At 42.0% G+C, this 144,179-nt stretch overlaps 1 protein-coding gene across 1 annotated transcript; it reads left to right on the forward strand.

Annotated features, from left to right (window-relative positions):
• The first annotated feature begins 33,649 nt into the window (after positions 1 to 33,649).
• LOC124553386 (ankyrin-1-like) lies at positions 33,650 to 104,879 on the forward strand. The gene is made up of 4 exons (XM_047127256.1): positions 33,650 to 33,762; positions 82,856 to 83,429; positions 93,350 to 93,496; positions 104,492 to 104,879. The coding sequence occupies exons 2-4, from the start codon at positions 82,867 to 82,869 to the stop codon at positions 104,877 to 104,879; spliced, it is 1,098 nt and encodes a 365-aa protein (XP_046983212.1). The 5' UTR covers positions 33,650 to 33,762; positions 82,856 to 82,866.
• Positions 104,880 to 144,179: the final 39,300 nt, after the last annotated feature.

The following is a 144,179-nucleotide window of genomic DNA, read 5'->3' on the forward strand; positions in this document are numbered from 1 at the left end:
GCAACGCTACTATCCCTTAGTGCATGCTTTAATCCCCAACCACAAAGTAACTAAACGACTTCTCTCAAACACGTCTCTTCACACATACCATCCAACGGAAAACCACCCAAACATAGTGAAATACAGTTCGCTTACAAACACGTGGCTATTAAGCAGTACAATGCACCATTAATCGCAAATAGGAGAAACCAGTCAGACACTCCAATAAATTGGAGCTTTTCCTATACCTGGCACGTCTGCTCTACCAAAATTGGAGAAATAATCATTTTCTACACAAGATGATAATTTTCTCAAAATATCTTTCTAAACGACTTAGAACTGCTTTGAATACACTTGAGTTCTATCCCATTGCAGACTAATTCAAGTATCTCAGTTACATTGGAACAGTGGAGTGTGACTGGCATTGCAGGACAGGGATATGTAAGAAGAGGACAAAACAGGGGTAGATGGAAACTTCGATGTGAGAGACACTGCACGGTGTAGGAAATTTACAAGAAGAAGAAGAAGAAGAAGAAGAACTGCTAACTCTGTATATATAGAGAGAGGAAAATTTAACACTCATGGTAGACTGGAATGTGGTTGTAGGAGAAGGAACAGAAGAAAGGCTAACAAGAGAATATGGACTTGGTAGTTTGATTGAGAGAGGAGAATGACTAATTGAGTCCAGCAATAAATTTCAGCTAGTAATAGAGAAAACTGTGTTCATAACCACAGGAGGAGCAGTTATACTTGAAAATGGCAGGGAGATACAGGTAAGATCCCAGGTAGATTACATAATGAAATCAAATATTGGATTGTAATGCATACCCAGAAACAGATATAGACTCATATCACAATTTAGTTAGCATGAAGAGCAGGCTAAAGTTTAAGGGGCTCCGGAAAGGCTCAAACTCATGAAAAGTTCAATTTTTACTTTTTTGCGTTTTCTGAATCTGCAGACTATTACCTTTTAATAGATATATAATTTATTCAATTCCGAAGACTACAACTATTTTTAAATTTTTTTTGAAATGTGTTCTACATGGGCGTGACCCACTGTGGCGCTGTTAAACTGCTGTCAAATGGTGTTATTATTAACGTCCGTGTTCATCAGGTACATTTTAGTGATCTGAGATAAAGTATGTGTTGTTGCTAACCTGTGATGGTTCAATATATATCGCTGGTGTGATTGTCGATTGTTTCATGTTTATTTACTCTCTCGTTATCTCGGAAATATTCGTAATTAATTCTGTTTCTTGAGTCTCTGTTTTGTTGAAGTATAATAATGAGGAAAAGTAAAGTTATTAGAAATCCTCTGAAGGCTTTTAAGAAAAGGAGAAATGTTGGAAAGCCAAAGGTATGTGTTATTACTGTAAACAATAAAGACAATAACCAAGTGAGTGAACCTAACCTCTCAAGTACACCTGCCCATAGCAGTCAAAGTGGGAAAGAAAATACTTCACAGAAGAAGCTTGGTTCAATGAGTGAAAACTATGAATGTTTTATGGGCGAATCGGATGTGAATGAAATATTTGATATGTCGGTTCTCAAAGGAATTTTTTCAAACTGTGTAAGATGTATTCATTGTAGTGAAGTTGGTCTGGAACTCTCCATAATAAAGCACGTAGGACTTGCTAGTGAAATACAACTGAAATGTGATAACTGTTCATACATGACCACCTTTTGGAACAGTGTTGCAGTAACTGCAACTGAAGAAAATGGTAGCAAAATCTACGAACACAACAACGAGCGATGCTTGCTTTAGACAAGGAACACCTTCGGGCTGCAGACAGGGCTGTAAAGAGTCTAGAAATACAAGCAAGAGTAAACAGGAGGAGGAACAAGAGGAAGCTGGAGGAGGAGTTTGCAGAGGATGAAGATAATCCATCCTATGGACCTGGAATGCACTAAAAAGTTAATCCAATCTTTGTCGCTCGATTCCCAAAACTTTTATTTTCTCATACTAATTACATGTTTTCTAAGGATCTTCCAAACATATTTGTTTCAAACTTTCAGTAAATGTTACACAGTACCTTCTGCATAATTTAACACAGCCTTTTTCCAAAAAACTGTATATTTTTGAATATATAAATAAAAAATTGCAAAAAAATGTGAATTTTCATTACAATTGAAAAAAAATCATCTTTAATAACTGAACTAAAATTTTGTAAAATCCCTGTGTTAAGTTGTAGCCCATATTCCAATAAATATTCTATAAAAAGTTCAACTTCCTAGCTCAAATACTTTGTGAGGAAAGATGTAATTTATAAGCGTTATTTTAACATTGCAAGTATAGGGCATTCCGGAGCCCCTTAAGAGACTAGTCAGGAAGAATCAGTGCAGAAACAAGTAGGATATGGAAGTGCTAAGAAATAAAGAGATATGCTTGAAGTTCTCTCAAGCCATAGGTAGTATGATAATGAATATCTCTGTAAGCAATTGTGTTGAAGAGGAATGAGCATCTGTGAAAAGGGCAACATCAAAAGTTGGAAAAAAGTGAGTCAAGTAAGGTAACTATGAGGTAACAATGGATAACAGAAAAAATACTTCAGTTAATTTATGAAAGAGGAAAATACGAAATATTCGGTTAAATTAAGGAATAACAAGGTGTGGTCGAGAAGTAGTGCAATTAGTTGTTTCCTGATGCCCCTGTTGGCCTGAGCATTGCTCTGATGGCAGGGAATGGTGTAGGAGTTATCAGCCTTCCAGTGCTGCCTTCTACAGTTTGCGCTGAGCTGTGGAAGCGTCAGCATCATTGTTTGCATAAACCCTTGTTCAATGCTTCTGGCATCACACAAGATCAGTTAACTTTGAAGCAACACCATTCAATCAAGTTTTGTTCCAAACTCAAGAGAGCTGTGGTTGAAACTTGCAGAATGATTCAAGAGGCCTACAGGGAGACTGCCATATCTTACTCACAAGTTTTCAGATTGCTAAAACAATTTAACAAGGGCTGGGAAGTGGTTACTGATGAAGCCCGCTCTGGATAGCCATCAACAAGTACCATTGTGTGACACGTGTGCGTGCCTTGTTGAATGCCGACATATATGTGTGTGTTCGGTGACTAAACGACATGGGACTGTGTTTAACACCATTACTGATGATTTGAAGACACATGAAGTGTGTGCAAAATTTGTTCCAAAAATGTTGAGTGACAACTAGAAGTGCAACTGTTTGGAGATGGTGACAAAACTTGTAGAATGGCTGTAGAGAGACCCAGGTTCCTTAGACACTCTCATCAGTGGCGATGAGACATGGCTTTTTTGGTAGGACCCAGAAACGAAGTGATGAAGCTCAGTATGAGATACTCTCATGTCTCCCAAGACCGAGAAAGAGAAATTCGAAAATGAAAACCATGCTTGTCATCTTCGTTGACACGAAAGGCTTAATCTATTCAAAGTTTATACCACAAGGAATGGCTGTGAAAGCAGCATACTACCTCAGAGTAGCAGATCTAGTCACCTGTACAAGGCACATGTGGAAGTTGTATCAGGACAATGCACTGTGCCACATCGCTCTATTGATTCAGGAGTTCCTAGCAAAGCACAACTTGGTAACGCTGCTGCACCCGCTGTACTGTTCAGACATTGTAGAGTCAGACTTCTTCCTGTTTCTGTGTGTGAAAACCAAGAGGGAGGGGCTCTGTTTTAATACCATTGAGGACATCCACAAGGCAATAAGATGAACTCTGAAGGAAATTCCAGTCACCGCCTTCCAGGAAGACTACCAAGCATGGGGTATTGCTGGAAGTGTATCATTGCTCAGGGCAACTACTTTCAAGAATTTAATAGATTTTACGATTTGGATCAACAAATTTTGTTGTACAGACGCAATTTATAAATAAATAAAGTTCACTTAGGAACGTAGCAAATAGGAAGTGCAAGGAAGCTAAGGCAAAATGGCTACGTGAAAAACGTTAAGAAATCAGAAAAGGCATGTTTGTCAGAAGGACTCACTCAGCATATAGAAAAATCTAGTTAACCAAAATTAAAAGCAAGGGTGGTAACATTATGGGAATTCCATGGTATATGCAGAAGAGAGAGTGGATAGGTGGAAAGAGTTGATTGAAGGTCTCTGTGAGAGGGAGGACTTGCCTGATGATGCATGACGTCAGAATTTCTAAGGTCGTTGGGGGAAGCAGCAACCAAATGACTACTCTCTTTGGCATGTAGAAGGTAGAGATTGGCAACATACAGTCAGACTGTGTATATACCATCACAGTGTATTTCACATTTAATTGACATTTATCATCCCTTTTAAATTCACAAGATGACAATATTTACCTGGGAGATCTGTAACAACTGCTGTTGGCAATTGCACATTATCAGTGTTAAAACATATAACGCTTCAGCCTGGCATTATCCTTGGGCTTTGCTACAGGTTAGTCTGTCATAAGAACCTGAAGTTCAGGCCAGGAAGAACGGATAGACCAATAAAACACCCTGACAAGTATTTATCAGTAAACACACAACAAAAAAGTTTATGTTCTGACAACTTAAACAAAAGGAGAACAGAATTTTCATTATTCACTCACAGTGTATTTCACATTTATTTGTCATTCCTTTTTAATTCACAAGACAACAATATTTAGTTGGGATATCAGTAATTTCTACTGCTGGCAACTGAACTTCATCAACATTAAAACACACAACCTTCCACCCTGACCTACCAACCTGACCTAGACCTTGGGCTTCTGGGGGATCTGCAATTTCTACTGTTGACAATTGCACATTATCAACGTTAAAACACACAATCTTCCCGCCTGACATAGACCTTGGTCTTTGCTACAGGTTATTCTGTCATCACAACCTCAACTTCAGGGCAGGGATGACAGACAAACCAATAAAACAGACTGTCAAGTATTTATTAGTAAATACACAACAAAAAAATTTGCACATCTGACAGCTAAAACAAAAGGAGAACAGTATTTTCATTATTTACTCACACTATATTTCACATTTATTAATTAATCCTTTTCCATTCACAAGACGACAATATTTACCTGGGAGATCTGTAAATTCTACTGCTGGCAACTGCACTTCATCAACATTAAAACAAACTACCCTCCAGCCTGACCTAGACCTTGAGCTTTGCTACAGGTTAGTCTGTAATCACAACCCAAACTTCAGAGCAGGATGGACAGACAGACCAATAGAACACTCTGACAAATATTTATCAGTAAATTCACAGAAAAATGGTGTGTATCTGACTGATAAAACAAAACGGGAACAGAATTTCCTTTTTTTACTCACAGTGTATTTCACATTTATTTGTCATTCCTTTTTAATTCACAAGACAACAATATTTAGTTGGGATATCAGTAATTTCTACTGCTGGCAACTGAACTTCATCAACATTAAAACACACAACCTTCCACCCTGACCTACCAACCTGACCTAGACCTTGGGCTTCTGGGGGATCTGCAATTTCTACTGTTGACAATTGCACATTATCAACGTTAAAACACACAATCTTCCCGCCTGACATAGACCTTGGTCTTTGCTACAGGTTATTCTGTCATCACAACCTCAACTTCAGGGCAGGGATGACAGACAAACCAATAAAACAGACTGTCAAGTATTTATTAGTAAATACACAACAAAAAAATTTGCACATCTGACAGCTAAAACAAAAGGAGAACAGTATTTTCATTATTTACTCACACTATATTTCACATTTATTAATTAATCCTTTTCCATTCACAAGACGACAATATTTACCTGGGAGATCTGTAAATTCTACTGCTGGCAACTGCACTTCATCAACATTAAAACAAACTACCCTCCAGCCTGACCTAGACCTTGAGCTTTGCTACAGGTTAGTCTGTAATCACAACCCAAACTTCAGAGCAGGATGGACAGACAGACCAATAGAACACTCTGACAAATATTTATCAGTAAATTCACAGAAAAATGGTGTGTATCTGACTGATAAAACAAAACGGGAACAGAATTTTCTTTTTTTACTCACAGTGTATTTCACATTTATTTAATATTACTTTTTAATTCACAAGATGACAATTTTTACCTGGGGCATCTTTAAATTCTACTGTTGACAATTGCACATCACCAATGTTAAAACACACAAACTTCCACTCTGACCTAGACCTTGGTTTTTGCTACAGGTTATTCTGTCAACACATTCTAAAATTCAGGGCACGATGGACAGACAGACCAATGAAACACTCAGACAAGTATTTATCAGTAAATACACAACAAAAAAATTTACGTATGTGACAGCTGAAACAAAAGGAGAACAGAATTTTCATTGTTTACTCACAGTTCGGTTCACATTTATTTATCATCACATTTTAATTACCAAGACGACAATATTTAGTTGTGAGATCAGGAATTACTACTAATGGCAACTCTAATTCATCAACAAAAAAACACACAATGTTCGCACCTGGCCATGACATTGGGCTTTGATACAGATTGGTCTGTCATCGCCATCTAAACTTCAGGGCAGGGTGGGCAGACAGACCAATAAAACACTCTGACACGTTTTTGTAAGTAAAAATACAACAAAAAAATTTCTGTATCTCACAGCTAAAACAAAAGGAGAACCGAATTATCATTATTTACTCACAGTATATTTCACATTTATTTAACGTCACTTTTTAATTCCCAAGAGGACAATATTTAGTTGGGAGATCAGTAATTTCTACTGCTGGCAACTGCACTTCAACAAAATTAAAACACACAACCTTTCTGCCCGGCCTAGACATTGGGCTCTGCTATAGGTTAATCTGTCATCACCTCCTAATCTTCAGAGCAGAATGGAGAGACAGAACAATAAAACATTCTGAGAAGTATTTATTAGTAAATGCACAACCAAAAAATTTGCGTATCTGCCAGCTAAAACAAAAGGAGAACAGAATTTTCATTATTTACCCACAGTACATTTCACATTTACTTATCATACCTTTTTAATTCACAAGATGACATTGTTTAATTGTGGAATCTGTAATTCCTACTGTTGACAACTGCACATCATCAATATTAAAATACACAAACTTTCGTCCTCACCTCCGCCTATAGCTACGCTACTCGTCAGTCCCACATCATAACGAACATTTCACCGCAAAATGGACAAACATGCCAATAAAACCCATTGACGTGTATTTATCAGTAAACACACAACAAAAAAATTGCATGCTTGGCATTTAAAACAAAAGGAGAACAGAATTTTCATTATTTACTCACAGTGCATTTCACATTTAATTTTCATCCCTTTTAAATAACAACACAACAACCTTTAAATGGGAGATCATCAGTTTCTACTGTTGTGAATTGCATTTCACCAACATAAAAACACACAACATTCAAGCATGAACTACACCTTTGGATTTGCTACAGTTTAGTCTGTCATCACCGGCTAAATTTTAGTGCACAATGTACAGACAGACCAATAAAACACTCTGAGAATTATTTATCACTAAATGCACAATAAAAAATTTACGTATGTGACAGCTAAAACAAAAGGAGAATAGATTTTTCATTATATATTCTCAGTATAGGTCACATTTATTTATCATACCATTTCTATTCACGAGACGACAATAATTACCTGGAGAATCTGTAAATTCTACTGTTGCATTTGCACATCATCAATGTTACAACACAGAACGTCCCAGCCTGACATTGACCTTGGGCATCGCTACAGCTTAGTCTGTCATCACCAGCTAAATTTTAGGGCACGATGGACAGACATACCAATAAAACACTGTGATAATTATTTATCAGTAAATGCAAAATAAAAACGTTTAGATATGTGACAGCTAAAACGAAAAGAGAACAGAAATTTTATTCTTTACTCACAGTGAAATTCACATTTATGAAACGTCCCAATTTAATCCAAAAGATGACAATGTTTGCCTGGGTTATCTGGAATTTCTACTGTTGGCAATAGCACAACATCAATGTTAAAACACACAACCTCCCAGACTGACATAAATCTTGGGTTTTGCTACAGGTTAATCGGTTATCACCAACTAACTTTTAGGGCATAATGGACAGACAGAACAATAAAACTCTGTGGAAATTATTTATCAGTACATGCACAACAAAAACATTTACGTATTTGACACCTAAAACAAAAAGAGAACAGATAATTCATTATTTACTCACAGTGAAACTCACATTTTTTAATCATCCCATTTTAATCCACAAGATGACAATATTTACTTGGGTTATCTGCAATTTCTACTGTTGCCAATAAGACAACATCAATGCTATAACACGCAACCTCCAGCCTGACCTAGACCTTGGGTTTTGTTACAGGTTAGTCTGTTATCACATCCCAATCTTTAGAGTAGCATAGAGAGACACACAAATAAAACACTCTGTGAAGTATTTATTAGTAAGTGCACAGCAAACGGATTTACGTATTTGACAGGTAAAAGAAAAGGAGACCCAAATTATCATTATTTACTCACACTGTGTTTCACATTTATTTATCATCACCATTCCATTCTCTAGACGACAATAATTACCTGGAGAATTTGTAATTTCTACTGTTCGCACTTGCACATCATCTACGTTAAAACACAAAGCCTCAGAGCCTGACATAAACGTTGGGCGTTGCTACAGCTTTGTCTGTCATCGCCAGCTAAATTTTGGGGCATGATGAAAGACACACCAATAAAATACTGTGACAATTATTTATCTGTAGGTGCACAAGAGACAAATTTATGTATCTGACAGCTAAAACAAAAAGAGAACAGATATTTCATTGTTTATTCACAGTGAAAATAACATTTACTAACCATCCCATTTTATTCCACAAGACAACAATATTTACCCGGGCTATCTGTAATTTCTACTGTTGGCAATAGCCCAACGTCAAACTTAAACACACAACCTCCCACTCTGACCTAGACCTTAGCTTAGTTTGTCATCACCAGCTACATTTTAGGGCGCGATGGACAGACAGACCAATAAAACACTGTGATAATTATTCATCAGTAAATGCACAACAACAAAATTTAGGTATCTGACAGCTAAAATAAAAAGACAACAAACAATTCAATATTTACTCACAGTAAAATTCACATTTATTAATCATCCCATTTTAATTCACAAGATGACAGTATTTATGTAGGTTATGTATAATTTCTACTGTTGGCAATAGCACAACACCAATGTTAAACACACAATGTCTCAGCCTGACGTAGACCTTGGGCATTGCTACAGATTTGTCTGTCATCACCAGCTAAATTTTAGGGCACAATGGACAGACAGACCAATAAAATACTGTGACAATTATTTATCAGTAAATGCAGAGCAAAAAAATTTGTGTATGTGGCAGCTATAACAAAAGGAGAACAGATTTTTCATTATTTACGCACAGTGTATATCACGTTTATTTGTCATCCCTTACTAATTCACAAGATGACAGTACTTACCTGGACGATCTGTAATTTCTACTGTTGGCAATTGCACATCATCTGCGTTAAACCACACAACCTTCCAGCCTGACCTAGACCTTCGGCTTTGCTAAAGCTTAGTCTATCATCACCACATAAATTTAAGGACACGATGGGCAGACAGACCAATAAAACACTCTGACAAGTGTTTACCAGTAAGTACACAATAAAAAGATTTGCGTATCTGACAGCTAAAACTGAAGGAGAACAATTTTCATTATTTACTCACAGTGCATTTCACATTTATTTGCCATTCCTTTTAATTTCGGAACACAATAATGTGTAACTGCCATATCTTTAATTTCTACTGTTGGCAATTGCACTTCTTCAACATTAAGACACTCACCCTTCCAGCCTGACCTGGACTTTAATCTTTGCTACAGGTTAGTGTGTCATCACATGCTAAAATTCAGGGCCAGATTGACAGACAGACATCAAAACACTCTGAAAAGTATGTATCAATAAATACACAACAAAGAAATTTATGTATCTGACAGCTAAAACAAAAGGAGAACATAATTTTCATTATTTGCTCACAGTGTATCTCAGATTTATTTATCATCCCTTTTTAATTCACAAGACGACAATATTAACCTGGTGGATCTGTAATTTCTACTACTGGCAATTGCACCTCATCAGTATTGAAACACACAGCCTTCCATCCCTGCCTAGGCCTACAGTTACGCTACTGATGAGTCTCTCACCATTACCAGCATTTCAAGGCAAGATGGAGAGAATGCCAATAAAATTCACTGACAAGTATTTATCAGTAAATACAGAACAAAAAAATTTGCAGATCTGACAGCTACAATGAAAAGAGAACAGAAGTTTCATTAATTTCTCACAGTGTATTTCATATTTATCATCCCTTTTTAATTCACAGGACGGTAATATTTACCTGAAGGATCTATAATTTCTACTGTTGGCAATTGCACTTCTTCAACATTAAAACACTCACCCTTCCAGCCTGACCTGGAGTTTAATCTTTGCTACAGGTTAGTCTGTCATCACATCCTGAAATTCAGGACAGGATGGACAGACAGACCAATAAAACACCCTGACAAGTATTTATCAGTAAATACACAACAAACAAATTTATGTATCTAACAGCTAAAACAAAAGAATAGCAGAATTTTCATTATTTACTCACCGTGTATATCACATTCATTTATCACCCCTTTTTAATTCTCAAGTTGACCATATTTACCTAGGGGATCAGTTATTTCTACTGTTGGCAATTGCACATCATCAACATTAAAACACACAACTTTCCAGCATGACCTAGACCTCAGGCTTTGCTGCAGGTTAGTCTGCCATCACCATCTAAACCTCAGGGCAGTATGAACAAACTGACCAGTAAAATGCACTGACAAGTATTTACCAGGAAATACACAACAAAGAAAGTTACGTATCAGACAGCTAAAACAAGAGTAGAACTATTCATTCTCAATGCATTCCACATACATTTTTCCATGTTTTTTAATTTGACAACACGGCAATATTTAACTGCGAGATCAGTCATTTCTAGTGTTGGTAATTGAAATTCTCCAACATTAATGATGACGGTTCAATCCTGCGTCCGGCCATTCTGATTTAGGTTTTCTGTGATTTCCCTAAATCACTCCAGGCAAATGCCGGGATGGTTCCCTTCAAAGGGCACGGCTGACTTCCTTCCCCATCCTTCCCTAATCCGATAAGACCGATGACCTCGCTGTCTGGTCTCCTTCCCCTCACAACCCATCAAACTCCAACATTAATAAACACAAACCTCCATGCTTACCCACGCCTATTGCTGCGCTACTGGTCAGTCTGCCTTCATAACCAACATTTCACAGCAAAATAGATAGACGTGCCTATAAATCACACTGACAAGGATTTATTGGTAAATACACATCAAAAACATATGCGTACCTGACATGTAAAACAAAAGGAGAACCGATTTTTCATTATTTACTCACAGTATATGTCACATTTTTTTTAACATTCCTATTAAATTCACGAGGCAGCTATATTTACCTGGGGAATCTGTAACTTATACTGTTGGAAATTGCATATCATCAATGCTAAAACACACAACCTTCCAGCCTGATATAGACCTTGTGATTAGGTCCAGGTTAGTCTGCAATCGCCACATAAACCTCATTGCTGTATGGACTGACAGACCAATAAAACACTCTGACAAGTATTTATCAGTAAATACACAACAAAAAAATTTGCGTAACTGACAGCTAAAAGAAAAGGAAAACAGAATTATCATTAATTACTCACAGTGAATTTTACATTTATTTATCATTGACTTTAAATTCACAAGATGACAATATTTACTGGGGCGGGGGATATGTAATTTCAACTGTTGACAACTGCACATCATCAATGTTAAAAGACACAACCTTCTAACCTGAGCTAGACCCTGAGATTTGCTACAGGTTGGTCTGTCATCACCTCCTAAACTTCACGGCAAGATGGACAGTCTGACCAATAAAACACCCTCACAAGTATTTAACAGTAAATACACAACAAAAAAATTTGCGTAACTTACAGCTAAAAAAAAGGAGAACAGAATTTTCATTATTTTCTCACAGTGTATTACACTTTAATTTATCAAACCTTTTAAATTCACACTATGACACTATTTACCTGGAGATGTGTAATTTCTACTGTTGGCAGTTGCATAACATCAACGTTATTACACACAACCTTCCAGCCTGACGTAGTCCTTGGGCTTTGCTACAGGTTATTCTGTCATCACAACCATACTTCTGGGCATGATAGACAGCCAGACCAATAAAACACTCTAACAAGTATTTCTCAGAATATACACAACAAACAAATTTGCTTATCTGACAGCTAAAACAAAAGGAGAACAGACTTTCATTATTTACTCACAGTGCATATCACATTTATTTATAACTTGTTTTAAATTTACAAAACACAATATTTAATTGGGAGATCAGTAACTTATACTGTTGGCTATTCCATTTCATCAACATTAAAACACACAAGGTACCAGCTTGACCTAGACCTTGGGTTTTGCTACCGGTTAGTTTGTCATCACCTACTAAACTGCAGGGCAGAATGGACAGACTGGCCAATAAAACACTTTGACATGTATTTATCAGTAAATACACAACAAAAATTTTACGTATCTGAGAGGTAAAGCATTAGGAGAACAGACTTCCATTATTTACTCACAGTGCATTTCACATTTATTTGTTGTTGTTGTTGTTGTTGTTCTTGTGGTCTTCAGTCCTGAGACTGGTTTGATGCAGCTCTCCATGCTACTCTATCCTGTTCAAAATTCTTCATCTGCCAGTACCTACCTACAACTTACGTTCTTCTTGATCTGCTTAGTGTAGTCATGTCTTGGTCTCTCTCTACGATTTTCACCATCCGTGCTGCCCACCAATACTAAATTGGTGATTCCTTGATGCCGCAGAACATGTCCTACCAACCAATCATCTATAAAAGTTGTACCATTTTCAGTTCACAACACAACAATATGTAACTGGGCTGTCTGTAATTTCTACTGTTGGCAATTGCACTTTATCAACATTAAAACACACAACCTTCCAGCCTGACCTAGACCTTGTGCTGTGCTACAGAACAGTGTGTCATCACATCCAACAATTCAGGGCAAGAACCACAGACAGACCAATAAAACGCTCTGACAAGTATTTATCAGTAAATAGATAACAAAAAATTTGGTACCTGACAGCTAAAACAAAAGGTGGACAGAATTTTCATTATTTACTGACAGTGTATTTCCCATTTATTTATCATTGCTTTTTAATTCCCAAGACAACAATATTTACCCCAGCCTGACCTAGATGGTTCAAATGGCTCTGAGCACTATGGGACTTAACAGCTGAGGTCACCAGTCCCCTGAAACTTAGAACTAATTAAACCTAACTAACATAAGGACATCACACACATCCATGCCCGAGGCCGGATTCGAAATTGCGACTGTAGCGGTCGCACGGTTCCAGACTGAACTGCCTAGAACGACTCGGCCACACCAGCTGGCCCTGACCTAGACCTTGGGCTATGCTATAGGTTTGTCTTTCATGAGAACCTGAACTTCTGAGCAGGATGGACAGACAGACGAATAAAGCATTCGGGCAAATTTTTATCAGTAAGTACAGGACAGACAATTTTGGGGTACGAGCCAGCTAAAAGAAGATTACAGAAGTTTCAATATCTACCCACAGTATATTTCACATTTATTTATCATCACTTTTAAACTCACATAATGGCAATTTGTTCCAGGAAGATCAGTAAATTCTAGTGTTTTCTTTTGCACAACATTAACGTCAAAACACACCACCTACCAACCTCACCCTGACCTTGGGCTTTGCTACGGATTTGTCTTTCATCACAACCAACATTTCGTTACAGGATGGTCAGACAGACCAATAAAACACTCGGACAAGTATTTGTCAGTAACCTCATGACAAAAAATTTTGCATATCAGACAGCTAAAACGAGAGGAGAAAAGAATTTTCATTATTTACTCATAGTGTATTTCACAATTATTTATCATCCCTTTTAAATTCACAAGACGACAATATAAACTTGGGGAATCTGTAATTTCTTCTGTTGGCAATTGCATATCATCAACGTTAAAACGCACAACCTTCCAGGCTGACCTATACCTTGGGCTGTGCTACAGGTTAGTCTTGCATCACAACCAAAATTTCAGGGCAGGATGGACAGACAGACTAACAATACACTCTGACAATTTTTTATCAAAAACTACACGCTCTAATATTCATGCTCCTGTCCTCGGTGCGATAGCAGTGTGAATGAGTAAGAGTCTTTCTGTATTTGATGGTATGTGTGGTAGTTTGTAAGATTTAATTGCCAGCACAATATGGCGAACTGTGTAAAATAATGGCTGGAATTATCCACTGCAGAAGGAAAAAGGGCGGACAGTGCTTTGATACCAGCGGCATCATTAATTCGATGAGTAAATTCGATTAGATGCGATCATAATGCTCGATTCATTCATATCCTTTGTGCAGGGATATAGGAGCCTCTACATAGCGAAGGGGACGTTTGTGTGTGCTGAAAGCAGGAAGAGAAACCTCATTAGGTCCGCAAGGGAGACTGCATTCGATGTTATTCTGCGCTATTTTCCTAAACAGGTTCTATTAGGGCAAGAATTTCCGTGCATACAAGCTGACACATCAAGAAAGAGAGCGTTAACTATTTATGGGACACTATACAATTTCCGTGAGGTCGTCTCGGTTCTTATTTTTACATGGTCATGTGACATGAGTATAAGGTTGAGAATGTCGTTAGATGCGCTTGCGACGACCGCCCCGTCTGTGCTTAGACAGTGATCTATTTCCAAACAAGGAGAACGCTCTTACTATTAAGGGTGTTTTCAGAAGCCTGCCACCTTGTGGCGTCTGTGCTTTGAAAATAGGTCTTCGCTCCCGTACGATCGCAGCATCAGCGGCGCCTAGGCGACCACGCATTTGGAGAGAAATTTCTCAGGTGTGTCAAGTATGATGGGGATGCTGCCACGTCATGCGTGCGGGACCCGAACCCCAGATCACGTAAGATTCTTACGTGATATGGGCCCAAACGGACACCTGTGTGTGGTTTGACAGCTGACGGCGGGTTGGCCCATGGACGTCACAGAGATGCTGTGGCGGCCGCGGCCGAGGAGGTGTCAGGGCCGCGGGCAGCAGTGCCCGAGTGTTCCGTTTGAATTGCGTTCAGGTTTCTGCTGCACGATCTCTCACGTCGATATGCGCGTCACACACACACGTCACGAGCAGTGGAACAGCACTATCTGTGACATCGGTATCCACGCGTCAGAGGTGTCCCATTAGAATGGCGATAGAGAGAAAGCTGTTGAACAGATGGGAGGGATGATAGCGCCATCTGATGCCGGTACTGTGTACTAGCTCAGTTGGGCTCTGGACCTCCTGGCAAACACACTGGATGGAGGTAGTGCCTCAAATTGATTAAGTAAAGACTGGTCTTTTAGTGGTTCGCGTGTCTGTTGGCTCTGTGACATGACCCCAAGCATGTCAGAGTGTGTTTTTTTGTACCAGTGTAATAAATATACTCCATCCCTAAATAAATTGTTCCAAAATAAATAAAGCACACTCCTTCCTCTCTCTACCATCCCAGTGCAGGCTGAGTCCTTCTCCCACGAATCCCTAGGAGGACGTGGCAGTCGGGTGACAGGTTAGTCCAAGTGTCCTTTCTTTCCCGCCATTTTCTTACGGTAGCAGAGGCAGCCCAATTGACCTCTCTTCCCGCCAAAATTCAAACCTCCCACCAGCTCCTAGGATGAGGTGAGAGGTTGGTGAAGGTAGTCCAAGTGTCCTTTCTTTCACATCATTTTCTTAGCCAAAATTCAAACTTGGCGCCAGTTCCTAGGAAGAGGTGGCGGTCGGGTGGCTTAGGTTACTGGAGGTAGCCCAGGTGACCTATCTTCCTGCGATTTTCTTAGCTTAGTAGATTTAACTGTGGTCTGATGAGTTATCCTGTTTTAATTTGAACTTTCCGCCATGTTGGTCATGGAGAGGTGTGTGGCACTTTCCCGCCAGGGGCTGTGACAGGGCTTCTGACACTTGCGTCATCAGTGACGTCACGGACGTCATTTGGGGTGAACTACTTTGGGGCGACGTCCTGTTCTTGGGTGACCTACTTTGGCGCGACACCAGCCTTGGGGTGATGTCCCACTTGTCCGCCTACTGGCAGGATGTTAGAAACGGAATTATGAGAAAAATCTGAGTCCGATACAAGATTTTAAATTATTGTATTATTATGCGAGTGCATTCTTACGTTTAAAATGTTTGTTGAAAGCCGTGTGTCACCAGTTTTCCGTTTTATTTATCAAGAAATGTTGCCTGGTTTGCCTACTCGCTATTCTTCGATAATACATGACTTCCCCCACCCAATTCCACTAGTTTATATCGTGGGTACGCTCATTGAAAACACATTCATGGGGACAATGAATGTGAGGTTATTCACCAAAGCAGATTCTCAGAGCAAAAGAATACTCTCTGAGAACGTTTTCAGTTTCGCATGAATCAAAAACTGGAAGCGTATTTTCTGACGAGAGAGTTTCCTCCACACGTCCTCCCCACCTCCCTGAGAAGGTTCTCTGTGTGTATCGTCTGCCGTGTCACGCACAGAACCCACGCGTAACGTCAGACTTCATTCAGCTCGCTCAAACAGGCAAACCGTTCAGTGTACGAAAACGGGACTGGCCTCAGTGTGTTCTGTAAAGAGTTGCACTATGTTTCGATTTCACTTTTACTTGCGACAACGAACTGTTCAGGCGATTAATGACAATTTAAGAAAATGGGTTTTCTGCTATCTTATCGAATTAACGACATGCGGGAACCTCTTCTGTTACTGAAGTTAGGTGAACACATTATGTGAATGAAATCTTAAAATTACACGATTTTTCATCTACTCCAAACCAGAACTGTGGCAGAGTCTTCTAACACGAGATAATTTTGGTTGAATACGATGCGGAATGATCTGCTCGCGTGTCAAGGACGCAAGCGATCGCCCGTGGGGTTCGTTCCGAGAAACAGATCGCTAGGTTTGTAATCAACCAGCTATCAATTTTTCTGATCCGCCTATATTTTTAATGTAACATGACATAAGATTTATGCTGTGAGAAGACATGATGAGGAATATCCGGAAATGTCAGCGGCACAGTTGTTCTGCTGACAGACCGCAGTAATAGTTTCAAAAACAAACTGAAATCATACCTCCTTGACAACTCCTTCTATACCATAGATGAATTCTTGAATATGAGTAAATAAATCTGGAGATATAATATATGCATTTTGTGCCAATTAAGGGATTGGGATAGATAATAGAAATATTTAAGTATAACACTACAATGTAAACAAAAAAAGACTTGTTTCCTGTGCACATTTCTTATGCATTTTACATGTTCCACATAATAACGGTTTTCCGTGCTATTGATCAATGGAATGCGTAACTAACTAACTGTGTACACCAAAGTCTTCTCGTGCATCACTTTGAAAAAATGTTGTAATATTCACTTCGTTTGGAAGGTCTCCCCTCTTTTTTTTCACGATTTTCTCGAAGGAAATTCGCCAGGCAAGTGACGTTTTTTGTTGCAAAACCCGTATAAGCTTCTACAGTTTCTTTTTTCTGTACTTCTTCGGGTTACTTATACCTTCTTGCCTTCCAGGCAATGTAAACTCTGGCTTTACTGCCAAAAAGTCGGTAAAAATTAACCTCAACACAACTTACTCAGATCGATGTATGATACAGAGATCACTTCAAAAAACGGAGAATGTTCTCGGCTTGTGATACGTTCTTCTAGATTCACTGATACGAAATCCGAGTGTTTTCTTTGTTTTGAGCGACTTTCCCCACCCCTTTACTCAAGATGAGGACGTTCTTGGATCGAGTGTATCCTCCGACACGCTTTATTTGTGCGAACCGGGGAGTGTTCTCCAAAATTTGGAATATAAAGTAGACTCTCCGTTTTATTCATACGACCGAAGGTCTCGATTTTGTATGTTGCACCAAACCATGATGACGCACACTCAGTGAGGTAATTCGGCTCAGAAATTTTCCCACTGGTTGGTGGCAAATATTGGGCTTGCAACAGTCTGTTTCAGAAATTGTTACGTTATTCACTCTGAAGCTGCAAATCGAAATGTATAATTCTATCCCAAATACAGCAACACTGCTTGTAACCAACGTTTACCCCACATGATGCAGTGTACTTTTTTCCGAGGTTTATACCTTATACCTGTGAATTTCTGAGGGCTTTTGGCAGAATCGCGTGGTGCCAAGACTTACTTAGGGCCTTTTCAATTAATGGGGCCCAACACTGTATTGTCAATCGGCAGAAACGTTGTGTTACATAGTGCTTGCGTGTTTATTTCTGTTTCATTTCTCTTTAATCTTCTCTCCTCCCACTTTGGGTGGAATATGACTGAGTAAGTTCTACCAAGCTTAGCCCGAATTATGCACAAATTATCTCCTGTTTTTTAATTTACGATTTCCCAAGACTATTTACAATTAATTTTCAAAGTTACTAAGGCCCCATATCGTGATTTAAGTACTTTAAAGAGAAAGCGCGTAATCCATTTGGAGTTGTGAATAATAACAAATCCAACACCACATTGCATTCCAGCATTGCCGATGGGGGCGCCACCAACTTGTAAGTCAGTTTCAGCCAGGTATCCAGATACTTTTGACCATATAGTGTATGTGAAGGCATCGTCAAGATTTATTGAAATTGATGTCCCATCGTGCAGATAGTGCAAAATCGTCTAAATCTATGACAGCAGGTAGGAAATGTGTTGTCCAGTCATTAAACAATCGAGCCACAGAATGAACATCAGTACAGTAGTTACATGTGTAGTGAATTTGATCTGAAAATATGCTATGGATGATACTGGTAGACATGGCCAAAGAGGAATAACATGTCTACGTTGGACAATCCATGTTCACAGGAAGATAATAGGTACATAAAATAAAACATATTTGGAAGAACTATGTTATCAGTGAATACATTTATAAATAAATACATCTTTGGAAGAACAGTGTTATCTGTGACCACAAGGTGTAAACAGTATGTTTGTAGAAGAAGAATATGATATCATTCGTAAAGGAATACCCACGTCGCATGAAGGTTTAAATGAGAAACACGTCCATATATCGTACATACCATGCTACAGAGAATTGCGAAAGTTTGCCATTAAAATATTTTTCGTTGTAACCAATATGTTGCAGAACACTATAGTGTCAGGCCTATGGCCTGAATGTCAAAGTTGATAGTGTAATGAATGAACATATTAGCAGCTCGAATTCGTGCAGTCTCTGCTAATTCAGTTCTAGCGAGATGAGAAGCCGAGATAACGTGCAGTACTGCACTGGTGTTAAGGATACGAATTACATTGGCACAAGGACGATAAAGATGCCCCATTTAATGATATATTAACAGAAAAAGCAATGAATAAATTCTAGTGTCCGATTTCACCCTCGGCTTTGACCACAGAATGAGGATTCAGATGCACAGAATTTATTTTCTGTTGTCGATATACATTGCCACCGCGGACATATGATGTTGGGGCGGCGTAGGTTTCTCCATAAAACGACCTATAAATTTTGAATGCGGCCATATCGTTAGTACAGATAGATTCCCTTCGTATGTGTTGTGTATTTGGGACAGGTGTTTTGTAGACACCTTATCAATTTGCATTTGATACCTAGAATAAATTATTCTCAGAGCTTTGATGAGCAAGATGAGCTGGCATCACGATACAGCACCGTCACATCTGCTTGTAATTACACTGTCTCTCACGCCATGTAACATCAAATCGCTTAGTCCGTGTCAGAGTGTAGTATTGCAACTGAGAAACTACGGTTATTAATGGCCGAACCAAACCTCATAATGTATGTTCTTGATCAGTTATGTTTGTTGAAATGCTGAGACGTGGAGCAATATTTCAAAACATCGACATTTCTGTGTTATGAAAAAGAGGGCGTCTGTTCTGTTATTGTCATACCTGAATAATTTGCTTCCAGATATCTCACATTCCTTGTGTTAAAACATCTAGTGGAAATAACTCTAAACATTTACAATTTGCCACGAAAACGAAGTACAATAATTCAATGAAGATTAAGAAGATGCAGAACCACAAGATCCACTACTACAAGACGAGCGAGCGCCGCAAAATAGGTTAACTTACGATGATAGCAGACGATGATACCGTCGACACTTCCTTCCCGGGAAACCTTGGCCTGCCGTGACGTGACGTGACGTGACGGTCTGTTGATGACTTGTCTGAAAGCCGCCATTTCAAATGCATTGTGGAATGTTATGACTTGACATTACACGACTTGACGGCCAACGTGAACTGGTCTTAAAAAGAGTCATCCCGAGATCATGTGACAATTTCAGTTTAATGTTGACAACATGCGTAGCACGCGATGCACACTCCAGAGATTTTTCTACTCTGTGGCTTTGACCGACGTCTTATCTGAATCACAGACGCTACTTAGAGGCGTCATCTGAAGGCAATGAGGTTTATTCCTAAACCAGAGAAGGTATCTCAGAAAAGAAAGATAATACACATACATACAATAACATCCCATTGCAGCTCACGCGGTTAATTACATTGTTGAAACTGGGGTGACAGAAAAGAAAGTAACAACATAAAACACATACATGCATTAAATAAATTATTATCACAGTTTACACGAGCAAGTGAAAGAACCATAGACGGCCTTCAAAGTCCACTGCAATATCACTCGTAGTAAACTCGTAACCTACATCTACATGCCGGCCGCTGTGGCCGAGTGGTTCTAGGCGCTTCAGTCCGGAGCTGCGCTGCTTCTACAGTCGCAGGTTTGAATCCTGCCTCGGGCATGCATGTGTGTGATGTCCTTAGGTCAGTTAGGTTTAAGTAGTTCCTAAGTCTAGGGGACTGATGACCTCAGATGTCAAGTCCCATAGTGCTTAGAGCCCTCTACATCTACATGGACACTTTACAAATCACACTTACGTGCTTAGCAAAGGGTTCATCGAACCACCTTCACAATAATCCTCTATTATTCTAATCACGAACAGCGCGCGAAGAAACGAACACCTATATTTTTCCGAGCGAGTTCTGATTTCCTTATTTTATGATGATGATCGTTTCTCCAGATGGAGGTCGGCGTCAAAAAAATATTTTCGCATTTGGAGAAAAAACTTGGTGATCGAAATTTCGTGAGAAGTTTCTAGAACAACGAAAAACGCCTTATTTTTAATGATGTCCGCCCGAAAGTCTGCATCACGTCTCTCCCCTATTTCTCGATAGTACAAAATGTACTGCTCTTCTTTGAACATTCCCGATGTAGTCCGTTAATTTTATCTGGTAGGGATCCCACCCCGCACAGCAGCGCTCCAAAAGCGGACAGACAAGCGTAGTGTAGGCAGTCTCTGTAGTCGATCTGTTGCATCTTCAGCCAGTAAAACGCAATCTTTGGTTCGCTTTCCCCCACAACATCTTCATTTTATGTTGTTCATAATTGTGATTCCTAGGTCTATCTATACCTGGATCCCGCTCCAGCTACTGCCAGTTCTGGGTGCTGACGAGTCCTCTCCATTTGTTTCGGTCCTCCCACCACTTTTCTTCCTCCACATGCTGCCAGGTCACAACTGTCCTTTCCACAGATATTCTCACTCCCGTTTTCCACCGTGTTCTTGGGCGCCCTCTAGGTCTTTTTCCATCCATCTTTAGTTCTTCCATAATTTTGGGGAGTCTCTGCCCACACACCCTCTTAACATGTTCGTACCATCTTAATCTCTTTTTTCTGTTTCTTCTCTCATGCATTCTTGTTTAAGGTCCTTTCTGATATCTACGTTCCTTACTCTGTCCATTCTTGTTTTTCCCTAAACTCCTCTGAGAAATTTCAATTTCCCTGCTTGCAGTTTGCTCCAGTCCCTTCCTGTCATTGTCCATGTTTCTCCTCCATAGGTAACAATAGGGAAGCAATAACTCCCATACATAAGGAGTTTTGCTTTTTCTGAAACTTCATTATTCCAAATCAGGTGTTTTATTGTTTAGTAGAAATTACTTCCCTTCTGTAACCTCCTATTAATTTCGTTTGTTATTCTTCCATCACTAGACATTTCACTCCCTAAATAAGTGAAACTGTCTACCATGTTGAGGGGTTCTCCATTCAAAGTAATATATCCATTGATCCCTCTGTCTCTTCCAAATACCATTACTTCACTCTTATCTTTATTTATTTTTAATCCATACCTTTTCATTATTTCCTTCCACACATCAAGTTGTAACTGTACATGTGCCTCTTTATCGCCCCATATTACCATATCATCTGCAAAAATAATCTTTCTGTCTTTTTCTTTTACCATATCTTTAACTGCCCTATTCATTTCTCCATCACAGCATTAAAAAGTGCAGTAGGTAGAATACTTCCTTGTTGAAGTCCTTGTCTTATTTCGAAGTATTCAGAGTTCCCTAATGATGTTCTAATTCTATAATTGTGTCCTTTGTACATTGTCTTCATTACATTGATTTATTCATCTTCTATATCTATTTTCTTCATTTCTTACCAGAGTCTTTCCAGTTAACTGAGTCATATGCCTTTTCTATGTCGATAAAAACAATTATCACCCTTTTGTTACATTCCCAACTTTTTCCCATCAGTTGACAGATGTAAAATATTAGGTCGATTGTGCTTCTTCCTTTCCTAAACCCATGCTGTTCTGCACTCAGCTCCTTTTCTATCTTTCAGTTATTCGATTTAGTAAAATTCTTTCAAAAATCTTGGCTATATGACTCATACATGTTATTCCTCTGTAGTTTTTACAAAGTCTTTTATTGCGATTTTTTAAGATGGGAACAACGCCTCCTCTTCTCCAATCATCAGGTACTTACTATTTTACACTTTGAAGGGTGCGTATCGTGCCACCACCTATCGGGTCTTCATGAAACTATGAGGGCTCAAGCGGAAGTATTCCACGATTCCCCACAACATATTCTTCATTTCTTTCAAGCAAAACTGGTGGAGGAAAACAAATGTGCTGCATTACTTACTTAATGCCTCTGGTTAACCCTAAATTACAAATACTGTAATTACTCCGAAAGTACTAACTAGATTTTGAAGAGCGAAATGCTGTAGACTTGGTCTCTTTCAGAACTACGATACTAACAGCAGAAACTACAACAGTCCTATTGCAAAAAGCTAAATTGATACCGATATCCCTGCGATTGATATAACTATGAAAACAGACTATATGTCGTTCACTGAAGCCTTTCTCACAGTATTTAATATGGGGCAAATCGTATTACAGTATCTTAAACGAGTCCAGAAATGTGACTTGTGGTGCTCAGCTGTATCACTGTGTATCTTGGGATGAATGATCAGTGTGCTAGAGGTGGCTTCACTCTCTTTATGGGCGACTGTCTACAGCTCCACATGTGAGCGATCCTTCGGTGATTGGAGGCAACACGTATTATGCACTTTGCTTTCAAATCCTCACGATACAAAAGACAACCAAAAAACCCAAGACCTGCGGAGTACATGACATTCCTTCAGTCACTGCTTGGCTACGCCAGCCAGGATAAAACATTCCCCCCTGGTGTGCAAGACATATGAGGCAAGCAACGTATCCTCAGAGTTCAAGAAGAATGTAACGATTCCTGTCGCAAGGGAGGCAGGTGGTTACAGGTGCGGAGAAAGCGGAACTTCACTTACCTGACCCTTCTTAATTCAGATATGTCGCTCATCTGAATAACTATATAGTATTGGATACTGCAGAGGCAACAATCGATGGTGACAAACATTAAATTTAAATACAGCCACTGGCATACAGAGATCCAAGCGCAGTGGCAGTTAACAAGTCAACATCGAGTTGTGTAGTTTCCTCTATTGGCCCATCTGTTGCGAATATAGAGGGACATCAAAGAGAAGGAACGTGCTTATGTCCAAGGTCAGCAAGATAGTTGTCTTGCAGAGGATGGGTAAGGTAGAACTGTTGAACAAAATTGTTGTTTAATTTGTTGTTGGAGCTTCAACGATGTCAGATAGGAAGAGGAAACGGAAAGAAATTGAACACCATTGTTTCGAAATGGTGAGTCCTTCTGGTGATATTACTTCCTTTTGTTCGTCTTCGGCCAATGTAAACAATTCAGCAGGGACACCTGTGTGGTCCTGATGAGCACAAACAATGTACGAATACGTCTAAAATTAAATCCACCGGTTATTTCACTGTATAAAAGCTATCGTACTTCTTCCGTATCTTGGCAAAATTTAAGTGAAAATATCTTACAATTTGTGTGTTGCCATGAAAATAAATTTAACATGTTTTAATGGCATTTAACCAATGTCTTCTAACTGTTTTTTTTTCATTTCCTGGTTACCCCTGTCCCACCTACATACACACCTCCGTCCACACGACTGCTCTGCTATTCGCACTTAAGTGCCTGGCAGAGGACTCGCTGGACCGCCTCCGCACTGTGTCTGCACCGTGCCTTTCTCGAACACCACGTGGATAAAACGGCCACTTAAATGTGGTGTGTTGTCTCTTAGTTTACCACGGTGATCATTTCTCCCTGTGTAGGTGGGCGTCACCAAAATATTTTCGCCTATCATATCCGTGTCACTCTGGCCCTATATCGCGATAACACGAAATGAGCTGCCCTTCTCTCAAACTTTTCGGTGTCTTCCGTCAGTCCTATCTGGTAAGGGGCCTATACTGTACAGCAACACTCCAGAAGAGAATGGACGAGATTCGTGTAGGCATTCTCTTCACAAGACCTGCTACATCTTGTAAGTGTTCTGCCAATAAACGCCGACTTCAGTTAGCCTTCCCCGCAACATTATCTATGTGTCTTCCAGAATCCTGTAGCAAATCGACGTCAGTGATGTGGGTCCGTAATTCAGTGGATTATTGCTGTTCCCCTTCTTGTGTACCGGTGTGACGTGTGCTATTTTCGGTCTTCAGTTACGGGTCTCTCGTCGAGCAAGCGATTGTATACGATTGCTAAGTACGGGACTGTTACATCTGGAAACTAACTGGTGTACAATCTGGACCTGAGGACCTGCCCTCATTAAGTGATTTAAACTGCTTAACTCCTCTGAGGATCTGGACTTAAAAGTTTCTCATTGACTCTAATTCTGGAATATTTACTTCATCATCTTCGCTGAATTTGGGAAACCGCTTTTAGTGACTGTCATAGGAAACATCAGAATTCCTATCGCAGAGTGCGGGTGGTGGCTGTGTCTTTGCACTGGTGTACTTTTACTACGACCTGATTTTCTGCCAGTTTTCGAGACACACTTTCTTTGTGGGAACTATTAGATTCACCTCGCGTAGAATTCCACGCTAAATTTCCAGCTCCAGTAAGGACATCGCCAGTCACGATCTTGCGTTTTTTCTGTGTTGCGACGTCGGTACCACACTTGGTAGTTCTCATGCACCAAAGGCGTACCTGTCAAGTGAAGATGTCCATGACCATAATTATTAGAAAAGGCAGTTAGTCCTGAGTACACATTACATTTTTACTGTTTGATCAATGTAAACCGTACCTGAATCTGATAAAGAATAGTGCCATCAAAAGGAAGTGAAGAAAGGCGGGAGAGAGGTCGGACAATTTACACCAAATAGCTAAAAGGGTTGTGGCTAAGACGATACCTGAAAGTAACTCGTACAAAAACTTTACGATGCAGCCCTGTTAAAATCTCAAACACTTTGGAATTGCTATAAAGGTCCCCTAAAGCTTGGGAAACCTATATGGAATCGACTGGAAAATCCCCTACTTATCCATGTCAAAGACGATGGAATACACAATATAACCGCGGGACCTGTGCGAAACATGCTCGATGTTACAGTTTTAAATAATGTCAGTTTTTCGAATAAGTTTAGTCATTGGTGTAAGGGTAGTTGTGGGAACAAGAGGAAATATTTTTAAAAACTAATCGAACTACGTGAAATAATAATCGTGGATTACGTATGATACGTTCATGTTTCGAAAAATGTGTTTTGCAGTCGGACTATTTGTCCCGGTTTGTACGAGTGGCAGAGACCAGGGACTGTCAGTGCATCCACGTTTCCTGTAACTTCCTCTCGAGAGACATTTTCAGTTACAGTGAGCACGTTAGATCATGGTGGCTCTAGGTAAATCAGAATTGAAGGTGGCAATGGCAGATATGTCTGTCGTTTCAGAAGGTATACTCGATTAGGAAAGTCAACTTTACAATGGCAGATATAGCGGATAACTTCAGTGGCCACAGACATTATCTGTGACAGTGCTGTATATAAACTGTCCAGTTAATAAGTGCTTTACAACAAATAAAATTATTTTTGTAACAAGGTGGTATGAAGAGGGAGACTGTTATTCCTGTTTAATAACTTAGCTTCGTAGACTATAGGTATGATGCTCGCCATCCGCGATACGCTTTTGCGTGTGACAGTTGAAAGTCTCCTTTAAGCTAAATTTTCCGCAAGTAGCAAAATTTTAGTGCAATACTAATATGCAATGACAGAAGCCGGCTAAAAAACTTTCTAACGATACCTCATTTACCCCCGTACGATTAGTATGTGTTGAGAAAAAGAGATGTTGGCTTGTCTACTAGTATGAAAAAGTTGGCCTTAATTTGAGGAAGAAATTTCTTAGGGTTTACGTTTGGAGCACAGTTTTATATGACCGTGAGACACGGACTGTCTGAAACCCAGAACAGAAGAGAATAGAAGCATGTAAGACGTGGTGATACAGGAGAATATTGATAATTAGGTGGACTGATAAGGTAAGGAATGAGGAGGTTCTCAGCAGAGTTGGCGAGGAAAGGAATATATGGAGAAAACAATGACAACAAGAAGGGACAGGATGGTAGGACAGCTGTAAAGACATGACGGGTTAACTCACACAGTACTAGAGGGAGCTGTAGAGGGTAGAAACTGTAGAGGAAAACAGAGACTGGAGTACACCCAGCAAACAGTTGAGGACCTGGGTCGCCTGCGCTACTCTGAGGTGGAGAGGTTGGCACAGGAGGGGAATTCGTGGCGGACCGCGTCAAACCAGTCAGAAGAGTGATGAGTGAAGAAGTAAATAAATAAACGGTACGGAGTGTCGAATAGTGGTGAAGAGAGCGATGATGATACCCAATGACAATGACTCAGAAACGTCAAGATGTGAAGGGGACGTCAGACAAGAAGTGATAACTGATTACAATGGTTCCGGTTCGGCAATTTCGTGATCCGCTAATTGCAGTGTAGGTAGGAGTAAATTCCGTTCGACACGAAATCTAGATGTAAGAAGTTCGTTGGAGATCCTCCACAGTCACTTTTTTATGGGAGCTTGCTAACAAAGATGGCGAGCGACACGAACAAATGTGATGAACAGTTCATAAACGCACACGCAGGACACATTAAAACAGCGATCGTGTGTTCGCAAATGGGTAGAAAAAAGTATTGGGGAATTGTAATCTTTATTCGATATCTTATTCCTCTCAGGGATTATTTAAAGACTGAATTTTGAAATGTACTATTTGAGGTTCCTTCATTTTAATGACAAGAGTGTTTATTCAAAATGACTCTGGTATTCCCGCTGAATTGTGTGGATACAGATCTGTCATTTATCATCTATAGAAAACATTTGAGGAGGCCTTTTACTCCCGGACATGAGTTATGCCATCAGAAATCGCTGTTAATTGTGGAAAGGGCGGGACGTCTATCAATCTCGCTTTGATATTAAATAGTTTCGCTTGTGTAAAGCAGGTAGCGTTTCTTTGTGACACTTTGTAACTTGCAGTGGAAAAGACATTGTGTTTAAGCCACAATATAGTGAATATCCTCTAGTGTCTAAAGTCTTTGCTTCACCGATGTTTTAACAATGGATATACTTTGTCTACCGACAGGTTCTATATTATTAATCAGCGGTTCCATTTTCTCGTTTCTAAAAGCAGTGGCTGCATTGGAACTGTTAGTATTAACGGCAAGGAACCGACTTGGTGGTAAAATGCGGAAGACTTGAGTTTCAAATGAACCTCACAGAAAGAGGCAGTATCGATGTCAGTTGATCCTCTCAGCATGGAACCTTGACGGGCGTCGGTGCCGACACGTCTGGTGGGACGACATCTCCCAGAATAACACACACAGTCTTTCGCGTAAAAGCAGGCGCCGACGCGAAAATGCCGTGGGTGTTGCCAATTGGAAAAAAGCGAGAAGAAAAGCACGTGTGTTTTGTGTAGAGTGCGAAGTTGGGGTTTGTGGAACACGATGCTTTGAACAGTATCATTCAAAATCTAATTTGTAATAAATTTGTTCGACAAAGCTGCAGATACACTGATTCCACCAATATTATACTCCAGAATATCGAAACAAATAGAAATTATATTAATTTTTATAAAAAGATCGTTATTGTGGAAAGCTGGAAACTATTTTCCAATAACAGTCGCCCAGCTTGAAAAACTCGCGCCAAAGCGCCGACCGAGGTGATTCTGTGACGTAACCTACAATTTACTCGTGAAGCAATAATTTGTATAACTGCAGCTTGCTCCTCTTAAAGGAAGAGAACGTAAACACATATTTGAAGCATGAGAAAATATATCTCGTTTGCTCTCTGTTCCTGTCATGATGGACAGTCTCTTTGACACGTAACAATTTTGTATGCAGCGCAATGATTCACAGATTCTCACACTTCTATCGATGTTCTAATAGACGAATATTTCTTTCAATGTAATTGTTTTTGCTTCAAGCCCGAATCTGTTGTAAGATTCTTCCCGTTTTTGGCAGAGATGTAGCAACAATTGTGGAATTGGTGTGATCCGTGCTGGAAAAAGTTTCATTGTTTTTAATGTCTTATTACCACATTTGTGTGTTTTTCATTTCATCAACAGTTGTGTTGGCTTATTTGGTACCTTACGTAACGCAGATACTGCATTCCATAGAAGTTTCCCATGTCTCGCGTTCATTGATCCGACTGGAGGTGTTGTGAACAAAACTTCACGTCGTCGAATAAATATACGACGTCTTTCTGCTGAAGGTCACGTCTTTCGCTGTTTACTAGCCTTTTTGATTCCCTTGTAAGAAAACGACATCGTTCATTAAATATATGTTACTTACAAGAGAATCGTAAGTAAAAAGTCGCGAAATGTACCACTTCATACCTCCCACGGTCCTTAGGAAATTCAACAAAAAAAATGAGGTGTAATGTTTTAGTTACTGCAGATTTTTACAGCATTACAGACGTTCCCTGTTGAAAAACTGTGTTACAAATGAATATAAATGATGCTATTCGCATTCCTCGTATATCGCATTCAGAACTATAGCTTAGTGTCCGCTTGGAGCGCTGCTGTCAGGGGTGTATAGAGAGCGGGAAGGGGTGCCGGCAGTGTGTGTGTCGGACTGCGGCGACATCCACCACGAGGGGGGGAGGCGGGGGCCGCCCCCTGCACGCGAATGAGGCGCTTCTGTCTCCAGCTCTGCCTCTCTCCCTCCCTCCCCCCACTTTCCCCGTCTCTGTCCATCTGCCTGTCTGTCTGTCTAGGTATCTGGAGGACGCAGCATGTTATCTCGGAAGGAGACTTACCAGCAGGTGTGGGAGTAGCTTGAGACACGCCTCAGGGACGTGTGTTGCATGCACTGCTGTCCACGTCGTATGCTAATGACCTTGGAGGCAATGTTAACAGTAAGGTTACAGTTTGTGCAGATGATACATTCTCTGTAATGAAGGAGTGTCTGAAAGAAGCTGTACAAATATTTATTCATATGTTCACATGATTTCAAAGTAAAAGAGGCTTGGACAAATTACTGTAAGCGGGAAGAAATGTAAGGCAAATCGTGTGATGGTGGCTAGACGAACACCCTGCCATCCACTTCAGTCTGTTTGGCAGAGAAATTACGCACAAAATTGTGCACTTAAAAACTCGCTGAAACGTCGTATTCTAAGGTTGTTGTAATATTAGTGAGTCACTTTTGGAATCAGTCAACTCATACAAAGACCTGGGTGTGGCACACTGAGGTGATATAAAATGGAAGTATCACATAGTCTCAGTTGTAGGTAAACTAGATGGCAGAGTGGACGAGATCACTGGATGAATGCGGTGAGTCTACAAGAGAGACAGCTTACTAAACACTCGTGTGGTCCATCCTAGACTATCGCTCGGGTGTGTGGGATCCATTACAAAGAGAACTAACAGGGAATATTGAACGCGTACAGAGAAGGGTAGTGCGAATAGGCAAAGTAGTGTTTGCGTGAAAGCCTGCTTACAGGAAATTCCAGAGCCAGCAGTGGGTGAGCAGGCCTCAGCCGGCGTGGGGACGTGTGCCCAAGTTCTGCGCGGGGCTCTCCCACACCCTCCCCCCCAACCACCCAGTCCCTCCTGCAACACAGCTCACACACCTACGTGACGTTCAAAAGAATTCTAACTTCCGTCATTAACGCAGTACCAGTGCATCAGCAGACTGTTACCGCAGGGGACCTACTGTCGTTGTAGGAAAATAGTTAATTGGAGAAGAAAACTTAATAGTTACGGTTATTACAAAAATGTTAATAATAAGACTGCTACGGGAATTCTTCCAATTCAATGAAATTCAAAACCAGGTAAGGTTCACAAATTTTGCTTCAATGTTTTCATCACTCGACTGTGCTCTCTGTGTTCACAAGTAATTAACTGAGTTGTAGGTTATAAACACAAAGGGTATACACAAAACATCTTCTCCTCGCTATTTGAAGAGCAAATTCATGAATAGTATCTTCAGAACTCAATTTTGGAAGCACGCCGTGTTCTATTGACAACATGGCCTACATGCCGCTTCGGAAATAATTCTTGACGAGCTCTGAACGTGGAAAGCTTGTTTCAGCGGAGGCGACAGTTCCTGGCACGGCTGGCTAAATTATGTGGGCGATGTAAATCCCGTGAAGCGGGTTTGAAGCGTCATTCGAGTATTTCAGTATTAACGTAGGAGTTTTCACGTCATAGGGCGCCATTTCTCTGAGCAACAATGTCTTTCGAACTTTCACAATTTGTATTTACACTTAGCTCTTTCTCAAGTTTTTTAGACAGCATTTTCAATTCTTCGTCCTGTATGTATTTTAAACTGTCTAGAGAAAACAAAAAGTCGAGTACTCCGGAATACTTAGCCATTTGGCGAAACCTCTCTTTCAAACTTTTTAACACCGTCTCAACGACAGCGTAGAAAAAATCGATCCTATTTGTCTCCTCTGAAGGTTGAGCTCTGCAAACCAAATCGTCACCTTCATAATCAAATTGCTTCGCCTTCTTGCCAGTTCTCCTTTCTCCAAATTTTGGTCAAGTCTGCGAAGTTTCAGTTATCTCTTTCGCTGTTAACTGCACATTAACGAAAACTCCTTCGCGGAAATTCCCAGTAAACGTAACTAGACTTTCGAGAGATTTAGTTGCTACTTTCACGTCAACGTTTGCTGCTCGAACTGCCTTAATTGTTGCGCTAATGGCAAAGACAAGGCCATACTATACGACAACGCCTACAATAAACTCGAAGCTTTTCAAATCGTCCACAGCAAACGAGTGAGCTGCGCTCTTTGTTTTCGATTCAACAGCGCCATCGCTCACCTCAGGAAGGGCGCCTCTGACTTCTCTCGTCTGGCACTTTAACAGCTTTTACACTCTACACCCTACTTTGAATCTGAAAGATTCATCGCTGTTAAAGCTGGCCCCCTGTACAGTAAGATTTCCCATCTCTGAGTGTACGCACTGAAAATAACGTATATTCTTTAAATTACACCAGAAAATGTGACTGCTTTTGCAGTAGATTACGCCGCATCTGATTACACAAGATTAAGACTGTGACTGGCACATGGCATATAAAATGCTCTTGGTTTGCACCTTGATATTCTGGCTTGAACACCACTTGCATCACCTTTCATATTCGATAACTTTGACCTCTGCAGTCGTGAATATCGAGTCCTAGTTCATCTAGTATCGAGAAAACGGTTTCAGTCAAACTTTCTCCTGTTGCTGAAGTGACGTTCAGGAAGTCGTGGAAGTGTTCTTCTACAGTCGCTGCGTCTTCTGATAAATTTAGAGACCTAACAATCAATGTCATTTGTTCCTTGTGGCACGTATCAGGAGTACAATCAAGCATGTCAGAAAATTATTTACTTTCGATTACAGAATTAACAACGCTGTTTTTTACTTTGTTGGCAAGCAGATTTATGAGTTCATTTTGAATGTTTTTTTCCAAGAAAATGGTCATGACTTACTTGAGCCTTTACCCACTTCTAATGTTCCTACAAAACGGGGTGAAATTCTGCTGTCTTTCGATCAAACCAAGAAAACTACCATTATTTCCTTGATAGAGCTTGTCGCTGCCTCCCTTTAAGGCAATATTACTTTGAACTAGGTACCTGATGGTGAGTATAATTCATATTAGAACCTGACGCTAATGTTCTTTCTCTTTTTCCAGTAGTTCAAGGTCAGTATGATCAACACCACTTTGTTGTTTCAAATTAACTCGGATTCTACCCACTTTCTTGTACTGTTTATGTTGTTAAATTATTATTCATGCTCTTGAAGCCGATTTCCTAAATGAACCCAGTCACAGAGTCCATCACCTGATAGCTTGTTTGAAGGAGATCGAATATGTTTACAATAAAAAAACAAAGAACTTTGTCGGTAGGTTTCGAATACTTAAGCCATTTACGATCATAGTTTTTCTCAATTTAGTAAACTTCTTATGTTAAAAATGAGTTGAAACATTTCTTCCATTCTCGTTTAAAGGATACTCAAAACTTACAATGTTATTAGGGCCTTTATGTAAAATTTCATTTATCTTTGTGGATGTTAAGCTATTAGGCGAAGTGCCTGGGTCCAAATTCGTGATTGCTTCACAACTGCTAGCAGTAGGCCTACCCGCATGTGGGACAGCTGGGGGTCCGTGTTCCAGTGCTTGTGCTCACTTGCATCTGAAGCACCACACGATGAGAGGCTGCTGTTAACGACATGGCCTTTTAAGCACGCTTAAGTCTCACTGTCTGACGTTGTTGGTCGGAGAAATTTTCCGGAAGCGCCTTTTTGTGAGTTCAAAAACTGTTCAGTTGTAGCTTTTTCTTGATCTTTTGAATACATGAATCGTATCTTTTAAATCTGTCCTTTTCATGAAAGGTTTCCCTTTTGGCTCTTTGAACTCCACAGGACAGGGAAAAACACTGTATCTTGACACAGAGTGCACACACAACACGTGAAGTGGCGAAGTAGTGCAGGCATATGTTTAAACTGACGACAATAAAAAAATCCTTCTGTGGGAAACAACCTGCTGACGGGTGGGATCTAATGCTTGATTGTTATCCACAGCAATGAGTAGAAATGGCGCGGAGAGGCAGCGAGCAGCAATGAATCGAATCGACGCATGGGCAGCGGCCGTGTGTTGGCAACAGATACTGCTTCGGCGCGTCCGTCTCATAGCCGCTGGTTCCCTCTACCCCGGTGCGGGCATAATTTTCTGAGAGGCACTCCAGTGGCCACAGCAGTGTCACAGTGAGCGTAGAATTGGATTACATAGCTCTAAAAGTACTTTCACAAACATGTTACTTTATTTTTTTCTGCTTGTCCGCAATAACAAAATTAGGACGACAGTCTTCGTATTACATTCGCATGTTCTGCGCGGGGTCCCAGGAAGCGCTGCACGCTGTGTGAGGCCCCCGTAGCAGATTGCAGTTGGTAACCTGCCGGCCTCGCAGCCGTTGGCAGCACTGACTGCGTGCCACAGCCCTGCCGCTTTCAGGCGTCTGTCGCATTTGTAGCGAGTCGTGTCCAGTGCGACGTTCTGCGTTGGGATTTCGTGCTGCTGTTTCTGCGCCGAGAATTTCTTCTGCTACACCCACACCCTTAATAAGGTAAGGACGACTGTTTTCATGCGTTCCTGTAGTGTTGAATTATTTTCTTTGTTTTCATTTGGTTTGTTTTTCCAAAGTCACGGTAGCTGTAAGGTCTCATTTAGGTTCACTATGGAGACTACAGCGTATAAAGCAAACCGCGTTCGTTTATTACGCTCTCAGAATACTAACGAATTTCGTATTACAAATCTTGTTACTTTAAAGTCCTACCGACATTCCTATTAATTCTGCTGTTCTACGGACTTTAGGCATGAGTGAAAAGCATAGGCTCGGACGAGATTTGTACTCGTATTCGCGCCATTTTGTTGAATTTTTTTCCCCCGAAATATAGGTTCGTATTTGTACACGTGTGATCCATAAAAGGATTATTGTGCGTGTTAGGAATAACGGAACAGAATGACGGAACACTGCTTCTGCAAGTAGATAAGATGCTATGGCGACTTCGACTCTTGAGGAATTAAACAATTACTTTACGTCAGGATACTGCGTAGACCTTGGGACAGTCTGATCCTATTCCTAATGGTTTGAAATCAAACCAAGCTAGACGCATTTTGACAGTTCCATAGTGGAGCATTGAATCAGATATTTCCCGAAGCAGTCGGCTCCACGAAAACTGCCGAATTTAGTACAACTAATCTGTTCGCGTCTTTCACCCAGTCCTGCATTAGCAATCGTCAGCACGTTAAGTCACGCAAATGTGTTTTAGTACAGAACGCTGTTCCATTGAATTTCGATATCTTCACTTTTCTAGAGAAATGTTTTTGGTGACAAGGTAGTCCGTTGGGTAGTCAGTAAGACATATAATGTTACCCTCCATTTCGTCTTTGTTCTATACGTGTAAGTGCAGAAATGAATGAATTATTACGTTGACCTAAAATTGATCCTCTTGCTAGAAAAGTTGTCAAAATTCCCGGCGTTAGGGGCTTAGTCTTCACTTTAATTAATAATCGTGCATCTACAGGCAGTGACTGTGCCGTACACTTACCAAAATAGTAGTCGGTTTTCTGATAAGGGGGTATCTGGACGAGTGAAGCAGTATCCCACGTAAAGGACCAGTACTGAAACACTTTGGCAGTAAAACCAGCCATCCTCAGAATCTCTTCTGATAAGTGTTTGTCAATGCTCAGAACGATATCAAGATACAGAGTATCAGCTACAAATCTCGCTGCAGAACTCAACTATTACATATATTCTTGATGGAACAGTCCATAGCTGTACTTTCGGTTCATAGCGTGCACGCTGGACACTACGAACAGGCAGTTCACCTGTGGACTGTTCCATCAAAAAATAAGTTGGGAGAAACTGAAGATTCACATACATGTTCTTGTCAAACCAAACGGGTGCTTCTGAGTAATACTTTATTACGACAAACAAAGAATTATTAAACTGTTGTGGCTTCAAGAAGAACACATTGTTACACCTGTAGTTGCCTACAGTATAAAGTGTGTTGCTGTTGCGTAGAGAAAGGAATACACAGTTTATATCATAGCAAGCGGATCTCTTGACATTAATACGTTAAGAGTAATTTCATCGTCTTTTGTGTAAGTAAATGAAAAATAGCAATGCAGGTGGTTGTAGACAAACTTCCACAAAGAGGGGCTGATACGATAGCCACCTCCCTGAAATATGGGTTGTGTTGACAAATTGGTCTGCATACATACATACATACATTGATCCTTGTTGCATAGAGCATTAATACATTTCGTAATGATGTGGGATGTGTCACTTGAACACAAGTTTTCTTTGCACAAAATAGTAAATATTTTTATAGTTAATACTTCATGTTTAAAAATTCATCTATTGAGTAGGAGTTGTCATTCAGGAATACTTTTATTTTCTTTTAAATGTTGGTTAGATATCTGCCGGATTTTTAATGCTATTTGGTAAATGACCAAATACTTTTGTGGCAACATAATTCACACCTTTTTGTGACAAAGTGAGATTTAATCCAGAGTAGTGAAGATAATGGTTTCTTCTAGTGTTGTAGCTATGCACTTTGCTGTTATTTTCGAACTGGGGTGGGTCATTGACAAATGTCATAAATGAATGTATGTACTGCGAAGGTACTGTGAATATCGCAAGTTCATTGGATAAATGTTCACAAGGTCATCTTCGGTGGGCTCCAGCTGTTAGCCTGATGCTATGAATACTTTTCCTCTTAGTGACGAATTGCCCCCAAATACGATACCATGTGTAAGCAGTGAATGAAAATAGGCATAGTAGGCTAATTTAATGATGTTCATCACCAATATTTTGCAATAACCGCAGTGGCGTAAGTAGCTCAACCTATTTCAGCGGATCATCGATGTTTTTTCAAATTCAATTTCTCATCAGTGTACACATCCAGAAATTTTGAATACCCTGCCTTAGCAACAGACTTGCGTTCATAGCCTATATTTATCAATGTTTTTATGCCATTTACTGCACAGAATTGTATACACTGTTTTTTCTTAAAATTTAATGAGTGTCCACATGCAGAGAACCACTTAGTAATTTTGTGAAAGACATTATTTACAATTTCCTTGGGTGTGATTACTGTACTTGTATCATTAGCAAAAAGAACTAGCTTTGCATCTTCATGAATATAGAGTGACGAGTCATTAATATATATCGAGAACAGTAAGGGACCCAAGACTGAACTGTCTGGGACACCATTTTTGCAGACAATCTGTAGTGCTAATTTCAGCCTTCTGCATTCTTCCAGTTAAATATGAATTAAACCATTTGTGCACTGTCCCACTCATGCCACAGTACTTAAGCTTGTGCAGAAGAAATTCGTGATTCACACCATCAAAAGCCTTTGAGAGGTGACAAAATATCCTAATGGGTAATGTTTGGTTATTCAGTGCATTTACTATTTGATCAGTGAAAGCATATTTATAGCATTTTCTCTTGAAAAGCCTTTCTGAAAACCAAACTGACATTTTGTTAGTACTTCATTTTTACAGGTACGTGATGCTACTCCTGAATACATTACTTTTTCAAGACTTTTGAATAAAGCTATTAGAAGTGAGACTGGCTGGTAGTTGTTAGCGTCAGACCCATCCCCATTTTGGAAATACGGAAGCGTCCGATCCCGCCCATCTGCTTTGACGTTCCAAATATGGCGGAAACGACCGTAAACCACGATTCCAATATGGCGCATGTAAAGTCGTTACGTACACATTATGAGGGCGAAAATACATCGAAAAACAAACACACACACTTTCCACAAAAAGCCTAATGACACTAACGGGACAAGTGCGGGAAATGGGGTGTTTTTGGGTGGGGGCAAACTAAATATAAACTAATTTGGACGCCCACCCCCATACAAAACACAAAACGACGAAAAAAACAGACATCACAAAACTTCCCAAATACCACTAAACACAATATGATCTGGAATCGGACACTTCCCTTGACCTATATAGCTCAACAGCAGCTCCCGATCCCATAAATTAGGATCAAACCCTTTCCTTGGCCTATATAGCTCAAAAACATCTCCCGATACCAATACCAACATACACAGCCACACATTGGGATCGAACACCTCCCTTGACCTGCGCACTGTTAATTTTGTCCGTCATATCCATTCCTGAACAAAAACAACCGATTAATTTTACTAAAATTACCATACGATGTACAGCGAACACTAAATTAACCTTCACACAAAATCTTTAACTCACTGAAACGAATTCCACTACAAACACAGCCGACACACTAACAATTCTGGATAATGAACAAAAGCAAACTGAGCCCATTACAGCACACGAACGAAAACCCTGAACATACCACCAGAGCACAACAAACCACGACACGACGACATCTACAAACACGCCACACTCCAAACCAAACTCCGCGCCGTCGTGACGTGACACACAACACCCTTACGTCACGGGTCAAAGCCGACGCGTGGGATCGGACGCTTCTGTCGCCCCCTCATTTTTACGCAGTTTTTGAACAACAGAGTATTTCAGTCTATGAGGAAAAATACATATCTGGCTGAGACTCCTACTTATTTGTTGGGAACAAGATTTCAGTACTCCGTAGCACAGCGAGAGGTAGGTTGGTGTGGAGTAAGGTGGTATGGCTGTGAGACGGGTAGGACACTGAACGTGAATGCGAAATAAAGGGTGGGGCTACGGGGTTCGTATCTAGCATGTACTTCATCATAAGAGCAAACCAGATGTAAACAAACGCAAGCGCGATGACAGGTCTGCAGCCGTAGCTCTCTTACCACTGGTGGTGCTCCGCTCTCGGAAGTAGGTCCAACTTAAGTGTTCGAGAGCTTATTACTATGTCAGTGTGGAAGAACCTTTCAGACATTCTGACGTATTAACAGCCATCAACGTCTATCTTAATCGTACTTTACCTACGTAACTTTTATCTTAAATTGTGTACAGTCACAGTCTCTGTAACCAGTACGTGTGCTCTGATTGTCTCGCTGTTCATACGTACCGCGAAAATGGACGACACTGCTTCCTGCTTCGTAGTGAAACACGGACGTGGAACACCGTTAATGGCGAGAAACAAGTAGTTAATGTTCTTCACAAGATTACAGACAAAAATCAGCTTTTGACTTTTTTTCGAGTAGGACCATGTATCAGAAATAAGGGAGGTGTTAACTACATGCGTGGCGTGATACAGGGTCGTAGACTGACCATCGTGTGTGCCGGCGGGCGGTGGCTCTACACTCCACGTGGTGCGAAATTTTCTTTGTTAGGTTTGAATACCTAAAGCATTTAAATATGAAACTCATCACATGTACATATACATCTATATGGTTACTCTGCAATTCACACTTAAGTGCCTGGCAGAGGGTTTATCGAACCATTTTCATACTAATACTAAACCATTCCACTCTCGAATGGCGCGTGGGAAAAAGGAACACCTATATCTTTCCGTTCGAGCTCTGATTTCTCTTATTTTAATATCATGATCATTTCTTCCTATGTAGTTGGGTGTCGACAAAATATTTACACATTCGGGAGAGAAAGTTGGAGATTGAAATATTGTAAATAGATCTCTCCTCAATCAAGACTGCCTTTGATTCAGTGACTCTCAGCCCAACTCGCGTATCATATCAGTTACACTCTCAGCCTTGTTTCGCGATAACACGAAATGGGCTGCCCTTTCTTCAACTTTTTCGATGTCCTCCGTCAAGCCTACCTGGTAAGGATCCTATACCGCGCAGCAATATTCCAGCAGAGGATGGACAAGTGTGATGTAGGCTGTCTCTTTAGTGTGACCTGTTCTGCCAACAAAGCGCAGTCTTTGTTTCGCCTTCCCCACAATATTATCTATGTGATATTTCCAATTTAAGTTGCTCGTAATTGTAATTCCTAGGTATTTAGTCGAATTGACAGCCCTAAGATTTGTGCGATTTATCATATACCCAAAATTACTCGGATTTCTTTTAGTACCCATGTGGATGACCTCGCACTTTTCTTTGCTTACAAGGGAACCTCCCCATCGCACCCCCCTCAGATTTAGTTATAAGTTGGCACAGTGGATAGGCCTTGATAAACTGAACACAGATCGAGAAAACAGGAAGAAGTTGTGTGGAACTGTGAAAAAATAAGCAAAATGTACAAACTGAGTAGTCCATGGACCACATAGGAAACATCATGGAGAACATGAGCTCAGGAGCGCTGTGGTCCCGTGGTAGCGTGAGCAGCTGCTGAACGAGAGGTCCTTGGTTAAAGTCTTCTCTCGAGTGAAAATGTTACTTTCTTTATTTTTGCATAGTTATTATCTGTCCGTTCGTTCATTGACATCTCTGTTCACTGTAATAAGTTTAGTGTCTGTGTTTTGCGACCGCATCGCAAAACCGTGCGATTAGTAGACGAAAGGACGTGCCTCTCCAATGGGAACCGAAAACATTTGATCGCAAGGTCATAGGTCAACCGATTCCTCCACAGGAAAACACATCTGATATATTCTATACGACACTGGTGACGGCATGTGCGTCACATGACAGGAATATGTTTTCGACCCACCTAACTTGTACACTTGGCGAATGGGTAAAAAGATTCTTCTACCTTGCCCGATTTAGGTTTTCTTGTGGATGTGATAACCACTCCCAAAAAAGTGATGAAAATATAAGAGTTTGTCACATAAACCGAAAATAAAAAGTTAAAATTTTTCACTCGACGGAAGATTTGAACCAGGGACGTTCCATTCCGCAGCTGCCCACGTTACCACGAGACCACGGCGCTCCTGCGTTCCTAGTGTCCTTGATGTTGCATATCTTCCCATGAACTACTCAGTTTGTATATTTTGCTTATTTTTTCACAGTTCCACACAACTTCTTCCTGTTTTCTCAATTGATCTGTGTTCAGTTTTTCAAGGCCTATCCACTGTGCCAACTTATAACTAAATCTGAGGGGGGTGCGATGGGGAGGTTCCCTTGTTAGTACCAACTGCCACTTTTCGCACCATACAGAAATTCTCTCTAGGTCATTTTGTAGTTGGAATTGATCGTCTGATGACTTTACTAGACTGTAAATTACAGCGTCATCTGCAAACAATCTAAGGGGGCTGCCCAGATATCTCCTAGATCATTTAGGTAAATCAGGAACAGCAGAGGGCCTGTGACACTACCTTGCGGAACGGCTGATATCACTTCTGTTCTAGTCGATGATTTACCGTCTATCAGTAAGAACTGTGACCCCTCTCTGAGAGGAAATCACGAATCCAGTCACACAACTGAGACGATACTCCATATGCACGCAATTTGATTAATAGTCGCTTGTGAGGAACGGTATCGAAAACCTTATGGAAATCTAGGAATATCGAATCGATCTGAGATCCCTTGTGGACAGCACTCATTACTACATGGGAATAAATAGCTAGCTGTGTTGCACAAGAACGATATTTTCTGAATCCGTGTTGATTATGTATCAATAAGTCATTTTCTTCAAAGTGATTCATAATGTTAAAGTACAGTATGTGCTCCAGAATCCTCCTGCAAATTGAGGTCAGTGATATGGGTCTGTAATTAAATGGATTACTCCTATTTCCTTCCTTGAGTATTGGTGTGACCTGTGCTACTTTCCAGTCTTTAGGAACAAACCTTTCGTCAAGTGAGCAGTTGTATGTGATTGCCAAGAAAGGCGGCATTGCATCTGCATACTCTGAAAGGAACCTGATTGGTATACCATCTGGACCGGAAGAACTGCCTTTCTTAAGTGATTTGAGTTGTATCGCAACACCTAAGCTACCTACTTTTATGTCACTCATGCTAACAGCTGCTGTGGTTTTTCAGAGGCACCATCATCGGTAACTTCTCCATCGCTATCGCGGTGTTGACTGTTTTTTGCCACTGGTGTACTTTACATACGACCATATTCTCTTTGGGTTTTATACCATATTTTGAGACAATATTTCATTGTGGAAACTATTAAAAGCATCTCGCATAGACGTCCGCACTAAATTTCGAGCTTCCGTGAAACTTAGCAAGTTTTGGGGCTTCTGCGTTCTTCTGAATTTGGCTTGCTTTTTTCGTTGCTTCTGCAACAGTGTTCTGATGTGTTTTGTGTACCATGATGCATAAGTCCCGTCTCTTATTAACTTAGACGATATGGATCTATTGCTGTCGATACTGTATCTTTGAATTTGAACCATATCTGGTCTACACTTACATAATTAGCTTGGGAGGAATGGAGACTCTCTTAGGAAGGCATCAAGCAGAATTTTTATCTGCTGTTTTAAATAGATATATTTTGCGTTTATTTTTAGTTGTTTTGGTTGATATGGTTTTGAGCCATATATGGCAATTAACTTGTTCGTCACCAATTTTAAGAAAAATGCACATCTTGTAGTTTACAATTACATATCACACGAAAATTTCTGGTTTTCATTGCAAGTATACATTCTTAATTACAGATATATTATAAAAGATTGCAAAATATCGTTGAAGATAAAATATTACGTGATTAAATTTTTTGGAAAAAATTGAAAAGTACTCTGTTTGAATATGCCCATTGTTTTGTAGGACAGATGTGGTCTCACAAGAGCCAGAGCGATAAATGTCGCAGAAAGATGGAAGACAATTTTGATGGCGTCGAGCACGCTGTACAAATGGATTATTTTTAGAGTTGTGGTCGTAACACTGCAGTCTGAACCCGACAGAATTGATATGGAGCCAAGTTATGGGATTTGTCGCGAGAAATAACAAGACATTACGCTGTCAAACGTACTGCAACTAATGCGCGAAACTTTGTGACACGTCGCTGCCTAACGATGGCGAACTGCAGAACAGCACGTCACGAAAGAGTAGGAGGAGGAAATGTGGACACTTTTCTGGCTTGGGGTTCTGTCTCTGATAGACTCGTTATCAACCTAGCTGTACTGAAGTGTGTTCAGCGGTGTCCGATGTGGAAGGAGTTCAGAGATGACCAGACAACTGACTCCGATACCTTCAGTGGCTTACGTATTTTACTACATTGCGCTACTAAACTGCGCTTTTACGCCACACGCAGCTCATGTGGAAAAATTACCCTCGTTAGTCACGAATTTTCATCACTCCTGCTTTTAATTAAAATACTATGTTCGCTAATAACGATGGCATGTTATATTTTCCGTCCGGTCACGTAAAGAGAAAATCGCCTGAGTTTTGCCATATATTATTTCCTTCTGTTTAAAAATTCACATCCAAAGCTGTATTGTCCTCTGCTCGTCTCTGTTTACGTCTGAACCGCCACTGCTCACACCAGTGCACGTTAGCTGGACCACTTGCCCGGCCAGGGCTGTCAAAGCTAAACGCGCCGGTAAAGCTGTTGTCCCGTATTACAGCACAAGTTGATACGCACAGCATAAAACGAAACCTCATCATCGTACTTGATTGCACTTGTGACCGCTTGGTATCTGCTCCACCTGAAACTAAATCCAAAGAGGTTCCAGGAAACGCGGAAGAGTGCATAGTGTAATGTTTACATGAAGTTTAATGTGATGAACGGAGTATATTCCGATGTCCAGACTTGCAATACATTCAACGCACTTTGCCGTATATATTATGCCTTCCAAATTAAAATCTTAAAACTGCTAGGGCACAACCACGTACCGTAAAACAAGACTCACCGCCGAGTGTCCTGCAGATGCCACACACTGGCTTTGACCTGTGCCGTAGCTTCACGGGACTCTCTCTCTACTCCCAGCACAGAGGCAGAACACAGCACTGACGTTTGTTTCCCTCCCACATTGTTGTTTGGAAGGTAGGGTGTGCTGACATTATTCTGCAGCTGAGACTGAAACGGGAGAGTTTGTGATTTGGTGAAGTGTATGAATGTGCTGTGATGGAAACAAACTAAATAGTCCTTGTTACTACACGTATTTTGCGCATACTGCGTTTTCGTGAGTGGTTTATCCGGCATTTTCGTCGTCGGTCAAAGAAGATGGGCAGCGGTAGCAACAGGTGCGGTGTTTTCTTATTCCTAGTGTGGACACATCTCGTAGAGTACTGGTCCGTATTTCCTTTCACGAAATTCGTGCAGCAAGATTAGTCATGTAGTGTTAAATGTGCATTCAGTCTGCGTCGGAAAACAATATCTTTACTATTCACTCTTTAGGTATTTCTGATCACGTGATCTTCTGATGCAAACCTGTAAAGTGTTATACGGAACTCAGAATTCAAATGATGGTTCACTCGTCAGTATGCAGATGAAGACAGTAATAAATTTGTCATCCGGATGGAAATTTCATTTTTAGCTACGTAATGCATACGAAGTTGTACGGAGAATTTTCCCGTCATTTAGAAGTCAGTAACTTTTCTCATGACTTCAGTTGTGTCGTTTTGTGTTTGGTGGGAAACAGCAGTCGTAGTAGACGCCAGGTTATATTCAGTTTCCGCGAAGCGTAAGTGGTGCATTTCGGAGTCATTATTTATTAAATTGCACACCACGAAACTCTGTGATACATTTTAGGGTACATAGGTATTGGAAAACTGAAACGCCCTTCGCAAGTGTGCAGTCCAGGCATGCAGTACGAGCATTGGACAGCGTCTCCAGTACTAGGAGCTGGAACAACGGTTCTGCTCGATTGGTCGGCTGTGTTCCTGTGAAGACAAAAAAAGGAAATGGCGGAAGACAAGACTTTATGTGGGCCGTCAAGAATGGTTAAAAAAAGAAACTTATCACACTGTTACCCCGTGAGTTGAAGACATTTGCACGTGACTGTTATAATTATTTATCCATAAAAAAACGTAATCATTTGTCATGGCTGCTACTGGATAGGAGGTCCTAAATTCCGTATTATGAAACCACACCGTTTCAGGGCAACTCTACATGGAAGATTTTTTAAAACACGAGACGTTCTTTCTGATGTGTTATCAGACGTCATATAAGGACGTATCGGCTGCTAAAGCCTTCATTACATTCAGTTTACGGTGCGGGGGCTGATCTTCCAGCAGTTGATTGTGAGGCAGCGGTTGTAAGCGTTGAGTTACAGAGCAGAGGGTAGCTACGGAGGTGACTCGCGTCCTACCATCTCACCTTCACGTTTGTAAAGGTTCTGGGACTTCTTTATTAAGTTAATTGCAGTTAGTCCTTAAATATTATTTTGTACATACAGTAGTTCCTTCTGTCTGGAGGTGTGCGTATCAGTTCCCTCTGTCTGGAGGTGTGCGTATCAGGTCTGGGTTGTCATTGTCAATAATTTTCATATCTACATATTAAGTGTGAAACTCGCAAATGCGAATAAATATTCACACGTTGATCATCTGGCAAAGCAAATTACCGTTCAAAATAAAAAGCGTAGAACTGACGGACCCATTTGCAACAGAATAAAGAGGTAGCATGGTCTCAGCTATACATAAAATGTAGCCATATTTAATGTGTACAAAAGACAATTTACGAGCTAGTTTTTCTAGGCCACGTCATTCCCAGATAAACGTCTCAGATTAAAGTACATCTTCAACCACTAAAATTACGCTTTTCTTCATTTTACTACAACAAATGTTACCGATAGTGACGTGTTTTCGAGATGTGCTAGCTGGTGTCAGTGTTTCGAAACGGCATTACTCACTGGACACAATGTAAACGAGCTGATGGTTTACTTCGACTGTTAGAATGGCTGCCCGCCTTTTCTGACAACGGACCAACTCCACACATCAGCTTTCAGAGCCATCGGTGGAAATATTGTGGCTATGTCAGGCCAATACAGGTGACTTCTTCTTTATCGTCCGAAGATCGCGATCCACACCAAAATCGGCAAAGCGTGTTGATACCACAGACATGAGCGATGTCTTGCTGCAATCCGTAATGACAAATGAGAGAGGCTCCTAAGAACACGCCCCGCCTCTAAGCACTGCAGCGCCACCACACAGAGGTCGGTATTGAGCCAAACAAGGACTCGCTCTGCTCAGTTAGTGACCTGCGATGAAGCAGTCCTCATCTAGTTAGGACAAGAGTGCTATTAAAGTCTCAGACGGAACTGTTTTGTAAGTGTTGTACTTATACTGTAAGGGATCGGTTTGTAATTGTGTGATCAAGTGATGCTTTATTGTTCGAAGACAGTCATAAATATTCGGATCATCCGTGTGGCAAAGGACTGTATAACGTTAAGTAAATCTTATCATTCTTGTAATAAAGTGAACTAATGTTCCATATGTCGTAGTTTCAAGCATACATCTCCCACTGTAATCAAAGAGCCTACAGCTATGACTGAACGACTGTAGTTTCTTCTGGTCGTAACAACTTCTTTAGCCACCTAAACATCCCAAGACAAAGGGGAACAGCGAGTAAGCAGTGGAAAAGATTGACTTCATTACCGCCGAAAAAGGTGAAGAGCCAGCACTGGGCAAGGTGCTGGTGTTTTTTTTTTATGGTTGGGGGAGAATTGAGGGAGGGTCTGCCAAGGCGGTGTGTTGACAGATTATGCTTGTAAAAGGGAACACCGTCACAGGAGCAGTCTACTCAAATCTCCTGACTAAGCATCGTGGAAAGTTGTCCAAGCAGGCGGGTTTCTACACACACCTACAGCAATATCCGACAAGCAACCTAACGGTGTGTGGCCGAGGGTACTTCTGATACCACTAATTCACCCGCTCCCCCATTCCTAGTTCCACTCACGAATGGCGCGTGGGAAGATTGGTTGTCGGTGTGTGTCTGTATCAGCTCTGATGTCTAGAATTTTCTCGCCGTGGTCATTTCACGAGATGTGGCTGTACGTAGGAGGAAGTAATATCTTGATCGACTCTTCCCGGAAAGCGCTCTCTGTCAATTTAAATATTAAATCATTCAACGAAGCATAACGCCTCTTGTGAAATACCTACTGTTGGATTAGTTGTGCACCTCTGTAACGCTCTCGCGGCGACTAAACGATCCTATGACGAAACGTGAAGCTCTTTCTCGGATCATCTCTCTTATCAGTACTACCTGTTAAGGATCCCAGGTTGGTGAACACCACCAAGAATCGGTTGAACAAGCGCCTTGTAAGCCACTTCGTTCGTGATCGAGTCACATCTGGTCCGATATTGAGTAAGCTGGTATTTTTTCCACCAAGCGGCAGAGCTGGACGGTGTCAAATACTTCACTCAAGTCAATATATTTTGTTGAGACGCTTTAATGAGCACGTTACTGGAGTCTCTGCTGACTAGGTGCAGATTCTTTTCGCTTGTGAATCAGTAAGTAGTCTCACTTTTGGTGTTGATGAAGGCGTATTAGCAAAAGCAGTTGCCACAACTTTTTCAATGTGTCGGAGCTAATTGTTGCCAACACTTTAATCTCTCCCTTATCCACAGCCCGATCCACACGGATGCAGAACTTCTGTCTTCAAAATGACGTCGCGTTTGCAGAAACTCCTGTGAACTGTAGGTTGCCCTTAACACAGTTGCAAGGTCAGACCACATCGCTATCTCTGCGGAAGACGAAATATTAATAGTAACCTCAAACTTTTTCAGATGATCCAGTTATCTATGATGTATTGTCTGAAAGAAGCTGCATAAATATTCAGTCAGATCTTGATAAGATTTCGTAGCGGTGGAAAGACGGCAACTTGATTTAAATGTTCATAAATGTAAAAATGTGCCTCCAGAAATCGAAAAAAGTAGTATTCTATGACTATAATATCGAGTCACTGCTGGAATCGGCCGACACATAAAAAGTACCTGGTATGAGATGGAATACGCTTAGTTGTAGGTAAAGCAGGTGACAGACTTCCGTTTACTGGTAGAATACTGGGGAAGAGCGGTCAGCGTACGGTGGACTTTGCTTACAAACCACTCGTACCACCGGTTCCAGATTTTGCTCAAGTGTGTGGGACCCGCACCAAATAGCACTAACAAGGGACTCTGAACGTATACACTGGAGGGCAGCACCAATGGTCACAGGTTTCTCTCACCCGTGGGAGTGTAACAGAGTTTCGCAATGAACTGAACTTCCAGACTTGTAAAGTCTATCCCGGAAAGTCTGTTAAAGTTTCAAGAAGCTGCTTTAGATGGTGATGCTATGACTATACTACATCCCCCTACGTATCGCTCACATAGAGATCGTGAAGGTAAGATTAGAATAATTACTACACATACAAAGGCATTCAGTCATTCTCTCCATTCGTGAATGGAACAGGAACAACCATTAATAACTGGTGCAGTGGGACGTACTCTCTGCCACGGTCGTTTGCAGAGTATATAGATGCAGAAGCGGATGTAGAAGGTGCTGTTTAGCATCGTATTATCATTGCGTCTTTCGTAGTTTCGGGCCATTCTCGTTCTCATTTTCTTCTGTTTTTTCATCGCAGTGCATCTTAATTTTCGTTTCATCACAGACGCAGGAATTCTGCTGTAGATTTCTTCTGCACTTTCTTGAGCCGGCTATTCATCCACAATTGTTCGATTCCAAGTTGAGCTCCCATTTTCTCTGTCGGAATTATCTAATTTCGTTCCTCGTTTCAACTCGCAAGTACTTTGGATTCCTAAAATTTTTAATGATTCCAGTTTAAGTGGTCTGCCTGTATGTATTTATCATTCGCTCAAGGCTTCTGTGCAGGTTCCGTATCTGGAACATTGAGCGTTTCCGTAAGTGTACTTTCCACTTACAAAACTCCTACCATTTTTTTCTCACCGAAGTGTCTCTGGAATTCCCCTACTTGGATTTCCTATGTTGTCAATCAACCTTGACATTTGTATTCATTGCGTCCACCGGAAGATAATGGCGTATTTACAGCTACACGTGCAAACTGAGGCAGTCTGTTAGTGGTAGATGAGTGGAACTCAGACATCTGACGATAGTGAAATGACATTCTTTGAAGTCGAGACAGTGAAGTTTGGCGTCGGATCACAGTGGAATCCTTTCACAAGTATTAGGACATTCTTAAAGTAGTTTGATTAGTTACTGGGAGTTCTTTCAGAAGCAAATGGGTTCGTTTTACCGGCGATGATCTTTCTAGAGTTAATAAACTTTTTCTGAATTGCCGTTTTTATACAAAGCATCAACAGGAAAAGAAGGGTGAAGTACGAATAAAGTTTCGTAACTATATATATATATATATATATATATATATATATATATATATATATATATATATATATATATATAGTATTCTGCATATATGACTGCATTGCTTTACTAACATACATAAAAACTAAACTTCATACACAGACACATTCAAACAATGCACTTCAAAACATGCTTGTAATGCCACTGCCTTATATGATGATTCATTGCTTTTTCCAGGAACTGATTACGATTGAAAATACTGAGAAGCTGAAAGAACGATTTCTGACAAATGAACGATAATATAGACATCAAAAATACGCAAACCGTTTAGCTACTGTACGGCGTGCACTGCTAGTAACTTGGTACTTATCAGAAGACCTAACAGCTTTCGAAAGCTTTGACTAGGTTAGTAGCAGATTGCAGAAATCCTTGTAGGTAAGATCTTGATAACGAGTCTTAACTATTACAGTTGCTTCAATAGTTCGTCGTTAAACGGTTTTTCTTAAAAATTCAAAACGAATTCACAGTTGAAAATACTCATTCCACAACAGCATTTGTGCCTGGTGAAGCACGACCAAACCTCACATGCATCTCTATATTTTTACATAAAGTACCTGTACTTTAAAGTGTATGGAATACATCACACCATCTCTCAAGAGTTTCCAAATTAGCTTTTTCCCATTCCTCAAGTTTCTGGGATACAATGTTGTTCAGGCATCCTGTCTCAACTGAAATGTTGCACATCAGTCTACTGTCTTAGGAATTTCAGACAATTTAACAGTTAAGCCCAAGAAACGGAAATTTTCAGTGTTACCCAATGAAACGATTTCAGAGGATGAAACACACAACTTCCCTTCTCTAAATAAGTCACAAAAGTGTCATAAAATAAATTGATAACTAGCTCATACCGGACTGAAAATGCCTTCCTTTACCAAGTTAATTAAAAATCGACAAACCAACTGAAGTTGGAAGTTTACCAAATTTCCTGTCACCGATTTTTTTTCTTTAAGCAGCTCTACCTCTTCAGCTGAATGTGTAACTGAAATCGTGGTTCTTTCAAACTTTTGGATTGAATCTGAAAAGATTTTCATTAGCTTTGTGTGAAATGAAGGCAAAGACGTGTCTGTGGGTTCTCACAAAATTTGCTCCAATGTAAGACACCTATCCTGAGACAGAAGATAAGGTTTCAGAGGTTTATACAGATCAATAAGTCTTGCAACTCGCGGCAACAATGACAACCATCTAGTGTTAATACTACCTAGAACTTGTTTGTATTCAGCATCAACGAAATCACAGAAGGATTTCAGTTTCTCCACAAGCTGAGTGTAAATGTGAAAATACTGGAAAAACTTAATTCGCTGTTGTTTCTGTGTGAGTGGGGAGAATTTCTGCACTCAACCTCCGCTCTGTACCACGTGGACAGCACAACGGATGCCTTCAGTGCTCATCTAGAGAACGCTGTTCAGTTTGCAATAAACATTGTTTGTTCCTGCTATCTTGTGCCTACCAACGTTGAAATTACAATTATATGCACAAAATGTGGCAATCTCGTAAACTATATTTTTCTTTTTTAAAATACCCAGACTACAGCTAGCTAATAATGCTACCGCTTCTCCGCCATTGTTCATAAGGGAGATTATGTTGCGCTGACCAACTTTCTGCACGAGTGAATTATCGAGCTAGAATCGGTACCAGCTTTCAGGTTTTGTCATTTGATGCATCATCAGCCATCACAGGCAGATACTTTGCATCTTCAAATCCTGACTCAACGCACTGCGTAAGGCCATAAAACGTTCACTGAGATGGACTCGCATTTTGTCCTAGAACATGTTTCTTCTGAAACAGCTCTCGGATCACAAGAACCATGCAGTCCTTTAACGGAAAGAACGTGTGTGTTTCGCGGTAGCGATACTTTCATCTTCCTCTGTTTGTAGTTCATTCGTACTAACAGAGCGCCCGCATCTCGTGGTCGTGCGGTAGCGTTCTCGCTTCCCACGCCCGGGTTCCCGGGTTCGATTCCCGGCGGGGTCAGGGATTTTCTCTGCCTCGTGATGGCTGGGTGTTGTGTGCTGTCGTTAGGTTAGTTAGGTTTAAGTAGTTCTAGGGGACTGATGACCATAGATGTTAAGTCCCATAGTGCTCAGAGCCATTTTTTACTAACAGAGCAAGAAGTTACACTGTCTGTTCCCGAAGAAACTGCTCACGGGTACATCTTTTTCTTCGTGTGATGCGTTATATCGGCAAGCCCTCCATGTTTGTTCAGTGGAAAAAACTGAACGTCGCAGCACATTTTACTTTCGTATAGTCGTGGTTTCCTTCAAAAAAGCGAACTTGTCTTCCATGGTTTTAGAGCAAGACGAGTTTCGTTTCCCCGTTTTAACGGGCTCAAGCTAGTTTCACACAACGGACAACAGAGATTGGAGCGCACCGAAGCAAGTTTGCCGAATCTAGTGTTGAAACTGCCGCCTGCTTCTCATTGTTCTCTCAAACAGTCCGAAGACATCGTGTCGGTCACATCTTCTGCAACTGTATGTCATCTACCAGTGAATAGCTAGTTCGTAACTGCAAGTAGAATTGCACGTTGATAGCCCTGTAACGTTCTTTAACGAAAACTTGTTACATCCGTCCGTTATTTCTGCAGTAGTAAGTGATGGATACGAATCGCGAAGCTCACGCTTGAGTCACTTTCACCGAGCGTGATGACGGGAAATCTTCTGTCCACACCTGTCCTCATCCTGTGACCAAAATACAGCTTCTGTATTCCATCTTTGAATTCTAGACAAAGCAAGACTCACGAAAATGTTAAAAGTCTGTCATGCGAAATTGACGTAGAAATAATTAAAAACACAAAATGAAACAAAATGTCACTTCTGATTACGAAAAAGCCGGGGCATTTTGCCTCCCATTGGATAGTCAGCGGGACACAGAACGAAAAAATGGCCATTCCCATTAAAGACGGGGCTTCTGGTGACGCTAGCCTAGGTCCTGGTGTGTACATGCCTTAAAATGGCTTCTACATGCGACACCTCATCGGAAAGACGAAAACCGAATTTCGCAAACTGCTTTTCGGTCTCGTGGTTACATGTTAAGGCCTGAAACGCATTTGCTGCCCAGTTAAATATGGCACCAGTCTGTGCAACTGCTGTTCCTATGCGCGTAGACGAGGTGTAAATAGTTGGTCTAATATTTCTACTTGTCCTTTACCGTACAAAAAGCCACTCCGTCCATATTACCTGAAAGTTTTTAAAAATAAGAAGAAACCTCTCAGCCCAAGCATGTTTGAAAACCGTATGCGTTTACTTGGAAGCGAAAATCGATTGCGGAATTGGAAAACAGGCAACTAGAAGCGGTTTCCAAAAATCGATTTTTAAGGCTTTATATAACCACCCAGAAGCGGTATCGGGAAGTCGATATAAGAAAGTCGGTGTTTGGAACGCCATGCGAAGGGGGTGTGTGCTGCCAGCTGTATAGCGCGGTGCGAGGGGGAGGGATGGAGGCAGGCAGCCCGGCAGTGCCGACACCGACGTAGACGCCCCGCTGGCTCTGCTGCAGCCGTCCCTCGCCTGCCGCGGGCCGAGCTGGCAACGCCGCCCCGTGACGTCAGAGCTGGATTGGGGCGGCCGCGCGCCTCGGCTGTCTGTGCGGCCCCAGTTGTGACGCAGCAGCAGTACGGAGAGCAGTGCGCCGCCAGAGCATCTCTTCTCCGCGAGAGTACCAGAGGAAGGTAAGGCGGGCAGGTGGCCTGTGCTGGAATTTCAGGAAGCTGTGGGTGTTGTTCTGCACGCTTTTGTCTGGTTTGTCGCCTAACTCACGGCAGACCTGCTCCTAATCCATTGTCGTACTTTAATTCCAAAATTGAATTGTTGCTAACAAACGAATGGCGAATAGTGTGTTAAATTTCCCTGTCGGGTGTTTAATAATTCGCTGTTTGTTATTTGCCGTAATGCTACAGTCATCTGATTGCTGAAAGCTTCCATTAGAATAATGTGGAACGAACGGAAAATAGCACCACTTTCCGTCGGGCATTGTTTCGATGTGCCTGTAGTCCCTCGCAGGTATACGTTCTGGGTGTTGACAAATTTTTAAATTCAGATAAATGTGATAGCTCGAAATTAATAACGTCTGCTATCTAACAGCTATGCTCAACACATTCATCAGCAGCTGTCCATCATAATAATAATAATAATAATAATAATAGGCGTTACTTCTCTGCAAAAAGGAAGAAATGGTTTTGTTGATTTCGTTGTTTTGTCCATAATTAAGTAGTTTATGGTAAGAACGGAATAATGTTTTGAGCTTCCACTACCCTCCGTTTCGCGTTTTTTGTGTAACTTAGTTTTCGTGGTTTTGTATTTTTTTCGGCAAGGTTCCTAATTCATGTCTTGTTAGTTAACTAATAAACTTCTGGGCCGAAAATCGGGCGTTCTTACGTTGCATCCACCTAAAAACTTACGGTTATTATACACTTCCCTGTTGGCTTGTAGTCACGCTTGATTTCGTCACTTTTGTGACAACGGATTTCGTCTTGAATGCCGTAAATTCTTGGCGGCCAACTTTTCCAGGTAATTTTCTTTTCTGTTAGCACTTAATACACGTTCAATAGAGTTCTCGTTGCTACTCCACTGGAAAGCCGATTTCTTCACAGTAGACAGCCAACTCCAGACATATACAGCAGTTTGCGTAAATGATTAAATTCAGTTGGTACCATCTGCCGAAAACGTGACTTTACTAGAAGACAAGTGAGGCGCTAAGAGCCGTAACGGCCAAGAGCACTTAGTCTTCGGCCCCCTATATTTAAGTGAATATCAGAGAAACCAGTGACAGCTCTGTGAGTGTTCAGATATAAGTACAATGTGGCCCTACAGTACAGATAAACTGACCCAACAGATGTCAGAAGCATGAATAAATGCTACTGTCTAACAATCGACGATTAGGTGCTTCATGGTTCTCAGTCCCACAAATGTATTACTGTACGGTAAATTTTAAAACATCTCGTTCAGAATGTCAGAAAATAAATTTTTTTTTCCCCCTCAGTATAACATACGGATGCCGGATCTGATTTTGCTATGTATAGTGTGTGTCCGTGGTGTATGCTGCCGCTAGCGGGATTTATGGCGAACGTAGATAAATTTGCTGCCGGGTGCTACCAAGTGGTGGCATTGACGTAGCAAGTAATTGTTCATAAAACCCTATGTATTAGGCCGGTAGGGAATTATACGTCACGCCAGTTGCGCATGTGCAGAAACTTGTGTAAGGCTCGTTCCCACCAAAAAACCGCGGGTCTGGGCCTCGGTTGCCACGTGCGTCGCTCTTTGCACACGACCCGGTGCCGCGCCGCCAATCACAGAACGCGTTGAGCGTGACGTCAGTCACACAACCCCGAGCCACACGAACTTTGGCCGAAGCGCTCTGGCGTAGACCCGGCGGCAGGTATGAAACACCATCCGATTTAAAGGAAACGGTTTGGTGAAAAAAATTTTATTCTTCTGCGTCTTACGGCCTGATGCCTTTTGTCGATAAAGAGCTGAATTTCTGTTCGTTATTCGTCGTGGTTGCGTGCTCCATCGTATTTACGTAAACCGTTACACGAATTTTTAATGAGCTTTCAGAGGTGAAAAGCCATTGCGTGGGCATCGCCTATAGTTCATTTCAGGTAATACATTATTGCGTATGAAATATAGTCAACATGCCGAAATTGTTTTTAAAGTTGAGAGCAGAGCGGTAGCTATGACCGCTCTCCAGATGATTCAGTGGTTCGTCGGCGGGTCGCCCGCCATGCGGCCCACACTCCGCCCTGCTCCTCGTCGACCACGTGGCTGTTATCGGCCCCAGGTTTCCTAAACGGTTCAAGAAATGGAAACTTTTTGCGATTGATAACTTCTAATGAGTCCAATATTTCGCCGCATGATAAATATCCAAAATTTATTTATCTATCGAGATGTGAAGGTAACTACAGTTTTTCAGCATGGATCGAGTTAATTTTTTAAACGGCGTTTGATAACAACTGAAATGAGAATTGCAGTGACATGGAACACTTTAATATTTACCATACTCTAAATTCACGTACAGAAGTTAAACATAAACTAATTTGACGGTATGTCATAAGATGTAATTTGCTAAGTATCTACAGCTGTTGATCGTTTCCTTTGGTAAGTAACGAATCCTTTTTTCTTGCTGCAGTGTACTGTACTTGCTAAAGACGCGTTTTGCCCTTTGCTTTAAGGCATCTTTGATGGAATGTTGAATGATTTTGTTTTGGTATGTGACCCTTGTAGATTATAAAAGTTAATCGTATTTTTGTGTGAAAAGGTAATTACTTACAGTTAAATAGTTTTTGGCGGAAATCTGCGTTTCTTCTCACCTGGTCAACACATTTTTGTGTTGACTCTTTTTTTCTCCTGTCAGTAGCTGTTGACATTTTACCAAAAGCTGTAATTTAAGGTCGTAACTACAGTGTGTTCAATGCATGTCTCCTCTTCTTTCGTTTATGTACATGCTGCCAACCTAACGAATTATATGCTGAAAACTGTTTGTTTACTTCTGTTCAGTGAGTTATAGAAAGTTGGAAGTGAATGCAATAATTGTCAGAGTGGTTGAAAAGTTCGGTGTTCAGCTGATTTCAGTTTTGGTTTAAGTGTTTTGTGGAGGAGTTCATGTAAGAGTAATTCACTACTTACATTAATAGACACAATAGTAGAATAACATTTCAAAGGATGATGATTATCATAATACAAACACCCAACCCATTTGTCCCTACTCTTACATGAACCCTTCCAAAAATATTTAAACAAATAATCGAAAATCAGCTGGACATGAAAACTCTTAACTACGCTGTGGAAGGTACTACATTCACGTTCTACGTCCTACAACGCACCCTAACTACACACACACACACACACACACACACACACACACACACACAAAGGGAACAGACTTCAGTTTCAGCATATACTTCGTTAGGTTGGCAACGTGTAGATAAATCAAATAAGAGACATAAATTGAACACACGGTAGTTCCGACTCTGAATCAATTTTTGGCAAAATATCCACCGCTAGTGATAGAAGACTAATTGTGGTCCACACCAAATAGCGCAAAGAATATTAAAATTGTAAAGAAACAAAATTAACGTGAATATGTGCTTGTCGCAACTTTCACTCAGTTCATACTCTGTAGAAATCAAACCTGCATTTGGATCGGAGTTCCTTAACTCTTGTGGAGGAAAGTGTGCAGTATTCTGCTGCATCCATTTTCAATAAGCTGCAGCTCGAATTCAAAAATCTTACTAGTACATCACGCGCTTTCAAATCGAAATTAAAGTGTTTCCTCATGGGTCCAGTTCTTCTATTCTGTCGAAGATTTCCTTCAAAAATTAAGGTGATTGTTGTTGTAGTGTTGATTGACTTTATGGATTGACTTTTTCGCGTTGGTTAACATTTTATTTTTGTCATTACTTTTATGTTGTAATTTCATGTACTGACAGGCTCCATGACCTTGGAGATTTGCTTCTCAATTTGGCCCTGTGGGGCTTGAAGTGTAAACAAAAAAATATACAATAAGAAAAAATGTCTGTGTACTGCCAGTGCATTCGAAAGTCATGGATAATACGTAACCATTCATTGTTTGTTCTTTCATGAAGGAATACACGTCTTAACGGAAAATGCTACAAATGCAAGAGTGGCCAAAATGGTTATTAACCTGTGTGTGTGTGTGTGTGTGTGTGTGTGTGTGTGTGTGTGTGTGTGTGTGTGTACGACCTGGGAGATCAGGGAAAAAATGGGAATTTTTTCATCCGGTAGAAAACATGGGAAAACCCGGAAATATTTTACAATTCCGGGAATTTTTCATTGTTTTAGTTTTCAGTTAAATTTTTATAACTTTGATTGGTAAGAACCAACGCTCTAACAAAGGCTGTTGCTGTACCTCGCTACTGCAAAATAATACTGCAGCAATAAAACGTGAACGAGAGAAAAGAAAACGAAAATAACACTCGAGTTGCGAAGGAAATGCGCCTTGTACAACATAAAAACACGGTGCTCATAGAAGCGTCTGCCAATAGCAAAATGTGTGAAAGGCTTTAGGAAGACCTCATGACAGCAAATTACCTCAGATGAGCGTGACGTCACAACTGCTTACATTAGATTCTTTTGAGCAGTTGCGAGCGAGCTCAAGCGCAGTCGAGTTGCGTATGAGTAGTACCTTCTCCCGTTTCTGGTTACAGAAGTGTGGCAGTTCGTTCTATAAACAATAGTAGCAAGCAGCCAGGTGCTGCCCGGAAAAATTTCACCGACGCGCCTAAGATGGCACATTCACGGATGCGTAACAGGCCCGGGTCTAGGAGACGAATGGCAAACCGGGGTATCTGTCCCAGGCAGCAATTTCAAGGGGGGGGGGGGGGGGGTAAAATTCATATTCTTGCCGAAAAAGACATCGTTTCTCAAAGCGCCTAGCATCCAGCACACGTTCGTCTATCGAGTGTCTTCATATGATTTTGAAACGCATCACTGTAGGATTTTGAACATTTTTGAACAAATAAGTCGATTTCTGAGTGAATCGTAAGTTGAAGTTTTGTATGCGTGCGTAGTGTACGTGATGTGTATGCCAGGGGAATCCCCGTCGCATCTAGAAATAAACTTTCCTGCAGACAAAAGGGGACAGGGCTAGACAAACTGAGCGGAACAAAGACGACCGGGTGAATGCCAATCGCTGTTTATGTGGTTGACTAGGATTGCGAATGATCAGCGTTGTTACAATTACTAGCGAAATCCATAGGCTGAGACTACCAGAGTGGAAATAAACGAGTAACAGGAATAAGAGGTAAGAAAGATTACTTATTATCTTGTCGGTGTATCCATGAAAAGGAAATTCTGACAGGAAAGTTTTGGCCAGACCGTTACACTAGTAAGGGCCAGTCGTACAGTCCCCGGATAGCAGCCGCTAAACCTGTATTCTGGTAGTAGCGCGGAAAACGCGTTGTAAGAACACGAAATAACGCCTGACCGGAGAATAAACGTGGGATAACTAAACCGGTGATTGCGGTAGGGTTAGTGGAGTTAACCGGAGAATAATTTTTGACACTGGCAGGAATGGTTACAAAATAAGTGATAACAAGGTTGTTTGCTAGGACGAGGAAGGAGAAGAAACGGGGACATCACACATATTACGGAAAAATATGACGATTCCAAATTTATATCAAGATTCGTACTACTACTTTCCGATGTCATGCTTGAGAAGCTAGAGAGTGTGACTGAAATGTGTAACTGTTTCCTAACACAAAACGTTTTGCTTGTAGGTGGCCTAATAACGAATTTGATATTGGTACTTTGTGAATTATATTATGTGGTGTTATAAAAAAAAGCCAAAACATCTTGTTTATTTGGTGTGTGTAAAAACTGCTGCAATATTAGGCAGGCCTATTTCGTCTAGCAGACAGTGACATAATACGCGTAATCAGATCGAGAAACCACACCAGTCTTGGTTTTCTCATGAAGCAAAACGTTTGACGAATTTTGATGAGGTAATAGATTCTTTCCCAGAAAAGAAAGCACGCCATGTAAAGCTGTAGCAAGAGTAGGAAGAAATGTGTACTGTCTTGCTTGTCTCTTGTCTTTACTGGTTTTATGTATCCTATATATAATTTTGTCACAAAACAGCAAGTTGTCAGCTAATAAGCAATAAAGAGTGCAAATTTTGTAAAGAGTTCTTGTTCTTCGGGTTACAAATAATCCCATCCAATATTAATTCAGAGTTTTTTTTAGGAGGGGTAGGTGAGATAGCGCAGGACATTTTAATTTCCACCGTCTTGAATGTAGTTCGATGGCTTTCATCACACAATATTCCACGTTCGAATTTCACAGAGCGAAATACTGTGACGAGCGATAGAAAAATGCTGTGTGAAGAGGCGTGGCATTGCACTTTGGCACACTTCTGACCAAATAACATGTCTCACATTTCCTCGAACACGTGTGTTTTATGGATCAAACCCTTCAGAAAGATGAGCGCTACAAAATGAACATATTTTTTGAAAATATGAAAAAAAACCTCTTGTATTACCACAGTTCGGAAATATCGTAGATACGGGGGCTATGCACAGAGCAATCTTGAGTTGTGGTGGAGAGGTGGGTAGTCTCCACGTGGCTCATGTTTACGTTTTAGTGTTTTTGCTGTTCCCTCTTGGTCTATTGCTCTCTCGTCAAATGAAAACAAAACGGTTTTTTTCTGTGCCTGGGAGCTATCGAGTGAAATAAAATATTCACATAATTACGGAAGGCCAAAATTTATTAGTTTCAGACTATTTTGTTTTCACCTTTCTGACAGTCAACTATTAATCGCCTTGCAGAACAACGAAGTTACTTTTGTCGGTTTGTTAAAGAAATTTGGCTTTATTAACCTTTCTCGCAGACAGTTAACTTATTTGAAACGAAGTGTTTATTTCCACATTATTAGCTAGTTTTAACTGTTCACTGAATTTCAAGTGCACATTTTCATCTTCTAGCACGTTTGGCATTATGCCATAATAAAGAACCAAACATGAGATGATACAGTACCGGTACTCCAAAAAATTTTCATCCGAATCAGGACATGCAAATGTGCACTATAAGCCGAATTATGCATTTTAGTATGGTGCACGAAATTCCCATGCTCTTGGAGTATTCTCTAATGTCTTTCTCTTTTATGACATAGTGTGAGATCTTTCAATGTTTTACACATACGAACATTCGGGCTTCCTGCGTCATCGTAGCTGCGCAAGCGCGGTGACACCTCTTACCTGTCGCTCTCTGGCAGCTGCTGAAACGATCCTATATCTAACAGGTCGCGGGAAAATAATGCGAATCATTGTCTGAAAAGCGTTACTTCATAGTAAATTTCCTTTTACGCAAGATGATGTATGTGCGAGAATGTACGATGGATTTCTTAAATCACGGAGCATTTGATCTCATTCAAAAATCAACCCTTTCAGGACGACCATTCAGAATAATTTCGAGCCCAGATCAGACATTTATGTCGTTGTTACAAATTTTACTGGCCCGTTTGTGTAGTGTATCTTAAGTGACACGCGCAAAAAAAAAAGAAAATAAACATTATATGTAAAAGTTTAACTTCTCTTGCAGTTTATTAATCTTAGACACTAATATGTGAAAGCTTTGCTTTTCTTGTAGCAACACTATGTACGTTAGTTTAAACCACGAACGTTTCGTGTTCGCGCTACTTGACAGTAATGTTCCTGTTGGCTGCCTACATCATGTCCTGTGCTCTGAATATCCACTACATCGACTGGCGAGATCACGTGACATGAGCTATGACTGGCTATGAAAACGCATAGCAATCTCGATTTCAATGCTTCAGAAAGTAACATGCGGTGTTTGGTGGCATTCGAATTGATACTTTCGTAACACGAAAATATACAGTATACATGTTGCTGCGCATCAGCCATCTTTCAGATACGTGTTTTTTTTCCCCTTGAATTTCGTTTCCTAAAGTGCCGGGGAATTTTACGCTGGTGTATAAAACCACAACCATTCAATGGATTGATAAGTTTTACAGTTTCGAGGAATAGTACGTCACATAACATGGAAAAAAGTGTATTTTCACCCGGGAGAAAGTTTATTTTTTGCCGGAAAATCCGGGATTCCTTGTGCACGTATACACCCTGTAATAACCTTCATCATTTGCTGACAGTCACCATAAGAAAACTGCGTTCAAGTCGTAACTTTTCCCTAACAAGGGTGTTTGCAGAAACTAAAAGAGATATTCCAAGTATGTGCTAGAGGCTACATTAAACAAATATTCTGGCAATAAATACGCAACTGAAGTACGTAATGAAAAGTGATACTTGCTGTTGGGCTTAATTAATAAGAAAAACAATTCGTCTGTGTGTTGACAGTGTTCCACAGTAGTCTATCCTCTGCAGGCCTCTTCATCGCCACGTAATTACTTCATCCTACACCCATTCTAATCTGCTTACCATTGGCAAGCCTCGGTCTTTCCCTACAATTAAGCCTCCATTACCAAACGGACGATTGTAGACAACTTGTACCATAATTTCCTCTTCCTCTATTTAATTCAGTAACTCTTCTTTAGTTATACGATCTTCGTATCTAATCTTCAGCATTCTTATTTATTATCTCGTTTAGAAAGCGTCAATTGTCTTCTTGACAGAACTGTTCATCATCCATGTTTCACTTACATAGCTGAAAGAGGCTACGCTCCACACAAATACCATTATGAAGTACCACTCAACCATTAAAATTTATTCAATGTGGACAAATGGTCTTTTTCAGAAACGCTTTTCTTGCTACTGACAGTGTGCATTTTGTAACCTCTTTACTCCTGCTTTCTCAATAACTGCTTCCCTTCAAAGTCATTGGAGTTTGGTTTCTTTACAAGCTGTAGATAATCTTGCGTCCCTGTTTTTTTACCACTGATACCTCTGGAGCTTTAAAGAGTGTCTTTCAGTTAATTTTGTCAAAACCTGTCTCTAAATATGCAAATGCTATAAACACAGGTTTGCCTTTCTTCAGTCTATCTAATTAGCTAAGTGGTAGGATCAGTATTGTCTCTCGTGTTCAGACATTTTACGGGAATCTAACATTGCGTTCGTATAGCCCCTCCCCCTCTCCACTCTACATACTCCTTCCACCATATATCCTTCTCTTATTTGCTTAGTTCTGGGTACCCAAATGAGCTTTCAGCAGTTGCTTCTCCTTTGAGCAAAGTGTTTTTTTCCTTATTTAATGTCGGCTCCCAAGTTTTCCAAGTGCAAAATCGCTTTTGCGATTTTCGACTCTGTCAGCGTATTTTTAGACATCTCTGTTCCGCATGGTCTTTATTTGCTACGTTTTTATATTTTTTTGTCTATTAAATTAAACATTCGTGTTTCATCCAAAGATTTCAACTGTACCTTTTTCCGATTGACATTCTCTGCTGCAGTCACCACTTCTTATCTCAATAAAGATCTCTATTCGTATTGTAATCGATTCCTTCCTCTGTTTCAATCACCCGTTGCTTGTAACATTAACGAAAAACTCTGCGCCTTAACTTATTCAGGTTCCACGTCCTTATTCTGCTTCCGTTTACTATCACTTGGCGTAGTTGTAAACTGCAGTCTGTAACCAATAAATTATCGTCTGTGTGCGTCTGTACCAGGAAATAGCTTACAGTTGAAAATCTGGTTCGACAACTCTGTTCAAAGGCCGGCCGCGGTTGCCAAGCGGTTCTAGGCACTTCATTCCGGAACCGCGCGACTGCTACCGTCGCAGGTTCGAATCCTGCCTAGGGCATGGATGTGTGAGATGTCTTTAGGTTAGGTGTAAGTAGTTCTAGGGGACTGATGACCTCCCATAGTGCTCAGAGCCATTTAAACCATTTTTTTCTGTTCCAAGTATGTATTATTCTTTCATGGTTATCGAGCAAAGTGTTCGCGATCATTACATTATGGGCTGTGCAGAATTATATCAGATGGATTCCCCTTTCATCCCTTCCCCCTAAGTCTATATTTTCTTACTATTTCCTCTTTTTATACCTGCTACCGTATTCCAATGTCCCACCACATTTTAAATTTGTGTCCCGCTTAACTGAGTAATCTTTCACCGTACATTGTTTCAGTCTGTTCATTGCCTGTGGTGTGAGTGATAGCGTTATGTCTATCTTGGTAATGATATCAACGTTAATGGCAATTTGGAGACGGAGCTGAATGTTGTGGTTCTCTTCATTGGTAGTTGCAACAGCCAACTCACGCTACTGTCAAGTAGTAAGTGTGAGGGCAATCGTAGCATGCTTTCGATTGCGATAGTAAACGCAAATTACGAGTGTATCATTGTAGACTTCGGAAGCAATTGCCGGATATCTGGTGGTGGTGCTGTTACAGTGAAACACCGAAATTTGGAGAATGTAGACTTTCACCGGTGAATGTCAACATTCACATAGTCGCTTAGTGTATGTCGAAATATTTGCTAAATACCCTTATTTCTGACTTAAACCGGTAAATGTTGACATTCACCATGCACTAATGGTGAAAGTTGAACATGTTGGAGATTTATATTTTCTTCTCCGTAATTCAGTCGCTATAAAACGTCACAAGTGTGACGTAACTTTTTCGCCTCTTTCTGAAAGGAATAACCAAGAACTTAAAATACACAGTACATCCTACATAAGAAAAGAAAATAATAGTTATAAAAAATTACTTAATTATATGATTCAAATCTTATTTATTGCAACAACTTGAACTATTATGACACTTGGAATTGCAGAAGAGTCCCTTGCTTTTACAACCGCATTTTTTTTTTGCAACGACGCCTTGTATAGCCTTGCCCCCGCTTCTAGAATTAGCTGCAGCTGCTTCTCCCAGCGACATTTCTTGAAAGGAAATCTCGTCTATGGAAAGTAACTTGCGTTTACAAATTACGAACTGATTACGTGTGTAAAGCTGCATGAAAGTACCATTTTTATTTGCCAGTTTATAGAAGTGGGAGTCTTCTATTCCCACAACAACCGCTAACACATTTCGGCTATCTGTACGACTACGGTCGACATCAGGGCCTCGTATTCGTACTATTCGTACATTATCACCAATTTAAGCAGGAGGAAATTGTTTTTGTGAGGTTCGTAAATCTTTGTTGCTTGCAGTAAAAGATTTTCTCTCGCGGCCTCTCTTTTTGTAGAAATCAACTCGTGTTTTTCAGACAGAATTTGATGTGAAGACGTTGTAGGTTGTAGGTCCTCTTCAATATTTTTCTTTGGAATGTGGTTTTCGGTATGACCACAGCTCAAGTTTTTTTATATAAGCATTAACAGCTTCTTCAAGCTATCTTTCGGTTTCAGAAGTATTGTCACTTTCTTAGAGTTCTTAAGTTTCAATATTTGCTATGTGTTCGCCAGGCAAAAAAGACGATGCTATACCTCTTCTTGTTTTAACGCCATACATGGCTTCATAAGGACTTTGGCGTATTCCTTCGTGGTATGTAGTGTTCTTGGCAAATTGAACAAAGGATAAACCATGTGACCATTTATTTGTGTCGTTACCGTTCATCTATGCAGTTAGCGTGTTCTGTATATCCTGAATGGCCCTTTCAACTGAGTCTTGTTCGACTGTGACGAGGCTTTCCATGAACTATTTTAACATCTTTCCACATAGCGCATATTTCGGATATGACTTGATTACTAAATTCTCTACCATTATCTGACTGCAATATTGCTGGTGCACAAAATTTTACTTAGTTAAGTGATCTTGACACACCATTATGAACATATATTCGCCATCTCTGTTTGACTGCAGATCTATCAGATCAACTTGACATCTTGAGTGTAATTCAGAACTAACCATTGGCTTAACAACAATACCTTTCTTAGGTGCACTGTTTTTCATTTGACGCTGTTTGCATAAATTTAAATACAACATTACAAGTCCATACGTAATATTTTTGTATTTAACTTAAAACTCTTTAAGCATGCGTGTTCTTCCTCGGTGGCCTATTCTGATGTGAGTTTCATATACTAGACTATACTGTACAATTCTTCATTGGTAAGATAATACTGTATGTTCGTTTCCCCTGGTTTTAATGGTACAATTAACTTCTCTTCATCATTAATTTTTAAAACATCAAAACGTTTTAATCGTCAGTCATCCAAAGGTGTGTTGCATTTAATTTTAGCGGAAATCACTTCAGAAAGCGTTTTAGAACACTTTTCTTGAGAAAAATAAAAACAGGGTGTCTTCTCCATTACCCGCAATTAATGCATTTAACTTTATATGAAAAAGATCACGATTTACTACTGTATCCATTTAGTATAAATTAGGGTACCGGAAAAAGAATTAAGAAAACGTTGCTGGCGTTATCAAAGCTTGCGTAGGACTGACAAAGCTGATCGACTCCGAGCAGAACAAAGGATTTGGCGGGAGAGAGCCAGTAAATTGTTTTTTTTTTTTTTTTTTTTTTACTCTTCTGTTTTGGATCTCCACCAGAACACATCTGTGATTGTCGACACACACCGGAGAGGGTCCGAATGTACAATAGTGTAATGAAATATTCGATCTTTCACCGACGTATTTGGTATCTGTTGACATTCACCGGAGAAAGTCGACATTCTCCAATTTCGTCATTCACGGTAACAGTGATATTGGAAACACAATATTTTACAAAAAGCTGAAGAAAAATAAGTTAAAAATACCCTGTGAATCTTGTGTTAGGGGTTACAAACTACCGTATGTTTTGTAGGACATGAAGCCTTCGCCATAAGGCATATTTCATGAACACCTGTAGTCGGGAGGTGCTAAATCGTGAGAGGATAGTTTTCAGTTATCGGCTGTCCGGCTGCCGAAAAATTATGGAGAAATAAAGTTGCTTATACTCGGCACCAAGGAGTCTATCATCATCCGAAAGTTATGCGAGAATTTAAGAGACGAGAACGTTTTCGCAACAGAATATCAAAATAGATTCACAAAATATTTGTATCTTCATGAACGTGACGGAAAAGCGCACTGTGAAAGAAGAAAAAAAAATATATACATGAAACGGCCAGTGGAGAGTGTCTGAGAAACATCCACTTGCCTGGTCGCGGCAACACCGACTCAAAGGAAGGCCTCGGCGCTTGTTGGTGACGTCACGTCGGCTAGGCACTGCGAACGCCACGTCTGCTGCAGGCAGAAACGCCTGGGCGTGCGTACCACTATAAATCTCTTATTTTGGGACAAACTGTTTGGTATTGTTTTGGATTCTGCAGTTTTATTTAGGTGAAAGATTTTCTTACTATCGTACAGCTACAAATAAAGATCATACTTCTGAATTACTGAATCCTGTTGAAACAAACGTAGATCAATATGAGAAGATGGTTTGACCCATTGCAAGCTTCGCAAATTTTACATTCAAGAAACTATATTTACTTGGTCCATTCTGATATCGAAACTTACCCCAACCCCCTACAATGAACTCGTTTCTTTTATTTTCGTTTGACATCCTCACTGAAAATGTAAACTAATGTACATGTGTAAATGTCCAACTGTTGCCAGTCATTAGATTACATTCGTTTTCAACGAAAGGAATTCTAAACAGGAAACAAAATAGCTTCATACATCGAAAATACTGCTGAGCTTAAACTTTTTTAAACATGCACATTAGAGAAGGTAAATATTCCCCTCTTGCAACTGAAAGGAGAAACTTTATAAGATAAAAAAATGTTATTTGATAAAACAAGCATCTCTTTTGCCTCTTCTTCTGTCCCCCACCCCCTCCTCCAGCGTGTACAATCGCAAGATATTTCATTAACATTCAGTGCTCCTCACCCCATAGTCAACCGAGATACCTAAAGAAGAGGACCAATATGCTCACAGTTTCTTGTAAAAGCAACCCAGTACAAACGTAACTTCCTCAGATTTGCAAATAAGATTCAGCGAAGGAGACACCACCATTACGTTTCTGCCTGCAACAGACCTGGCGTTCGCCGTGCCCAGCTAACGTGACGTCACCAACAAGCTCCGAGGCCTTCCTCTGAGTCAGTGTTGGTCGCGACTGGTCCAGAAGTTTAACTGCTGGTCGTCTTTCGTGTTTCGAAAGGGCGGTTTACACGTCGCCTGGAGAAAGTGCACGACAAGTACTAAGAAACTGAAAATTGCGAATTCTCGTGAAATGTGCCGAGTGATGCGTTTGTTTCGGAGCAACGTAGCGGCAATATTGTTGCGTCCCGCCTCCTGGTGACACGGAAATACTACGTTGGGCCAGTTTCCCGAATAGAGTTCACCAGCGCAATTCGCCCAGAAGAGATGCGTTGGCCCAAGAATGTGGCACTTGTTGAAGCGGGAATGTCGTGTGCTCCCCCCCCCCCCCCCCTCTGGCGGCGCCACTTCGCGACCCCACTGCCTGTCCCGCCCCCGCGGTGGAGCTGACCGCGCCAGCTGCGGCGTGCAGCGGGTCTCCCTCCTCCCTGCCACAGCAGGTTTCAGCGCGCGGCATGCTGGGCTGTTTCCCCCGTCGGCGGGGGAGGAGTACGCTAAGTTCACCGGACTTGGATACGATGTGACGTCATTATGACGTATACACGCTACATCGAAAACGATAGAAACCGTATATCGACTATTCGACTTTTGTGAACTTTCGAGAGGTTGTGACAGGGTAGCGCTGTGCTCTGCGCCATTCGTTTAAATGTGTTTTGCGTTCCTTGCGTTTAAATCGTGTATTGTACTGTGTTTGTGTCCTGTGGGTTGTTTTTCGTTTTCTCGTCTCTAATTATGTGTTCAGCATTCGAGAGACTAATGAGAGAAAATCTGAAAGAGTTCACCATCGATGACGACGGGCAATTGCGTGGTTATTGTGAATCTCAAGCAGAAATTGATGTACTTCTGACCCAGCTGAAGTGCGTCGGTTATTCGTACTCGGTGAGAAGAAGCACTCAGCAGCCAAAATCTTTAGATGCGTCAAGACACTAACCTTTGGTTAAGATTACATTGAGAAATCCACTTCCCCTCGTATTTCATCTCCGGTCGAAGATTTTTCTTCAACAATGCCTCATATTTTTCTTTTTAAGTTCGAAATTCAATCATTCTACACACCAGTCATTACTGGGCACTAAGGTACCTGTCTCTGCAGTCCAAGTGTAAAATTACTTGGAATTATGGTTGATAAGACTATTTTGGGATGGACATATAAATTACTTAGCTAACAAACTTGCACGAGTTCTCTTTCAGCTATATAAATTAAGAAAAAAAGTCAGCAAGAGTATGCTGCTACAATCTAATATGTACTGACAAGACCAATTGTATGAAACCATACTAAAATATTGATAATAAATAAATATTATTTTCAGCGTAAGCGTTCAATACAACAATCACACAATCTAATCTGGTCGGGACATAAGAAGACTTCACTTTTTTACGAAACCTGTCGTCCGTGGTGTTTTCAAGGCCACGGTCAGGGAATATTTCTATTAATATCCAGCTGTTTTACTTTTTTTTGGCGAAATACAAATACGCTGCCACACTGAGCTGTTATCAGAATCGCACATGTCAAAACAAACCACTAGCTGACGACAGTTTAGAATCTCGAACGTTCGTAAAAGTCGATAGGTGTGTTAATCGACTAAAGCGTATATACGTCATAATGACGTCACATCATATCCAGGTTGGGTGAACTTAGCATCCTCCGGCGGGGGAGGCCGTGCGACCGTAGCTGTGGCCGCGCAGACCGCCGGTCTGCCGTGTGGAGTGGGGCAGGCCGGACGATGGCGTTACTTTGCTGCCGGTGTGTGCAGGAACTGTGTGACTGCGTGAGGAAGAGAAGAGACCAGAGTTTAGGGTGAAGAAATGGCTGCAAAGAAGAGACCAGTTCTGTCACTTAAAGCTGCTACCAGTTCTTCAGTGTGACGATTTCAGGGACTATATCTAAGGATGGATGAAAAAAAAATGCCAGCCGCTTTAGCCCCATTACACCTCTGGTCGGACAGGGGTGCACGGAAACAGCCGCTGACAGGTACAGATTGTTTCTACAGCTGAAACCAGGGTCACGTCGTATTCCCAGCCCAGACTAAGTGCAGTCGCAGCTGCCGACACAGACTGCAGCATATCGAAGGGCATATCTGTCTGTACGACATGCAGTCCGTCTTGTTGTCTGGAGTCCGTTACCTTCGTTCACAAAAACGTGATACCGGTTTTCGGTAGTGATGCGCAGACATCAGTTCAAAGAGATAGAAGCAAAAACGAATTTCAAAATGAACTATATTTGCTGCGTTTAACCTCCAAGGAAGAAGTCGTTTTCAGATTGTGTAAGTGGTGCCAGACAGCAGGAATGAACACGAAACTCTCCTGCTAATGTCATTTACGAGAACAGCTTGTCACGGAGGTCGGAATAGAAGAAAATTACAGCTTCCCTCAGAAAAGTCCTCTTGCGTAAGAAATGTTACTGCGTCTTTGCGAAACAAAACCAGAACTAAAACTGCCGCTGCCCAGCGTGGTTTGGAGTAGAGAAAAACCTTTCTCAAAGTGGTAAAGCCACAGCTCCAGTCTCGTGTTTACTCCGTGACAACGGTATTGTGGGAAATCGTAACCCAATAGTCTCCGTGAATGCACGATAATTCCAATTCGATATTCCAGTGTATTCTAGATTCTAAATCGAAATACAATGATACATAGTTACTCTGAAATACGTTCAACTCGAGGTGACAACGTCCGTGTTAATACCACCTCCGGGTCACACTGCAATGCCCTTCAGAGGTGCAGGCACTCTCCTCTCGCGATTATAGCTGTGGTAAACATTTCGAAATGGATTCGCATTTTACGAATCGGGATTGATTGAGCTGTGGAGGTTTGTTCGGCATTCGGGTTAGTCCCGCACCGGTATGAATTTTCGTGTTTCGCAAACAGCGGCAGTCAATCCAGATCCGGAAAATACGAATACTTTCCGAAATAAATGTAAAACTGTTTCGCATCTAGATGAACTCACGAACGTTTTTACTACAGATATGTTTGTAGCGCCTACCAACTTGTGTATCGTGAAAAAATCAGAATAAATGGCGATTTCGGAAGTTTTTCATTAGCGTCTCACATATTATGCTTGTATATCTTCTGTATAAACGAGGTAACTTAACAATGAATCGTGAACACGGCAGGGTTGCTTATAATGTTGTAAAAGATAGCTGACATTTTAATTTCGCGAAGCACTATAGATGAAACTCGCATATCTACATTCGTTTAAGGTTGTCATAAGGCGTGAGCGGGCAGCTCAACCGGCTTCCACGTCGGAATCCTCCTTCGGGATATAAACTCAAAAGCCAGAATACTAGGGTGTGGTTGCCGTTTTGCTGAGAGGCGCAGAAGCAAATGCTCTGCCTGCGAGGCTGAAACACTGAGGGGACACACAGCCACTGCGAGAGAGCGGTCTGCCACCGGGGAGCGGCCGCCCGCCGCGGCCAGCCCGGGCTCCACAGAGGCCGGGACTTCCCCGGGCAGCTGGCGCAGTGCGGCCACACCCGCGGGAAAAAAGTACCTGTTGCTGTGGGGGAGAGGAGTGTGCGGCAGCGAGGCTGACGCGACGACGGAGCGCAGAATGGCCTTGGTGCCCCCAGATTACAGTTAGGGAAAATGGGAACAGATGTATCGAAACCGACACTTTTTAAAATAATTGTTTTTTGCACATTTTCTTCAGAACACACTCAACACAATGAAGAGGAGTACTTTTCAGCTGTGCGTGCAAATCTCAACACTTTCCATGAGACAATGCTGTCTTGAAATCACGGCAGCTTTCATCGTAATTGAAATAAGTGTACAATCCGTTTTAAATATATCAACTGAAGCTCTGTTTCGCTCATCCCTCAGTGTAATGTTCGTCATGGATAAAACTTTCTTCATGAATGCATTTGAAGAACATGTACTTTAAAACACTGCACAGTCTTGATGCGCCAATCATTTCTATAATGCAGACTCACCTCAGTAGTATTGTCACAGCAGCCAACTTTGCTCTCCTCAAGTGCTCGTTCCCTCCCCCAAAAGAAATGGGAAACCATATCATTATCTACACCAAGGAAATCAACAATGCCAAGTGATCCGTCTAATTTCAAAATATTTTGAAGCACAGGATTTTTCCAAGTGATATGCAGTCCATTAAGGACAGAAAGTTAGTCATAACAAAACGAACTATTTATTTCAGTATTTCACACGAACTTCATCTATATGTCTGCATTTTTCCAGTCGCGTTTGTCTTTGATCTGGGGTCTGGCCCTCAAATTTGTCTAGCAACTGTTGCACCATATAACAAAAAACGATAATTTATCCTACGTTCTACCTCCATTTTTATTTTCTCCATCACACGGTATATTTCACGAATTAAGTTTCCTTTTTTTTTCTTTTTTTTTTTGTTTTTACTTCAAAGTTGAGTACACCCTTCGAAAAAATGTCATTTCAGTTTAATAAGTCACAGCTGCAAAATACTAACGCGAATTCTTTACAGACGAATAGAGAAACTGGTAGGAGCCGACCTCAGGGAAGATCAGTTTAGATTCCGCAGAAATGTTGGAACACGTGAGGCAATACTGACCCTACGACTTATCTTAGAAGAAAGATTAAGGAAAGGCAAACCTACGTTTCTAGCATTTGTAGATTTAGAGAAAGCTTTTGACAATGTTGACTGGAATACTCTTTCAAATTCTGAAGGTGGCAGGGGTAAAATACAGGGAGCGAAAGGCTATTTACAATTTGTACAGAAAGTAGATGGCAGTTATAAGAGTCGAGGGACATGAAAGAGAAGCAGTGGTTGGGAAGGGAGTGAGACAGGGTTGTAGCCTGTTTCCGATGCTATTCAATCTGTATATTGAGCAAGCAGTAAAGGAAACAAAGAAGTTCGGAGTAGGTATTAATAGCCATGGAGAAGAAATAAAAACTTTGATGTTCGCCGATACATTGTAAATATGTCAGACAGCAAAGGACTTCGAAAAGCAGTTAAACGGAATGGACAGTGTCTTGAAAGGAGGATATAAGATGAAAATCAACAAAAGCAAAACTAGGATAATGGAATGTAGTCGAATTAAATCGGGTGATGTTGAGGGAATTAGATTAGGAAATGAGACACTAAAAGTAGTAAAGGAGTTTTGCTATTTGGGGAGCAAAATAACTGATGATGGTCGAAGTATAGAGGATATAAAATGTAGACTGACAATGGCAAGGAAAGCGTTTCTGAAGAAAAGTTAACATCGAGTATAGATTCAAGTGTCAGGAAGTCGTCAGTGAAAGTATTTGTATGGAGTGTAGCCATGTATGGAAGTGAAACATGGACAATAAATAGTTTAGACAAGAAGAGAATAGAAGCTTTTGAAATGTGGTGCTACAGAAGAATGTTGAAGATTAGGTGGGTAGATCACGTAACTAATGAGGAGGTATTGAATAGGATTGGGGAGAAGAGTTCATGGCACAACTTGACTAGAAGAAGGGTTCGGTTGGTAGGACATGTTCAGAGGCATCAAGGGATCACCAATTTAGTATTGGAGGGCAGCGTGGAGGGTAAAAATCGTAGAGGGAGACCAAGAGATGAATACACTAAGCAGATTCAGAAGGATGTAGGTTGCAGTAGGTACTGGGAGATGAAGAAGCTTGCACAGGATAGAGTAGCATGGAGAGCTGCATCAAACCAGTCTCAGGACTGAAGACCACAACAACAAGTTCAAGGAAAATTGAACATAAATTCCACTAAAATAAGTTGTATTCCTGAACACACTTTCTATGTCAGGCTTTAGGCTTAACTACCTTGAAGGTACATATCTCGACAAAGCATTGTATTTTGTATGAACAAATTGAAAGAACTCTTTCAACTTGGATAACCTTTAAGATGAATTTGATAAATAGTTGAAAGTCTTTATTACTAACATTTCAGTATCTGTTGACATAGCGTTCGTACCACATTTAAATCAATTATGGAGTATATGTGCGCAGCAATTTTATTTCACTCTCCCACGATTTTCCTTTTTTAAAGTGAACATAGTTCCTCTTGCCACAGTTTGCATTTGCATTTGCATTGTGTACAGTAAAACTTGAAACCTGGGGCAAACTCACCTTGTGTTTTGGAATCGGGAATTCTGTGCTTGCGCATGGAAGCAGCTTACATAAATTGGATAGCTTTTTTGATTGGGCTACCTTTGTTGGAAGCGTCATATAATGCCTCACATTTTGTTTTCCCACTCGTGATTTTACTTGCAGCTGTCGAATTCGGGCATGACTGAGAAGCCGGCCGGTGTGGCCGTGCGGTTCTAGGCGCTTCAGTCTGGAACTGCGTGACCGCTACGGTCGCAGGTCCGAATCCTGCCTCGGGCATGGATGTGTGTGATGTCCTTAGGTTAGTTAGGTTTAAGTAGTTCTAAGTTCTGTTGGACTGATGACCTCTGATGTTAAGTCCCATAGTGCTCAGAGCCATTTGAACCAATAACTGAGAAAAAAACTTTTACATTGCAGTGAGAGCTGACGTAGCTATGATGTTGTTTAACTGCGTGAAATGCGAATGTAAGCTCAGGCTAGTTATCTGTAAACGAAAAAGAAGCAATAGTAATAGCGTTTTTGTAATCGCCTAAGCAGGTCTATTATCACCTTGAAAATTAGAAATGTTTAATTAGCATTCAACTATTACATTCTTCTTGAAGTCTGAGGGTATTTCACCTATCTCATACATCTTGCTCACCAGATGGTAATGTTTTGTCAGGACTGGCTCTCCCAAGGCTGTCAGTAGTTCTAATGGAATGTTGTCTACTCCTGGGGCCTTGTTTCGACTTGGGCCTTTCAGTGCTCTATCAAACTCTTCATCTACATCCTCTTCCATTTCCATAATACTGTCCTCAAGTGCATCGCCCTTGTCTAGACCCTCTATATACTCCTTCCACCTTTCTGCTTTCCACTCTTTGCTTAGAACTGGGTTTCCATCTGAGCTCTTGATATTCATACAAGTGGCTCTCTTTTCTCCAAAGGTCTCTTTAATTTTCCTGTAGGCTGTATCTATCTTACCCCTAGTGAGATAAGCCTCTATATCATTACATTTGTCCTCTAGGCATCCCTGCTTAGCCATTTTGCACTTTGTGTCGATCTTATTTTTGAGACGTTTGTATTCCTTTTTACCTGCTTCATTTACTGCATTTTTATATTTTCTCCTTTCATCAATTAAATTCAATATTTCTTCTGTTACCCAAGGATTTCTACTAGTCCTCGTCTTTTTACCTACTTGATCCTCCGCTGCCTTCACTACTTCATCCCTCAGAGCTACTCATTCTTCTTCTACTGTACTTATTTCCCCCGTTCTTAATTGTTGCCTTGCGCTCTCCCTGAAGCTCTGTACAACCTCTGGTTCTCTCGGTTTATCCAGGTCCCATCTCCTCAAATTCCCACCTTTTTGCAGTTTCTTCAGTTTTAATCTACAGTTCATAACGAATAGATTGTGGTGAGTCCAAATCTGCCCCTGGAAATGTAGTAAAATGTAAAATCTGATTCCTAAATCTGTCTTACCATTATATAGTCTATCTGAAACCTGTCAGTATCTCCAGGGTTCTTCCATGTATACAACCGTCTTTCATGATTCTTGAACCAAGTGTTAGCTATGATTAAGCTACGCTCCGTGCAAAACTCTGCCAGGCGGCTTCCTCTTTCATTTCCTAGCCCCAATCCATATTTACCTACTGTGTTTCCTTCTCTCCCTTTTCCTACTTTCGAATTCCGATCACCCATGATTACTAAATTTTCGTCTCCCTTCCCTACCTGAATAATTTCTTTTATCTCATCATACATTTCATCAATTTCTTCATCTGCAGAGCTAGTTGGCATGTAAACTTGTACTACTGTAGTAGGCGTGGCCTTCGTGTCTATCTTGGCCACAATAATGCGTTCGCTATGCTGTTTGTAGTAGCTTACCCGCATTCCTCTATTTTTTTTTTATTCATTATTAAACCTACTCCTGCATTACCCATATTTGATTTTGTATTTATAACCCTGTATTCACCTGACCAAAAATCTTGTTCCTCTTGCCACCGAACTTCACTAATTCCCACTATATCTAACTTTAACCTATCCATTTCCCTTTTTAAATTTAACCTACCTGCCCGATTAATGGATCTGAGATTCCACGCTCCGATCCGTAGAATGCCAGTTTTCTTTCTCCTTATAACGCCGTCCTCTTGAGTAGTCCCCGCCCGGAAATCCGAATGGGGGACTATTTTACCTCCGGAATATTTTACCCAAAAGGACGGCATCATCATTTAACCATACAGTAAAGCTGCATGCCCCCGGGAAAAATTACGGCTGTAGTTTCCCCTTGCTTTCAGCCGTTTGCAGTACCAGCACAGCAAGGCCGTTTTGGTTAGTGTTGAAAGGCGAGTTCAGTGAATCATCCATACTGTTGCCCCTGCAACTACTGAAAAGGCTGCTGCCTCTCTTCAGGAACCGCACGTTTGTCTGGCCTCTCAACAGATACCCCTCCGTTGTGGTTGCACCCACGATACGGCCATCTGTATCGCTGAGGCACTCAACGGCAAGGTCCATGGTTCATGGGGGGGATCTTATTACTAAGTTACGTTAAACGAAACTTTTAAGATATTCAAACGTATTAACAGCCACCAACGTTTTTCTTAACCACGCTTCAGCTACGTAGTTTTTATTTCAAACATCGTGTGCAGTCACGGGCCCTGCAGCGTTGTGCTCCCACTGTCGCGCAGTACGAAAATGGCCGAGGCCGCTTCCTGTTGCGTGGTGAGGCGCGCGCGTGGAACACGGGTAAAAAGTGCCGATAAATTGGCTGTTCTTGCTGTTTGCCATAAATTCACAGAGATAATCGGCTTTGAAGTTTTCCGAGGGACTGTCACATAACTACAACGTAACTAAAAGTGAATGTACAGCGGAGTTGGTTATTTATTGCAATACATGGTTCACTGGTTCAAGTACTGCGCCTCGGGCATGTTTGCCTCGTTCAGTTTGAATTACCTGCATCTCGTATTTGTAAAATTCATCATTTTTTATGAATAATGCACAACTTATTGTTTTTAACTGCATATTGCACGCGAAATTTCATTTCAATTATAAATTCTCAACTATCGATATTTTATGAAAGGCAGTTTACAAATTAGGAAAACATAACAATTTAATTATTCTGTGCAAAAATGAAAAGCTAAATACTCCTTATTTGCACGGTGCCCGTTGTTCTATGCCACAGATGTGTGTCGTAGAAACATGAATAACACTCATTTTCACAGCATCGCGCACAGCATACAAATGCTGCATTTCTTACTGTGCCATTACAGTATGAACCCAACAGAACTGACCTGGAGCCGAGTGAAGTTATTTGGCCCCAGAAATGAAAAGACTGTTAAGCTCCCAGACGTACTGGAACTAACGCACGCAGCTCTTTCACCGGATCGGCCCGCGCAGAGCCAGCGTGAAATTGTGCAGACTTTGAGCTGTAATATCTCGGGCAATCGCTTTTGTAAAGAAATAAAATTTGGCCTGCCATCTTGGACAACTTCATGCGTTCTCCTAAGAACAATAATGAAAAGAACTTTACGAGCCATATTCAGCCAGAAAATTGTAGGTAAATCGGCCAAAAAATTAGGCACCCGAAAAAAATTGTTTGGCTTCTTGCATCTCCTGAACTAATTCTATGACGAACGTGAAACTTGGCATGTAGTAACCTAACAACAAAAGGTTCTTAAATACAAAGTTACATTTCCAAAGCACTTTTCAGTACTGAATGAATTAAGCAAAGAATTGAGGATTTCGTAAAAACGTCAAAAATGCGGTATTTTCATTCCGATTTTGCTAAAAATATAACTGTGCTCCATAGAACATACCAAGCTGTACAACTGGAATGAAAGTTAGGCGCGAAAATCATGCCCGAAAACAATGTAAACTTCGGGTTAGCATGTCTAGTAGTGTGAACGCATGATGAAAATGAAATTTAGAGTGCAATAGATTGACTGCACAACGATAAGGAATAACAATTTTTATTCCTCTACTATTTTCCAATAATCCACAAATTAGTCAAAAATATGTTGATTTTCATGAAAAGATGAAAGCAATGTGTATTACACTCCTTTTTCAAATACCGTTTTCTGTTAATGATTCAAAGCCATTCTCATTCGAAGAACAAATTTTAAGCTCCCCATCCTCCCCAGAACAAAGAGTTTAATTTTCAGTATTGACCGACAACAGAGGCAAAGTAGCAAGAAAAATCACACTGAGAAAACAGTTTTGACTTTGGCGTGTTGTTTCTCGTTGATCGAAGCCGTTTAAATCAGTTATGGAAAACGTGTTTTGTTGTACAAGTAGACCAAGTGTGATATACATTTGTACTGTTAAGGATGAAGGAATATGTGTCCATGTTACGTGTTAATAATTTAAATGTACCGTATGCAGATTAATGGAAGGGTTTTGTTATACTGCCGCAATGTACTCGGCGTAATTACATTTTCCACAGTACAGATATTGCGCCATCTCAATCACCAATGGGTCCGTTCATTTGCCAGTAAACTGCTACATATGAAGTCAGGCTTCGTTTAAATAATTTTACACTTGTTGCATCTACCGGGCTTTGGCGGAGATAAAAATAGGTTTATATTTCTTACATTTTTGCCTTTTTTTTTAGTGATTAATTCAGAAGTGTGAATAAATTTTCTCAGATTTAGTTCCGAATGATGAGTAATGCTTCTTTGTATGATTAGTCTCAAACCAGGGTGCAACGCGTAATGGAACGTCGCAAGTTTTGCATCAGTCTCTAATTTCCGGCGCACTTACTGTTCCGTGCAAACTGCGCATTAGCGTACTTTCCTGCGAATGTTCACTCACGACAGCCGGGAAATGCCTCCGTGTGAATCGCAGAGGATTCTCGTCATCGCAGTACCTTCCCCTACGAGCTTTCCTCCGCTCTGTAGCATATTTTTCTGCCATCTCCCTTACGAGAGAAAGGTGGAACTCTGCTGGTGCCAGTTTTCGACCTGTTACCACCGGTGGAGAGCATGAACATTTAGAATGCACAAATCCAGAATGTGAAAAAAATTCTTCTTACACCATTTACGCCCTGATTCCACTGTGCTCGGTTAAATGTCACAACGGTCAGCTGCACCCATACTCGAATTGTTCTCTACAATACATTGCGGTTTCTCTATTTTTTCGTCAGTATTTGTCAGTCTTCTGTTTCAACCATTCGTGTTGTGTGACTTGCGGTCATCATGTACACGTCTCTCGTATCGCACCACTTGATAGCAAGGACCTTGTCAGTGGACCTAAACTCAGTTTCTCCTCGTTTTAATTTCGTCTGCAGTTTTGGCATGTTAGGCCTGTTCTCACGAACTGTGCCACATGCGGCTGTACCATGATGTGAAGCCAGAGGAACAGGCCCGGCTGCAGTACCAGCCAGTCATTGACATACAGAATATGACCCTGTTCCAAATATAAAATACACCCACTGTGACAGTTACACAGTCCGAATGTCTTTGTTCCGAATCTACTTCGCTTGGTTGGAATAACTTGCTTAGAAGATATTCGTCCTTCGAACAGCAAGAGACTTTCGTCTATACAAATCTTGTGATGTGGGCGACATGAATTAACGAAATGTCTTACGAACTTTGCCAACACTAGTCCTAATTTATAATGGACTGTCGCTTCCAGTACTCGCAGAGTTATCACTGAAGTGTAAGATTCTCAGAAGTAGACAAAAACGGTCTCGGGACATAATTTCGCTGAAAACTGGTGTGTTCAAAAGTGTATCTCTGGACCAATAATCAGTTAATTTTAACTTCTTAACTTGCGCCATTAGAAGGCAAACAGCAACAAAACGATACATCTCCTCAAATCCAGTGTCTTTCCATTTTGACAGTCGAGAATTGACAAAAAAATGGTTCAAATGGCTCTGAGCACTATGGCACTTAACATGCCGAACGGACCACTCAGGATTGGCATCACGTTCTCTTCACCGATGAGTGTCGCATATGCCTTCAATCAGACTGTCGCCTGAGACGTGTATGGAGGCAAACCTGTCAGTCTGAACGACGTATGCCGCTGGTGGACACGGAAGGCGCCGTAACTGCTGAGAGATACGTGAATGCCTTCCTCCGACCGATAGTGCAACCATATCGGTAGCATATTGGCGAGGCATTCGTCTTGGTGGACGACAATTCGCGCCCCCATCGTGCAGATATTGTGAATGACTTCCATCAGGATAACGACATCGCTCGACTAGTGGCGAGCACGTTCTCCAGTCATGAACCCTACCAAACTTGCCTGGGACAGACTGAAAAGGGCTGTTTATGGACGACGTAACCCACCAACCACTGTGACGGATCTACGCCGAATCGCCATAGAGGAGTGGGACAATCTGGGCCAACAGTGCCTTGATGAACTTGTGGATAGTATGCCACGACGAATACAGGCATCCATCAATGCAAGAGGACGTACTACTGGGTATTGGAGGTATTACAGTCTGGACCACCACCTCTGAAGATCTCGCTGTGCGGTGGTACATCATGCAACGTGTGGCTTTCATGAGCAATAAAAAGGCCGGACATGAGGTTCATGTTGCTGTCTACTCCATTTTTCTGTACAGGTTCCGGAACTCGTGGAACCCAGGTGAGGCAAGACTACTTTTGGTGTGTGTGTGTGTGTGTGTGTGTGTGTGTGTGTGTGTGTGTGTGCACTTCAAATAACTGACATCGGCAGTTGAATCAAGATTATGTCGTGAGATTAACGATTCTTCCCTTTAACTTTTATTGAAGTTAGAATTTCGCCTCGTGTAGGTTTTTCAGAGGCATTTATTATACAGAGAAACTTACTACCAAAAAGTCTGTGGCAAAAAAGTCAGTAGAATGGGGAAGCAGTCAAAGTAGCAAATTTTTACATTTTATTTATATGATTAATTTCGGGCCGAGACCCATTTTCGAATCATAGCATTTACGAACATATCAAAAATGTTCGTAGTACATTTTTGAAACGTTCGGAAATCCCATTTCCGATTGTTACGACGATTTCAAATTGGGTGTCGGCCCGAAACTGGTCATCGAATGAATAAAAAGTAAAAATTTGCAACATGGACTGGTTTTTTATGCTACTGATGAATAGTAGTTGTTGCCCTGAGGTACTGCAACATGCTGGAAGCTCGCAAAAGAAAATGTGTTTGTAAGGTGCAGTAGCTGCTGTTAATTTTTTCCAGAGGAAATCTGTTTCTCACACGTAAAACACTCCAGAATGATTGCAGCTTGCCGTACTTCAGACATTTGGTGGGTGATTTGGTACATTTGGTGGGTGATTTGGTAAATGTAATCGATACCTCTTGACTAGCTTTTTCCACTCAACTGGTTAGTCATTCGACGTCTCTTCACGGATATGGGTTCTGACTTTGAGACACGAACAGGTTTTAAGCAGTCCTTTAAGGACTGCATGGTTTTCGAAGGTTGGTGGTTTGAGTGGGGAAGCAGAGCCACTTTGCCGGAGGACAGGAGAATCTTGCGTGTGACTTTTTCGGCAGGAAGGGCGTCCTGGTTTTTAGCCGGGCGAAGTGTCTCATATGTTACCTACAATGCAATAGTGTTGCACAATCGCAGTTCCCCGACTAAGTGCATAATGAAACTCATCGTATGTGTCAGTATGGGCACTGACTCTGTTGTGAGTAATTCTGCCCATTGATCACTTCAAGATGTCTGCATACAGGGAAAAAAAAAACCAAATGACGAAAACCGACGTTTGGTAGACACACAGCCGTCAATTTATGTAGCCTCACAGTTGCACTTGTGTGCGCTGGTGACGTGATGACGTTCAGAGGGAGCACATGGTCGTAATAAGGACTGGAAAAGCCACACTATGGGTTTCTTCCAGTATTTAACGACCGTTAAGTTCTAAATGTTCCTTTCAGCTCTGCAGGAAGTTTCAGTACAGTAATGCAAAGTCTATAGTTACCGCAGAAGGATGATATATTGCTCATAATTACGGACTCGTTATGTATTACCTGAGTTGTTTACGTGTGAGAGCAGCAAGGCCCTTGTATTTACTGGATAAACCAATCAGTTAGTCTTTTAAAGGGTAGTGTGATTCTTCCTCCTCCCAAACTGAGTCTCACTTACCTACACCCTTGAAATGACTGAAGTGCATGGCAGTGGGTACATCCATCGTATCACTTACTAGGAGTTTCTCATGGTCCATTCACGTTCAGGGGTGTGTGAAGAATCATTAAAGTGCCTCTGTGTGTCTGCAGTAATCAGTCAAAACAGGTCTTCGTGATCTGTGCGAGAACCATACGAATGGAGCTGTGATGTATTCGCAGAGTCAGGATTTGACGTTGGTTCTACAGACTTTCTAAATGTGGTTTTGTGGAATATTGTCTCCTCCAGAAATAACCTGCACTCAGTGCAGTCCTTAGCTCCTCGAAAAGCACGCAGAATGGCAAAATTCTGGGCTGATTTAACAATTGCGGCATTCCAATAAACCTTGAAAACAAAAGTCAGTGAAATCACTCACCCAGACCCAGTATAGAAACATTCCTATAATGCATATTATAATCTGCACGAAACACGCCGCGCAGTGTTTGTGTACGAAATAAAATGTTCACATGCGAGTATCTCCTAAAATAAATCACTCTCAAATCTCGAGCGTTCACAAAATATTCAGTTCTGTAGTCGCTCTTTGTCAACGGCAAGAGAATAATAAAAACGCGCAAATTTCTTTATTTTGGAATAAATTTGATCAGCGCGATTTAACACAGGCGTTTACCAGAAGATGGCTCCCGAACGACTTAATCGACTCCTATATGGGAGGCACAAAGCCATACTCGTACGCACGGGATATGCTTAATTCCTATCGGCTAATATATTAAACAGCCAACCAAGTCATTTCGACCACTTGTATACTCAGGTATTTTCAATGTCAGCCAATCAGATTACTGCAGGTAATTTAGACAAGAAATCACGTAATTCCGAAACTAAATAATGAAGACAAAATTAGATTCCATTCCGCAACATAAATTACTTACAAATTTAATACTCAACTCCCTTCTGGCTGCCTTTTACAAAACCAAACTAAGTCGGACATACGTCACAAATTCCACTATTGTACAAGAAATGTTCTCACACATACATTTACTTAATTTCCATAAAATTTCAACGTATCTCCTCAGACCCTGCAAAACACTTAAATAACCCAAACACAATGAAATAATAATTTTCCAGAGTACTTTTTATTTAGTCAGAAATCTGTGGTAATGAAACGAAGGAAGATTCCAGACAACTAGAACTTGTGGACGTGTACTTCTGGTTGTAGTTTCAGTTGATGCTATACATGAATCCATCACAGTCGTCCCTTAGGTAAAAATTTATATCTTCGAAAGTACTCAAGTTGTTCACTTGAAATCAGCTGTGTCAGCTTGAGACTCTGTGGAAGCTCAGTGTAAACTACTGTCGCATTGCGAGTGTCACAATAAAGTAGAACACTACACCACTGATCTCGGGATACATTAAACATTTATAAGACAATGACGTCTGATTCTTAGACGAGGAACATATCAATGCTCGAAGACTGTATGGAAATGTAAACCGCTTTACAGCTTTTACCGCTTCGTTTATTTACATGCAGCACCACTTGGATGTAGGAAAATACGGTAACAACACCTTTAAACAACAGTAAAAAGTCGTTCATTATGCGATTACAACGCCAGTGTCAAGAGTCTTGAGCCTATAACATTGAGTGCATACTTGGTATGGGGAGGCGAAAAAAACCGCAAAGCGATATAAAACGCAAGCAAATGTACAGCTAACTAACGAGGGGTGGGGAAGGAAGACTCGGGTTGGTCGGGTGGCTTCCAGAAGCCTGCAGTGTACGTGTTGGCCTGCGACCCTGTGTTGACGTCCGGCGCTACGCTCTGTTCAGCACTGCCTCGGCGTCTCGATCCACGTCGAGCTGGCGTGACAGAAGCCTTGGGACGAATCCTTAGGCGCTCTCCCGGCACCGTAACGGTCCGGCAGACCTCTTACGCTGGTGGAATGGAGGTGCTAATTCGGGACGATTCGGAAAAAGTGGACGCCGTGCTCGCGAAACCCACTTGTCTGAATTTCGGAAACCAGTTTACACTGTAGGGTGTGGAACTACTTCACTGACTCCGTCGTTTGCCCCCTCATACGACCATGAGAGTCAAGAGTGATGTCGTAGCTGTGATAGAGCTTACTTTGGTTTAACCGTGACGTATCTGTCGTCTAATAAGTATCCGAACGTTCTGTGGGGCAAAGATGCTATACAAACACATCCACGCCAAAAGGAGATGCAACTGTATATTTGTGCGAAAGTTCCACAACACATGCTCTGGAAATGGAGGCAACGAGTTTCATTCCTAAACTGCTCAACCTGGAAATACCTTGGTACACCGTAGCTTGCAACATTCGGATAAAATGGCGACATGATTTATGATTGTATTATGCAGCATTCTTTACCACGGAGGTGGGCGCTGCATCTTTTTCTGAAGAAAGAAGACGCAGGTATCAATCTGTTCAAAGGAGAGTTAAACATACCAATGAATTTAGACTAGTGGTTCAAAACCGCTCAAATGGCTCTGACCTCCATGGGACTTAACATCGGAGGTCATCAGTCCAATAGAACCTAGAACTACTTAAACCTAACTAACCTAAGGACATCACACACACCCATGCCCGAGGCAGGATTTGAACCTGTGACCGTAGCAGGCGCGTGGTTCCGGATTGAAGCGCCTAGAACCACTCGGCCACGGTGGCCGGTCAAGTTTAATCGTGCCTACCCTGAGACATTCACCGAGGAAACTGATTTCTGCATTACATGTACATTGCTTCTGATCAGGTGTCACGGATGTGAGGAACTTGAGATAAGGAGGAAGAAAATTTTTCCTAGTTAGAGGTGCCACCAACTTGGATTTAAATATAAGTCGTGTAACTTTATGGCTGAAACAAGTTTGTTGCTTTGCCAATATTTTTGCTATGACATAAATAAACCATCTTTTGACTGAGAACGATAACATTTTTAGAAGGTGAAAGCAGTCTATCGTAGCACCGCGCTGGTAGTCACAAACCTTAGGTGATCACGAAGCAGTACGGACCCTTGTCATTTGAAGGAAACTGGTGACGCTGCAATTGATTTAGGGTGGACAACACTTTCACAGCTGCTGTTTCATACAGGTATGCATGCGCCTCGTACAAGTGTTGAGGGTGCAGTGTGAGGGCTGCTCAGTGGCACTGTGTTTCAGGACCACCCACCATGTCGGCAGTTACGGAGGTTCAGAACACCACAACCGAGGCCCTGGCCGCCCTGCTAGACGGGGGTGACGGCTCCCTAGTGACGCTGGTGGCGGGCGAGACGAGGGTGGCGGCTCACAGGGCCGTGTTGGCAGCCGCGAGCCCTGTGTTCGCAGCGATGTTCGCGCACGACATGCTGGAGGCCAGCTGCGGCCAGGTGAGCATCGACGACGTGGAGGGCCCGGTGCTGAGGCTCCTGGTGGCCTACACGTATACCCTGCAGGCCCCCCAGCTGCCCGACACGGCCGCCCAGCTGCTGGCAGTGGCCGACAAGTACGGCTTGTCGGCCCTGAAGGCTGCCTGCGAGCGGCAGCTGATCTCGCAGTTGGCCGTCGAGACCGCAGCGGCGACGGCCGTCACGGCAGTGAGGCACTCGTGCCCGGACGCCGCCAGGGCTGCCGTCGCCTTCATAAAGGACCACCTGCAGGTGATGGCCACGCGGGGCTGGGCGGACGCTGTGCTCGAGTACCCGCAAGAAGTCATTGAAGTCAGCAGTATGCTCGGTGAGCCACCAGCAGAAGCCAGGTAAGCACGATTCCCTTTTTGGCAGCGCTAGTGTGAATGACGTCGTCCTTGCTTTGTTCGTCATGGGTTTCTTTGCTGCCCATGTTGCGTAACACCTTAACTTGATCTAATTACTGATCATCGGTCACGATGCTAAGTCTCTCGCTGTTTTCAGTTCTACTGCTTCTATCAATTTCGCCTTTCTCTGATTTACTCTGATTCCCTGTTCTGTACTCATTAGACTGTTCGTTCCATTCAGCAAACCCTGTAATTCTTCTTCAGTCACTGAGGGAATCAGTCATCAACAAATCTTATATCATTTCACCCTGAATTTTAATTCCACTCTTCAATCTTTCCTTTATTTCCGTCATCGCTTCTTCGGTATATAGATTGAACAGTAGAGGCGAAAGATTACATCCCTGTCTGACACCCTTTTTAACCCGAATACTTCGCTCTTGGTCTTCCACTGTTAATTTACCTTCTTGTCTCTTGTACATATTGCAAATTACTCTTCTCCTCTGCCTTACCCGTATTTTTCTCAGAATTTCTAACATCTTGCAACATTTGATATTGCCGAACGCTTTCGCCAGGACCACAAATCCTATGAACGTTAAGAACGTCAATTTTCTTTTCCGTTCTCCTGTGTATTATCCTTCTTAGCAACTGGGTTGCTTGAGCTGTTAAGCTGATTGTGCGATAATTCTCACACTTCTCTGCTCTTGCAGTCTTCCAAATCGTGCAGATTATATTTCTCTCAAAGTCAGATTGTGTATTGCCAGACTCATACATTCTACACAACAGTGAGAATAGACCTTTTGCCACCTCCTCCAATGATTTTAGAACTTCTGATTGAATGTTGTCTATACCTTATGCCTTCTTTGATCTTAAATTTTCCAAAGCGCTTTTAAATTCTCATTCTAATCACCAATATTTTCCATACCGACTCCTGTTAGTTTTTCTGTCACGCCATCGGACAAGTTGTTCCAATCAGAGAGGTCTTCAGTGTACTCTTTCCAACTATCCGATCTCGCCTCTGTATTTAACACTGGAATTCCCATTGTGCTCTTAATGTTACCACGCTTGCTTTTAATTCCGTGGAAGATTGCTTTGAATTTTCTATATGCTGCGTCTGTCGTCCCAAGAATCATTTCTTCTTTCATTTCTTCACATTTTTCTTGCAGCCATTTCACGTTAGCTTCTCTGCACTTCCTATTCATTTCATCCTTAAGTGACATACTTCTCAATTACTGATTTTCCTGAATATTTTTGAACTTCTGTCTTTGATTGATCAACTGAAGGATTTCTTATGTTTCCCATGGTTTCTTCGCAGTTAGCTTCTTTGTACCTACGTTTTTCTTTCCAACTATTGAGCTGTTAATTATCGCAGTATATGTAGCCTCAGAGAACATAAATCTCATCTCTTCTTTCCTTAGTACTACTGTATTCCACTTCTTTGTACATAGATTGCTCCTGACGAGTCTCATAAAATTCAGCCTACTCTTAATCACTGCTAAATTGTTATGTCTCTAAATCTACTCCTGGGTACGCTTTACAGTCCAGTATCTGATTTCAAAATCTGACTTTAAACCTCCCATGTTTCGGTCCTTTCTCAAGTATCCCCCCTTGTCTCAAGATTCTTGAATAGACTATACCAGCTATTACTAGGATAAATTTACTATTGACCGTAACTAGCCTTACTTCTCTCCTATTCCTATTATCAAGTACATATTCTCGTGTAACCGTTTCTTCTACTCCTTCGCCTACGGTTGCGTTTCAATCCCTCCATGACTATCACATATGTACCGAATTACCTGTTCAATATCCTCATACTTTCTCTCTCTTCACCTTCAACTTGCGACGTCATCATGTATACCTGAACTATGGATGTTGTTGGTTTGCTTTAGATTCTCACGAGAACATTTATACTCATCCGTTCACAGTATCTCACTTTCTGCCCTGCCTTTCTATTGATACTGAATCCTACTCCTGTTATCTGCTGCTGTTGCTACTACCCTATTCTCATACGACCAGAAATCCTTTCCTTTCCTTTACTTGTCTTTCCTTTACGCGTCACTGACGCCCACTACAGCTAGATACGTCCTCAGCATTTCCTTTTTCTTATTTTCTAGCTTCTCAACCACATACAAATTCCTTACTTTCCACATGACGACTCGTAGAACGTTATCCTTTTGTTGATTACTCAACTTTTTTCCCATGGTCACCTCCCCCTTGTGCCTCCTCGCCTGGAGGTTTGAATGGGGGACTAGTCTTGCCAATGGAGAGTCTGTACAGCACAGACTTACTGAATCACATGCCTCATTGACGGACGTTATATATCTTTAAGCAATGGTTTACATTGCCTTCTGTATCCTCACGTTGTTGATCATTGCCAATTCTTCCTCATTTAGAACCAGTTTCAGGCCTCAATGGAAAGAGAGTGCCCTGAACCTCTGTCGGCCCCTCCGCCCTCTTTGGAAAGGCTGTTGGCTGAAAGAGGGTGACACCTGATGCTGGAAGTCTTCAGACACCAATGCTGATTATTCGTATTCAAAATTCAAATGATGGTGAGGTTCAAACCTGGGACTGAGGACTTTCCTGATTACGAAAAAAGACGCTACCCCTGGGTGACTGGCCCCAAAGAGCAGGGTGTGATTCCTTGAGATATCCAGTAAAGCAGGAGCTGTGAGCACTGGGGCTACTCATGCACACTGGGGGCAAACAAGAAGAGAATACTCCAGCCAGCACAGTAACATTGTCACACTCAAGGCTGTGCCTTACAATCACATTTCCTTCTCGTCTCTGTTCAGCTATCGCCCCGAATTTTTTCCGTGCATTCCCTTTTACAAAGCAGACAGGAAATCTCTGCCCCCTGTCGTGTTTGAATTTCCCTATGGCGTTACCAGAGGTCGTCCACGGAATCCTATGAGGTTTTCCGCTACTGCGATACAGCAGATTATATTCGCTGTCGACCTACAGGTGTAAGACATATCTCCCACAACGTCAGTATTGATGTGACGTTTTCATCCAGCTATCATTTGTTGCCTCTGTCTCTCGGATACATATGCTCCATACAAGTCTATTTTGTTTCCTTTCCAATTTAAAAAAAAAAAATCCATATTCAATAGACTACAGGTTACTTCACAAGTTGTAAACGTTGTCCATCAGATAAAATTGCATACACTGCGTAACCCATTTTTTTCTTTTAATGGTGGCCTCTACTGCAAACTCCCCCCTGCGGGTTCGGGGGTAAGAATAGGCCCGCGGTATTCCTGCCTGTCGTAAGAGGCGACTAAAAGGAGTCTCAAATGTTTTGGCCTTAATGTGATGGTCCCCCTTGGGGTTTGACCTCCATTTTTCAAAATTCTACAGAAGTACGAGCCTTTTGGGGAAGGACACCTTACATGGTGTACCACTGGTCCTAAGTGCACTACGACCTTGGCACTCAGCATTGCACCGGCGTTGTCACCATACCCATTATTCCTCAAATTGGGCCTAAACGCCTGATGGGTTGTCCAAGTTACGCCCATAGTGCATCTCCATCTGCACCAGCGATCATGATGGACTTTCCATGGCACCAGAAATCCAGCACGGTAGCCAGCCCGTTGTGGTGGGGTCGTCATGTACCCTCTAGGTTGTAGCCCCCTGACAACACAGGGATCGTACTGCCGATACCTGAGCTGCACCCTCCCAACGTTGGCCAAGGAGTAGATGCCCGTCTCCTTGGGGCATCAGGACTCCCGGCAATGGTCATCCTGCCAGGTGGCCCTTGCTGCGGCTGGGTGGCGCCCGTGGGGAGAGCCCCTGGTCGGAGTGGGTGGTATCGGGGCGGACGTTTCGCACATGAAACGTCAACACGTATCAGGTCGCTCTGTGGCCGAGTCTTCCAAAAGAAAAGGTACCGTTTCTAGTTCTGGTTCTCCTGCCCTTTCCCCCTTGGCCACTCCATGGGAGGAGGGACAGGCCCGCCGGCTTGGGGCGAAGTACTTCCCCCGCTATTTGGTCTGTTCTCGAACAGATGGGGGGACGTTCGCCACCTCCAAGCCCATGTTCTTTGTTCAGCACATTGAGGACGTCTTCGGGGAAATCGAGGCTCTCAGCAAGATGCGATCAGGGTCCGTTCTTATCAAGACCACCTCTGCCACACAATCGGCGGCACTCCAGGCGTGCGACCGCCTAGGGGACATCCCAGTCTCCATTGTCCCACATCTGGCACTAAATAGGACGCAGGGGGTTATTTTTCATCGTGCCCTCCTGCTACAATCTGATGAGGAGCTCAGGGCCAACCTGGAGCGCTGCGGCGTGCATTTCGTCCGGCGAGTCCAGTGCGGCCCCAAAGACCGTCGCATCGACACCGGGGCCTTTATCCTCGCCTTCGAGGGGGACGTTCTCCCGGAGAAGGTAAAGGTGATGTGCTACCGGTGCGACGTGCGACCTTACGTCCCGCCTCCTATGCGCTGTTTTAGGTGTTTGCGCTTTGGGCACATGTCGTCCCGGTGTGAGGCTGAGCCCCTTTGTGGCGACTGTGGACGTCCTCTTCGTGAGGAACATACTTGCACCCCACCACCTCGGTGCCCTAGTTGTCCTGGCGTCCACTCGCCTAGGTCCCCAGACTGCCCCGCCTATCAGAAGGAGAAAAAGATACAAGAAATCAAAACCTTGGATCGGCTCTCTTATTCTGAGGCCAGGAAGAAGTATGACCGCCTTCATCCCGTGTCACTGGCCACTTCGTTTGCCTCAGTTGTGTCCACTCCTTCCGCTGTATCCTCACCTCTATCCTGTCCCCCCTCCACCTCCTGTGCCCATCAGGGGGCTCTGCCTCCGCCTCCCAAATCCCTCCCTTCCAACTCCTCCTCCCCCGCGGCCCCCACCCCCCCTGCCCCAGGGGCCACCCTTCCTCCTCCTCCTCCCCCCCCCACGCCACCTGAGAAGCGATCCTCTTCTCAGGCGACCATCGGGGAAACGTTCCGGACCCCAGCTTCCGAGGTCCGGCGTTCCAAAACGGACCCCCTGCGTGAGGACCTTCTTCGGGTCCAGCCCACCATCCCTGTGCCTCCTCGGCCTTCCAAGAAGGCCTCCAAGAAGAAGTCTCTATCCCCCTCTCCACCCCGGCGCGTTTCATCTGACGCTTCATCCGTGAGTCGCTGCTCCCGGCCGTCCTCAGTTTCGCCGGGACGCTCTGCTGCCAGGCGTTCCGCCGGCCTTTTGTCGGCAAATGATGCGGCCCCTCCTACACAATCAGGGACAGCGGCCGCAGCTGGCGACGAGTCGATGGAACCGGATCCGCCTGCCGTCAGTTGTAGCGTTGTTGCCTCGCAACCTGGCCCTCCGCGGCCATCGAGGTGACCAGCTCTTCCCCGTCTCGTTCCCCCAACTTTTTGACTAGCAATGGCGTTGTTTCATTGGAACATAAGAGGTATTCGATCTAATCGGGAGGAATTACAACTGCTCCTCCGCCTGCACTGTCCGCTCGTCCTTGGTCTCCAGGAAACCAAGTTGCGCCCGACTGACCGTATTGCCTTTTCCCACTATACCTCGGAGCGGTATGACCTCGCCCCTGTGGACGGTATCCCAGCTCATGGTGGGGTCATGTTGCTCGTTCGGGACGATGTCTATTACCGTCCCATCCCATTGACCACCCCACTCCAAGCAATAGCTATCCGCATTACTCTTTCTGCTTTTACTTTTTCAGTTTGTACCGTCTACACTCCACCGTCATCTGCTGTTAGTCGGGCTGAGATGATGCACCTGATCGATCAGCTTCCCCCGCCGTTCTTATTGTTTGGCGACTTCAATGCCCATCATCCCCTTTGCGGCTCTCCTGCATCCTGTCAAAGAGGCTCACTCTTGGCGGATGTCTTCAACCATCTCAATCTTGTCTGCCTCTATACCGGCGCCCCGACTTTCCTCTCGGACTCTACTCATACCTACTCCCACTTGGACCTCTCGATCTGTTCTACCACTCTTGCCCGTCGGTTCGAGTGGTATGTCCTTTCTGACACCTATTCGAGCGACCACTTCCCCTGTGTCGTTCGTCTCCTGCACGACACCCCATCCCCACGTCCTTCGCGCTGGAACATACTGAAAGCTGACTGGGGACTTTACTCCTCCCTGGCGACCTTTCCGGACCACGATTTTTCCAGTTGTGACAGTCAGGTCGAATACCTCACGGCTGTTATTATCCATGCTGCCGAACGTTCCATACCTTGTACTACTTCTTCTTCACGTCGCGTTTCCGTCCCCTGGTGGAACGAGGCTTGTAGGGACGCTATCCGTGCTCGACGACGTGCTTTACGCACCTTTCGCCGCCATCCTACGTTGGCGAATTGTATTGAATACAAACGACTCCGAGCGCAATGCCGTAGAGTCATCAAAGACAGCAAAAAAGCTTGCTGGGCCTCTTTCACGAGCTCCTTCAACAGTTTTACTCCCTCTTCCGTTGTTTGGGGTAGCCTGCGCCGGCTGTCGGGCATTAAGGCCCACTCCTCAGTACCTGGCCTGACCTCAGGTAATGAGGTCCTTGTTGATCCTGTGGCTGTCTCCAACGCCTTTGGCCGCTTTTTCGCGGAGGTTTCAAGCTCCGCCCATTACCATCCTGCCTTCCTTCCCAGGAAAGAGGCAGACGAGGCTCGGCGACCTTCCTTCCACTCGCTGAATTTGGAAACTTACAATGCCCCCTTTACTATGCGGGAACTCGAACGTGCGCTTGCACTGTCCCGGTCCTCTGCTCCGGGGCCAGATGCCATTCACGTTCAGATGCTGGCACACCTTTCTCCGGCGGGCAAAACTTCCTTCTTCGTACCTACAATCGCGTCTGGACCGAAGGTCAGGTCCCCATGCGTTGGCGTGACGCCGTTGTTGTTCCTATACCCAAACCCGGGAAGGATAGACACCTTCCTTCTAGTTACCGCCCCATTTCTCTTACAAGCTGTGTCTGTAAGGTGATGGAGCGCATGGTTAATGCTCGGTTAGTTTGGATTCTTGAATCTCGACGACTACTTACTAATGTCCAATGCGGCTTTCGTCGCCGCCGCTCCGCTGTTGACCACCTTGTGACCTTGTCGACATTCATCATGAACAACTTTTTGCGAAGGCGCCAAACGGTAGCCGTGTTCTTCGACTTGGAGAAGGCTTATGATACCTGTTGGAGAGGAGGTATCCTCCGCACTATGCACAAGTGGGGCCTCCGCGGTCGTCTGCCCCTTTTTATTGATTCCTTTTTAACGGATCGAAAGTTTAGGGTACGTGTGGGTTCCGTATTGTCCGACGTCTTCCTCCAGGAGAACGGAGTGCCTCAGGGCTCCGTCTTGAGCGTAGCCCTTTTTGCCATCGCGATCAATCCAATTATGGATTGTCGATGACTTCGCGATCTACTGCAGTGCCCAGAGAACATGCCTCCTGGAGCGCTGCCTCCAGCGTTGTCTAGACAGCCTCTACTCATGGAGCGTGGCAAATGGCTTCCGGTTCTCTGAAGAGAAGACGGTTTGTATCAACTTCTGGCGATATAAAGCGTTCCTTCCGCCATCCTTACATCTCGGTCCCGTTGTTCTCCCATTCGTGGACACAACTAAGTTGCTAGGGCTCACGTTGGACCGGAAACTTTGTTGGTCTCCACATGTCTCTTATTTGGCAGCCCGTTGTACTCGTTCCCTTAATGTCCTCAGAGTTCTTAGCGGTTCATCTTGGGGAGCGGATCGCACTGTCCTGCTTCGCTTGTATCGGTCCATAGTCCGATCGAAGCTGGATTATGGGAGCTTCGTCTACTCGTCCGCTCGGCCATCCCTCTTACGCCGGCTCAACTCCATCCACCATCGGGGGATACGTCTTGCGACCGGAGCCTTCTACACTAGTCCTGTCGAGAGTCTTTACGCTGAAGCTGCCGAGTTACCATTGACCTACCGGCGCGACATACTGCTGTGTCGGTATGCCTGCCGGCTGTTATCTATGCCCGAACACCCCTCTTACAAGTCCTTCTTCGCCGATTCTCTCGACCGTCAGTATGGGTTGTATGTGTCTGCCCTGCTGCCCCCCGGAGTCCGCTTCCGTCGCCTGCTTCGACAATTGGATTTTGCCCTCCCTACCACCTTCAGAGAGGGTGAGAGCCCGACACCACCTTGGCTCCAGGCTCCGGTTCGTATTTATCTCGACCTCAGCTCCCTCCCGAAGGAGGGTACTCCGGCTGCAGTGTATTGCTCACGGTTTGTCGAACTTCGTGCTCGACTTGCTGGTCACACCTTTATTTACACCGATGGCTCCAAAACAGACGATGGTGTCGGCTGTGCCTTTGTCGTCGGGACCGCCACCTTTAAATACCGGCTCCTCGACCAATGTTCCAGCTTTACGGCCGAGCTTTTTGCTCTCCATCAGGCCATTCAGTATGCCCGCCGCCACCGCCATTCATCGTATGTCCTCTGCACTGACTCACTCAGTGCTCTTCAGAGCCTTGGGGCTCCCTATCCGGTCCATCCCTTGATTCAACGAATACAGCAGTCCCTCCATTGTTTCGCCGATAATGGCGGTTCTGTCAGCTTTCTGTGGGTCCCCGGACATGTAGGAGTGCCTGGGAATGAGGCTGCGGATGCTGCAGCCAAGGCTGCAGTCCTCCAGCCTCGGCCAGCCTCCCATTGTGTCCCGTCATCTGACGTTTGTGGGGATGTATGTAAGAGGCTTGTGTCCTTGTGGTGGGATGCTTGGTCATCCCTCCAAGGAAACAAGCTCCAGGCAGTAAAACCGCTCCCAACTGCTTGGACAACTTCCTCCCGACCATCTCGGCGCGAGGAGGTCCTTCTGACCAGGTTGCGGATTGGGCATTGCCGGTTTAGCCACCGCTACCTGCTCTCTGGTGACCCAGCCCCGCAGTGCCCTTGTGGTCAGGCATTAACGGTGCGCCATGTTTTATTGTCGTGTCCCCGTTTTAGTCAATTTCGTGTTGTCCTGTCCCTGCCATCTACCTTACCGGATGTTTTAGCTGATGACGCTCGAGCAGCTGCTCGTCTTCTGCGTTTTATAACTTTAACTGGCTTGACCAAAGACATTTAACCTTTTTACTTATTTCATCTGCATCTTTGTCAGGTCCTTTTGATGTCCCCCCATCCCCTTGAGTTTTAGCAGGTTCCTTGTGCTCTAACACCAGTGACTGGGCGCTAATGACCTCAGCAGTTGAGCGCCCTTAAACCCTAACAAAAAAAAAAATCTACTGCAAACTGCTCAACACGAAAATTGTTGTTTAAGAAACACATCACCACTGCTGTCTTTTCAATGAATCGAATTGTGGAGACAGTACATGCATATATACAGTTCTATTTGCTTTACTCAAATGCAGATTTTGAATATACTCTTGATAACTTTTATAGCATAGCTCTTGTAATTCTTGTCCATCTTCTTCATTCCCTTGGGCTTCACATCAAACAGCGCCTGCATATCCATGACCATATAGTTTCAACAGTAAGTTGATAGCCCAACTTATCAGTTTGTTTCTCTCTCTCTCTCTCTCTCTCTCTCTCTCTCTCTCTCTCTCTCTCTCTCTCTCTCTCTCTCTCTCTCTCTCTCTCTCTCTCCTCTTGTGATATAATTCAGCATCCATATATCAGTTTTCAAATTACCTCACAACCAAAAGTAGCAGCCAGTTGACTTTAACTGCTTCTAAATTCTGTCTGATAGTTGTTCTGTCAGGGCAGCAAAATTGTTGGCCTTTATGTTTGGGATTTGGTTTATGCTTCATTGTGAACAATTTGTTGTTTTGCGTCTTAGGCTACGCCAATGGGGAATATAGCAGAAGTAGTGCAGAAAAATATCAGTTAATTGGTGGCACAGTCAGGTTAAGTGATGGGCTGGTGTTGTTGGCACTGAGTGTCCTGTTGCCCCGGTGGACAGTCCCTCAGCTGTACCGCCTGCAGTGAGCCCCTGTGTGAACACGCCCACCCACACAGTGTTTCTCTGTGCAGCTCGCCGACCGCCACAGGGGGCGGGTCCACCCCCAACTCTGACTGTCAACCCCACAGCGGCCACAGCCGGTCTCCTGCTGCAGCTGCGCCTCCTACGTCTGCCCGACACACCCCTCCACCTGATGACGCAGCCGTCTCTCGCTTCCGGTGAGTTGTGTTGCCACACGTGCCCAAGTCTTACCCTCACAGTACTGCTTATTTTGGCATTAACCAGCCGATATAGTAAATAAAATAAAATACAGATTCCTTCAGTTTTTGGATAGAGGTTACAGTTGCCATTAAATATTACTCCTTTCTCACTTTTTTGGCTATGGTATTTTGAAGATTGAGCACATATGCAGAAGATTCCTCATTCTCTGTATTTGCAGTGAGAATTACGTTCAGTTCAGAGTCACTCAACTGTAGTTATGTAGGAAGTGTCCCATACAAATTATACCCATTCCCAAAGATTCTTTGTATATTGATGTGTTGAATCTAGATTTTGTTTTTAGTGATTGTGTGTCTTACAAATTGATTCTGAATTAAATGGGTGTGGAAACGGGATTTTTCACACAATTCCACTCAACAAAACTTATGTGAATGGTTGTAGATATAAGCTGTTGAAGACACTGAGTAAGAAATGGTGAAAATAAGGTAAACAGAAATACAAGTAATAATGACAAAAAGTTAATATTTAGTACAGTAATGAGGATGCAGATTGTTTTGGGTATGTCTTAAAATGTAATTTGAATATTCCTTAAATGGTTCCCTAGTGAGTTACATCTGTAGTGACTATTGGAAATCTGTGCCGCACTGTAACAGGAACCCAGATTTGCTGCTTATTGCAGGCAGTCTCCTTGACCAGTCGGCTGCCTGAGCACACCTCCACTTCTGACTCAGTGTCTCATCGACACTTGCACTAGAGTTTATCCCGGGGGACTTGCGGGAAGAGTAGCAAAAGGGAAATCGAATCGGTGGATGTTACCCTACTGCAGAGGATGTACATGAGAACCTCTGGTGGTAGTGTTTGCAAACCATGGGTAAAAAACATCATCCACAACGGTAATTCCATCTACGCCAGCAAACGCACTAAGCTGGTCTAATGGTTAAGGTATCTGCTCTCGAGAAGTGAGAGATGCAGTGGGTGTGGCTGAGTGGAGATACGTACAGCACTGTATGGCTCATCACTCGCAAACAAACTCCTGTATTCGATGGATGATGGTCACCACTGTGATGAGTAGTGGATTTGATTCACCGAGGAGAAGTTTTGTATAATTCCATGGTATAGTTAACTTTAATTTTTAGAAAAGGGCAACCGACGTGGGCAAAGATAGTTGGTCCTACTGAAAATATACTGCCATCTCAAAGTGAACTGACACGTTTGCAAGATGACTCAATAGCTGGTGGATTTCAAAATAAAGTATGGACCAATTTATGCTTCAGTAAAACACACACACACACACACACACACACACACACACACACACACACACACCTGGGACCAACAGCAGTGAGACTCTTCGACATGCCTTTTGAAATTAACCAGAGCAGAATGCAATAAGTTATTGTATAATACAGAAATTTCTCCCCTCTACAAAGGGAAATGTGGGAGCCAAACAAGTAATTTAATGTGGATAATGTGGCAGTAGCCTTTTGAATGGACTTCACTTATTTCCTTTTAATAGTTTCCACAATGAAACATTGTCTCAAAACGTGGTAGAAAGCCCAAGGACATTCTGGTCGTATGTAAACTACACCAGTGGCAGAAAGCAGTCAACACCGTCACTGCGCGATAGCAATGGAAATGTTCCCGATGGTGGTGCCACTGCAGCGGAGTTACTAAATACAGTTTTCCTTAATTCCTTCACGAAAAAAGACAAAGTAACTATTCAAGAATTCGAAACCAGAACAGCTGTTAGCATGAGTGACATAAAAGTACATATTTTAGGTGTTGTGAAGCAACTCAAATCTCTTAAGAAAGGCAAGTCTTCTGGTCCAGATGGAATACAAATCAGGTTCCTTTCAGAGTATGCAGACACAATAGTGCCTTTCTTAGCAATCACATACAACCGTTCACTTGGCGAAAGGTCTGTTCCTAAAGACCGGAAAGTAGCACATGTCACACCAATACTCAAGAAAGGAAATAGGAGTAACCTATTGAATTACAGACGCATATTACTGACCTCAATTTGCAGTAGGATTTTGGAGAATATACTGTACTCGAACATTGACTCACCTCGAAGAAAATGACTTATCGATACATAACCAACACGGATTCAGAAAATATCGTTCTTGTGCAACACAGGTTGCTATTTATTCCCATGAAGTAATAAGTGCTGTCGACAAGGGATCTAAGATCGATTCCATATTCCTAGATTTCCAGAAGGGTTTGATACCACTTCTAACAAGAGACTATTACATGGTGTATACGACCCGGAAGATCCGGGAAAGACCTAGGAATTTTTTCATCTGCAGGAAAACCGGGAATTTTCTAGAATCCCAGGAGTTTTTCATTGATTTAGTTTTCAGTTAATTTTTTGTCATTTTGACTGGTAGTAACCGATACTCTAACAAAGGACATTACTGTATTCCGCTACTGCAGAATAATACTGCAGCAACAAAATATGAACGAGGGAATGAAATTTAAATTGCAAAGGAAATGCTTCATATGTAAACAAAAAACACACAGTGCTCATACAAGCGTCTGCCAACAGCAAAATGTGTGAAAGGCTGTAGGAAGACAATGCAGTGCTTCGTTACAACAAATTACCACTGATGAGCATGATGTCACAACTGTTTACATTAGATTCATTTAAGCAGTTACATCTACATCTACATTTATACTCCGAAAGCCACCCAACGGTGTGTGGCGGAGGGCACTTTACGTGCCACTGTCATTACCTCCCTTTCCTGTTCCAGTCGCGTATGGTTCGCAGGAAGAAGGACTGTCTGAAAGCCTCCGTGCGCGCTCGAATCTCTCCAATTTTACATTCGTTTTCTCCTCGGGAGGTATAAGTAGGGGGAAGCAATATATTCGATACCTCATCCAGAAACGCACCCTCTACCTGACGAGCAAGCTACACCGCGATGCAGAGCGCCTCTCTTGCAGAGTCTGCCACTTGGGTTTGTTAAACATCTCCGTAACGCTATGACGGTTACCAAATAACCCTGTGACGAAACGCGCCGCTCTTCTTTGGATCTTCTCTATCTCCTCCGTCAACCCGATCTGGTACAGATCCCACACTGATGAGCAATACTCAAGTATCGGTCGAACGAGTGTTTTGTAAGCCACCTCCTTTGTTGATGGACTACATTTTCTAAGGACTCTCCCAATGAATCTCAACCTGGTACCCTCCGTACCAACAATTAATTTTATACGATCTTTCCACTTCAAATCGTTCCGCACGCATACTCCCAGATATTTTACAGAAGTAACTGCTACCAGTGTTTGTTCCGCTATCATATAATCATTCAATAAAGGATCCTTCTTTCTATGTATTCGCAATACATTACATTTGTCTGTGTTAAGGGTCAGTTGCCACTCCCTGCACCAAGTGCCTATCCGCTGCAGATCTTCCTGCATTTTGCTGCAATTTTCTAATGCTGCAACTTTTCTGTATACTACAGCATGATCCGCGAAAAGCTGCATGGGACTTCTGACACTATCTACTAGGTCATTTATATATATTGTGAAAAGTAATGGTCCCATAACACTCCCCTGTGGCACGCCAGAGGTTACTTTAACGCCTGTAGACGTCTCTCCATTGATAACAACATGCTGTGTTCTGTTTGCTAAACTCTCTTCAATCCAGCCACACAGCTGGTCTGATATTCCGTAGGCTCTTACTTTATCAGGCGACAGTGCGGAACTGTATCGAACGCCTTCCGGAAGTGAAGAAAAATAGCATCTACCTGGGAGCCTGTATCTAATATTTTCTGGGTCTCATGAACAAATAAAGCGAGTTGGGTCTCACATGATCGCTGTTTCCGGAATCCATGTTGATTCCTACGGAGTAGATTCTGGGTTTCTAAAACGACATGATACTCAAGCAAAAAACATGTTCTAATATTCTACAACAGATCGACGTCAGAGATATAGGTCTATGTTTTGCGCATCTGCTCGACGACCCTTCTTGAAGACTGGGACTACCTGTGCTCTTTTCTAATCATTTGGAACCTTCCGTTCCTCTAGAGACCTGCGGTACACGGCTGTTAGAAGGGGGCCAAGTTCTTTCGCGTACTCGTGAGTGGAATCGAATTGGTATCCCGTCAGGTCCAGTGGACTTTCCTCTTTTGAGTGATTCCAGTTGCTTTTCTATTCCTTGGACACTTATTTCGATCACTTATTTCTTAAATCACAGTGTGTTTGACTCCATTTAAAAATCAACTCTTTGAGGATGGCCATTTAGAAGAATTTCGAACCCTGAAGATCAGACATTTATGTCATTATTAAAAATTTTACTGCCACATTTGTGTGATATATCTTAAAGTGTAACACGCGCAAAAAATCAACATTATATCGAAAGATTAGCTTCTCTTGCAGCTTATTAACCTTAGTGACCAATATTATATGTGGAAGCTTTGCTTTTCTTGTAGCAACACAATGTATATTAATGTAAGCCATTAACTCGTGTGTTACCGCTGCTTAGCCGGGATGTTGCTATTGGCTGACTACATCACGCGCCCTATGCTCTGAATACTCGCAGTCATGAGCTGGCGAGATCACGTGACATGAGCTGTGGCTGCCTTACAAAAGCGCATCGCAATCTCGATTTCAGTGATTCGGAAAGTAACATGCGGTGTTTGGTGGAATTCCAATGTGTGCTGTCGTAATACGAAAATACGCAACGTACATGTTGCTGCACGTCAAAGATATTTCCAAAACGTGTATTTTTCCCTGAGTTTCGTTTTCTAAAGTGCCAGGAAATTCTACGCCCATGTCCAAAACCATAACCATTCAAAGGATTGATAAGTTTTGCACTTCCGAGGGAAAATATACTGTCACTTAAAACGGAAAAAGTGTTTTCACGCGGGAGAAAGTGTATTTTTAAGCGGGAAATCCAGGAATTTTTTTGTTGTCCATGTTTACATCCAGTATTAATCAAATTTGATACGTATGAAGTATCATCTCTATTGTGTGACTGGATTCTTGATTTCCTCGCAGAGATGTCAACAAAGAAGTCATATACGGCGTTCCGCAAGGTAGTGTCATAGGCCCTCTGCTGTTCCTGATTTACATAAATGATCTAGGTGATAATCTGAGCTGCCCCCTTAGATTGTTTGCAGATGACGCTGTAATTTACAGTCTAGTAAAATCATCAGACGATCAATTCCAATTACAAAATTTTCTAGAGAGAATTTCTTTATGATGCGGGAAGTGGCAGTTGGCACCAAACAAAGAAAAGTGCGAGGTCATCCACATGGGTACTAAGAGGAATCCGCTAAATTTTGGGTATACGATAAATCGCACAAATTTAAGGGCTGTCAATTCGACTAAATACCTACGAATTACAATTACGAGCAACTTCAATTCTTATTCACTAGTTCAGTGGGTGCGTGAACGCAATCTGTACATGAGCTTCGGTCGACTTTCTTTTTTTTTTTTCGGTGACACAGTTTCTAAAGCCGTCAAAGCTCGCTTTTGCAAACTTGTTGCTCCACAGCGTTGTGCACGACTTACGGATCCCTAAGGAATGAATTTAATTTTAATTTTATTATTCCTAAAATTATTTACTGAGTAGGCCTACTATTCCTAAAATTTTTGACCAAGTACTATGCAATTCCATTAATTTTTCACTAAAAATCTTATCAATTGATAAAAGCGATTAAATATCACCGGCATAAGCGGCTACAATAGCATCGTTTGATAAAATGTAAAAATACAATGTAAGAGGAAATACAGGTATACGGACCCATGGAGTCAGAAACCATACCACTGCGCTGCGAAGTCAACTGGTCAGCATCAGCTATTGTTACAGAAGTAAATGTTAACAAATTACGCGAAATATGATGATTTTGTCATTTGAACTATATACTAGCTTTAAAATAGTTAACATATCAAGAATACTTAAAAAAACGGCTATTTCTAAGACAAATGTAGCTATTATATCCAGGAGGAAAAGCAAATACACTTGAGCAACATTATTTATTGTCTGTACAATATAGCGAGTCATTCACTCCCGTAAAGCAATATAGCAATGCGTCAAAAAGCATTGCATTTATGTGAATTCGTTTGTATTACGGTAATTTTTCAGTTGGAATTATTTAAGGTGTTATGTATGTGCAGACGTCTTACCCTTTCGTTTGAATCACCGCTTTCCACAATTTCTTGTCCACGCCAGTTCGGAATGTTTATGCAGGGGATTGCTCCTGGTAATAACTTCTTTTTTGAAGGTAACCCTAGAAGCTCATTTCTCAAATCCCGTTCACAATCTTCTGGCCGATAAGGAGCTGACCACACACGTGCAGTTTTCACATTCACTTTGTCCTTGCGTTTGCATCGAACCATCCATTCACGTCGCAAGTGCTCATCCTTGGGAAAAACGTGATACATAACGTCCGTCGTCGTTCGAGCAATATTAATGCAATGTGCCACGGCACACTTACAGCGAGCCTTGCTCGTGGCTGTCTCAAAACTGAATGCTCGGCGCTGCAGCCTCCTCTCCTCTCCTCTCCTCTCCGTGACGTCAAGGCGCGCGAGGGCGTCTGCGAGTTTTTTTACTCGCTTGGGGCCGGAATGGCCTGCCTGCTTTTCCTATATGCCTCGGTTCCGAAATGCCGTGCCGGCGATTCCGCGGCGCGCGCCTTAAATCGGTGGCGACGCACTGTGCAGGCCCATCCGGGCAGTGTTCATTTTTGGGTAAATGAGTTGGCACCACTGCGAGACAGCAGACAATAGCCACCTCCCGAAACACGACATTGTGGAGTAAATTACATCAACACAGGAACAGAAATCAAAAGCCAAGGTTGCTACATCTATTACAAATATACGTCAGAACAGAATGCCTGTTCTCCTGTATGCATTTTCGTCTACAATTCCCTCCTAAATGTATGGCTATACTCCGAAGCGATTATAAACGAAATGTGGTGTAATTATACCGGACAACTGAAGACTTGCTCTTCCATTGTGTTTGCTCTAAGAGGTAAAAGTTCCCATTGATTGGGTGGATTGAAGCGCAACCATTCTTGTGATACGAGTAGTGCTCAGAAGTAATGGGAAACTCGCCATTTCACGCGTTTTATTACTCAGATTCCTACTTCCTTTTTGTCATTGTGTGTATCGGTTATTTAGTGTGTTGTGAGGTGTCAGAAAGGTTACTGGTATTTTAAGAGTATTACTGTAAAAACGGATTACCGCATTTGTACTGAAATTTGCTATGAGAACGGATTAAAATGCATCGTGGTTTTATAAATATTATATACTGCTTTTGGTGAGTATACTACGAGTGAAATAGGTGTTTACGACTGGTATAAACCTTTAGAAGAAGATGAGGATGACGAGAAGGTCATAATAGAAGACGAACTGAGAGTTAAACCAAACGATGCGTAAACCAACACTCGATCGTCTCGGTGACAGATGGCCGAGACCACTGAAATGTGAATGTTACGTTTCTGACAGTAATCTTCGGTTTTGACAGTACAGTGCACCACGACTCCTTGTCCCAAGATGAAACGGCCAGCAGGCAGATCTTCTCACCAGCTCAACCCCGATGGCTTGAAGCAACGCGGAAACGTGTCCGGCTTTGTGGCGGAACAGTTCACCGTTTCTGCACTGCGATAACGCACCTGCTCACAGTTCGTTGCGTGCTTGTGCATGTTTGGCTAGAAACAATACTGTAGTGATGTCCTTGGCCCCATGTTCACTCCATGTGTGACATTTTGTTCTCAAAAATAAAGACAAACCTTAAAGAGTCGTCTTTTACATACGAGATGAGATTCAAACTGCACATCTGAGAGAACTAAACGCTACCTTAAGGATTGTTCCAGAATAGTTTTGAGCATTGGAAGAAGCACTGGAATTAATGTATTATATGTAATGGGAAATATTTTGGTGAATACGACATTGATGTAGACCAATAAATAAACCCAGTGTTGGATACAACATTCACCGCTGTTGCTTCCACTATCGTATTGTCCATTTTGGTGCCAATGTCACGACCCTGTCACCGTCTTCTAAGAGGAATGTCGTTGATTCACCACCCAAGTTTCGTCGATAGAAAAGAGTTTTGTTAATTTCCTGACTTGTATCAAGTATTTGCATCGCCAGTCAGTAATCACTTCTCTCTAGTGGGACCTTTCCTTTACTTAGAGGTCTGTTGCAAGTAAATCGCATTTCATGCAGTGTCTTACGCTAAACAGCTTTCTTCCAAGGAAAATAATTTTTTTGTTTTTACGGCAACAACTAATTTGTGTAATGTCAGCACTAGTTTTTAGCCATACAAAAGTCCCTATGGTTGATCAAATTACCTATTTTGAGAAGCTGCTTGCAATGATGGATTTATTCTCCAAATTTCGTAGTGCACTTTCTTGGCGGCTATGGCAAACCGCGTGGTTTATTTTCGGTCGCCTTTCTGATGCGTCCAATAGCGGCAAAGCTGACTTGTGTGTAAACTACAATCCTTTCTTTTTGAGACGGGCAACATTAGCCCCCAGTTCTTTCTGTGCCGACTCTTTAATACAATCCGTGATTGCAATAGAGGTGACTGAGCCATTTTTACCCCAAAGATCGCAATTATTTGCATTGTGCAGATTTTCCTGTGATGTGGTGCGCTTGTCGATCATCTCTGAATAACATATTCGTACATGTCCACAGAGTATTTGACACGGTGGATTACTGTTGACCGTTGAAGAAGATAGAAATGTATGGAATAGGTTCCCATGTATGTGAGTGGACCTCAGCTCTTAAGTGACAGAACCCAGTATGTTGTCCTCAGTGGCGAGTGTTCGCCAGAGGCAGGAGTGCTCCAGAAAAGGGTGCTGGGACCGCTCTTGCTGTCCGTATACATAAATGGTCTGGTGGACAGGTATCTGCAGCTGTTTGCTGATTGTCCCCTAGTGTACAGTAAGATGTCGTCGTGAGTGAGTGTAGGAGGACACAAGGCGAGTTGGACAAAATTTCTAGTTGGTGTGACGAATGGCAGCCATCTGTAAATGTAGAGAAACGTAAGTTGATGGAGATGAGTAGGAAAAACAGACACGTAGTGTTGAGGTGTTCCGCTAGACACAGGCGTCACTTAAATGTCTGAGCGAGAGTTCGCAAAGTGATACGAAATGGAACGAGCGTGAGAGGACTGCGGTAGGGAAGGCAGGAGGTCGACTTTAGTTTGTTGGGAGAATTTTAGGAAAGTGTGGTTGGCCTGTAGATGAGGCTGCATGTAGGCCGCTGGTGCGACCTATTCTCGAGTACTGCTATAGTGTTTGGTATTGGCAACAGGTATAATTAAAGGAAGACAGCTATAGGACTGAGAGCTGAGCTGATAGATTTGCTACCGGTAGTTTCGAGTGACGCAGAGGTATTGTGCAGAAGCTTCAGGAACTCGAATCGGAATCACTGGAGGGGAGGCGAAATTCTTTTCGAGGAACTCTGTTGAGAAAATTTAGAGAACTGTTTTTTGACGCTGACTGCAGAACAATTCTAGTTCCGGCAATGTACACTTGAGACAAGGCATGTGAAGATAGGGTGAGAGGCGTTGTCGCTCGTACAGAGGCATACAGGCAGTCGTTTCTCCCTCGCTCTACTTGGGAGCGGAACGGATAAAGCAGATGACTGCAGTCAGTTGAGAACTTTTTATATGTACCAGTTACTACTATTGTTTCATATGGTTGCTGCTCCACCTACATTGATTATTTTGTACTGAATGCAGCAGTTTTATTACGTCTGTAGTTTCTAGTTGGTATTTCACTTGTCTTTGGAGCTTCTTACTGGCTCTCTCGCTTGGGATCAGCCTTTAACTTGCATCAGCTGTGGGGAGAGGTTCCCGCGACATTGGTTAAAGTTCAGCAATGCCAGATCTATACAAGTATTTTGATATTTGTAAGTGTACATGCGATAATGAATCAACACTCTGTTTGTATTTCTTACAGGCACCTGATTTCTTTCTGGCATGATCTAATTTATGCATTGCATTAGATACAGGAAATACAGTACTTTTTCGAGACTGTTCTAAAGTTACGGCTTAAGTGTTTGTACTACTACTGAAAGAGAAATTTTACTCGGAAGCAGCGTAGCTGGTGTACACTTTAAGTTTACTTAGACCTTTTTAAGTATAAATGTAAAGTTTTACGCCTTCTGTAGTGGTGTGTAACTTATTTTGTGTCCAGAATTTTCAGAAAATGCAGAAAGTTGCACAAAGTTAACATGACTGAGTATAGTAGTTGTGCAGGATGCCGCCTGCCACAGACCATATGGTGGCTTGCAAAGTGTGTAAGTAGATGGAAATGAATGTTCCAGTGGATGTATCTCTTGTTGCATGCATGATTATATGAGCACATGTGACGATTATTATGCAGCGGGTAGTGTGTGTGTGTGTGTGTGTGTGTGTGTGTGTGTGTGTGTGTGTGTGTGTGTGTGTGTCAGGGAGGGCCGACCTGGTGCCCTTGTTGTATTTGAAATATGTCGACCGACTTATTGTGTACGAAGCAGTGACTTTTATATTTTATGTCGGTATGTCAGGAAATTTCCATGTTACTGGTCTGAATCACTTAGCTGTCAGGTGAGGAAGTAGTATTTCAGTGCTTACAGATGCGTTTAGTTTCTATTGTTTTCTTCCTAAGTGACTGAAGGAATTGGTACCCAGAGAAGGTAGTTTTGGGGTGTGTTTGAATGCAGATGAAGGATTGGGTAGCAACTGCATGCCGAGGTGAAAGGAGGCGGATCTGTGGAGTGAACTATGAGGAAATGTGCCAAATGTATTTGTTACGGGATGGAGTGCACCTATTTTTTAATGGGAGATGGGTGAAGTTTTTGATTATGGGCTAGTGCTGTGGATCTGTCTGTAATACGCTGGTTAACCCGTATCGCAGAAGCGAGATTTCTAGATTTGTGACTTGTCGCTCGGAAGAAGTGTATTCCGAATTGTTGGCAGTTTTGCGGCTGTGACAGTTTCTTTCATTTGGTGTGTGTGTCTCGATAGTAGAGAGTAAGTGTGTCGATGTTTTGTGCAGGAGCCTTTCTGAGGAGGAGCGAGGCAGGAGGCTGAGAGAGGCGGCTAAGGAGGGGGCGGTGGAGGAGGTGCGGGCGTTGCTCGCGGCTGGGGCGGACGTGGGGGCGAGGGGCGGGGATGGGTGGACCGCCCTACACTGCACTGCACTGAGAGGCCACGCGGCTGTGGTGCGGCTGCTGCTCTCTGCGGCGTCCGACCCCAACGCCAGGGATCAGGGGGGGTGGACGCCGCTGCACTGGGCGGCATGTTGTGGCCAAGCAGAAGCGGCGGCTGCGTTGCTGCAGGCCGGAGCCGACAGGGGGGTGAGGACTAATGAGGGGAACACCGCCCTGGACTTAGCCAGGCAGCAAAACCGGCAGCAGCTCGTCGAGATGCTAACACAGCATTAATACGTGCCAATAGTACTTCATTGTACAGGATATTAAAATAAAAAATTGAAAAAAAAAAAGATTGCTTTCTCTATTCATTTCTACCTTTTGCAGTCCATACAATTTCTCCAGTAACACCACAACTACTGCAACAACAGGAGATATCTGTAAACCAACGTGACAAACCTTCCTTTTGAGAATTCACTATGTAAAACATTTCACAACCAATTTCTGCAAAAGCTCAGCAACAATTGACAAATACTCCATCATTTATAAACTCCACTTCTCTCTCCCTCTCTTGTGTTTCTCGTCCCACATACAGTATTCAAACAGCTTACAAGAATACAGCCGACGTCTTTCACAACTGCCTGTATTTCGAAACGTGAACACCCAATCTCTTCCAAGAGACAAATGCGAGAATACCGGTTGTTGTGCGTTAATGTTAGTTATTTGCACAAGTCTCCAACATTACATAATTACTGCAAACTATTTGCTAGCAGTGTCTATGTTGCTACATTACATCACTGCAAACTGCACCCTACTCATATTACTGGCATATAAGCTGTTCACTTAGAATGTATCTTCAGATTTCACACTGAATTCACTTCTGTGCGTGCACTGCACAAGTACTTTTCATGTTTAATTGCAATGTCACATTGGTAGCAGTGCTCACACCACATCATGCTCACACCATCTGCAGCCTTCTTGCCAGCTCACCTTCAAATAAAGAGAATTGAACAACCACCTAAAATCATTAGACTCCTAAACACGTCCCTTGCTGCTCTTACAGAACAAACTACCATCTCTCAAGGAATTATACTCAATCGCGTGAGACATGCAGCCATCACTGGAATTATTCGGCAGTTTCCCAAAGTACACTTTTGCGTCTTTGTACACGCTTTGGAAGCAGACCACACTTCGAATATTCATTCCCCTGTCTGCTGTGATACAATTAGACTTGGCATTCCCGTGCGTGCATGTGTGACCAAAGCGGCAGACTGCATTCTGAACAAGAGCTTCTGTGGCCCTCATGTGGCGGCGTTACACACGGAAGCTCCTCAACATTCTCTGTGAGGAAGCAGCGGCGCCAGGAGACAGTATTGACTTGGTGAGTGACCTCCACGGCATTGATGAATACTTCAGGCTCTGCCAGTTGATCCTCAGCATAAATAAATGTAATACACTCTGTATACACAGGAAAAGAAATCCACTACTGTACAATTACACTGCTGATCACAAATTGCTGGAAACAGTAACTCACCTACCGTAAAATATCTAGCAGTAACTATCCAGAGCCACCTTGAGTGCAATGACCAAAAATACCAATTGGTAACAAACCGCAGTACATCTTTTCTCAGCGATTCCATAATCACATGTTTTGGGCTCCTAAATCCAAATTTCGTGCTTCCTGCCCTGTAGTATGTAGGCTTCACAACGAAAGCCTCAAAATTTTCCGACTTTTCTCAGATTTTCATTTATTTCACAAAGACTACGTGTTTCTCATAGTTGACAACCCAACACAAAATTAAATTGGACAAACTCTTCTACAACATGCAGCAATCAGCAGTGATTTTCTGACGGCGAGTGGTGACCGCGCTAGAGCGTCCTAAAAAAAACGGTGACTCCCCAAAATTCGGATCGCGCCTAACGCCATTCACCTGTTGCACTCTGCTATTACGGCACTTTGGAACGGTAAGGCACGCTTCAGCAGACGGAAAAAAGCCCAGAACTCCACCTGTGTTCTTCGCATCGTCAAACACAATAGCACTCACGGCAGACATCCGCTGTCGAAACGGACGTCATATATTTTGAAACGTGTTCGCATTTATTTAAACTAGTGCTTCTAAGTGTGTGGTTGGTATCTGAGAAATCGCTAAAATTTATTTTGATAACGAAATACGTAAATCTCAGTCCAGTGCGACAGAAAAGTGTAAAAATCAAATTTTGTACGGAAGTATGCGAAGCACACGCTACACGATGCGAAATCCAGGCTAGCCGGTACATCAAACAATTCGCCTGCGAGAGAGGAGGTCGTTTTCAATGTAATTTATACATACCATTTATCTGCAAAACAGATAACTCAATTTAAAATATTGGTCCTGAATATTGTAAATCTTTATCTTCAGACTTGTAAACAATAACTGCACCAGATCTGCTGTCGTGTCTATTCTGCAAATGAAGATAAAATGTAACGCATCCCGCATTGTGTCAAAACTGCTCCAAAATTCACAAGATAACGCCTTTCTGAAATAATTTAGGGTTTCGGAAAGTCTGAAATGATAATTTCACAGATACATTGTGGTGTGTGGCGGAGGACAGTTTGAGTACCACAGCTGTTCCGGCCTTTTCCTGTTGCAGTCGCGATGCTAGAAATATCTTTGAACTACTCGTCTATTAAGAGCTCTGAATGGAAAGTAAGAAACCCGGAGAACATCTGGCGTGCATTTCCTCGCCATGTTACAGTTCTAGGTGGAACCTTTAACCTGCCACCTCTGCAGTGGGCGACATAGGTGGCTGAGACTGACGGCAGGGCCAGGGAATCGTGAGAAACTGATCCAAGTGCTTCACTCAAAAACTACCTCGGGCCATTAATCTGAGAAACGAGTCGTGAAGACAGCATCTTAGACTTGCAAGTGACAAATAGACCCGAACTTTTCGAATCTGTTAGGGTAGAACGGGGAATCAGCTATGCCAAGACCGTTACAGTGTTACCGAATACGACCGTAACCATAAATAGAAAATAAGTTGGGAATATTATTGTGCTTAGCAAGAGCGACGAGAAACAGGCTTCAGGTTACCTTTCCTTTCCTCTGCAGCACCAACAGCGCGGGTATCAGTGGAAGAAGTTGAAGAGCATTGTGAAATACGCTTCAGACAGGTGTGTACCGACCAAATGCGTTTCAAGCCCGGTTTCACAGCGATGAGTTTACGGCACTTTTCATTTAAGTGCGCGTCTGCGCACGCCAGATCACGAGATAACAAAGGAATTTCCGAGATCCGAATTTCATCGATAAAAATGACGCCAAAGAAACAGTTGTTTCTGGAAAGAGCAACGTATCTGTAACATGTTGCATTACTCTCTACGTAGGGAAAGCCTGTGTAAACATTCGGTCTTGTCTGTAAGGCAGAAACGCTTACGACACTGTTATTCACGTGCAAACAGCAACAGGTGGCGTCAGACAGCCCGCGCAGACGGCCGGCGCAGTCGCCGAGGGGAAACTCGCAGGTGGGGGAGCGACGCAGAATGCGGGCAGCGAATCCGGCAGAGGGCCGCGCATGCGCAGAAGCAGCGGCGGGGCGGGAGCAGGCGGTAGGGGCGGTCCGACCACGGCGGCGGAGAAAAGACCGGCCACACGACAGGGGGGCCGAAACTAAATCAGGACGATCACTTCCGACATATAATCTGTAATACTGTTTAGCGATTACTGCTCCAGTTGTACTCAACAGTTTATAAATCGGTGATGATCGCAGACGCCAGCGTCCGGCTGCCATTTAATGTCCGGTATTACAAAGATATTTTCTCCCGCTCTCGCAGCAATTTCGCAGTTATGTCAGAGCACGGTACATCTATCTAATGGCAGCCCACGATGTACTAACACTAAACATTACTTCGATAACAACCTCTGTTAAAATTAGTGCTCTGGATGATTTAATACATGTAATGTTTTATTTTTGCAGCAAGTCTCTCAATGACATCCGCTGACTTTCAAGCTGTCATTACTATCGATGCAGAAATCAACAGCGCAACGGCAGTTCTTTTAAGGGATGGGTTTACACCTGAAAACGTCCAACTTTATCCCATCAGACGTGCAATTGCATGTTCTGTCGCTGAGACATTGCGCTTAAATATTTACGCGCCATCCGGGACTGAAGTTACATATGCACGATCGGATTATTTTGTTTAATCGGGATTTCCCACATCTTTTGGTAAATATGTATATGGGAAGCACACGCTACACGATGCGAATTAGAGGCTAGTCAGTACGTCAAACAATTCGCCTGCGAGAGAGCAGGCCGATTTCAATCTAATTTGTATATGTCATTTGTCTGCAAAACAAATTACTCTGATTAAAATGTTGGCCCTGAATATTGTTAAGCTTTGTGTTTAGACTTCATTTACCTGTTTGAAACATCTAAAATGATATATTTTCACAGATACATTGTGACAGTCGCTGTACCTTGCGGTGGACATGAACGTTGATGGTAATTAAATTTGTTGGCCTAGCTGTCCGAACGGACCGCTCCTCTGTTCTGGAACCAGTTACTATTAAGAGAGTGACGGAACTGTCAAAAACGTACGGTACAGGTCCAGCGCGACAGCCGTCTGGAGGCAGAAAGGGTGCCAGCATCACAGGACCAGCAGACGGATTCGATACGCCCGCGCATGCGCAGAAGTACGCCTTCTGCTTCTCGCTCGGATGGCCACCGGCCAAGTGCTGAGTTTCGTAATGCAGATTTTGCGCCTTTTTCACTGAGTAACTCTTCACGAACGCAGTAACTAAAGGATGCAGAAAAAGAGCCGGGAGGACGCATTGTGACAGGAGTTGCGAATGTGGTCACCTCTCTAAACCTCTGCACTCCCTCCGCATCAAACAAGAGAGCTCCAAGGGAAAGATTTTTCAGCCATCGACTCAGAAGGCGCGACACCCTTCTGTGGCGCCCTGCAAAATCTGACTGCAGGTCTGGACACGGAAGCCGTAGCTGAGCGGCGCGCCGCCACACGTACTCACTGCACGCACGTCTCGCCAGTGTCGGCTTCGCGGCCTGACAGACTCCACACCACAGCGGGGTGTGAGCAGCTGTGCAGGATTACGACGCAGCCCCTGTCAGCTTCTCTGACCGTGACACTGTAAGTGAGAAAGCAAAAGGTCTACCTCGTCCCAAAATAATTGGCAGAGGATAATGGAAATTAAATTGTAACCTCCTCCACATGACATCGGTGAATATACATTTCATTGCTCGGTACAAACGCTTCTTCCGTAACGCGAGTGAGTCGCGGCTGAATCTTGCAAAATGCGGTGTTCGGAAATTAGTTACAAATGTCGCCTACAGGATTGAAGTAAAGCGTGAATTTCATTTTGAATTATTTGAAACGTGTAAGAATAATTAGTAATTCTCACTACATCATTCAAAAAAATAATTCGTTCACGTGACATATCAGACTGTAAATAATACAAAACGTGTTGGCAAGCCCTTCGCACGACTCATTTATCTACAGAATTTTCATTTGGGGAATAGTAAACAGTTATGTATAAAATGCTATACAGGCAGCCATGTCCTCCAGATAAACTCATGTGTGTTAACTGGAGAAACACTGGCCACGGTGGCTGGAAAGGAACAAGTAGGGGCGAAGCCTTCGACTGCAGGCGACAGACTAACTGGGCGGCATTTTGGAAGAAAAATTCCTCCAACTGTCAGCAAAGCGAGGCCGTGGAGATGGTGTAAAGCGTGTGGTGACAAAGTTAAAAAAGAAACTGGAGAGTCGAAACGGAAAGAAACAACATACTGATGTTCAGTGTGTGATGTTGCGCTGTGCAAGGCAGAATGCTTTGAACCATTTCACACTCTAACAATATACCACCACTTGCAAAGTAAGTTAGAAATCAGATTAATAATGTTGCTCACGCAGCATATGTTATCTTTATCGGGCAACATCAAAGTTATTCACTTTGGATGGTATCGTCAGAATGGAAATAATGAGATCACTGCAAAAAGAGTCATTAATTTGGCACTTACGTTGAATGGATTCCCACGTAGATTTCGTCCAAGTCGTTATGGCTCATCTTGTTGATTCTAGGGTGATTCCACTTTGACTGCTAGAAGTTCCAGATCTGTGTTTTAGCAATATTTGAAGACGTAACAAATGCGTTTTTGCGGAAATTCTTGACGATCAAACAATCCCAGATCAGAATAATGGTATGGTAGAAGTAATTTTTGACTTGGTGTTCACGATCCACATTTTTATTAAACTTCTTGTAAATTCACATATACTTCTTCTTAATTGTCAAATCAAGAAAACAGTTTTGTATCAATCTTCGTATACTTCATTTCCACTTTAACGAAATACAAGACTTGACTGTTCTTTTATAAAGCGAAATAACAACTTCTGCCAAAGCGAAACAAAGACTGCTCTGTGCACATTCGCGCCAAAATGGTTACAATTAAGTCAAAGATTATGACAGTCTCACAGAAAAGAATACACACAAGAACCATATCACTGTAATATATCGATACATCGGAGTAGCTATAGATTAATAAAACAAAATGTGAATATTGTCACAAAAATATGTCTGTTACTTGGCAGAAAAGTAGTAAGATATTACTGGTATCGACAACTGGGGTTGGAGTGCCGTAATGGTCAGTTAAATAAAGAACAATTACAACACGAAAGCCATTTACGTATACAAATTATTTATAAAAAATTGTAATTAGTTGTGTATTGCGATATTTTTTAATAAATGCGTTTCAGTTTGTTTTTATAAAACATAAACAAGTCCAATATTCATTCTACCTATAATAAACCCTACTGTAAAAACTTTATTTTCTTTGTTTCACGTATAAACTTGCGATAACAGTGTAAATTTAAGCGGAGTTTTTTACTATAACGTGTTACTTCATTTTAAAGTTTAATGTACAGGGGTGAAACGGCAAAGTGCAACGATTTATCTGTAACCGTTCGTAAATTGTGATTTTTTTTTTTAAAAACGACAGAAGACCCCAGTCTGGCGTGCTAGTGTGTCATACTGAGTCCCAGACTTCAAAGTGTTGATTTGTTGTTCCGGTGAGAGGCAATAAGGCGAGGCTCACTCGACTGCGGGGCCAGCGTGTGTGGCGGTGGTGTTGTGACGCCACCACAGTGTGAGAGCAAGAGGCGCCTGCCGCGGCCTCCAGTTGATGACAGACTGAAGCAGAGAAACTGCAGGGACACTCACTAAGGTCTTGGTGACGCGACACAAAATTACAACGTTTTTCTCTTCCATTATCGTTACGACAATTGTAACATTTTCAATATGTGGAACGTAATATTGAAAGTCTAAACCAGATGTAATCACTTACCAAATGAAAGGAGAAGGTACTGGTGTCTGTACGTTTCAAAGTGTGCTTTTGGGCAGGGCGTCTTCACTTAGCAAATAAAACAGTTGTTGACAGAGGAAGTGGTGGCAGACAAAAGACATTCATAACGTGCTGGAAAAGGACAGTGCTATTACTACAATTCATGTGGGGCTCTGTAGAAAACATTTGAGGCAGCAGAATGTAATGTTTAAAACGTTAATCAGATGTAATTTGTTATAAAATGAAAGTAACGAGTACTCATGATCCCTACTTCTCAAAAAGATTGTTCGAGTAGGGCATCTTCCATTTGCAGATAAAATAGTCATCGCCAGAGTAGACTAAAAGACGTCCGTTAAATGCTGATAAAGAACAGGAGAATACCCCCCGTTACTTCAAAATACGAAGCTGTAGACAATAGCCTTTGACGTTGCAGAGAGTAATATTAAAAAAATGTTAACCACATGTAATTACTTACCCAGTGCTGGAAGGAAGTACTTATTTCTCTTCATTTAAAAGCCTCCTTTCGAGCAGGGCAGGGCATATTTCCTTGGCAAAAAAAATAATAAAAAAATGCTGTCGATATCAGAACAAATGGCGGCAGCGACGTGGCACTCATTAACCTGCTGGTAAGGAACAGGAGACAGCATTTGTGGCAGCAGGGTCCCATATGAACAGTGTCTGACCAGGTCTGTTTACCTACCAAGCGGAAGAAGGGAGGAGCAGCTGCGTCGCTGGAGGGTGTCCACGTGTTTGTCGTCGCTGCCGGGGAGAGGGAGGGGCGCTGGAGTTCCAGCGCCAGGGGGGTAGTTGTGAGTTGAGACGCCGAGCACGGGACTCTGGGCAGTGCAGGCGTAAAGTTAAGAGCACCTGCGTTTAAGTAAAGTGCTCTGTGTTTGAATGCTGTGAAACAGAGGAGAGAGATACGATTAACGGTTCAGAATGAAATGAGGTGTAAGGGTATCAGAAAAGAGTTATGAAGAGGAATGAAGGTAACATTTTTTTTATTTAGTGGCACTGCAGTCGCGCTAGTTACATTAGTTTCATTGTTGAATTAGACAGCAACATCAAGGAAATTGAGATTTTTCATTAAAGATTGTTTAATTTTCACTGTGAGGGTTTTTTCATGTCTGTCAATTATTTCACTGACGTTTGTGAGAGGAAGACTTTGGTATCGGTGTCTTCCTTTGACAATATTAATAAATGTTGTAATATGAACTGCATACGGGTAATAATATATCCGATAATGTAAAAACATTTTGCTAAAGGCATATTTCACCACATCCTCGGTCCAAGCCATTTTTATTCAAAGCAGTGTCTCTCTCAGTGGTGTGTATAAAACAGTTTGATCGCTGTCTGGAGCATTCCATTAGGCTCTCAGCAACTGGAGTCAGAAATTTGCAACTGGAGCGCAGACAGCAGCCAAGCACTGTGTTTTCACGCATTTACATTACGAGGTGAGATATTTTCATTTCAGGATCTGTTTGCTACGAAAATTATCAACGGACAGGGAACATTTCACGAACAGCATTACTTGCAGACCATTAACACACGGGGACCACTTTGCTTTTATTAATGAGATTAATAGGAAAGTTCAGGATTTAATCAGTTTACAGTTTTTACGGTATCAATACAGTAAAAGAATGTGCATCATGCGATTAGAAGCATACCAACTGACTTACATAATTTCACCGCACTGACTGACTACGGATCTCCAGTTACATCGATTAGTGATGCAGCGGGCAATAAACACAATGCGAATAATTCTTGCTGTACAATCCCATTACAAAAGACTAAAGTTGGAGTAGCAGTTTCACGAAAAAGAGTAGATGTAAAAACCACACACACACACACACACACACACACACACACACACACACACACACACGCACACACTTAAAGTTTCTTGTTCACAGCCACACAATTTATGCAGATTTTTGGATCGTCCCACTTTTAACAACTGAAGTTAAGCTGCGTATGGATTTGTTAATAGAACGTGATGCGATTTCGGACTATGAAGGTGCATTACACTTTTAGCAGAGCATTTCAATACACGAATAGGAAATTAACGGATTACACCTTTTTTCATACACAAAAAATAACCAATGGTATACGTCATTGTTTACTGACACGTCTTTTGCCACCGACAATGCAGATGAAGGATTAAATTTCGACGTTTCGCAGTCAATCAAAGCCAAGGAAGACAGTCGTGAAGCAGCAACAGACGAACCAAACAACACACTCCATTGGACAGATTTTTCAGATCACCATTAATTCAATCGCTATTGATACAACTTCGCTCTCGCAACATTTAATTTTGAAGGATAAAAATCAGCCAGACAAAGTAAAAGAACTTGTCTCTCTCCCCAAGTCACAGCGTCTACGTCATCGTAAACTGACAGACACTGCAAAGTTAATACAAAAGAGGCAGCTGAGAAGAGGAAAACCCTACAACAGAAGGTAAGTCACATTAGAAAATTCGAATTTGACAAAAACTTTTATTTCAAACATGCCCATTGTCTTGTAAAGCAAAGAACAGGTGTCAGAAATTTGCATTGCTTTATAACGGACCATTCCGGAATCGACGAATCTCACTCCGGAACGTAGGACATCTTGAAACACTCACAAGGGAACCTCGCCATCGCACCCCCCTCAGATTTAGTTACAATTTGGCACAGTGGATAGGCCTTGAAAAACTGAACACAGATCAATCGAGAAAACAGGAAGAAGTTGTGTGGAACTATGAAAAAATAAGCAAAATATACAAACTGAGTAGTCCATGGGCCACATAGGGAACATAAAGGACAATGTTAGCTGATGAGCGCCGTGGTCTCGTGGTTAGAGTGAGCAACTGCGAAAGGTCCTTGGTTCGAGTCCTCCCTCCAGTGAAAATTTTACTTTCTTTATTTTCACAAAGTTACGATCTGTCCGTTCGTTCAATGACGTCTGTGTTCACTGTAATAAGTTTAGTGTCTGTATTTGGCGACCACACTGCAAAACCGTGCGATTAGTTGACGAAAGGACGTGCCTCTCCAAAAGGAACGGAAAACATTTGATCGCAAGGTCATAGGTCAACCGATTCCTCCACAGGAAAACACGTCTGATATATTCTATACGACACTGGTGACGGCATGTGCGTCACATGACAGGAATATGTTGTCGACCCACCTAACTTGTACACTTGGCGAATGGGTGAAAAGATTCTTCTACCTTGCCCGATTTAGGTTTCCTTGTGGATGTGATAATCACTCCAAAAAAAGTGATGAAAACATAAGAGTTTGTCACATAAACTGCATCAAATGAATGCAACAGTTTCAGAGTCGCACAGTTTTCCCTGTGCTGTGTCAAAACATATGTTTTTTTTTACGTTTTCAAATGTTTCCGTGCGAAGACCGTCAAATTCTGTATATGTCCAAGCAAATCTGAACATGTTCTGGAATTTTGGAGAGCGAAGTTGATTATCTGTGAGTGCCTGAACTTTGATAATTATCTGAAAATAAAAAATTAAAATTTTCACCCGTGAGAAGATTTGAACCAAGGACCTGTCGTTCTACAGCTGCTCACGCTAACCACGGCGCTCGTGAGCTTACACTCTGCTTGATGTTGCCTAACTTGTGTATGGACTACTGAGTTTGCATATTTTGCTTATTTTTTTCATAGTTCCACACAACTACTTCCTGTTTTCTCGATTGATCTGTGTTCAGTTTTTCAAGGCCTATCCACTGTGCCAACTTATAACTAAATCTAAGGCGGGTGCGATGGGGAGGTTCCCTTGTCAGAACGAAAGCTCCGAGAGGTCTTCATCACATCACCAATACAAAACCGTTCACTGTGTAATTGTTTGACTTTGTACTCCTCATGAAGACAAAACCATACCGATACACAACACTTCGTTTCCTTATGACGTCAACCGTTAGTAGGTAGAAATTAAACTTTTTCTATAGGTTTTCTTTCATTGACATGTATGTGTATATGACAATAACATTTTTATCTCATACTGCACAAGCCATTTCGGATGTTTATTTTCACTGTGTCATGATTGTTACAGAGTATATACCATTCCGTGTTCTAACATAACTGAACCCGATCTTTACAATACATCATTTTAAAAGCAAAAGTTACGTAAAAGAAGACAGTAACGACTCCTTCGCCAAAGACAAACGCATCACAAAAGAGAAAAGCAACATGTGAAACAATAACATCGAATTTTGCCCGTGCTAATACAATTTTCTCTTACAGGTTAAGGTACAGAAGTATGCAACAACGGATTCCAGACAGTACTGGTAAAAAAGGTAGACAATGTGTATTTGCACAGCTATGACACGTACTGTCAACTATCGGAGAAGATATTTAATTTCTTCGTCTTCCACTGGGATACTCCAATCCTGAGCTATAACCAGGATTTCTTCATTGACTGTAAGAATTTTACTCTGCGTCGTATGTGAAGACTTAAGGATTAATTTTAGATGGAGCATGTGTAGCAATGATTTATGGATTTTTGCAACAAAGATATGGTGAGATAATAGGAAGTGAGGATAGCGAACTTTTCATGATTATTATGCAGACGTTTATGATTTATAATATGAAGTGTGGCACACTGATGTTTGGGAGTGTTAGGTATTACGAGATGATTTAACCTTTGGAGCATGTTTTGATGATTGTGTTTTGGTGTGTTTCTCTGATGAATAGAATTTCTAATGAAACTTGCGAGCAGATAAAAACTGTGTGCCTGACAGAGACTCGAACTCAGGACCTTTGCCTTTCGAAGGAGAGCTTCTGTGAAGTTTGGAAGGTAGGAGACGAGGTACTGGCGGAAGTAAAGCTGTGAGGACGGGGTGTGAGTCATGCTTGGGCAGCTCAGATGGTAGAGCACTTGCACGCGAAAGGCAAAGGTCCCGAGTTGGAGTCTCGGTCTGGCACACAGTTTTACTCTGCCAGGAAGTTTGATATCAGCGCACACTCCGCTGCAGAGTGAAACTCTCATTCTAGAATTTCTAATGGTTTGCGATAAGGTGTTACAAAGCGGCAAGACAAAACTGTGAATTTACAGGAAGATAAACACTTTCTTTCAAACATTTACATGTTTTTCTTTGGGAATAACAACCTGAAGGATTGAAGACGCTTATTACGATTTACTTGCTTTGATGAAAGTTGTGACTTTGCTCCCACTAATCGATTTTCTTCTCATTCACAGAATATCATCGTTCATCATTACTTTTCACCCACATTTAATCGACTTCATCGGAAAAAGAATTTCTTAATTATTTTCATTCTGCACGTTGACTTTAGTTGTTCATAGATATTAAGTACTCTTCTTGATAACACTTAAATTTTGCATTTGGGGTAATTATAAGTAACTGGCACGTGCATAGGTTAAGGTTTTGTGGACACATCTTCATTTGCTTTATCTTTTTTTTTTGTGACTGTCAGACAGCAGAGAAATGCAAAATATTGTTCACATTCAATTCCTTTCCTTTAGCCTGTATACTTATGCGCATTTACTCGAGTACATAGAAACACACACTCTGCAGAAATCACTATTGTACTCTTGCATAAAAACACAATGTTTACCTATTGATATTTTCATAATGCATTATACATGTAATGATTACTGTATTTTAATGTTTCTTTTCTAGCACAGTGAAAACAAATGTCGAATATGATTTTTCTGTTTGACGTGTTACTACGGACACATCTGTCTAAATTGTAATGTCGATATTCGTGAGAAATGTCTGTTAGTCTTTGTGATTTAATCCGAGAATCTACCATACGTAGTTTTACATAAACGTCTTAGCTTTATTTTCTTTCACTGTATTGTAACAGAATATACGTACTTTGTCAAAGCAGCACATTCGTGGACTCCAGTATAGTTATTCTCTGGACTGTGAGAAAGTTGGAGGTATTATTAACGTTTTCCGCACCACGACATGCCGCATCGATTATCGTGATTTTTGGCGACTTCACAGATATTTTGTTAAAAGTGACATGGAGGTACCTTCTGTGAGCGGTCTGGCTCTGAGTTGTCACTGGGTTTGTTGCTGACACGTACGGAGTGCACCAAGTCTGCTCTCAGCCGCCTCCCAGACAATCACGATACGACGCTTTCACTTGGAGAGGTGTTACAACGTCACGAGTGCTGGAAGACACTCCAACATTTGCTGCATAGCGTGCTGCGTACTCTCAGGGCAACAGCTGCGTGTGTGAAAACCACGAAAAGACATTGCTTCGATACACATTTTCTACGACTAAAAGACAATATAATCACAATTAGTCTCACGAGATTTTGTGCAGAATAACGACAAAAAATAATGCCATCAATGTAATTTTTTGCCTCAATTGATGACTTTATAGCTAGTGCACAATACTAGTGTGGACCATTTTCTTAACTTGTGCACACTTCTTTGAAACGAAATGTAACATATTCTGAGTACACCTGAGCACATATGTAAACAACATTTGTAACTTGACTTGGCGTTCACCAGAGGACGAAATGGACGAAGCTTTCTGCAAAATAATTTATGAGCGACTAGGCGCCACTACTTAAAAAACAATTACATTACGAGGTGAGATATTTTCATTTCAGTATCTGTTTGCTACGAAAATCGTCAACGGACGGGGATCATTTCACCAACACGAGCATTAACACACGAGGACCACTTTCTTTTTATTTAGTAAATCAATAGCTAGGTTGAGGATTTAATCAGTTTGCACATTTTTACAATATGAACACAGTAACAGAACGTATTATCACACTGGAAGATATAATAGACACGTTATTGCAGGGACAAGAACAGCCACAAGAGAATGTGTATCGTGCGATTATCAAGATATCAGTTGACTCACGTAATTTCACCGCGGTAATTGACTATGGATCTCCAGCTACATTGATTACTTATGCAGCATGTAATAAATGCAGTCCGAATAATTCTTGCCCTACAGTCCCATTAGAAAAGAATAAAGATAGAGGAGCAGTTTCAGGAAAAGGAATAGATGTAACCCTAAAGACAGACTTAATATTTGCTGTTCAAGTCGACATATTTTATGCACAAGTGTTGCAACACGACGAGGTATGGACTCGCCTAATATCTGAAGTAGTGCTGGAGGGAACTGACACCATGAATCCTGCAGGGATGTCCACAAATCCGGAAGAATAAGAGGGGCTGGAGATCTCCTCTGAACAGTATGCTGCAAGTTTGACAGCCGGCGGAAGTGTTTAAAATCAGAAGAGTGTTCCTGGAGCCACTCTGTAGCATCTCTGGACGAGCAGGATGTCGCACTGTCCTGCTGGAATTGCCCAAGTCCGTCGTTGTGCACAACGGACGTGAATGGACGCAGGTGATCAGACAGGATGGTTACGTACTTGTCACCTGTCAGGGTCGTATCTAGACGTGTCACGGGTCCCATATCACTCCAGCTACACCATTACAGCGCCTCCACCAGCTGGAACAGTCCCCTGCTGAAATTCAGGGTCCATAGATTCATGTGGTTGTATGCACACCCGTACACGTCCATCCACTCGATACAATGTGAAACGAGATTCGTCCGACCAGCCAACGTGTTTCCAATCATCAACAGTCCAGTGATGGTGTTGACGGTCGTAAAGCTTTGTGTCGTGCAGTCTGAGTGTTTGGCATGCCGACACTTGTCGATGGCCCAGCACTGAAATCTGCAGAAATTTGCGGAAGGGTTGCACTTCTGTCACGTCGAACGATTCTCTTCAGTCGTTGATGCTCCTGTTCTTGCAGGATGTTTTTCAGACCGCAGCGACGTCGGAGATTTGATGTTTTCCTGTATCCTGATATTGTAGGTACACCACTGAAATGGTCGTCCAGTAAAATGCCCACTTCATCGCTACCTCGGAGTTGCTGTGTCCCATCGCTGGTGCTCCGACTATAACACCACGTTCAGACTCACTTAAATGTTGATAAGCTGCCATCGTAGCAGCAGTAACCCATCTGTGTAGATGCACTACATTTCGTATAGGAATTTGTAGATATCATTTTTATCAAATTAAAGAAAGAAAGACACATCCCTACATCTCAAAGGCATCTTTCGAGCAGGGCATGTTCTGTTTTCAGATGAAAGGCAGTCGACTGTTGAGTTAATGGTGGCAGGCAGGCGGTACTTGTTATGCTGCTGATGAAGAACAGGAGAATAAGCGTATTACTACATGACGTGTATGAATCTGTAAAAAGTTAATCAGATATAATTACTTACCAAGTAACAGAAAGTGGTTTTCAGTTATCCACATGTTAAAGACAACGTAGGTGTAGTTTATCTTCTCTTCGCAGAATAGTAGTAGCGAGGTCTCTAGAGTTGTGGTACCCGTTGTGGATGTCCTGCAATGTAAGTCGGTGGGTGAACACACGGCATGGGTTCTGGAGCATCTGAGTGCAGACCTAAGTGAACGAGACACGATGAGTGTGTCCTGCAGGGGGACCGGAGGTAGAAATTAAATTTTGACTTTTGGCTCGTAAGTAAAAATTCGAAAGAAAATGTTTGACATAAATTGAGACGAAGTGCTGATGACGTTCGGTCGTATCACCGTATATCGAATCACTCCCGTCTCCGTTAAGTATTCAGTTTCCCCTGAAAGTGTTCCAGCGCTTGCTCTGAACAAGCTACACCCCCTGAATATGTGCAAAAGTAGCGCACTGAACTTCCATAAAAACACCGAGTTGTTTTAAAAGCTTCACGATTTTAAGGCCATTGCCATTCAGCTGCACCCGCAGTACAACTGATCGAGGAGGAAGTGTGTCTCTGACTCTAAATTAAGTGGTTTATAGGTCGCTGCTCTGTTTCACTAGGGCAAGAATCTTTTCTCTAGCATTATAGAAGCACAAAATATTTTGAGTACTATTCCACGGGAACGGTGGCTATGGAACGATGCTTCAATACCCTACGACCAGCAAAGACTTGGCTTAGAACCGAATCGAGACAGACGAGGGAGACTGGCTGCGTTGTTCCTGCTGAGCGAACACCGAAACTACGTGAAAGAATACGGCGAGATTTAAAAAAAGGAAGTATCAGAAACATCCGAGTCCAATCCAAGAACTTAAATTATTGTGTTGTTACGCGAATGCATTCTTATGTTTAAAATGTTTATTGAAAGCAGTTTGTCGCCAGTTTTCTGTTTTCTCTATCGAGAAATGATGCCTGGTTTGCCTACTCCCAGTTCTTTGCGAATAGTATGACCTGCCCCCTCCCGCCACAATTGCTCTAGTTTATGTCGTGGGTACGCCCTTCGATTTCGCATTCATGGGGAGAAATCGTGAGGATTAGGAGTCGTATACATAAAAAGACATCTTTCTCCGGAGAAGATTATCAGAGCAAAAGAATATTCTCTCAGAAAGTTTTCAGTTTCGCATGAATGAAAAATCGCAAGCGTATTCTGTGGCGAGAGGGTTTCCTTCCCACTGCCTCCCCACCTCCCTGAGAAGGTTCTCTTGTGTGTGTCGTCTGCCGTGTCACGCGTGACGTCAGACTTCATTCAGCTCGCTCAAACAGGCAAACCGTTCAGTGTACGAAGATGGAACTGGCCTCAGTGTGTTCTGTAAAGAGTTGCACTACGTTTAGATTTCACTTTTATGTGCGGCAGCAAATAGTTAAGACGATTAAAGACAATTGGAAAAACGCATTTTCTGCGATCGTATTGAGTATACGACTCGTACGAACCTTTTCTGTTACTGAAGTTAGGTGAACACATTATGTGAATGAAATCTTAAAATTACATAATTTTTCATCGACTCCAAACCGGAACTATGGCCGAGTTTTCTAAGAAGAGATAATTTTGTTCAAATACGACGCAGAATGGTGTGCTCGCGTGTCAAGGACGCAAGCGATCGCCCGTGGCGTTCGTTACGAGAAACAGATCGCTAGGTTTGTAATCAGCCAGCTGTTAATTTTTCTGATTCGTCTATATTCCGAACTTAACGAAGTGTAAGATTTACGGTGTGAGAAGACATGAATATCCCGAAACGTCAGCGGCACAGGTGCTATGTGTATACCAAAGTCTTCTCGTACATCAGTGTGAAAACTGGAGTCTACTAAATAGCAACAAAAACATTTTAATTTTCACTTCTTTTGAAAGGTCGCTCATCTCTTCTTTCATGACTTTTTGGAAGGAAATTCGCCATGCAAATAATGTTTTTATTGTAAGGCTCGTAGAAGTTTCTACTGTTTCTCTCTTCTGTATTTCTTCGGGTACCTATACCTTCTTGCCTTACAGGCAATATAAACTTTGCCTTTACTACCAAAAAGTCTGTAAAAGCTAACGTCAACAGAACTTACTCAGCTCGATGTTATGCTACAGAGCACACTTCAAGAAACGGAGAATGTTCTCGGCTCGTGATTCGCCCCTCTAGTTTTATTCATACGAAATCGGAGGATGATGTTTGCTTTTACCGACTCCCCCCACTCATTTACTCAAGCTCAGAAATTTCTCGGGTGAAGCATATTCTCCGACTCGCTTTATTCGTGCGAACCTGGGAATGTTCTATACAATTTCGAGTAAAAAGTACATTCTCCGTTTTATTCATACGACCGAAGGTCGCGATTATGTAAGTTGCACGAAACCATGATGACGCACACTTAGAGAGGTAATTCGGCTCAGAAAGTTTTCACTCTGGACGGCGGCAAGTACTGGGTGTCCAGCAGGCTGCTTCAGAAACTGTTACATTATTCAATCTGAAGCTGCAAATCGAAATGTACAATTCTGTCCCAAACACAGCAATACTAGTTGTGACGAACGTTTACCGCACAGGAGGCAATGTACTGTTTTTCTCCGACGTTAATACCACATACCTGTCAATTTCAGCGGGTTTTCGGCAGAATCGGGTCGGGCCAAGAGTTATTTAGGTCCTTTCCAATTAATGGCGTCCAACACTGGGTTGCCAATCGCCAGAAACGTTGTATTAGATAGTGTTTCCGTGTTTATTTCTGTTTCCTTTCTCTTTAATCTTCACTCCTTCCGCTTTGGGATTCCGAGATGAACCCCTTTTCCTCTTCCATTTTCCTCATTAGCGACGTCCCTGCAACAGTGCCGCTCTCACTCCAGCCTAGCGACTGGAGAACTGAAGTCGGTGTCTGAACGAGATCTCTGTCACGGCTGGAGTTTAGCGTGGAATACGACTGAGTAAGTGCTGCCAAGCTTAGCCCGAATTATGCACAACTTTTCTCCGTTTTTTTTAAATTTACGATTTCCCAAGACCATTTGAAATTTAATTTTCAAGGTTACTGTGACCCCATGTGGTGATTAAAGTACTTTAAAGAGAAAGCGTGTAATCCATTTGGAGTTGTGGATGATAACAAATCGAACACCACATTGCATTCCAGCATTGCTGATGGGGGGCGCCACGAACTTGTACGTCATTTTCAGCCAGGTGTCCCGATACTTTTGACCTCATAGTGTGTGTGAAAGCATCGTCAAGATCTAAAATGGATGTTTCAGCATCAAGAAAGTGCTTAATGGTCCAAGTCAACGACAGACAGGCAGCAAATATGGTTTCCAGTCATTAAACAGTCGAGCCACAGAATGAACATCAGTACAGTAGTTACATGTGTAATGAATCTGATCTGAAATTATACTATGGAAGATACTGGTTGACATGGCCAAAGATGAATAACATGTCTATGTTGGACAATCCAAGTCCACAGGAAGATCATAGGTACATAAAATCAAACAACTTTGGAAGAACTATGTTTTCTGTGAATACATTTGTAAATACATCTGTGGAAGGGCAGTGTTATCTGTGAGCACAAGGTGTAAAAAGTATGTTTGTAGCACAAAAATATGACATCATGCCGAAAGAAATACCCACATCTTTACTGGTTTAAATGAGAAAAATGTCCATGTTTCATAGATACCATGGTACAGAAAATTGCGAAAGTTTGCCATAAAAATAGTTTGCGTTGTAATCAATATGTGGCAGATCACTACAGTGTAAAGCCTATGGCCTGAATGCCAAAGTTGACAGCGACATGAGTCAACATACCGGCAGCTCAAATTCGCGCAGTGTGTATAATTCAGTTCTAGGGAGATGAGGAGCCAAGATAACATGGGAGTACTGCACTGGTGTTAAGGATGCGAATTACATTGGCACAAGGATGATAAGGACGCCTCATTTAATGATACATAAACGGAAAAAAACAATGAACATATTCTAGTGCCCGATTCCACCCTCCGCTTTGACCATAGAGTGAGGATTCACACGCACAGAATTTATTTTCTGTTGTCGACACACATTGCCACAGTGGTTGTGTATCCTTGGGTTGGCATAGGTTTGTGCGTAAGATGGATTCCAATCGTATGTGCTGTGTATTAGGGACAGGCGTTTTGCAGACACCATAACAAGTTGCATTTTATACTTGGAATAAATTGTTCTCTCAGCATTGACGAGCAAAATGAGCAGACATCACGTCGCAGCACCGCCACGTCAGCGTGTATTCACACCGTCTGTCACGTCATGTAACGTCAATTCGCTTAGTCTGTGTCAGAGTACAGTATTTCAATTGAGGAACGTGACGTGAGGTTACGTGACGTGACGTGACGTGACGTGACGGTCTGTTGACGACTTGTCTGAATGCCGCCATTTGAAATGCATTGTGGAATGTTTTCACACGACGAGACTTGACGGCATCCCGAGATCATGCGACAATTTCAGCTTAATGTTGACAACATGCACACCACGCAATGCTCACACCAGAGATTTTTCTACTCTATGGCTTTCTTGGACGTCATATCTGACTCACAGATGCTACTTAGAGGCGACATCTAAAGACAATGAGGTTCAATCCTAAACCAAAGAATGTATCACAAAAAAGACAGATAATGTACACATACAATAAAATTCGATTGCAGTTCATGCGATTAATTACATAGCTATAAGCTATATTGCAAATAAATTGAGCTAACAAAAAAGAAAGTAACAACATAAAAAAACATACATGCATGAAACAAATTATCACAGTTTACGCGTGCAAGTGAAAGCACCATGCATGTCCTTTAATGTCCACTACAATATCACTCGTAGTAAACTCGTAATTTACATCTACATGGACAATTTGCAAATCACACTTACGTGCTTGGCAAAGTGTTCATCGAACCATTTTTCACAATAATCCTCTATTATTCCAGTCTGAAACAGAATGCGGAAGAAACGAACAGATGTACCTTTCCGAGCGAGACCTGATTTCCTTATTTTATGATGATGATCGTTTCTCCCTGTGGATGTCGGCGAAAAAAAAAAAATGTTTTCGCATTCAGAGGAGAAAGTTAGTAATCGAAATTTCGTGGTAAGGTTCTGCCGCAACGAAACATGCCTTTGTTTTAAATACGTCCACCCCAAATTCTGCATCATGTCAGTGACACACCCTCCCCTATTTCTCGACAATACAAAATGTGCTGCTTTTCCCTGAACATTCTCGATGAAGTCCGGTAATTCTACCTGGTAATGATCCCACACTGCACAGCAGTATTCTAGAAGAGGACGGACAACCGTAGTGTAGGCAGTCTCTCTAGTAGATCTGTTGCATCTTCAGCCAATAAAACGCTGTCTTTGGTTCTCCTCCCCCACAATATTTCCTATGCGTTCTTTCCAATTTATGTTGTTCGTAACGGTGATTCCTAGGTATTTAGTTCAATTTCCGGCCTTTAGATTTGACTGATTTATCGTCTAACCGAAGTCTAACCGATTCCGTTTAGCACTCATGTGGATGACCTCACACTTTTCATTATTTAGGATCAATTGCCAATTAATACGAATTGTGAACTCTGTGACAGGAAATCACGAATCAAGTCACTGGCCAGCCTGTGACGATATTCCATAACCACGCAATTTGACTACAAGCTGCTTGTGAGGTACAGTGTCAGCTGTCTTCTGGAACTCTGGAAAGACGAAATCAATCGGAAATCCCTTGTCAATACAACCAAATGCTTCGTGTGAATATCCTTGAATAAACTGACCGTTAGTAAATTCTCTAGGTTATTAATCAATCAGTATAGTAGAGTGTGTGTGAGAGAGAGAGAGAAGTAATGGATATCCGTCCCATTCCAGAAAATCCAGAAAGTGCACTATAGTAATAAGGGAAAACAGTAAGAGACCACAGGATATTGAAATGCGTACGTAATATCATGTCCATGGGGCAGACAATTCCTTGTTTTCTCCTATGTTTGAATGTATTGAACGAAATTCTTCACCATTGTGGTGGTAGAATTTCAGAAAATAAAAGATGATTGCAGCTGTCCTTGACGATGTGAACTCATCAGACTTTTTGACAAGTAGTGCAGAGTATGCATTCCTTACGGACGCCTGTGAAATCGTGAGGAGCAGATTGCACGTAGAGGGATGTTCAAGAGTCTCGTGCACGGCCAGTGAAGGCTTCGTAGATGATTTATTAAGCGGCCAGGATTACGCTCGTTGTGCAAAGAAGTGCGGGATGGGAAGTGCTGCAAGCATATTACACCAAAAAAAGACTGGGCGTGTAGGGATGGCGACAAAACTTCTCAAAGAGTAAATTGCAATACAATTACGTAGCAAATTAAAAAAAGATGTAATCGTTTCTTTACATGTCAAAGCGAGCTACCGACTAGGGCACCTTCCCTTTGCCGAAAAAATCCAGTCGATGGCAGGATGAACGGTAGAAATCTCAACGCGCTCATTAACCTGATGAAGTAGAGGAGAAGAACCGTGTTATTACATCCCAAATAGGAATCTGGAGATAGTCTTTGACGTAGCAGAATATAATATTAAAATCGTCTACCAGATATAATTACTTACCCAAAGATAGAAGGCTCATTTCTCTACATTTAAAAGCCTCCTCTCAAACACGGTATCTTCCCATTGAAAATAAAAGGCAGTCGATGGCAAAGTAAATGGTGGCAGCTAGAATACACTCGTCAACCTGCTGACAAAGAACAGGAGAACAAACCTGTTACTGGACAGGTCTACTGGGAGTTTGTTATTTGCATTTCTGGATTTTGTACGCACTTGCTTAGCGTATGGCTCAGACACTAAGCGACAACTGTGAGTCGCTTATTATTCGCGTGCAGTCTTTGGTCAGAGCAGCTGCGTCGCTGGAAGGTGTCCACGTATTTGTCGTCGCTGCCGGGGAGGGAGAGGGGCGCTGGAGTTCCAGCGTCAGGAGGGTAGTTGTGAGTTAAGACGCCGAGCAGAGGACTCTGGGCAGTGCAGGCGTAAAGTTAAGTGCACCTGCGTTTAAGTAAAGTGGTTTGTGTGAAACAGAAGAGAAAGATAAGGGTTCAGAAAGAAATGAGATGTAAGGATATTAGAAAAGAGTATGAAGGTAACATTTTTTATTTGGTGGCACTGCAGTCAAGCGTAGTTAGATTCATTGTCGAATTAGACGGCCATATCAAGGAAATTGAGGTTTTTTTTAAAAAGATTGAATGAGTTTTTCTGTAACGGTTTCTTCATGTCTGTCAATTGTTTGTCCCACATTTTTGACAGTGAATGTTGTTAACAATATTGCCATTTGTCAATGTTAATGCGTGTTGTAACATGAATATCATACAGTTAATTACATATCAGATAATGTAAAAACAGTTTGTTAAAGGCATATTTCACCTAAGAGCATTTTTATATAAAATCGTGCCGCACTCAGTGGTGTGTATAAAACAGTTTGCTCGCTGTCTGGAGCACTGCACTGGGCTCTCAGCGACTGGAGTCAGAAATTTGCGACTGGAGCGCAGAGAGCAGCAAGGAGCGCGTTTCCAAGAAATTACATTACGAGGTGAGACATTTTCATTTCAGGACCTGTTTGCTACGAAAATCGCCAACGGACAGGGATCATTTCAACAATAGGATTATTTGCAGATCATTAACGCACGGGGACACTTTGTTTTTATTAAAGAGATTTAATCAGTTTGCACATTTTTACTATATGAATACAGTAACCGAGCGTGTTATCCCGTTATTGCAGCAAAAACAACAGGCACAGTGGAATGTGTACCATCCGGTTGTAAAGACACCAACTGACTCACATAATTTCAGCGCACTGACTGACTATGGCTCTCCGGTTACATCGATTACTGATGCAGCAGGTAGTAAACGCAATGCGAATAATTCTTGCCCTGCAATCCCATTAGAAAAGACTAAAGTTAGAGGAGCAGTTTCAGGAACAGGAGTAGATGTAAACCTACAGAAACATCTAAAATTTGCTCTTCATGGCCACAGATTTTATACAAATTTTTGGATCGACCCACTTTTAACAAATGAAGTTATGCTAGGCATGGACTCCTTGACAGAACACGAACAGATTTTGGTCTTTTAGGACTCTTCTATTGTACTACGCAACAATAACGAGCAAGTTGCATTACAGTTGCAGCAGAGCATTTCAACGGACGAACAGCATATAAACAAATTACAGCTTTTTTCATACTCGAAGAATACACAGTGGTACACACTATTTTTCACTACCCGTCTTTTGATACTGACACTGGACATGAAGAATTTAATTAGACGTTTCGCAGATAATGGAAGCCAAGGTAGACAATTATGAAGCAGTAACAGAGGAAGACAAACAACACACTGAATGGGACAGACATATTCAGATTTTTCAGGACAGCATTAATTCAATTCCTAGTGATTCAGCTTTGCTCTCGCCACATTTAGTTTTGAAGAATATAAATCGACCAGACAAAATAAAAGAACTAATTACTTTCCCCAAGTCACATTTTTTACGTCATCGTGAACTGATTGAGATTGCAGTTACTAATATAAAAAAAGCAATTGGGAGGAGGAAAATGCTACAAAAGAAGATAAGTCGCACTAGAAAATTCAGAGTTGGACAAAAAGTTTTGGTTCGAGTATATCCATTATCTTGTGGGGCAAACAAGTGTCAGAAACTTGCACTACTTTATAACGACCGTTTCGGATTCGACGAATTCCACTTCCCAACGTAGTACATCTTGGAACTCTCAGAATGAAAGCTTGGAGAGGTGTTCATCACATCACCAATACAACATCGTTCATTGAACAATTACTTGACTTTCTACTCCTTAATGACGACAACACCACACCTTTATACAGGGGGACTATAATTAAAGTTAAAGTTTCAAAACGCTGTCGAAATAACGCCACTCGTGAGAATAACGTCGAATTGCAACGGAATATTATAGGAGAAGGTGGGAAACGTATGGCAGAAGAAAAAAACACGTCGCCCTGCAGAAGTTTCGGACACTGAAGGGTTTGAGAAAAGGCGATGACTGCCGTGGGTCTGGAGAAAAAGATTCCGAAATTCGAAAGACGGATTATTTTGGTGTGCAACCCGGTAGAGGGCGGAAACGAACTGGTTCGACGTCAGTGGAAGCAGCGGCCACAGCAGTGCAGGGGGAGGCGAGTGGCGGAGTGCAAACGTGTGGAGCACGGAGAACTGCCAGAACGTTGGACACACCCGAGAGCACGGCGCGTAAAATCCTACGAAACATCGTTCTTTGCTATCCATTCAGAATTTCCCATGTGCACGAGTTGCTTCCTGCCGATCTGCCAGCAAGAGAGACCTTTGATTTAGAATTTCTTGTTCGCACGGAAATGGACAATGATTGACCGTGGAAGATTTTGTGGATAGACGAAGCCCACTTTCATCAGACAGGATATGTCAGTACACAGAATATTCGAATATGGGCAACGGAAAATCCACACGCAAACCAACCAGTACCACTTCATCCTGAAAAGGTCTCTGTGTGGTGCGGGCTTACGTCATGGTTTTTCATAGCACCATAATTTTTGGAAGAGACAGGTGCTTCCGGTCCTGTTACCTGTACCGTCACTGGAAAGCGCTATCAGTGTCTTTAGCGCAACCACGTCATCCCAGCTCTCCAACAGCGTGGATGTGTGGATGGGATCATTTTTATGCAAGATGGCGCACCTCCGGACACTGCAAATCCAGTTAAGCAGCTGCTGAAGCGCCATTTCGGAAATGCTAGAATTATCAGCCGCCATTTTCCTACAGCCTGGCCGTCCAGATCACCTGATCTTGATCCGTGTGACTTCTGGCTGTGGGGCTGTCTGAAAGATGTTGCGTTCAGAGTTCAGACCAGGAACTTAGCTGCACTGAAGGCACGCACTGCACAACACATTCTGAACGTGATCCCTTAACCCACTACGATCAGTAGTGGAACGTGCTGTTTCTCGACTTCAACTTGTTGCGCCGGCCGAAGTGGCCGTGCGGTTAAAGGCGCTGCAGTCTGGAACCGCAAGACCGCTACGGTCGCAGGTTCGAATCCTGCCTCGGGCATGGATGTTTGTGATGTCCTTAGGTTAGTTAGGTTTAACTAGTTCTAAGTTCTAGGGGACTAATGACCTCAGCAGTTGAGTCCCATAGTGCTCAGAGCCATTTGAACCATCAACTTGTTGCACAAAACGGTGGACAGCATATTGAATATGTTTTGCGCCAGTCACAAGGAAATTAATAGTCAGATTTGATTTTGATTCATGCTTTTTATGCTGTTTTTGGCCTCAGGACAATTAAAAACCGATTTTTCCCAATCCATGTGATATGACCTTTCCCTGGTGGATAGGCTTACGTAGCTGACAGTACCACACCGGTACACCCACGCACACTGAGTAGTACAGTTTCTTTGACATCAAACGTACTCCTTAGGCATTGTTGTATAATTCATTTGTCATTTGTAGTCGACCACATTAAATTATGATGCCTACAGCGCCATGTATTGCTATATTTTGTAACTATTTATTTTTCTACTGCCATGCCATTTCCCCTTTCTCCCATAATATTCCGTTGCAATTTGACGTCATTCTGCCCAGCGGTGTTATTTCTACAGCACTCTGAAAGTTTGACTTTAATTATAATCACACAGTACATCAGGTACGTTCTGACAACACGAATCTCATTTTTTTCATGACATCAACCCTTTGTACACAGTAGTTAAACTTTTTCTACAGGTTTTTCTTCATTGACATGTAGGTGTACATGACAATAACATTTTTTCCCTCTTACAGTACCATAAGTACAAGCCATTTCGTATGTTTAATTTCACTGTGTAATGGCTTTTTGTAAATAGATACAACGATTGTTACAGACCACATACCACATGATGTTCTAAGATAATTAACCCAGATCTATGCAGTCCATCGTTTTACAAGCAAATGCTACGTAAAAAAAGACAGCAATCGTTTGTTCGTCAAAGACAAAGGCATCACAGAAGATAAAAGCAACACGAGAAACAATAACATCGAATTTTGCGCGTCATAATAGATTTTTCCCTTACAGCTAACGTACAGAAGCATGCAATAACGGATTCCAGACAGTACTGATAAAATAGGTGGACAGTATATATTTCCACAGGTATAACACGTACTGTCAACAATCAAAGGAGATATTTAATTTCATCGTCTTGCACCGAGATACTCTAACACCGTGGAAGAATCAGGGTTTCTTCATTGACTGTAAGAATATTGCTGTAGGTGTCGTATGTGAAGTAGAGACTTAAGGATTAACTATAGGTGAAGTATGTGTAGCAATGATTTATGGATTTTTATAATGAGGATGTGGTGAGATAATAGGAAGTGAGGATAGCAAACTTGTTATGATTATTATGCAGACGTTTATGATTTATGATATGAAGTGTGGCATACTGATCTTAGGGATTGTCAGGCAGTACGTGACGATTTTACCCTTGGTGCGTGCTTTGTTGATTGTGTTTTGGTGTGTATCTCTGATAAGTAATATTTCTAATGGCTTCTGATAAGGTGTTGCCAAACGATAACACAAGGCTATGAAGTTACAGGAATATAAAACTTTCTTTCAAATTAATGAATTTTTTTGTTTGTGGACAACATCGTGAAGGATTGGAGACTGTTATTGCCGTGTACTTGCTTTGATGAATTTGTCACTTTGCTTATGCTAATGAGTCTTTTCTCATTCACAGGAAAATACCGTTTCTCATAACTTTCCGGCTGTAGTTAACCGATTTCATCGGAAAGACAATACTTCTTAATTATTTTTATTCTGTACATTCGCTTTACTTGTTCATAGTTACTAATTACTCCTCTTGATAATACTTAAATTTTGCATTTGGTGTAATTATAAGTAACTGGCACGTGTGTAGGTTAAGGTTTTGTGAACACATTTTTATTTTATTTTCTTTGGTGACTGACGGACAACAGATAAATGTAACAATTCCTATTTTTCTCTACAGCAATAAAATGTTATTCACACTCGCTCCCTGTCCTTCCCTTTAGCCTGTATTCTTATGCGCATTTACTGGAGTATATAAAAACATACACTCTGCAGAAATCACTATTGTACTCTTGCATAACAACACCAGTGGTCGACTCGTGCTCGTGTAAAAAGTAAGAAGACTGATAACAGTGTTTGCCTGTTGATATTTCCCGATGCACTGTACATGTAATGCATTACTTCATTTTAATGTTTCTTTTCTTTCACAGTGTAAAACAGATTTCGATTATGATGATTCTGTTTGAGATGTCACTACCGACATATCTGTAATTTCGATATTGGTAAGAAATGTTTGTTATTTTTTGTCATTTAATCTGAGAATTCACCATATTTAGATAAATCTGTATGCTTTATTTTCTTTCACTGTATTGTAACAGAATATAAGTACTTTGTGAAAACAGCACATTTATGGACTTGAGTAGAGTTATTCTGTGCACTGTGAGAAAGTTCGAAATATTATAAATCTTTTCTTTACCACGACATGCCAAGTCAATTATCGTGATCTTAGATGACTTCATAGACATTTTATTAAAGTGACATGGATGTGCCTTTTGTGAGCGGTGTGGCTCTGAGTTGTCACTGGATTTATTATAGACACGTACTGCGCCCACTAAGTGTGCTCTCAGTCGCCTCCCAAACAATCGCGATACGACGCTCTCACATGATGGGATATTACAGCGTCGTAAGTGCTGGAAGACACTTCAACATGTGTCACTTCGTTTACTGTGCACACTCGTGTCAACAGCTTCGAGTATGAAAACCACGAAAAGTTATTGCTTCGATACATATTTGCCACGACTAAGAGACAATGTAATCACAATCAGTTACACGAGATTTTGTGCAAAATAACGACAAAGAAAAATGCCATGAATGTCATTTTTCCCACGATTAGTGACTTTGCCATTAGCGCACACTAATGTAGTGAACAATTTTTTTAACCTGTGCACACTTATTTCAAACGGAACGTGACGTATTGTAAGTAAACCTGAACACCAATATAAACAACATTTGTAACTTTACTTGGAGTGTACCTGAGCACGAAATGTACGAAGATTTTTGCAAATTAATTTATAAGCGACTTAGCACCACTACTTTTTGTCACTTGTTTACAGTGACTATGTGCACGTCACATGTATATTTTGTATATTCCATAATCTTTTTTATGTTTCTTTACAAAATACAATACTACTTCGTGGCTTACTATTATTTTCGTATAATATGACACAGGCGAATGTTTCAGTACAATCTTTGCCATATGTAAAAATCCTCCTGCAAAATTCTGGCTGGAGAGGCTGTGGAATAGTGAAAGGGATCTACTGGGAGTTTGTTATTGGCATTTCAGAAATGTGTACGTACTACGTAAGTCTCACTTTTGATTTGTCGTGAGCCGGCCGAAGTGGCCGTGCGGTTAAAGGCGCTGGAGTCTGGAACCGCAAGACCGCTACGGTCGCAGGTTCGAATCCTGTCTCGGGCATGGATGTTTGTGATGTCCTTAGGTTAGTTAGGTTTAACTAGTTCTAAGTTCTAGGGGACTAATGACCTCAGCAGTTGAGTCCCATAGTGCTCAGAGCCATTTTTTTGATTTGTCGTGAGTAGTTCTTTCCCATGGAAATTTTGAGAAAAATTAACTGACAACCATGTCATACACCATGAAATATGCTATAAAGACATATAAGCTCCAATGGCGCAATCCTGAGCCCTTGTTAGGAATGCCGAAACTGCCTTTGTCCCCCACCACTCACTCCAAAAATTAGGGGAGGGTAAAAGGTTGGCAACAGGAAGGAGCATCCCGCGACCCTAAACCACTGACAGATTAACGTATTGACGCCGAGGTAGGGAAAAAAGAAAAAGAGCAGTCAGTTTAAATCTCAACACCATTTTACTTGATACGTTACAGTGTCCAGTTGGTAACATCCAAAAACAACTGCAATGCATACTCTTGCGAGTATTAACCGACATACTAAATTTTTCTAATCACTGCAGATAATTTTTGATAGCAGGTGTTCCAGACGTAGTGACGTTCGAATTACTGATTAAAATTGCTATATAAATCGCTGGTGTGTTTTGTGACCAATTTCTAGCGACATTGCTAGCGATATATCGGTCGCGTGTGTGCTGCTAGATGAACTCGTCGTCGGCGAACCTGTCACATCGTGGGATACACAACTGTGCAAATGACGCTCACTGCTATAAGTTACGCATCACCGAAATGAAACACAGCATTAAACAATGACGAGTATAGCTTTAGAATGATATTTCCACCTTCTGACGGTATAAAACTTCCTTATTCTATATTAATATCATGATTTTGGTCTTAAGTCAACAATGTTGGGTAAAATTAGACATTGTCAAGTGATGTCATCGTCAAGATCTATTGTAATGGATGCCCCAGCGTGCAGAAAGTGCAAAATCGTAAAAATTTATGGCAGACTGGTAGCAAATAAGTTTTCCAGTCATTAAACAATCGAGCCACAGAATGAACACCAGGGCAGCAGTTACACGTGTAGTGCGTTTGATCTGAAAATATACTACGGAAAATAATGGTTGACATGGCCAAATATGAAAAGCATAGGTTGTAAGTCCATGATGGACAATACATGTTCACAGGAATATCATAGGTACATAAAATCATCTGTTAATAGTGACCACAAGGTGTAAATAGCATGTTCATAGCACAAAAATATGACAGCATGCCGAAAGAAATACCCACATCATATACCGGTTTAAATGATAGAAATGTCCATGTGCCATATATAACCATGGTACAGACAATGGCGAAAGTTTGCGTTTGCAATATTTTGCGTTGTAAGCGATATGTTGCACACCACTATAGTGTCAGGTCTATGGCCTGAATGGCAAAGCTGACAGCGGAATGAACCAACATATCAGCAGCCCGAATTGGCGCAGTCTCTACTGATTCAATTCTATGGAGGTGAGAGGCCAAGATCATGCGACAGTACTGCACTGGTGTTAAGGATACGAATTACACTGGCACGAGGACGATAAAGACGCCTCATTTAATGATACACAAACAGAAAGAAAGAATGAACAAATTCTAGTGTACGATTTCACCGTCGGCCTTAATCACAGAGTGAGCATTCAGATGCACAGAACTGATTTTCTGCTGTCGACACACATTGCCACCGTGGGCACGAGATCTGGGGTCGGCATAGGTTTCCCCATAAAACGTCCTATAAATTTTGAATGGCGCCATATCGTCAGTACAGATAGATTGCCCTCATATGTGCTGTGTATTTGGGACAGGCGTTTTGTAGACACCATAACAATTGGCATTTGATACCTAGAATAAATTGTTCTCTTAGCTTTGATGAGCAAAATTAGCGGGCACCACAGCATGGCACCGTCACGTCATTCCGCTTAGTCCGCGTCAGAGTACAGTACTGCAGCTGAGGAGCTGAGGTGATTAGTGGGTAAAGCAAACCTCATAACTTGCGTTCTTCATCAGTTTTGTTTGTTGAAGTACTGAGATGTGACACAACATTTCAAAACATCAACATTTCTGTGGTTTGGGGAAGCGGACATTTGTTCCGTTATAGTGAAACGTAAATAATTTCTCGCCTTGAGATATCTCACGTTGCTTGTGTAACAATATCCAATGCAATAAACATCCAAGTCGTCATGGTACATCTACAATTTGCCACGAAAACAAAACACAATATCTAAATATAGATTAAGAAGTTACAAAAGCACACAATCCACTACTACAATACGAGTGAGCGCGGCAAAATAGGTTAACTTACGATGTTAGCAGGCGATGATGCCGTCGATACTTCCTTCCCGAGAAACCTTCAGCTGCCGTGACGTGACGTGACGGTCTGTTGACGACTTGTCTGAATGCCGCCGTTTGAAGTAAACTGTGGAATCTTTGGATCTGACATGACAGGACCTGACGCCCAAGGTGAACTGGTCTTAAAAAGAGTCATCCCGAGATCACGCGACAATCTCAGCTTAATGTTGACAACTAGTGCAGCACGAAATGTTTACTCCAGAAATCTTTCTACTTTATGGCTTTCACCGACGTCATATCTGAGTCACAGATGCTACTTAGAGGCAATATCTGAAGGCAGAGGGGTTTATTCCTAAACCAAAGAATGTATGACAGAAAAGAAAGATAATAAACATACATATAATAAAATTCCATTGCAGCTCACGTGATTAATTACATAGCCAAAAGTTTTATCGCAAAAGAAATTGGGGCATCAAAAAAGAAAGTAACAACATAAAAAAAACACACGCATTAAATGAATTATTACCACAGTTTATGCGAGCAAGTGAAAGAACAATAAACGGCCTTTCAAGTCCACTATAATATCACTCGTAGTAAACTCGTAATCTATATCTACGTCTACATGGATACTTTACAAATCACACTTACGTACTTGGCAAAGGGTTCATCGATCCACTTTCACAATAATCCTCTGTTATTTCAATCTCAAACAGCGCGAGAAAAAAACGAACACCTACATCTTCCCGAGCGAGTTTTGATTTCCTTATTTTATTATGATGATAATTTCTCCCTATGGAGCTCGGCGTCAATAAAATATTTTCGCATTCGGAGGAGAAAGTTGGTGATCGAAATTTCTTGAGAAGTTTCTGCCGCAACGAAAAACGCCTTTGTTTTAATGATGTCCGCTCCAAATTCTGTAACACGTCAGAGACACTCTCTCCCCTATTTCTCGATAATGCAAAATGTGCTGTCCTCCTTTGAACATGCTGGATGTACTCTGTTAATTCTATGTGGTAGGGATCCCACACCGAGCAGAAATGCTCCAAAACAGGACGGAAACCATAGTGTAGGCAGTCTCTCTAGCAGATCTGTTGCATCTCCAGCCAATAAATCGCTGTCTTTGGTTCGCCTTCCCCACAACATTTCTTATGTGTTATTTCCATTTTGTGTTGTTCGTAATTGTGATTACTAGGTATTTAGTTCAATTTACTGCCCTGACTGATCTAACCAAAGTTTAACAGATTCCTTATAGCACTCATGTGGATGAACTCACACTTTTCATTATTTAGGTTCAACTGCCAACTTTTGCACCATACAGGTATCTTTTCTAAATAGTTTTGCAATTTGTTTTGATATTCTGATTACTTTACTAGAAGGTACATGACAGCATCATCTGCAAACCACCTCAGACGCTTCCTCCATTCTCTCCGAAATCGTTTATATAGATAAGGAACAGCATTACTTGGGAAACGCTGGAAATCACTTATGTTTCCTTCGATGATTTTCGTCAATTACTACGAACTGTGAACAATGTGACAGGAATCTTTGTAATAGCTCTGCATCAACTGACAAATAGTCCATTGCTAAGAAACACAACTCCTCTCTCTGTCGAGCTTGTGTTTCTCATGGAATATAAAGTATTCATACTACTTACAAGAATGTAGCCGACATCTTTCACAATCTCGTGTATTTCAAAACTAAAAGCCCAATCTCTTTGAAGGCCAAACGCCGGAATATCAGTGGTTGTCTAGCGCATCACCCAACTCCATTAGCGTTTGTTGTTTGAACCAGTCCCCTACATTACCTGATTACTGGAACCTATTTGTTGGCAGCATGTATGGTCCTGCCTTAGATTAGTGTAAACTGCACCATACTCAAATTACTGCCATATAAGCAGCGTGTTTAGCACTAAATTCAGCTAGAATTTGCATATGGAAATGATGCTCTAAGACCCCCTTTCCTAACTCCGACTTTTTCTGTCGCATATGGATTAAAAAAAGAAACGCAGACTGATTGTTATCGACCCTGCAAGTGGAGTAGAGAAGAATTTGGCACATGCAATAATTTAATTTGATAAAAATTAATTTGACAGTCGAAAGTTTAATTAATGTCGTGACAGATGAAAGGATTGCTCTACCTAACTACAGAATGAAATTTCTGTTCAAGATAACAATTGGATTTATTCTGACAAAATTCAGAATGAAAAACACATGAAACAATCACAATACGTCAATTTAATAGGCTTCGGTAGAGTGGCCTTTACTGTGGGAGACCTGCTGTACATGTACCTCTGGTACTTCTCCAGAGAAGGGAGTGTCTACAGTGGAGCTGTCAACATTCCACCTGGAGTGTCTAGAGTGGGGCTGTCAACATGCCACCTGGGCGGTCGAACAGTTGGGCCGACGTTCTTTTCCCAGATGAGTCCCCATTTGGTCTGCAGAGTGATTCTCGACGCATCCGCATCTAGAGGGAACGTGGAACACGATTTCTCAATCCAAACACTGTGCAAGGAGACTGATATTGAGGATCCCGGGCAGGGATTCTGGCGACCACTCGAACACCTCTTCATGTAATTGTACCAGTGAATTGGCGAGGTTTAACCGCTGCCAGGTATCGAGGCGAGATCTCGGGACCTGATGTGCGGTTGTTGCGAGGAGAGATGGACCCAGACTTTGTACTGATGGACGACAGTGCTCGACCTCATAGAGCAGAGGCGTTTCACGTTTTCTTGGAAATCGGAGACCGTGCGTGGCGTGGCCTGCTCATTCTGCCGATTTGAAACCCATAGAGCGTGTCTGGGACGCACTGGGGAGACGGGTTGCATCGCGTCGTCATCCACGAACCACTCTGCAGGACTTGCGAGCAGCTCTGCAGGAACTGTGGGCGTTATCGCCTCAACAAGAGATTGACAACATCACTCACAGCACGCCCCGCCGTTGTCGGGGCTGTACTGCTGCCAGAGGTGGTCACACCCCGTGCTGAGCACAGTAACCAGTCGTCGCAGTGCGTGTGTGGAGATACATTGAGTTGTAAGAAAAGGAACAACGGTTATGCATGGTCCAGTTGTTTACATTCTGTGTTCTTTACATTGTTTCCATTTTACTAACGCCCGTTTATACTATTTTGTGGCAAAATAGATGCAACCTCGCAAAATACCCAACTGTTGCTTCACTTTTGGCCAGCAGGGTATTTGCAGTTTGTACTATCACATTGTGAAGTGTGGTGTTCAGTTGTGACAGTCAGAGAGCAGACATGTTTACACTGAGTGGGCCTCGTGGCTTGATGAGTGGTACCCTGAGGAGCTGCTGTGTGATGGACTGAAGTGGATGTAGCTCTTAGAGCGAATTTTTCAGGCTGCAGTGGAGTGTGCGCTGATGTGGAACTTTGTGGCAGATTAAAAAACTGTGTGCAGACTGGGACGCCTGCATTTAGCGGGCAAATGCTCTACAAACTGAGCTACCCGGCCACGTCCTGTGACCCGTGTTCAGGGCCTAGCGTGCCCCCTGATTTCCAAACACTCCACTGCCAACTGAAACATTCATTCCCGAAATGATCTCCTGCCTTGGCTGAGCCGAGTCTCTGCAATCTTTCAGGAGTGCTAGTCCTGCAAGTTTCACATGAGGATATATGTGGAGTTTGAATGGTAGGAGATTTACTGGTGAAAGTAAGGCTGTGACGACTGGCTGTGAGCCATTCTTGGATAGCTCAGTAGGTAGAACACCTGTCTGTAAGCGGCACAGCTCCCTGGTTTGAGTCCCAGTTCGGCACATTGTTTTACTGATTTCTGAGAACATTTCTCGTGGAGAACAGTGGTCTGGCAGAAAGTAAAACTGACACGGAAGACAGCAGTCTTTCGCGGTGGGGAAACTTCCAGAACAGCTCTAACCTCTATGGATTAGTATTGTAAGGTAATAATGGTTCGTGCAAGTCCGCACTGAAGCTCAATACGGATGAAATCATTGTCGTCCTTCACTACTGAACGTAAGCCGCTCACATTCTATTATCTGTTAAGTGGTATCACCATCAACCGAACCATATTAGAGTATAAATGGGACACGGGATTGCTGCTAGGTACACGATCGCAGAGCTTAAACTGTCTTCGCTTACCTGTATGCAAACATTTTTCGATTGCTTTTAATTAAACTTGTGACTGCAGATCTTCACTGAAATATCAGCAAGATCAGGTGGAATGTTACAGTGTGCGCTCTCCCCTGCATGATTTTTACTATTTTTTTATGTACTGATAAGGGAATATTTTCTGTATTGTCAATGCCATCGTTTAAAATTTATGCAGTGTTTCCCTGCCTCCCCCCCCCCCCCCTCCTCATCTCAACAGGATTGCGTATGAAGGAAGACTTCGCTAGTCTCACTAAGCATTTGTTTCACATTTGCAAGAACACTGGTAATTTATGTGTATATATGTGGAAATAACCGTGTCTTCCAGTGCCGTGAAAACATTGCCGTAGCCTGACATTGAGGTGGTGAATAGCACAGTTAAACCTAAATTCAATCTTGTTATTAGCGAGAGATATCATTAAGGAATGTATCTATTGGCATGGAAGTGTAAAAATCGCTAGGTCCTTAATGAAGATTGTGTCAAATGTTTGATTATCCAGCCAAATGCAAAATATTCTTCCAAGTACTTAACAACAACTTTTCTTTTCCTGCATCAAAAAACCTTTATATCAAATTACATGTTGTACCACCGTTGCTAACCTGTTCATGTACACTGTACGTATGTGTTTAATGTAACAAACTTGCAGGAGGATGATACAGTTATTTAATCATCAATTTTAGTGGGGCATCGATATGCCATTTTCTTCATTTATTGTAATGTATGAAAATGAGATACTAGAAGGTATCAGATAGATTATATAATGGTAAGACAGAGATTTAGGAACCAGGTTTTAAATTGTAAGACATTTCCAGGGGCAGATGTGGACTCTGACCACAATCTATTGGTTATGACCTGTAGATTAAAACTGAAGAAACTGCAAAAAGGTGGGAATTTAAGGAGATGGGACCTGGATAAACTAAAAGAACCAGAGGTTGTACAGAGATTCAGGGAGAGCATAAGGGATCAATTGACAGGAATGGGGGAAAGAAATACAGTAGAAGAAGAATGGGTAGCTTTGAGGGATGAAGTAGTGAAGGCAGCAGAGGATCAAGTAGGTAAAAAGACGAGGGCTAGTAGAAATCCTTGGGTAACAGAAGAAATACTGAATTTAATTGATGAAAGGAGAAAATATAAAAATGCAGTAAGTGAAACAGGCAAAAAGGAATACAAACGTCTCAAAAATGAGATCGACAGGAAGTGCAAAATGGCTAAGCAGGGATGGCTAGAGGACAAATGTAAGGATGTAGAGGCCTATCTCACTAGGGGTAAGATAGATACCGCCTACAGGAAAATTAAAGAGACCTTTGGAGATAAGAGAACGATTGGTATGAATATCAAGAGCTCAGATGGAAACCCAGTTCTAAGCAAAGAAGGGAAAGCAGAAAGGTGGAAGGAGTATATAGAGGGTCTATACAAGGGCGATGTACTTGAGGACAATATTATGGAAATGGAAGAGGATGTAGATGAAGATGAAATGGAAGATATGATACTGCGTGAAGAGTTTGACAGAGCACTGAAAGACCTGAGTCGAAACAAGGCCCCCGGAGTAGACAATATTCCATTGGAACTACTGACGGCCGTGGGAGAGCCAGTCCTGACAAAACTCTACCATCTGGTGAGCAAGATGTATGAAACAGGCGAAATACCCTCAGACTTCAAGAAGAATATAATAATTCCAATCCCAAAGAAAGCAGGTGTTGACAGATGTGAAAATTACCGAACTATCAGCTTAATAAGTCACAGCTGCAAAATACTAACACGAATTCTTTACAGACGAATGGAAAAACTAGTAGAAGCCAACCTCGGGGAAGATCAGTTTGGATTCCGTAGAAACACTGGAACACACGAAGCAATACTGACCTTACGACTTATCTTAGAAGAAAGATTAAGGAAAGGCAAACCTACGTTTCTAGCATTTGTAGACTTAGAGAAAGCTTTTGACAATGTTGACTGGAATACTCTCTTTCTAATTCTAAAGGTGGCAGGGGTAAAATACAGGGAGCGAAAGGCTATTTACAATTTGTACAGAAACCAGATGGCAGTTATAAGAGTCGAGGGACATGAAAGGGAAGCAGTGGTTGGGAAGGGAGTAAGACAGAGTTGTAGCCTCTCCCCGATGTTGTTCAATCTGTATATTGAGCAAGCAGTAAAGGAAACAAAAGAAAAATTTGGAGTAGGTATTGAAATTCATGGAGAAGAAATAAAAACTTTGAGGTTCGCCGATGACATTGTAATTCTGTCAGAGACAGCAAAGGACTTGGAAGAGCAGTTGAATGGAATGGACAGTGTCTTGAAAGGAGGATATAAGATGAACATCAACAAAAGCAAAACAAGGATAATGGAATGTAGTCTAATTAAGTCGGGTAATGCCGAGGGAATTAGATTAGGAAATGAGGCACTTAAAGTAGTAAAGGAGTTTTGCTATTTGGGGAGCAAAATAACTGATGATGGTCGAAGTAGAGAGGATATAAAATGTAGGCTGGCAATGGCAAGGAAAGCGTTTCTGAAGAAGAGAAATTTGTTAACATCCAGTATTGATTTAAGTGTCAGGAAGTCATTTCTGAAAGTATTCGTATGGAGTGTAGCCATGTATGGAAGTGAAACATGGACGATAAATAGTTTTGACAAGAAGAGAATAGAAGCTTTCGAAATGTGGTGCTACAGAAAAATGTTGAAGATTAGATGGGTAGATCACATAACTAATGAGGAAGTATTGAATAGGATTGGGGAGAAGAGAAGTTTGTGGCACAACTTGACCAGAAGAAGGGATCGGTTGGTAGGACATGTTCTGAGGCATCAAGGGATCACCAATTTAGTATTGGAGGGCAGCATGGAGGGTAAAAATCGTAGAGGGAGACCAAGAGATGAATACACTAAGCAGATTCAGAAGGATGAAGGTTGCAGTAGGTACTGGGAGATGAAAAAGCTTGCATAGGATAGAGTAGCATGGAGAGCTGCATCAAACCAGTCTCAGGACTGAAGACCGCAACAACAACAACATGAAAATGTGTTTCTTTGCTTAAGTGTGAGTATATTGTGTGTGTGTGTGTGTGTGTGTGTGTGTGTGTGTGTGTGTGTGTGTGTGTGTGCATATGAGAGAGAGAGACATAGACAGAGAGAGATATAGAGAGAGAGATAGACAGAGAGGTAGACAGAGAGATAGATAGATAGATAGATAGATAGATAGAGAGAGAGAGAGAGAGAGAGAGAGGAGAGAGAGAGAGAGATAGAGAGAGAGAGAGACAGTAATGGTACTAATTCAATGTTTCCCATTTTGCTCTAATTTTTAATGATCAGTTCAAAATGGTTGAAATGGCTCTAAGCACTATGGGACTTAACATGAGAGGTCATCAGTCCCCTAGACCTAGAAGTACTTAAACCCAACTATCCTAAGGACATCAGACACATCCATGCCCGAGGCAGGATTCGAACCTGCGACCGTAGCAGCAGCGCGGTTCCGGACTGAAGAGCCTAGAGCCGCTCGGCCACTACGGCCGGCGAAGAACGAGTAACAGATAGCATCAGCTTGCGTATGGAAAGGCAGAAGACACATGTAGGCAGTGACAAGTTATATGGCTTTAAAGGTTAAATTGTCGAAGGTATTAAATATATAAATAACGGAACATAATAATAATAAAGTGCTGCTTACTTTGTGGCAATGTGTGTTACTCATCACGTTGACATCAGTCGTCCCATTCGTTGCAGGTGGGTCCAGAATGGAGCCATCGAGTAATTCTGATGCTCGCTGTATCTAAAAAAGTGTTAAGTCATCAGTTACAACATCGCTCCTCGTCGTCATTTACACATTTATACTCTGCGAATTGGGTCTTCTGATGCACCACTTACACCGGATCGTAAGAAAGCAAATACGAACGTAAAAGCATCTGCTGACAGTTCCCAACTGTTTGCTTGTATCCGTGAACGTTTGTATCACTCAAGACAATAGAAGAGAACACGATAAAATAAGCATATATATACACTTTCACCGACTCCCACACAGATTTGACTCAATTTTTACAGCTCTGGTATAAAACTCTGGTATTCACGTAGGATTATTCCGCATGCTGGGTGTGTTGTTCTACGTCAAGCAAACTAAAGGTAATAGGAAAATAAAAATGTATTATTGGATGTCTCACTTTTTATGCAAGTGTGCAGCACTTTTCACTAAACTGCAGCTTCCTTCCTC

Source organism: Schistocerca americana, chromosome 11, assembly GCF_021461395.2.
Source record: "Schistocerca americana isolate TAMUIC-IGC-003095 chromosome 11, iqSchAmer2.1, whole genome shotgun sequence".
In the NCBI taxonomy this organism is placed as follows: domain Eukaryota; kingdom Metazoa; phylum Arthropoda; class Insecta; order Orthoptera; family Acrididae; genus Schistocerca; species Schistocerca americana.

Excerpts from the sequence above, each read along its gene's own strand:
- LOC124553386 (XM_047127256.1), top strand. The coding sequence starts at position 82,867 with ATGTCGGCAGTTACGGAGGTTCAGAACACCACAACCGAGGCCCTGGCC. Across the intron at positions 83,430-93,349 it reads GAGCCACCAGCAGAAGCCAG|CTCGCCGACCGCCACAGGGG; the intron begins GTAAGCACGATT and ends TTCTCTGTGCAG. Across the intron at positions 93,497-104,491 it reads GCAGCCGTCTCTCGCTTCCG|GAGCCTTTCTGAGGAGGAGC; the intron begins GTGAGTTGTGTT and ends TGTTTTGTGCAG.